Below are 144,179 nucleotides of genomic sequence, written 5' to 3'. Positions count from 1 at the left end.
TCGGCTTCTGAAAAACGTTTGCAAACCGGAACACTTACTTCCAGGTTTGCGGCGTTCAGGAGCCGATTTGTTTGGGAGCCAAGCCGTTCGAGTATCAAGGTACCACTGTATAATCAAAACAAAAACAACTACCCGATAACACCCCCCCCCCTCAAAAAAAGAAACACATTTCAAATGGGCATAGGATGTCAATCAAATCAACCAAAGGCCTAGTTAAAAAGGAATGTTTTTGCCGGGCATCTAAAGGTGTATAATGAAGGCGCCAAAATGTAACAGCATGGAGTACACCTGCGGAAGGATCCAGTCAATTACCTATGTCTACTCCATTTCTCCTCCTCTAACATGCATCAGGTTTTTTCCTAAAGGTTTTTATATTTCCACAAACCCTTGTGTTCCCCTAAGCCTGCTGCCTTTTCCACATAGACATATCTCTCTCTCTCTCTCTCTCTCTCTCTCTCTCTCTCTCTCTCTCTCTCTCTCTCTCTCATGAAAGGTGTCATTATGGCTAAATAAGTATCAGTGCTCATAGAATGAGCCAGAGATGTCTATGTGGAAAAGGGACAATAGGATTACACCAAGCACATTAAGAAGACACCAAAGCCCAGATATTAATTCATCAAGCATAATAGATGGAATAGATTAGGACTCCTTCCTTGCAAAGAAGCAAAATGCAGATTTCTATTCACTTCGGTAGTCATCATTGTTGCCCATGTCTTGTGTTTCCGTTTTTAATTTCATAGCGCAAGTAAGATCCACGTAACACAGATGCATACTGATATGCCATCACAGAATGAATTGACAGAATGAATTCCAACAAAAGGCTTCAATATTTAAAAATGATTATTAAGACTCAAGTCACATCCCCATGAACTAAACCACAGCATATACATATACATAGGGCTTTGGCTACAGAATTATTTATACAGTAAACTATCCAAATCTGGGGGGGGGGGTAGGCAGGCCCCTGCCCCCAGAACTGCAGATTTAAGGATTTCAATCTAAAATACTACAATTGCTCTCTGGATCTGATAGCTGCAACAGTCCTCCACCACTAACTAACAAGCTAAAGAAGCATTTCTGTCCACAGTTCCTTGTTAAATGCTTTTTAAAACAGGCTTTGATTTTCATTTCCTCGTAGAACAGTAAGAATGTGTTCAAAAGCCTCAGGAACCAAAAGTGGCTTGAAAATACTTGCCTAATTCATTTTATTAGATGACATGATTTTCACACACATTTTCATGGGCAGGGGCCGTTGATGCACCAGCTAAGCTAGACCTGCACTTTCCATCCAGCATTCAGAGAAAGTAGCACAAGCAGTAAAACTTGGCTTAGTTACAATGGTGAAAGTTCCTAAATTACTGCTCTAGGAACTCAAGAGAGGCTTGTAACACCCATGCGGTCTCAAACCTCTTTACAGATTGAGCTTTTCAGGTAGACTGGAAGGCGAACAAAAGCTTGATGACCTAGTCCAGGCTTCCTCAACCTTGGCCCGCCAGATGTTTTGAGACTACAGTTCCCATCACCCCCAACCACTGATCCTGCTAGCTAGGGATCATGGGAGTTGTAGGCAAAAAACATCTGGAGGGCCAAGGTTGAGGAAGCCTGATCTAGTCCCTCCCAAGGTGAGCTAAGCCTGGCAGGACAGCTTACTCTATGGTTTTAACCCCTTCATGCATTAATTAAACTTAAGCATAAAGTATTGGTTATATGAGACTGGTTATCCCACAAATATGACAAAGAGCATTCATCCTGAATTCTTCCCCCCCCCAAATATATTTATTATTTTGTAGCAAACAAGTTTATATGTCCTCCTGTTGATCATTCATTCATTCATCGCACAGTTTTCATATCATGCATTTTCCCATCACATTTATTTATTTATGAATGAATGAATGAATGAATTTGTTAGTCGCTTTATCTTGCCCAGGGCAACCCAAAGTGGCAGACAGATAGACCAAAAACCCAACATAGAAATATCAAAACCAAAAGAAAAAAGAAATACATTTAAAACACCCTGTCACAGTTAAAGGCCAAATGCCTGGTTATAGAGAAACGTTTTTGCCAGCATGCTTTTATTGTGCATCTCCTTTGCCTGAGGATCCTGCTTTCTGCTACTGAAAAAGATGCTGCCCACGGACAGGCCCTTGCTTAGATCCCAGTAATGTGCCACAATATTTCATCATCAATTGTGAAGTTCCCCCAAAGAACAGACAAGGATTCTGGCAAAGGATTGCTTTGTAGCGCTTCTAAACCCTAGAAGAGAATGGAGAACCAGAACTTGCTCGGCTGCAAGTCCCATCATCCCTGATTCTTGGTCATGGTGGCTGGAGCTGATGGGAACTGGAGTCTGGCAACTTCTTAAAGAGCCAGAAGCTCCATTATCCTTGCGTTGTGGGGTCTTATAGGATAGGTTCTACGGCACACAGCACTTTAATTTAGCGACTCTTTGAAGGTGCTTTGCCATTTCCCAATATCCTTAGAACACTTTTCAACTTTGCCTCGCATTGGGAAATGACTACTATTTAGAAGGACCAGGAATGTACCATGATGGTGAATGCCTTTCAAATTGCTGCTCTTATCTTCTTCCTGGAGCCAGATAACAGAACTCGAGGTAGAAGGTTGAAGAGATACAGCAAATTGCCTCATTTAAGTGGTGTAAGTGGGCCGTGTGGTTTCAAAGAAATCTCAGATTGAACAAGAAATGGCGTATCATGGGTCTGAGCAGTACCCTGGTGTATAAATGCCTTATCTTCAGCTGCAGAATAACAAAGCAAAGCTACAATAACAAAGCAAAGTTTTTATTTTGGTATGAGCTTTCGTGTGCATGCACACTTCCTCAGATACACATGAAACAGAAGTGTCAGACCCTTGTGTATATACAGAGGGTGGGGGTGGGTGGGGGAGAATGGGTGATGGGCTGATGGGTGTGATAAGCTTATACTTTATGCTGCTTTGAAGACATGTTCATACACGATCCAATCAATGTTTACTCAGAAATAGGTCCCACTGAATTCAATAGAACATGATCCCAAGAACACACATTAAGGATCACAATCCACACAAATCCTTACAAGGCACTTTTTGAGTTTCTGGCTATATATAATTAGTGATGCTGCCAAGAGTCATATTTCTGAGTTTTCAGATATAAGCCTCAGGGACTCGTAACATTTACCTCAAATATGAAGCCCGGAAATAGACGACAAACTATTTTCCAATGTTAGGGAGAGTGAGTAGCTTGGCTTGTTTTGCTGACACAATCCAGGGGAATAATTATCTGTAGAATCACAGAAAATGAGCCTTTCCAGGGAGCCTTACTTGGAAGTAAACTCTGCTGAAATTGGTGGGGATCAAGCACAATTAAGAAATCACAATTCCATGCAAACCTACTTTGAGGCGATCTCATGGAGAACTTTCAAGTAAGGGTGCAACCCTGTGCACATTCTCCAATAGACTCAACACTTCCGCGTTAAATATGCCCAGGGTCAGACTACATACCTGCTGGAGAGACGGCACCCTAAATTCCAGCTATGCCAACAAGTTGTGGATATGGTTTATATAGGAAGCAAAGTGAAGGATATAGAAATTCTCCCTAGGCTCAGAAATATCTGTGTCCGCCTTGATTTTGGCAGAACTTGCTTCCAAATATGCTATCTGCTTAGGATTTGCAGGGTCCTCTTCCAGACAGACTTCTGGAACTTTCCCAGAAGAGCAGGTTACTGAGCACTCTCCCAAACTGTGCAGAAAAGAGAGGCAGGAGCCATTTTGACAGGCCACCTGTTGCTTTTGCAATGTTTTCTCCTGCTCTTAATAAGGAAGATAACAGCATGGGTCCCAAGTTCATATAGACTTCCTCACCTCATATGTTCATGCTCATGCATGGATGGCAGGGAAGCCACACTGAAGGCAGAACCAGAGGTGTTTACTCATGTGATGCGCCTTCAGGTGAGGAATGCCTGAAGAAGGAAATAGTTCTGCTTCTCCTAAGCCAAGGTTTAGATACAGTGAGGTGTGTGTAGAACCTAGGCTAGCCTTTCTCAACCTTGGGTTCTTAAACTACAGTTCCCATAATCCCTGACCACTAGCCATGCTGGCTAAGGATGATGGGAGTTATAGTCCAGCAACATCCAGGAACGCAAGCTTGAGGAAGGCTGACCTGTACTATGTTGCAATGGTACCATAAATGCAGTATAAAAACACCGACAACTGGGAAACATGGGTTGCGTCCTGGCCAGGCCTTTACCAAAGGTGTCGTGGGCTTTGAAGATGCTCGAACTCAAGACGAAAGGGAGAAATGTGCTAAGAGGAAGGCACACTTGGAAAACCCTCACTGTGATTAACTCCTGCCTGGAAACCTATATCCCCACTATGCGAGGACATGTGGATCCAGAATTGGCCTCCACAGTCACTTACGGACTCACTGTTAAAACTGTAAAAATAAAAAAAATTCCTCCAGTAGCACCTTAAAGACCAACTAAGTTTTTATTTTGGTATGAGCTTTCGTGTGCATGCACACTTCCTCAGATACACATGAAACAGAAGTGTCAGACCCTTGTGTATATACAGAGGGTGGGGGTGGGTGGGGGAGAATGGGTGATGGGCTGATGGGAGTGGTAAACCTGTAGATGGCTGCTAACGACTGCTGATGGCTGCAATTGGTCCTGCGGGGGGGGGAGCAAGGGCTGAGGCTGTTAAAACTGTGTTCATGGAAGATAATGTTACTCGGCTACGAGTGATTGCCAAAGGAGGAGGAGGAGAAAGAGAAATACCCTTAGTGCACAGCACACTTGCCTCTAGCCCTCCCCCTTCCCCATTGCCTTGTGGCCCTCAGAAGATTGCCCAGGGGAAAACACGGCCCTTGTGTTGAGAAAGCTTCCATTGGCCACGCTAGCTGGGGCTGATGAGAATTGGGAGACCAACAACATCAGCCTCCCTCAGATCCTCTGCAGACCTGCAAGTTCTCCAGGGAACTGCCCTGGAGCGTTCAACCTCAGAGGAGAAGACCCAGGGGTAATCTGACCATGAGGATGAGTTATGACCTCTTCAGTCTGTTTGCCATGCTACGTGCAGTTCATTTCTCTCTGCTAAACAAATATTCTTCATTACTGGGTGAATCAACATTTGCTTGCTTGAGCGTCTGATAGGAAGAGGGGTTAACCTTCTCCCTTAATGGCTTTTCATGGATAGTCCTGGCAAGTGAACTGCTATTAGATCTCTCTCTTGCCTCCCAAATTATATTCTGTCACATGATAAATGCCTTTTGTAAGAGACAGAAAAACACCCTAGCCTTGGCTTTCTCTGTTTGTACTTCAGAAGCTTCTGCAGAAAGTACCCGGCCTTTTGTTTGCTAATTGTTTTAATTTGCTGCATGGCGAGAAGAGTTAGCAAAACCGCTGATAAGCTTTCCTTTAGGCTTGAAAGGAATCACATGGTAAAGTGTTCAAGCCTCAGATGAATAGGCTCTGTCTATACGCTTTGTGAAATGCAGAATAGGCCCTCGCATAAATTATGGGTTAGCGAGAACAGTGGGCTTTGTGCACCCATCTTGTCCATAAAGTGCAAAACACACAAGTAAAAAAGCCAATTTCTACTTCTGTGCTCTGAGAATAACATACAACAGAGAACAGGTAGTGCCGAAATGAAACAGAACAGAATGGTCTTGTGTTGGCGTCATCCTGCTGGACAGCTCAAGAGATTTTCCAGTGCAGCAAAGAAATCCTTGATAGGGCTGTAGCTCAGTGGCGTAGTCGCAGAGCATCAGCGGGATGACCCGGAATACCTGTTGCTGAGATTTTTGGGGGTTTTTTGAGTGGGATGTTAAGACATTTTTTATTTTAAAGGAATGAAAAGAGCCCTGCCTGATCTCCCCAGAGAATTGCAGCGTCATCACCAAAAAGGGCCCGTATCTGGTATCTTCCAAAATTGTATGGCCAGTGGAAGTGTGCCTGAGAACAGGGTACAAGCTTGTTCATACACCAAGATAGTCCTTCAGGGTTGCACTTTAACTGGCTGAAAAGTGCCCATATATTTCTTCATTTCCTCATTTCACTTGATAACACAATCACACGCTTCTTATAGATACAGGTTTAATTATCTGGAAGCATTTCTTATTTAATACATTTTAGCCATGTGACTTCTTCTCCAGGTTTCAATTCCCTTTGAAATAACTTTCTTTTGTTCCTGAAGAGTGGCATTTTCTCATCATTCTTCCTGTCAAAGTAACATCCCAACACAAATCCTATGGGAACCAAAGTTACATCCCAGTGGTCTTACACAAGATGCAAAATTGTTGTTTAGTCGTTTAGGCGTGTCCGACTCTTCGTGACCCCATGGGCCAGAGCACGCCAGGCACTCCTGTCTTGCACTGCCTCCCGCAGTTTGGTCAAACTCAAACCAAATATTCACCATAATTACTGGCCTGAAGGCCTACAAGCACAATCCCGACCTAATTTGCAAGTAGAGAGAGTGCTGTTGTGCTCATGTCCTGCTTCTGAGAACCAGAAGAATCTTTATTCGCATCAGCCACTAGCCATAGCGATAAAATAAAATGTACTGAAGATAGAGATGAAAACTTAAGTGTAGAAAATACATTTTGGGGTTTACAATAATCAAATAATAGATATTATTCTAATTGCCCCCACAAAACCTTGCAGTTTTTGCTGTCACCTGTTCTTCTTGATCTGCCAAAAGAAAGGACACTGTAGTGATGGCTGAGCGACCTGGCATGGAGAATAATAGAGGGGTAATAACCTCACTCCTCAAATCTTTATGAAGAGTGCAAGCCAGAAGCACATGAGCCACTGACTCAACACTGCCATCTCCACAGGGACAGGTAACCATTTTTGCAGTGGATTTTTTTTTAATCGACCCTTGAGCACAGCCGAAGGCAGTAGATTCAATCTTGCGAAAGTGAAAGCGTGCCTGTATTCTGGAATGGTTAGATTTTGCAAATAGGCTGCCAAAGTGTCAAAATGACTAGGTTCTGCACTTCCCATGGGTATCTGGTTGGCCACTGTGAGACAAGGATGCTGGAATAGATGGACCTTTGGCCTGATCCAGTAGGACCAGCCCTGGGCCCAAAGTGTCCTCGTAGAAAAGTAGCAAAAGTACAGACTGCTGACTTGCATCGCATAGACCCCATTTTCCTCATGCACAGAGGAACTTTTTGTAAACTTAGCAAAAGTCCAGATTATCTTGATTTCTTATCCTTCCGGCAAGTTTCGCCATTTCTGCGTATTCCATAAGTTTTTGTATCCATTCTTCCTTTGCTGGGACTTCTGCTTCTTTCCATTTTGGGGCAAGTAACATTCTTGCCGCTGCAGTCACATACATGAGTAAGTTTCCATACAGTTTAGATAATTCCGTCCCTGTATTTTCCAAAAGAAAAACTTCTGGTTCCTTTACATTATTTTAAGCATCTTTTTCATTTCATTATATATCATTTCCCAGTAAGCTTCAACCTTACTACAAAACCACCACATATGATAAAAAGAACCTTCTTTCTCTTTACATTTCCAACATGTATTTGATTTAGATTTACACACAAAAATCACACCCCTGGCATGTGCTTTCCTAGCAACCACTCACTCAAGCTTATCTGTTGTTCTTGAGAAGTAACTAAAACCTAAAAGGCAGAAGATCTTCTTGCTACCCTTCAAAATAGGTGACAAACACATACCCTCCAACATTTCTCCAATGAAAATAGGGGTGTTTTATTACATACCCACCAACATTTCTCCTAAGGAAAAGCTGGGCATTCCAGGATCAAATCTGAAACCAAGACGGCTTCTGTAAATCCGGGACTGTCCCTGGAAAACAGAGACACTTGGAAGGTCTGCCAACACATCTGTACTAATTATGAATAGATTAGAACATATATATGGTTTTTCAAATTAAAGTTTTACAATCACATGTCCAGCAGACATCATAAAAACAAAATTCCAAAGGATTCCATTTTCCCCTTTGTGGGTCCTATCGTTAGTCATTTCCTCCTGCATCTTTTATAACAATCCAGTTCTTCTACATCTCCATTATATCCGAAATTCACCATTAAACTATAGGTGTTATTCCAATCCTACTAACAGTTTTAATGGTTTACAGTGATTTTTAAGATAAATTATAAATTTCCCCCATAGAACAGAGAGATTTTATCCATGCTTTCAAAAACATCACACATGACTATGTCATAAGGGCAATGTCTCTAAGAACCATTAATGTTCAAGATGGCGAAATATGCACATTGACCCTAGTGCTTCTGCTTATTAGGGTTGCCAACTTACTAAAATCATAGCTTCAAAACTCATAGCTTCGAAATGTGTAGCAGCTGAAGGGCCAGTTTTAGTATAGCACTGGGCACATTCAATGCCACATGGCTAAGTTCTTGCTTGCTGGCATCAGGTATAAATGAGGCCTGATTTGTCTCTGTTCCCGGTCGCATCACACCCCCGCTGCTGCAATAGCTGTGTATAATGAAGTTATGCCACTTCTCTCCATGAACTTTGTAGCTAGTGGGACTGAACAATATGTAAATTTCTCTGGAATAGCACCCAACATCTGGATCCACATTGTTACAAATTCAAAAGCAAGTATTTCAGTTCACATACCCCTGCTTTGAATTTAGATAAAATGGTCAGATTTGCAAATCTCTTGAAAAGAAAGAGAAGGAGGCAGCTGAACTATGCTAACTGGTGAATGTATTACCATTTCAAAGCCCCTTTTATCTTTCTAGGGCTTTGAAATTATAATCATCATAACACGCAGTACAGTTTCAATACTCTCTTAATGTTTCTTATTCCTGTTTTCATTTAAAGTCTCATAATTTGAGGCACTGAACTCATGAGGTCTGAATGCATGTAACATTGAACCAAATAATAGGGGGGAAATGGAAAAATAACCTACCCCAACCCATACACCCCCACAAAAATCACAATTTTGAAATTGAAGAATGGCTGGAGGAGAAAAGGTATTGTTTATGTAAGTTCCTGAACCCATAAAGACTCTTGCTAACACCAGGCTCAGTCTAACAGGTATGTTTTATTTGGAATCACAACAGTGAAAGGTTATGCCATTTCAATGAAAGTGCCAATAAAAGGATTTAGCTTTTAAATAAAACCATTGAAATTTTCACATGAAGTTTCAATAAAAAGAAGCAAAATTTCTCTGGGACACTTTGATATCCCCAGGCAGGATGAAAATGCGATTAAAATTCTTGAATGAAATAATGTAGAGTGTGCTAACTAGCTATCTCAGGTATTTTGTTTTGTTTGTTTAGTTGTTTAGTCATGTCCGACTCTTTGTGACCCCATGGACCAGAGCACGCCAGGAACTCCTGTCTTCCACTGCCTCCTGCAGTTTGGTCAGACTCATGTTGGTAGTTTCTAGTGTCCAACCATCTCATCCTCTGTTGTCCCCTTCTCTTTCCCAACATCAGGGTCTTTTCCAGGGAGTCTTCTCTTCTCATGAGATGGTCAAAGATTTTAAATAATGCTTTAAGAATATACGAGAATATATGTCACAGCAGAGAAAAGGGTGTGTTTCTTTTTCATCTTACAATTTATTTTCCAGATGACGTTTCAGTTTCTCCTTGAGTAGGTTGCATGTGCCAAGGTGTTGTTTTATTGTGGAATCCTGTAGAAATTTCTAATGAAACCCAGATGCCTTTGTTGCTGTAGTTGACCTAGCTGCTGTAGAACAGAACTTCATATCCTTCAAGTGTCCTGAGTTTTCCAGAACATCCCAGAATAACAGAAGCCATCCCAGCGTCTGAATATATCCTGAGACATCCTGTTTCTCCACTCCAGAGCCACTACTGCCGGCGCTGCCATTTGCAGTACAGTGGAACCTCGGTTTATGAACACCTCGGTTTATGAATTTTCGGTTTATGAACGTCGTGGACCCATCTGGAACGGATTAATTCATTTTCCATTACTTTCAATGGGAAAGTTTGCTTCAGTTTATGAACGCTTCAGTTTATGAACAGACTTCCGGAACCAATTACACCCATGCTTCAGTTTATGAACGCTTCAGTTTAAGTACTCCGCGGACCCGTCTGGAACGGATTAATCCACTTTCCATTACTTTCAATGGGAAAGTTTGCTTCAGTTTATGAATGCTTACTCCGCGGACCATCTGGAACGGATTAATTCACTTTCCATTATTTTCAATGGGAAAGTTCGCTTCAGTTTATGAACGCTTCAGTTTATGAACAGACTTCCGGAACCAATTGTGTTCATAAACCGAGGTACCACTGTACAGTCATACCTCAGTTTAAGTACGCTTCGGTTTGAGTACTTTCAGTTTAAGTACTCCGCGAACCCGTCTGGAACGGATTAATCCACTTTCCATTACTTTCAATGGGGAAGTTCGCTTCAGGTTAAGTACGCTTCAGGTTAAGTACTCCGCGGACCGTCTGGAACGGATTAATGCACTTTCCATTACTTTCAATGGGAAAGTTCACTTCAGGTTAAGTACGCTTAAGTACAGACTTCTGGACCCAATTAAACCAAGGTACCACTGTAGTACCGTGCTCATCAACATCAAAAGACGTGCACCCCAAATTTCATTAGAGGAACAGCTCAAAGATGTTTTGAACTCTGAGGAAATGACTTTTGTATGTGCCGCAGAACTTCCTCTTCTTTCCTGCCCCCCCCCCATGTCTCAAAATCAGTTCTGGAGTGTTGGGGGTACTCTGTGTAGGAGAAATTGAAGGCGCAGAAATCCTGTTGCCCAAACAGAACTCAACTGGTGCAGCACTGGATACAAAGCACTGTATTTGCATTAAAACGGCCATAGATAAAGGTGTGAGTTTCCTTAAAGGCATCAGCATTTGATACCATATTCCAACCCTTCTTAATAGAGGGTACAACAAATAGCAGGTGCCCCCAATTTAATCTATCCCTCAGTGCCGTAGTTGCAGAATGTTTTTGCAGACTATATGCAGAATATCTTTTAAAATAAAGGATGGATATTTTGCCCAAATTGCCCCCATCCCAGTAATTTGCACCATTCCCAGTTGCAACATACCTACTTTCCCACCTTAATGGTAGGTTTTCAATGCATGAAGTTTACACATGCACAGCGCAGTCCTACGCATGCCTACTGAGTTGTAAGCTCCATTGAGTTCAATGGGGTTTACTCCAAGGTAAGTGGGTAGAGGATTGCAGTCTCAGACAAGGAAGAAACTAACATCGTAGCAATAGCTGCAGGAAAACAGGAAACACCTTCAGTTCTCCAAACACTGAGATAATCTCAGTACTGTAGCTGGCAGTGTTGTAATTTAAAAGTGTTCTCTTATATAAGCAAACTCAGAGGTCTCATAATTTCCAACTTGGCAAGCAAGCGCTAGAGATGTGAGCTTCGAGAGTGGTTTTATAAATGCTGCAATGACAAACAGGAGCATTCTAACATGCCAGCAGATATTTATTTAACCAAAGAAATAGCAGTGTTATGGTCCAAAATGATTAATAAGTAATGCCAAAATTCCCAGACTGCTCTTCAAATCAAGCACATTCAATGTAGAGGCAGCCACTGATTGCAAATGTAGAGGCAGCCTCTTGCTTTGTGAGGTACAGCAAGGCTCAGGTTCACACAACGCCACTTCCCATCCCTCCTGATGGGAGGGATCAGGCCCACTAACAATGCTTCCCATAGGCTCACTGGCCAGGCAGACCTGCAACCATGCTTTCAGTGTTCCCTGATTGGCCAGAAAGGAGGAGGAGGATCCATCTCTTAGGAAATCCAAGGACCCGTTGATCACCAGGTAGAGACAATGCTTGTGTTGAGTGCCTGGAGGCAGTCGGAGGATGGATGGTGGCTAATCAAATCAGATTGAGGTCGAATCCTGACAAGACAGAAGTACTGTTTTGGGGGGACAGGGGGAGGGCGGGTGTGGAGGACTCCCTGGTCCAGAATGAGGTAATTGTGCCCCTGAAGGACCAGGTGTTCAAACTGGGACTCACAGCTGTCCATGGAGGCACTGGTCAATTCTGTGTCCAGGGCAGCTGTCTACCAGCTCCATCTGGTACACAGGTTGAGGCCCTACCTGCCCGCAGACTGTCTCGCCAGAGTGGTGCATGCATCTCCCGCTTGGACTACTGCAATACACTCTACGTGGGGCTACCTTTGAAGGTGACCTGGAAACTACAACTAATCCAGAATGCGGCAGCTAGACTGGTGACTGGGAGTGGCCGCCAAGACCACATAACACCGGTACTGAAAGACCGGCATTGGCTCCCAGTACATTTCTGAGCACAATTCAAAGTGTTGGTGCTGACCTTTAAAGCCCTAAATGGACTTTGCCCAGTATACCTGAAGGAGCATCTCCACCCCTATCATTCAGCCCAGACACTGAAGTCCAGTTCCGAGGGTCTTCTGGCGGTTCCCCCCTTGTGAGAAGTGAGGTTACAGGGAACCAGGCAGAGGGCCTTCTCAGAAGTGGCACCCACCCTGTGGAACGCCCTCCCATTAGATGTCAAGGAAATAAACAACTATCTGACTTTTAGAAGACATCTGAAAGCAGCCCTGATTAGGGAAGTTTTTAATGTTTGATGTTTTATCATGTTTTTAATATTCTGTTGGGAGCCGACCAGAGTGGCTGGGGAAACCCAGACAGATGGGCAGGATATAAATTGTTGTTGTTGTTGTTGTTGTTGTTGTTGTTGTTGTTGTTGTTGTTGTGTTAGAAAGGCACTTTGGTCAAAATAGAGGTTCATACCTGTGCTGGCTGTGTGCAAAGGAATCAGGTGTCAAATAAGGCATTTGCACTCATCGAGGAACTCTTGCTTTTCCCCAGACAAGGAGAGTGAATTCAACTCCTCTTTTAACTAGTGAATTTTTTCTGCTGTCCTTGCAAATGCCCTGCGCTTTGCACAGCCACTTGTGGAGTCTTTGGCGGGTCTGAAGGGGCGCCACAACAATGCCATGGAACGCAGTGTGAGAGGCAAGGGGGGCACCCATTTATAGTGTCGCATGGGGCGCCACTGAAATTTGAGAGCCCCAAATCTGCCATCGGTGCAATGAAGCTCAAGGAGTTGGAGGGACTTGAGAACCTGTTAACAGAAAACAGCTTTGGGAGGCTTTGCATTAAACAGACACATGCATGGCAAGGAAAGGGTTTAATACACACATCTCCACCATTGCTATTCTTTGTTGCAGCATCCGCAAGAAAGCCCTTTGAACCATTGTGGGAAAGAAAGACAATACAACTGCTTGCAATACGTGTACCTAGTTCCATCCTGCCCCCGAGGCTTGAAGGTGATGCAGAGCATCTTTCTCCAACCACGTCAAAGAAGCACATTTTAATTGTCAAGCCTGTTTGCTCAACAGTGCACAGTCTGTCAGCACGTATCAGTACTCGGCGGAAAGTATCCCTCCGCCCACACAGATTTAGAAGTCAGATACATCCCTTGTGAATTGTCTTAAATGAATCTGGACAATACTGGAGCCTTTAGCGCCCTCCCCCAGCTTTTATAGGCAAGGTGCAAACAATACCAGCTAGGCATTAGTAAACCAATTCCTGGAAGGACACATCTACAACAGCACTTTTCCAGGGACACCCCCCCCCCGAGTGTGTTGGCTTTGCACCAACTAATTGGTAGCCAGTGCAGTCGGACCAGGATCGGTGTAATATTCTCAAACCGTCTTGCTGCAGTGAGCAACCTGGCTGCTGAATTGTGCTCTAGCTGGGTATGTCTCAGCATCTACTTTAGATACAGAAGGTCACAGGTTCAATCCTGGGCATCTGCAGATAGAGCTGAGAGAGAGACACCCGCACAAAACCCTGGAGAACTGCTGCTTGCCAGTGTAGACAATACTGAGCTGGGTGGACCAGGGATCTATTCAGTATAAGGCCACTTCCTACGTCCCTGTCTATTGCTTTGCAAGTTTGAGAATACCAGTTGCCCCAACTCCCTCGTGCCAAGATGAATCTGGAAAGAGCCAGTCTCGTGTGTTTATCCTCAAATGGAACACATTCCCATTCTACACAAAGAAAGTTGTGCCAAGTTTACTCGTCTCATCCTATCGCACAGGGTCCTGCAACAGTTCTTTCCTTTATGAGTAATTGGATCCGACGGGCCTGTGTCAAAGGATTGGTTATTTTGAACAGACCAGATGGAATAAGCTGCCCTGAGTTACTTCTAATGAAATATCTCAAGGGAATCCAAAAGATTAGGTTGGCCTTAATAAGATGACAGTGAGCACATGGCAAGTGAGAACTGAATGCCAAGAGGCATTTCCAGAAAGTAAAGCAACCAGTCTTGCCAGAGGAAGCAGCCAAGGCCAGCAGAGGAAGTCTAGCAGAAAGTGGAAGAAACCAGGTCAGCAGTAAAAAGAGCTGAACGTAAAGAAACTTTTCCCAACAGCATCTGAACTATTAGTATGTAGCTGAAAAGACTGCAATCCTCACTACTTTCAGTGCTAAGTCTTTATTTTAGAACTGCTATCTCCTTAGTAAGGTTGAATATACGTCAGGAGTTCCAAAACTGTGGTCCATGCACACCTTTCATTCACGTGGTCTGTGGCATTTCCACATTAAATGGACAAATTGATTTTTAATCACATTTCTATAGCTTCTTTTGTTTCTTATATTGTATGTTATCATATTATGATTTGAAGTGTATGGATCCAGAACACACACACAAAAACCATGGCCTTTTGATGCTTGGACCTCAACATTGCCATAGGGAAATAACCTTACATTTCTAACAAATCTTAGGTGGCCATGTGTCCTACTTTACAAAGCACAAGCCTCTCTTTTAGGGGAAGTCTGATTAAAGATGAAGAACACCAAGAAGGAAAGTCTGGGACTTTGAACACACCCATGAAAAGTCAGCAGTTAGAAAGTAGCCTGTTCAGGTGCATGGCTCACCTGGTCAGCGTTTTCCCCACCATGATGAGAGCTGTGTGGCATGTCTCCTTAGATTATGCCTATACTTTCTGATTTTTCATCTACCCATACAAATCAGCACGTGCAAATTGTATGCAAACTTCTTTCTGGTAGCATGTTCTTCTTTTTAAGTTGCATGTAAGCCGCCACCCACTTGAAGGCTAGCCAAACTCACCAGTGTGTCAGGTCAGTTTTAGAACAATCGGTCCTTGGGGAGTTATCTGCTTGCTTTGGTTTTGCCCATTTTGCCCATAAACTAGGGTTGCCATATTCCAAAGAGCAAAAACCAGACACGTTCAGGGACACCCTGTTAGGATTCTTGCTCCGTGCTTGCAGTCATGGGATTGTTGTCTATCGCATGACGGTGTATGCTCTCATTCCACATAGTGGGAAGTGACGGAGACAGGATGTTTATCTTACTGTGTTCCATGAAGTGGGACTATTGTCCTTTGTTTCTTTCTCTTTGCTGTCTGGTGAGAAAGAGGAAGGAGCTAAGTCGGAATGCTCTGAGTGTATTATATGTAAATAAAGTAGATTAGCCAAAATGCTGTGCTGCTGAGTCTGTTATGCGAACTGCCAATACTCTGAAGGTTCCATAAGTGTGCTGATGCCTCTTGGTATCAGTCGCTGCAATGTTCAGGCCGGAGAAAGCTTTTGAAGCTCCCGAAGGACCGACCAGGAGGGAGAGAACATGCCAGGCGGGCATGCGTCTTTGCCGGGGTACTACTTGCGAGTAGGACAATCCTAACAAACTTGCCCCCCATACTGTATCTCCATCGTTCGCCTCCTCCCTGCCGCTGATCCCTTCCTCGCCCACCTGCTCGACCCCCCTCCTTCCCTCTCCTTTCTTTGCTGTCTTCAATCTCCTGCTCAAGAGATGCTACATCACCAGACAATGCGAGGCTGAGAGACCCCAGGAAGGTCACGCCAGAAACTGTGCAAGGCCTAGCGTGTCCCGAAAAATCAAGAAAGAAAATTTAAAACCCCAACCCCAGACACTTCATGTAAAATGCAAAAATCTGCCTGGATGGGCATGCTGGCCCCCCCAAAAAGAAGGCATGCCTGAGAAAACCCAGATGTATTGCAACCCTAAATTAAATAGAACAAATATAATCAAAGGTTTTAAAAAAAGGTAAAGGACCACTGGATGGTTAAGTCCAGTTAAAGGCCACTATGGGGTTGCGGCGCTCATCTTGCTTTCAGGCTGAAAGGGCTGGCATTTGTCCACAAACAGCTTGCTGGGTCATGTGGCCAGCAGGAGTAAACCGCTTCTGGTGCAACGGAACACTGTGACGGAAACCAGAGCACATGGAAACGACGTTTACCTTCCTGCCACAGTGGTACCTATTTATCTCGAACTGCTAGGTTGGCAGAAGCTGGGACAAAGCAACAGGAGCTCACCCCATCACACGGATTCAAATTACCGACCTTCCTATAGGCAAGCCCAAGAGGCTTGGTGGTTTAGACCACAGCGCCATCTGCTCCCTTAAATATCATCAAGCTTCTGACGGACAAGCACTCTGTTCCCACTGACCACGTACTTCTGCCCTTTGGTGTTGCTCCTCAGCTGAAGGATGGTTTTAGGTCAAAATACACCTAGTGTGACAGCATCCTTTGTGGCATCTTGGTCTTATTGTCCATACGAAATGTAAGCGCCATGGCAGCATGGGTGCGTGGCAGAATTGCTGGGGGAAGGAGAATGTGCCTTACTGGAAAGACAGAGAACCCACAGCATTAAGACACCCAGAAACCCTCACTAGACCTCATATTGGTTTCTTTTTCTTTAAAAACCCTGCTGTTCTTTTCTTGTAGCTTTTTGATTGAAATAATGCTAGGAGGACCTCTAGAGGTGAAAGGATGCATGAAGCCAACCTACGCCTAAAACGGTTGTTGTTTTCCAAAATCATTATCACACGTGAAAAGAACTTTTACCCAGTCCTGCCAGTATCCAAGTACCGGTAGGTGTGCATGTAACATGACATCCTATCTGGAAACCACGACAGTTTTTAGTGCTGCATTAATCTCTGCCTTACTGGGTCGCATATCCCTGCGCAATGCAGGGGAGAGCAAATTATAATATTGCAGCCAACCAGCAGGCCTCTGGGCAGCTCTAAGTGGCTTTTTTGTGACAGCTGTTGGGTTACTGGGTTTCTTGAAAAGAATGCTGGAATAGTTGGAGAATAATCTGATCCAGAAAGAGGCCTGTGGTGTGCTTACTTAAAGAGATTGTATTACTCTTTCTTTTCTCTATCTGCATATTTTTCCTCTGTTAGCACACAAAACCAGTAAAAACATTCTTCAGAAAAATTAAAGAGAACATGGCAGGTTCTCTTTCTCTTAAAAATGTGGTCTAAATAGAAAGCACATGTTACATCAGCCTTGTTAAGTAGTCTGGTGTTCCTATACTAGTATTGCTCGGGTGGGTGGGGAGAGGGAGAAGGAAAGAGATTTGGGCTCATGATGCTACCAGGATAGTCACGTGCACAATCCTGCTTTCAATATTATTTGCCCTGTAAAAGTTTGGGGGGGGTGTCACATTGCTTCATTACCAACCAGTGCCTGTCCCATAACATTCTACTGAAATCCCGCATTAAGATGACGTTTTCTGTCTACAATCTCCAGCCGTTCAGTTTGACATGGCGACTCGGGGATCTAATATTATAAGTGGGAGGGGAAAACTCCTGTGCCACACCATGCATATATTTTGCAAACCACAGAAATGACCCCCACGCCTTAGTTACCTTTATATTCATAAAGGTAAAGGTACCCCTGACCGTTAGGTCCAGTCACGAACAACTCTGAGGTTGTGCGCTCGTCTTGCTCTATAGGCCGAGGGAGTCGGCATTTGTCCGCAAACAGCTTCCGGGTCATGTGGCCAGCATGACTAAGCCACTTCTGGCGAACCAGAGCAGCGCACGGAAACGCCATTTACCTTCCCGCCAGAGCAGTACCTATTTATCTACTTGCACTTTGACGTGCTCTCGAACTGGTAGGTTGGCAGGAGCTGGGACCGAACAACGGGAGCTCACCCCATCGCAGGGATTTGAACTGCTGACCTTCCGATCAGGAAGCCCTAGGCTCTGTGGTTTAGACCACAGCGCCACCCATGTCCCTTTTATAGTCATACTGAAGTTCAAACAAATTGGTGAGCATGAAAGACTTACTCATTATGATCCTTTGATATTCAGGTGTCTAAAAAGCCTACGGCTGCTGACCAAAGCGCAGTTATTTGGGAATAAGCACCACTGAAAAATTGTGGGGGTTTGCTTCAGGGGGGGGGACATGGGTAGGATTGTTGTTTATCTTTTCTGGGGGTTTTTAATTTGAAAAAACTACTCTCTGGCACATGAGCAACAAAACAATATAGACCCCGTGGCTTTTATTAAAGCAGCTTGCCATGCCATCTGCTTGAGAGTAACCCGCAGAGAGGAATAGCAAGAGCTGCTTTTGGAACCAAAATGCACCATCAACTCATAATATCTGGCCCTTTATAATGCCTCTGGTGGCACCTAAATTGGCAGGGCTTTGGCAGGACGCTGGGTGACTCCCTGTTTGAAATCGAAAGCGGAATTTTACAGCTGCATCAGAAGCGTTGAGAACAAAGAGAGAGATCTCTCCAGAATAACTCTGAGTCAACAAAGGAGATCAGGAATATTTAATATGGACATGATATTTGATAAAGGAAATAAAAACCTCACACAGGAAGAAGAAAGGAGAACTTCATTTGCAATTTTACAAATTACTATATGTGTCAATGTGAAGTTAATCATTGTAGCTGTGGTATAAGGGATTTTATCGATGGATTGTATTTGGTTTGAGCAATAGTCTGGAGGCAGAATTAAAGGGAACCAGACCCTGAAGTACAGCACATGGAAAGCCATACAAAATTTATAATTAGCTATGTAATTGATTTGGGTCTGAATTGGTGTGTTATTTGGTATTAATATAATTTGGTGCATATTGGATTTTTGTAATCAATAAAAATTATTTAACCCCCACCCCCACCCCATGGCAGCTCATTGGTTTGCCTTGCCTTGCCCCACCAAAAGGCCATATCTTCAGCACACAGGAACAGAAAAGAGGCCTAGGTTGAGAATAGAGCAGTGAATTTTATACATAGACAATTAAAACCTAAAGCATCATACAACCACTGGAGGTCAGCATAAATCTACTGAAGTACCTTGTATGACATCTACAAAGGGGAACTCCTCAACTGCCTTGGTCAAAGTCTCGTCAGGATGCAACAGAGAAAAATGCAGAATGTAGAGCCAGTCGGTCAACTGAAGCATGCAGGTGGCAAAAGGGAGACATTAGTTTTCCAACAGAAGAGAAGCAGAGGCTGCTGCAGATCTTGGGGAAGGAGTACAAGAACTGGAGACACTTTCATTTAAACCATTCTGCTTCCACAGTTGGAGGTTGTATACTTCTGATTGTATATATAGGGATGCAGGTGGCGCTGTGGTCTAAACCACTGAGCCTCTTGGGCTTGCTGATCAGAAGGTTGGCAGTTCAAATCCCCGCGAAGTACAGTGGTACCTCTACTTACAAATGTAATGCGTTCCGAAACACACATTTGTAAGTCGAAAAAAATTGTACGTCGAATCCCATAGGAATGCATTGGGAGAAAAAAATCGTAAGTAGAAGCAACCCTATCTAAAAATTCGTAAGTAGAAAAAATCCTATCTAAACCACATCCAAGATGGCGGACGGAGCTCCATTCGTAAGTAGAAACATTCGTAAGTAGAGTTATTCGTAAGTAGAGGTACCACTGTAGTGAGCTCCTGTTGTTCTGTCCCAGCTCCTGCCAACCTAGCAGTTTGAAAGCACACCAGTACAAGTAGATAAATAGGTACCTCTGTGGCAGGAAGGTACATTTTGTTTCCGTGCGCTCTGGTTTCTGTCACGGTCTTCCATGTGCCAGAAGTGGTTTAGTCATGCTGGCCACATGACCCAGAAAGCTGTCTGTGGACAAACGCGGGCTCCCTCGGCCTGAAAGCAAGATGAGTGCCGCAACACCATACTCGCCTTTGACTGGACTTAACCGTCCAGGGCTCTTTTACCTTTTTTCTTTTTTCTTACCTTTACTTCTGAATACTTACATGTTGCTGCCCTGCTATCAACACTCTCTAGACACCTGTCTCTGGGGAGCACAGCCTATGCAAGTACGGTGCAGCTTGAATAGATCAGCTCTGGGCCTACACATGCTTATTCCTTACACACTTATGCATGAGCTCTCTTGCCCATCAAACTGACAGGTAAAGCAATCCAATGCAGCTCATAGCCGTCGTCAGCACAAGACGGAAGCATATGCAGGAGTGAAAAATGAAGAGATGCCAAGAATGACCTGCAAAAGCCTCCCTTAAACAATGTATCCTTGGTAACCTGAAATTGTGGCATAGCAAAATAAAAGGTTTCGCTTTCAACTTTTATTTAGCAACACAAAACACATTAGAGCAGTGGTTCCCAACCTTTGGGGGGGCCATGCCCCACCTCAGCATCTCTTAAATCCTGGTCCCCCCCCCAATGACATATTTCTTATTATTCAAAAAGTGAACTCCTATTCATGTGGAGGAAGCCTAAAAGGCCATTCACTGTTAATATCTCATTCTCGAATTGGCCCCCTTGAAAATCAAATTACCCCCCTGTGGAGCACGTGCCCCACGTTGGGAACCACGGCAATAGAGGAAACAACAGGATCAGGCAAATGGACGAAGCACAGATGGTAGGCACCTGCCTATAATATTTAGCATTTATTGCTCTGAAAAGTAACAAAGAGAATACTGTCATTTAAAAGGCAATAGCAGTTTGGGGCATTGGTTAAAATCACTAGCAAAGTAAATAAAAATTACATATTAGTCCTATTTATGTGTTTTTCTTCCCTTTCTATTGAATAAAGGATGTTTAGGAAAAAGAGACTTTCTGTTTTTCCTTGAATCTACAACAGGAAAGGCGGAAGATCTTCTTTTGCTCAGCGCGTCTATACTTCCTTTCCTTAACTGTGCTGGTTGACCGCTTTACAGACTTCTATTCACAGAAGAAATCGATGGCCTGAGAAAGAGAACATGTTGTTGTTGCTTGGGTTCACTAACATAGTTTTTAAACACAGTAAGCAATTAGAGCCAGTTCTGAACAAAGTGAGTTCTGGAGAATCAGCTGCTTTGAAAATATGATGCGTTGGATCCAAACAGCCATGCTCCTTGTTGAGGCCCAACTGAACTCAAGAGTTCTTAAGTTACCCATGACTTCAGCGGCTCTGCTCCAAGCATGACTGAATAGATTCAATCCAGAGTGGATCTACACAGATATAAATAAACACTGTGGAAATGCATTTTGAAATTTGCCATTAGCTCATTAGCCCCATCTAGTGTCATATTTAGTGCCACACATCTAGAGTCACACTTGAAATGCACTTAAAATGTTCTATTTGCAGCCAGGGCCGTCTGGAACCGTGGCGCAAAGATCCCTCCGACACCCCCCTCCCTTTCCCAGAATTTAGAACTCGGGGCCCAACTTACGGACCACCTCATAGCCCCAGGAGCCGTTGCCCACAGAAGACGCCACCAATGTGGTGGCCGCGGCGTGGCTGGCCAGACTGCTGGAACCCCGCAATCGCTTGCGAGGCTCCGGGGCGCCTCCTTCTCCTCTGCTGCCTGACAATGACAGCCCACTGCTGGTGCTCTCGCTGTTGCCCAGTGGCCAAAGGAGCAGGAGACGGTTGCCACGCCGCCGCCTGTGCCCCGGGGAGTGGTGGTGGTAGGGCGGCGGGCACCGGTGATGCAGAGGAGGCCCCTCGGGAGCCGCTCCTGTCACCGCCGCTCCCTCAGTGGCTCGGCGGGCGGCGGCTGAGGGGATTCCCGTGGCCAAGGGAGAGGAGGAGGAGCCATAGGGCTTAGTGGCTCGTTGCGCCCCGCCAACCATCTGACGGTGTGCAGGGAAAGGGGAGGCCACCGGCAAAGCCGCGCAGCTCCCCTACTCACTGGGGCGCCCCTGAGAGGCCGGCGCCCTGGCGCAACAGGCCACTAAGCCCTATGGGAAAGACGCCTCTGTTTGCAGCTGTATGGCTGACTCCCCGGTTTCTTCTAGGACCACCCCTGACTTGGCTTTTTGAAAAGCAAATGTCCCATGTTTCATGCAAAGTTGCATACAAGAGTAATGCTGCATTTCAGGAAATACTAAGACCCAGTCTCGCTTCTGTATTTGGTTAGCACAAGCTGCAGTAGCTGCAGGGATGGAGGCTGATCTGACAGCTTTTAGGATTTTGTTGCATTTCCTGCATCTTCACCCCACAAAAAGCTTCTGATGCTGTATTCTCCATGACAGGAGTTGGGTTCTCCCTTAAAACCTGAAGACAAGGTAGATGGTAGCATCTCCCTCTTCGCCCTCCCCAATGAGAAGGCCTCTATAATAGTGCCTGCGCAGAGCTCACGTGGCTGGTTTGCCACCTCAGTGAGAACTAAGCCAAAGTTACATTTAGGAAAGAAATTTGTAGTGCTTTCAGAACTCAAAAACAAGGAGAAAAACAAACACGCAAAGTCAATGTCCCTCTGTGAAGGAAACCAATAACTCAGAAAGTGAGACTGTAGCACACAGCGCAGTCAGGAAAAAGCAACTGGAAGCAGTCTTGCCAAACAAGCACAGAGCATACCTTGTGCCCAGAGGAGTGTTGTTCTCAGCGTACACAAGGCCAGAACCAAGTCAATAAGAAACATCCTGCAGAGGCTCATTCAATAATTTAAAGGATGCAAGATTTTCACTCAGTTACCTTAGCACAGGCATGGCCGAACTTGGCCCTCCAGATGTTTTGGGACTACAATTCCCATCATCCCTGACCACGGGTCCTGTTAGCTAGAGATGATGGGAGTTGTAGTCCCAAAACATCTGGAGGGCCAAGTTTGGCCATGCCTGCCTTAGCAGAACGTATGAGGTCACCAATTATGGGATCACCAATATTCAGCCACTGCTGAAGCTTGGGCCACAAACCATCAAAGCATTTGTGTAGCAACATTGGCATAGCTTGCTCATTTCTTACCTTCGTGGAAACTGTCTCGTTTGCTTCCTGATAGATGTGCTGCTCTGTGACTAAATTCCTGGGGAAATATCCAACAGTGCCCATCTGGTCCTCGTAGTGCTCTGCATAAACCTTACGGGTTAGATCAAACAAGCCTGGAGTTAAACGCAGTCATACTTCAGAGTAAATGAATTCGCTGCTCTGTTGGAAGCCTGGGCTACCCCAGTCACCCTGTACACTCTTTGAGATAATTTCGGTCCGCATAAGGTGCTAACAAAATAGATTTGTTGTTGTTGTTGTTGTTGTTGTTGTTGTTGTTGTTGTTGCTTACCAAAAGGCACATATAAACAATTGCATTTCCAAGAATGAGACCAAGAAAAATGTGAGTGCATAAAGATTTTAATTCCTCTTCTGTAGACTTGACTAATCATATTCTTAAAATTCTTATTTCCGTAAACTGGGATTTCTTGAAAAGGTTTGCCCTGGACAATACCCAACTCCATTTCAAGGGGTTTCTGGGCAAGAGGTTCTCTGGGGGGTCCCAGGAGCCTGGTGGCTTAACTGGTGCTGAGGCAGTTTGAAGTAGTGCTACGAAGCTGGGTCTAGCCATGAGTTAAATTCCCCACAATGCTCCAGAATGACAATACATCAAGACAGTGCTATTTTTCTGGGAGGAAAAGAGATGCCAGAACTCACCAAGAACACCTCCCTTGATCTCTTATAATGGCAATGGCACCCACCCTGAGAGGTGCCAGAATTCAGTTCCAGAGAGTTCAGGCTAAAAAAAAAAAGCCCAGCAGCAGAGGCCATTTTTTGGGACTCATCAAACTGGTATCACTTTCAATGCCAAACCAGTTTTTTAAGGGAGGCTCAGCTGTCATGGTAATGTGCACTGACACTACCCCCTCTTGCTCAGCCCCCTGCCCACATTGTCTCTTGCCTCATTCCAAAGGCTTTCCTTGATCCTCAGGTGGAGTGTGTGTGTTTTCTAGGGAGACTGTAGTGAGGAGGGGAGGGAGGAGGGAAAACTTTGCAGGAACAGTGTTTGGCAGTGCTGCTTGGGGGGGGGCAGTTTTCAAGCATTCGGGTATTAGCCAGGCCTGGACTTTGTCTTCAGCTATTCTCTGGGTCTGTGCTACGTATGTTAGACCGGCTTTTGCACAAAGCCACTAGGTTCTAGTGAAACACTGGAATATTTCCAGTATTTATTGAAATGTCCAGGGCAGGGACATTCCCCAAAGTCCCATCTTGTGAGGGTGAAAGTGTCTTTCCTCTCATGCCAGGCAGCTGTGAATCCAGTCCCCCTTTGTATCCTTGCTTTGAATTCCAAAATGAAAGAAAGGTGAGGCATACATGTAACATATAAATGGATTTTTAAAGTTTTCATAAGGTACAGTAAGTATTTATTCAGTCCACTTTAGAGACCTTCCCCACCCCTTCTTATTTTTACTTTGGCACGAATCTCATTCTCTCTCTCTCTCTCTCTCTCTTTTAAGAAGGCTGAGTGTTTTTTAACCTCCCTGCTTCCCCCATGAAGTGCTGAGCAAGGGAAGGGAACAGATGCTTTTGGACATACAGGTGAGCTTGTGAGAATATCGCCTTGCCCTGTCCAATGAGAGGTGGGGCAGGGGTTTCTCTAAAAACTGTGGATACTGGGGAGTAAATAGCCTTGCAGACATAGGATGTGATTTAACATAGGGAAGGTCCTTACACTCCCAGCCCAGAATTCTCCAGCTCCTCTTTCTTGCACTAGCTTTGAGTAAATGTAGATCAGTTGCCCCTTTTTGACGTTAATGAATCGGCAGTCTGGCGCGTTGTAATCGTCTTCCGCCCTTGCCAGGGAGATGGCATCTGGGGGTGGGGAAAAACACCAGTCAGATTTTATAAAGAATTGAAGGGCTGGGTGGTAAGAAGAGGAAATCCTCGTTAAGTTTGCAAAGGCAATCATAGAAGCATCCCTTTCCACGTTCACAGTTCTTCTTCTGGGAAGTCTTCAAAAGCTATCTACATTTTGTTTTGTTTTGACATTTATATACCACTCTTTTTCACCAGGGAGCTCGAGGTGGTGAACATTTTTGCCCGTCCCCATTTTATCCTCACAGCAACCCTACAGAGCAGGTAAGGCTATGCCAGCCCAAGATCACCCAGTGAACATGGGGGCCCAATGGGAATTTGAACTCTGGTCTTCAAATCCCAGTCCTACCCTCTAACCACTACACCATGCCGGCTCCAATATATATTTATGAAAAATATATCCATAAATTTAAAGTTATGCCTGGGGTATGGCAAACCACCGAGGCCTGAGAGATTCATTCATGCAAGAGTTCACATTTTCAGCACAAAGTTTCACAAACGGGTGACTTACATAAGCACTCCTGATCGGCACACAACTTCTTGCTTGCCAGCTTGTCCATAAAAATTCCCTTCGCAATCATCGGGAAGGTGAATCCAAGGCACAGCAGAAACATCAGCATGCCAACAGTGTGGGGCATTTTCTTCTCTCCCAGGCGCCTCACTCTCCCTGCCTTACATAAAAGGAACAGGTTAAGGAACAGCTCTCTATTATATATGTATAAAAACACATTAGGATGCAATTTTGGAGGGTGGGGAAGAGAACCTCTCTGACCAATAGGGAGTTGCGAGGGCAACATTCCATCACTTTTAAAGAGCTGGGGGAACTTCAGAGGGAGCCCTTTGGCTTTATTTGCCAGGCATTTTTAAACGCCTGTCTCCTGCTGCAGTTAAGTCATGCTCAACATCACATTCAGCAGATTTTGTGCAGGGATGAAAAACAACATATCCCCATTAATTATACAGGTTTCCAATCTTATGGGTTGGTTGAAAGTGCAGCAGAAACACAAAGAATCCTATGTTGTCCATGGGCTGGGGAGGAAGTGCCAGAGGAACTTTGCCAACGAAAACCGGACCGATTCCAGTGCAAAGAGACGAGCCATCTTCCCCCACCAGGAGCTTACGAGCCACAGTGGCAGTAATGCAGCTCATAGGAGTGGGATGCAATTTCAGTCATCAAATTGTGGGTTTAGATGTACGTGCTTGCTTTTGATTCCCCCTTCCACGAGCCAGTTGCTATCTCAAACTGTTATATTAGCAATGTATGGCCTCACAAAGCACCTCAAGAATACAGATGACGGAGCTACTATATGATACGTGAATGTCAAACGCAAGGCCATCACAAATTATTACATCCTATTGTGGCTGGTTTCATGACCCTCCAGAACAGCATTGGAAGGGAGCACATAAGGGCTGAAAGGAGAATAAGTGGAAATTTATTCCCCTTCTCCTGACAAGCAAGAGCCACCTCCACTTAGAAACTGAGACATTCAGTGGTGTATGAATTATGAAAACAAACAAAATAAATCAAAATCCTTTCCAGAAAGTCTCGTACTTCACTTTTTAGCCAAGATTGGCCTCCAAATCAGTTCGTAATGAATCTGCAAAAAGGTGTCATATGTTGAATGGTCCCGGAAGACCCTTCCTGTTGTGTTGCATCAAGCCTCCTCTCCAGTCGCCTTTCAACAGTTAAATCTGCTGTTGCCTCTGGCTTGGCCTTAACTGCATCACGTCATGAATTGCTGCCTTCGATTTGTTTGGTTCAAGTGTGTTTTGTTTGGTTCAAGTGTGTTTTGTTTCCGTTTTGTGTTGTCATCTGCTCAGATTACAAATGTAGAAGAGTGGGATACAGATATGTGATTATTATTTCTTTATGAGTTTATGGCACTCTTCTGGTCCTTGGCAGGAAATGATATAGTACAAAGGGCTTCCTGGGGGCATCTGGAGTCGCAGGTGGACTCAGCTAAGAAGTAGGTGGCAGAATAGAAAAGCAGCCTTTCCCAGAATTTAGGGGAACGCTTGATGACCAACACCCATTCTACACAAGTTATTTAACTACTGTATATTCAAGGCTAAGAACCAGATGTGCTTAGTATAAGCCTAGCGTTTCCACTGACCCCAACCACCCAGGGTCACTCTAAATTAAAAGCTGGGTATCCAAGAACACATCAAGCACAGAAGAATACAAGCACGATGCTTCGGAGCATCAATGGTGCTGAATTCAGATGGAATCAATATTTCAGTGACCATATTATTGAGTAGGGAGTTTAGCATTCAAACCCATTTGACACCCCCTGCTATGTAGACTTCTTATATTACATTCTGCAGATGGGTTCATTTAGAATGAAACTGCCATGCTCACATTCAGCTCAGCCATGTGGCTTGTTCAGATTCTGGGAAAACTTCTGGATAGCAGCTCCCTATTACTGCAGGGGCTTAGTGCAAAACAGTGTTCTTCTGGATACCAACTGCATATTTCAGGTGGACACTGTATACATATGGACACCTGTAAATAAATGACCTGGGAGATACCCCCCTCAATAGCGATGCTAAGACTACTGAAGTCAGTGACTACTGATGAATGTACCATATTTGCTTATTTACATCTTTATGGTAAAATACCGGTCCAATTTTGGATGCAGTCATACCTTGGTTGTTGAACGCCCTGGAACTCGGACGTTTTGGCTCCCAAACGCTACAAACCTGGAAGTGATTGTTCTGGTTTGTGAATATTCTTTTGGAAACCGAATGTCCGACGGGGCTTCTGATTGGCTACAGGAGCTTCCTGCAGCCAATCAGAAGCTGAGATTTGGTTTTTGAACGTTTTGGAAGTCGAACGGACTTCTGGAACGGATTCCATTCAACTTCCAAGGTACAACTGTATTAATCCAATACATCTTTCCATATAATCTATACTGCATTGTCTACTCTAGACGGATCCAATCCCCGACAGTATTATTTTCACAAGCATCTCTTTCAAAATATAGAATAGACTCTCAGTTCTCTGTATCTTCACCATGACATCTGGAGTTGTATCTAAGGAAGATATCCCATTTGCACAAGGGAGCACCCCCTCACTCTCCTCCCTTGTGCCCCTCCTCCCAAATCTGTTTTTAGGGTTCCCCCAGCCCTCCAGAGCAGGTTTTGGGGTAGTGAAAGAACTTCTCATGGAATGAGCATGTATTTCCAAGTACACCCAGTCCCTAGTAAGTTGGCAAAAACTATTGCTTTTGATGCAACACAAGTACACCTTAGATTACTGTTTCAAGAGAGAAGATGCACCTTTATTTCTGAACAGGCAACTTTACTGTGAAGAACCCCACCCCCACCCCAGTCACGGTATACAAAATTGACTTATGTACAACAACCAAATTTTACAGCTTTCAGCTGGCATTCCTTGAATGTGTTTAGAATTCTTACATACTTGTATTGACTAACTCCCAACAATGCCATACCAGATGTTTTCCTTAAATTCAAGGAACCACAATTCAATCAATCCAAATTACCCCACAGCACGTAGGGGGAAAGAAAAACCAAACTAAGCAAGTCCTTCAGGGATCCTAGTTTCCTTCCATCACTTCTTGGCATAAGTGATTTTCATTGCATGCGAAGGGGTAATTTTAAATCCTTGGAGGGCATCCCGAGCAGCTCCCGCCTGCCCATCATTTTCAAACTCCACAAATGCGATGTCGTGTCTGCCGGGCACCAGGCGCACTTCTTTGAAACCAGGGAACCTTGAGAGAGAAATATATAAACAAGATGACATGCTTTAATCTTGCAGGTTACAGGGCTGTTCTTATTCTCCAACCAAAAACAAAGTTTATAAAATTGAAATTCACAGTTGGAAATAAAGCTGAAAGCCATAGGTTGAACTTGCCAAGAAAAACATACCAAAGATGCCAGGAACATATTTGTAACACAATGAAAAACAGAGCAGCTGAAATGCAGGAATTACAGACTTCAGACAATTTTTTTCATTTTATGAAGCCCACTTCGTGCCAAACTATTTTTCAGTTAATTTCCATTCAACAGATACGATTCCCAGAATGGATTTGTTCTTCTGTTTCCAATCCTTCCCCTACAGAGCTAATTAACACAAATCTCTATCCAACCTTGACAAAGCATAAATTACTAAAATGACTTAGAAGTCACATGATGTACACTTACCCAAGTATACAATGTACTGTATGGGTATTTAAAGGTAAAGGTAAAGGGACCCCTGATCACTAGGTCCAGTCGTGACCGACTCTGGGGTTGCGCGCTCATTTCGCATTATTGGCCGAGGGAGCCGGCGTATAGTTTCCAGGTCATGTGGCCAGCATGACAAAGCCGCTTCTGGCAAACCAGAGCAGCACATGGAAACGCCGTTTACCTTCCCGCTGTAGTGGTTCCTATTTATCTACTTGCATTTTGACGTGCTTTCGAACTGCTAGGTTGGCAGGAGCTGGGACCAAGCAACAGGAGCTCACCCCGTCACAGGGATTCGAACCGCCGACCTTCTGATCAGCAAGCCCTAGGCTCAGTGATTTAACCACAGCGCCACCTGGGTCCCTATGGGTATTTATGTTTTGCCAAATATTTCTACACCTTAAATGCAACATATTTCAGATTAAACTGTAAAAATAGCAGTGTGCCTGGCTACTGTTTCTAAAACTCATGTTGAGACAGACTATAAACACAGATAGTAAAGGTAAAGGGACCCCTGACCATTAGGTCCAGTTGCGGACGACAGTGGGGTTGCGTCGCTCATCTCGCTTTATTGGCCAAGGGAGCCGGCGTACAGCTTCCGGGTCATGTGGCCAGCATGACTAAGCCGCTTCTGGCAAAACCAGAGCAGCACATGGAAACGCCGTTTACCTTCCCACCGGAGCAGTACCTATTAATCTACTTGCACTTTGACATGCTTTCGAACTGCTAAGTGGGCAGGAGCAGGGACCGAGCAATGGGAGCTCACCCTGTCATGGGGATTCGAACCGCTGACCTTCTGATCGGCAAGCCCTAGACTCTGTGGTTTAACCCACAGTGCCACCCGCGTCCCCCACATAAACACAGATATCCTGCACTTAATCTGAGACAGGTTAAAATCCATGTTTGCTATTGTATTTCCTTGTCCCTCAAACACAGCTCATTGCCAGCATCCCAGTTTTATTTATAGAAATCCCTCAGATGTTTTGGCTCTCTTCCTTATATGTGTAAATTTAAATCAGCAGCTAATCCAAGAGGCAGCATGAAATGTTTGGGAAGAAGAAAGTTTTGTGAACACTCACTTCTTTGTTATTTGGAATGTCTTTCCCAAAAACCTGAATTCATTCAGGTTGAACATAACTAAAGTGGCCAATTCTTAAGTCACATCTCACATTAACAATGAGTTTTTGTTCTATGAGTGCATATAAGTGGCAGCTTGGAAGAAGGAGGTGTGTTTCTAAAGATTCTTGGATCTCCATAGCCCTCTGTAGCCTGCACTGAAGGCTCCATTATCTCAGCCCATCCAAACTGTAAAAACATAGTTGCATAGAACCAGACATCATTAATTGAGTTCAAATGGTGGAATCTATTGCAAATGACAAAAGGTTAGGAGACCACGTATCTCACCACTGGGTTCTTGAGAGTTTCAACAGAAGATGAAACGCTTAACAGCCCAATCCTGTGCAGTTTACTACAAAAATTTCCACCAATTTTGTTGAGAGATAGTCTCAAATGCAGGTGTACAGGATTGTAGAACTATATATACATGTATCTAGATGAACTTACTGATTGAACAGCATTGACAACATCATTTCATTGGTCTCTTCTGGCAAGTTGTTGAGGAAAAGTATATAGTTCGGTGGATTATCAGGCACCTGTAATGGAAGCAGCAAATAATGTGTGGTGGTACGCCAAAACCACATTTGCTTTAATATTTATAAATGTTAAAAAACCAGCTATTTTGGCATAACTCATTGCAGTTAACCCAAGAAGCTGCCATTTCTTCATTTGACATAAGAAGAGAATTGGGGTGGACGTAAACAGCTTCAAGTTGTTTGTTTGTTTCTGCACTTCACATGTTTTTAGGTTAGCTAAGGAGTCTAATACAATCAGGCGGCTATTCTAAGCATTTTCAGTTAAGAATACATCTAGATAGTATACTCCACAACATCTCCCCTGCAAAACGTCCAGGTAGTTGGCCCTTCAGGCATTCAACAGCTGTCAGCCCAGTAGTACCTTTAAAAACAAAACCCTCACATACCAAGTACTCAATTTGTGGTGTGCTATCATCTCTGTTATCATAATAAGAATTTGGCGCAATTAGAATGATAGGATTAAATTACAGATTTTGGACACTTCGTTTTTTTAATAAAACAATAAATGGAGGTACAGTTATATATTTACAGTCCCTCTAAGCAAATACTAGCAGATAACACTTATCGACTGCTAATGAATCATTTACAGAAGTTGGTCATATATGAATAAAACATGTTGCTTCCAAAATGCATGTTATCGGTATACAAAATATGTAGCTCTAAAAAGACCAACGTGGTGATCTGAAATTGGTGTACTTCTAATGCAAAGGATGCTAAGGATTACCTGTTGATTCTGCGAGTTTGCTTGGGAATTTGCTGGATTCTGGTTTGCTCCCTATTGAGAAATAAAAAGTTTTTTTGTTTTTAGATTATGCTTCGAGACCTGAAGTTAGTATTAAAAACACACGTATATTATGATTTACCCTACAGTTGCTAGAGGCTCATTTTTTAAGTAGAAAAAATGACTTACATGGGCTTATGTTTTTAAGAGTTATCAGCCATTCATTCTTAAATTATTCTAATTCTTCATGATTTACCACTTGTGGTTTTGCCAATAGTTGCTAGTAGCAATCACACACACAGAGCTGCCTCCTAATTCACCAGCACATACAAGAGACTTTGCCCTCCTATTCCCTCCCAACAACTCCACAGTCTTGTTTTATGGAGAAGAAGATGGGACAGGATAGCTGGAAGAAAATATAAAATGCTCAAAGACAAACACATCCAAACAGCTCTGCAAAGTAAGCAAAAGTCCTGGATTCCTCAAATAATTTTCTTCTCACAATAACAGTGCCCATTATACCCAAGCAGAACAAATCTGGGAGATTTTTTCCTCTACATGTGGCAGCATTATCACCTGGTAGGTAAAATATTCTTAGCTCAAAGGGGATCAGTAATTTTGCTAGGGAAAAGTACTTTTTTTGTTAATTGCTAACTGCATAAAGCTAGTTTTTTAAAAAAAAATCTGACTGTCAGGCTCAATTTCACAATCATATTTCTGTTTCCTCAGAAGTGAGTCCAACTGAGTTCAAAGGGTCTTACTCTCAGGTTAAGCAACTGTTGGTTTTTACGTGTATTGTTTTGAAATTTAGGCGTAATTCAGCTTACATAATGCATAGTTCTGTTCTACATATCTCCCAACACAAGTACCCTACCATTTGTTAATGTTATTGGCCAGGGCTGTCCAATAGTTCGATCGCGATCTACCAGTCGATCACGCATGATCTCAACAACTCTGATTTCTCTCCCTAAAAAAAAAGCTCAACAACTGTGGTTTATTTAGAGTGGGAGTGGATCGCAGTCTCTTGGAAGTTGGACACCCCTGTTATAGGCAAATGTTAAAGAAAGAGGCTTATTCTTTGACCGACGGCAATGAGATCTGAGACAAACTCACTTACCTGATTTGGCTTCTTGTTTGCAGCATTAGCAGACTGTTCCAAGGATTTGATCTTCTTCTTCTCTTTTCTCTTCTCTTTATCAGCAAACGTACCACGCATTTTAGAAATGACATCAGAATCTGTTTTTGCATACTGAATGCGCTGTTGAAATTAGAATGTTGCATCAAGCATCAATGCTGTAAATTTGAGCCTGATACAGTATTTTGGAACAGACAAGGAATAAAGGGGAGTGGACTGAAGGTCACAGAGCATCCAGCTAATGAACTGTTTGAAAACCTAAGGCAGTGTTATGTATTGGCACCTGGAGTCCAACCCAGAGCCATCGGGCCTGAGTTACATACACTGCTGCAAGCCTGTTGGGCGCACTGCCAGAGATGGCAGCACCATGTCACTGCATGCCACTCTAGCCAGAAACAATGTGCATCTCCAAACAAAACATTGCATATTGTCCAGGGTAGGGAAGAACAGCCACAAAATACTTGGTTTTCACAATGCATTTGTATCAATGTGGAATCCATAAAGATTTTAAAAATACATACTAAAAATAGGATTTTCTTACAGAAGATTCAGGTCTTTAGCCATGTTTTTAGAATCTTACTGATCAATTATTTTACTCCCTAGTAAGTGCTTTTAGGATTGTAGCATTGATCTGCACTGGAAAGACAATAGGTTTCTCTCAAGAGAAAGCTTAAATTTATCTGTCTATAGTTGGTATGGTGAGTTTCCAATGAAGGGCCTTGTTATGGTCTGACAGGATATAATTTCCACATAGAGGGCAGGATTCAACTACTGAGTCCCACCAGAAGCCCTGAACAAGGATGTCCAATTGTGCAATGCAGCTTCCCTTATCTCCACCCCCTTAAATAGGTTCAAGGGGAGTGGGGTCAGGAGACCCCCTGGAACAGTGCAGTAGAGGGGAACATCCCATTTGACAATCCAAATCACTTGCCCTGAGAGAATGATCAGCATAGTGGGGTGCTGAATTTAGTGTTTAAAGAGCCTAGTGTACAGACCAAAAGCTTTAAATATACTACCTATTGCTCTACACAGAGAAACCACAAGATCCCCACCACATTGTTCTCTTATCATGCTTTGAAGTAAAATATAAAGCTCACCATTGGTTTACCATAAAATGGAAAGCCTTGCAACTGTCTCAGGGCATTGGTGGAGGAGCCAAGTTCTTTAAATATAACAAAGGCCTGTCCTCTCATCTTCATCGTCTTTAGAGCCACAATGTCCACTACATGGCCAAACTGAGAAAACAGTGCATACAGAGATCTTTTCAGTTCTGTTAAGGGAAGGAAGAAAAGGAGAATTATGCTTGTACTGTATCTATCTGCTTCTAAGACACCACAGCATCTTCCAGGTCAGCACACCAAGAGACAGCACATGACTTGGGCAGTGAAGCCAGCCAAGTTTCTCACTAAAAAATCAGAAAAGTCTGACAATGCAACATGCCAGACATATGATACTTTCAATCATCACCTCTCTTACTCATTGTTTGCTGAAATGTTAAGTGGTCCCAGCCAATTTCCCTCGTGGGAAATTTTTGTACCATCACTAGGTATTTCAAGACATCAATAACAATTTACCACTCTGGAGAAAATGACTAACAAATCATTTATATTTGAATGCTCTTCCCTCTCTCTGTGTATTATTAACATTCTTCAGATAAGGTGAGTTTACCAAAGACCAAATTTACCAAAGACCAATCGTCTCTCATGGTTGAGGAGAGGGCATGAAGCAGCATACTTCTACATAAACTTTCTGTTTCTTGACCAAACGCTCAGAATAAGGAGTAATTTATTTTCATACCTTCCTTTTTAATTTTGTCATTAACATTATTGATATACAGTGTGTGGTTTGGTCGGATATCCATCATTTAATTTCTGTCAGGCTGACCTAAAAAAACACACAAAAGAATTTATTTAGCATGTGCACATGCCCAACTTCTATTTTAAAAAGCCCTGAAAGCAGCTTACATTGAGTTATCTGATTTTATCCTTGCAATCACAATGTGAGACAGGTGTAGCTGAGATATAGTGGCTGGCCCAAGCCTACCCAGAAAGCTTTGTGGCTGAGCAGCAATTGAAAGCCAGGTCTCCCCAGTCCAAGTCCCAGTGCTTAAACCACTAAATGGGCTCTGTACAACAAAATACAGGTTGTTTAAAGTGAATTAACGCACAACACCAACCATTTCTACGGTACTCATAATAACACTATCCTAGCTTACAAGGTTGCCGAAAGCACCACAGATTGTATCGTACTAATTTACATTACTTCTGCTAGACAAATTGAGTGTCATTTGGTGGAAATGCAGGATGCAATGTTAACAAAACAAACATGCATTAACTGGCTGGAGCTGCTCCTCATAAGTCTGTACGTATTGGCAGTGTGTGCGCTCATACCAGTTTTTAGTGCACCAAAAAACCAGCAAGGGGGTAAGAGAGAAAAGTGGCCTGTGGGACTTTTCACCTTTTCTGAGCCCAGCCCCCCCCCCCCGATGCTACTACTTTAAGAAGCTATAGGGCAGAAGGGGCAGGATTTGGCCATACTAGATAGGCTTGGCGAGAAGGGTATGTACTTGTGTATGTGTTCCTGTAAGATCTCACTAAGTCACCCTACTTTCCTCTCTTCTCCCCCCTCCCAAAAACAAAACTGAGCCCAATCCCTCCCGGCCTAGCTCCCTCTGTACCAACCCCCCCCCCCCAAAAAAACCCAGAAAGGGGGTAAGAGAAAAAACTGGGTTGCTGCACTTTTTACCTTTTGCGAGCCCCACCCCCAACCGAAATGCTACTGCTTTCGGGTGTTATTGGGTCGTTTTTATTTTGATCTTTGCTGTGAACCATCCTGAGACCTCCGGGTACAGGGGAGTATATAAATTCAATAAATAATAGTAATAATAATGCTGCTTTAAGAAGCTACAGGGGCAGGATTTGGCTACACCGACTAGGCTCGACGAGAAGGGTATGTACATGTGTGTGCGTGCGTGTGTGAATACCCTGTAAGATTTCACTAAGTCGCTCTATTTTCCTCTCTTCCACCACCACCACCACCCCAAAACCCGCTGAAGCGAGACTCACAAAGGCCCCCCTCCCCCTTGGAGCTGGATAATATTACAAAGAGGAGCCAGGTAGATGGGGGGGGCGTGGGGAGAGCATGCATGTGGGTGGATACCAGTAGGGGACACCCCACTGCCACCCCCTTTTGTGCTTCTCACACAAAACCTAAGCAGAGGCCGGGTCGGCCACCTGTGGCCTAGCCGAGATTCCTGCATTGCAGCGGGTTGGACTAGATGGCCCTCGGGGTCCCTTCTATGAGGAGGTTAAAGAGCCCATGGGGGCCGCCGCTAACCACCCACTGAAAACGTAGGGAGCCCAATGAGGGGGCTGCGGGGCGACTCCCCCACCCCACCCCTCTTTCGCTCTGCCTGTACCGTCTCGATGCCTCAAACCGCCTCCTCCAGCGCGCCACCACCCGACATGCCTCCTTCCTTCCCTTCCGTTTCCGGCCAGCGGGGTGTATGTGTGTGTGTGTGGAGGTGCACTTCCGCTCTTCCCTCCCGGCCCTCGGTGAGGCTTTTCCTTATAGCGGACAACCGCCACTGAGGGGGAACTTTTTTCCAGAGAGGTGAGCGGAGATGGGGGGCAAGAAAACCTGTAGCACATGCAGCTTGAACTTCCGGTTGGAAAAACCCAACAAACGGAAATTCGCCATACGGGCTCCGTTGTAGGGCCGCTCTGCGCCTCCTCGTGTCTATGGCGAAGTATTGGGAAGTTCCATCCTAGACCGCGAAGCGCTGAGACGCTCTAGCCATCACCCTTTATCGTCTCTATAGAATTTGCCTGATCCGCTCGAGGCCGCTCAATCAATCCCAGGACAGCCAATTCGCGACGAGTTCTTCGGCCATCGATTGGTTCATTTCTGCTTTGCGAGCGCAGCTGATACAACGAAACGGACACGTGTGGTTTACGGGGGTGTTCTTTACTGCTGCAACGTAGCCCTACGTCTAGGGTGTTTTTTTTTTGTAAGAAAGGTGCCTCTGAGCACGTGCAGAGAGCCCTCTGAACTGCTACCAGCAGCCATGCAGATTTAAAGAAGCAAAGCACTTCCTTTTAGAAATAATTCCTTGCACGAGGAAGAGAAAATGATATATCGATGGTACCAACCTAACACCGAGTAAATTGGCAAAAAGTTAGTTTTTTATAAAATATGCTGGGATTTATGATATGAAAAATGAACCATGGAAAGAGAAGAGGGGAATTCATTGATATTTTAATGATGTCTAAATGAGTACTGTATTTTAAATTGTAAAACAAAATGTAATAAAAATTATATACATTAGGGCAAAAAAGGAAAAGACAGTTTGCAAAAATGTCTAAATCCAAATCAAAGAAGGTGGGAAATTTAAAGAGAAAAAATGTTCTTTTTCTCATATGTGGTGATCTTGTAGCAGAGTTAAAGCTTACTGGGAAATTATATACAGTGGTACCTCGACTTACGAATGCCTCGACTTCTAAAGGTTTCGACTTCCAAAGTCCACTAACCCGGAAGTATTTTCGCCCTGCATGCGTTCTGCGCATGCGCAAAATGGATGCTTCGACTTATGAAGTTTTTTACTTCCGAAGAGCGCCGCGGAACAGATCACCTTCGTAAGTCAAGGTACCACTGTATAATGAATGAGAAAAGATGTTTAAAATAAAGTTTGTGGGGGAAAAACAACCCAGAAGCTTTCCTTTTGGGAATTATAGGGACAGACCTACCCAAACTCTATAGAAATTTATTCATGTATGCGGCTATGGCTCAAGAATGTTACTCACCCAAAAATGGAAAGAATTATTAGTCCTGGCAAAAGAAGAATGGATACAAAAACTTATGGAATATGCAGAAATGGCAAAACGTACTGGTAAAATAAGAAAGGAAAATACAGTATTAAAGTTTTTATAAAAGAACAGAAATGGTTTATTGAATATTTACAAATAAACTGTAAACAGATAAGGACATTGGCAGGATTATTGTAATAACCTGCAGTTTTATAAGTGTATATATTTAAAGTAGATGAAAAAATTAGCAAATTAAGTTAATTTGGATATGCAGAATATATTAAAAATGAATTTAAGGAACTGCAGAAAGAGGGGAAAGGTCGTCAAGTTTTGAAATGTTAAAATGATTGTAAAATTATTGCGATAGAAAATCATAATTTTTTTTTAAAAAAGAAATATTTCCTTGCACGAATGTGGTTAGACCATTGCACCTGGGAAGACCGGGGTTCAAAACCCTACTCAACCATAATGCCAGTCACTGTCTCTCAGCCTAACATGGTGGTTGTGGGGATTGAATGAGGACAGGGAGAACCATGCTGAGTTCCCTGAAGGAAAAAGATGTGATATAAATGCAATAAAACATCGTCATCCTTGGAACGAAGCTTGAGGAGACAATGGTAAAGGATTGGGCAGCAATTCTTATTCCAAAACACGAGGAGCAAACTGTTGACAGGCCATTTAAGGAACCCATCCATTTTATCACCATCATCCTTGTTTCAGGTTTTGGTGTGGTTACATTCTGTATAGTTTTTCAGTGACTGAACAAAGCCATTGTGGCAGCATGCAAAATAACACTATACATTCAAAGTGCATAGCTAACATACCAAGAGCCCTGCTGGTTCAGTCAAATTTATTATGTTTATTATTTGTTACCGGTACTTAAAAGTTTGTACACAACAGAAAAATACAAAATGAGAATACTTAATACATAATTCCACAGAAATCAAACCAAAACCCATTTGGGGAAGGCTCATATACAAACACTAATAAGCGATGTGCTCATGGTTGCCTGTACTCCTGCCAACAATCAAGCTGCGGCAACTGAAACTTCTGAACTCTTTTCCGAGGGCAGCCCAACATGGGGCATTCAATCATCCCGAGAGCAGATTACCAATATGCAAAGAACAGAAGCAAGACTGATTGTACTAGGAAGGTGGGACAATGTGTTTGGTCATTCTGAACAGCTCTGTTTTTATAAGTTGCTGAAAAAAAGCTTAACTCATTTGTGCTCTTGCAATTTGGTAATTGGGGACCCAGGTGGCGCTGTGGTTAAACCACTGAGCCTAGGGCTTGCTGATCAGAAGGTCGGCAGTTCGAATCCCTGTGACGGGGTGAGCTCCCATTGCTTGGTCCCAGCTCCTGCCAACCTAGCAGTTCGAAAGCATGTCAAAATGCAAGTAGATAAATAGGAACCGCTACAGTGGGAAGGTAAACGGTGTTTCCATGTGCTGCTCTGGTTTGCCAGAAGCGGCTTTGTCATGCTAGCCACATGACCTGGAAGCTATACGCCGGCTCCCTCGGCCAATAATGTGAGATGAGCGCGCAACCCCAGAGTCAGTCACGACTGGACCTAATGGTCAGGGGTCTCTTTACCTTTAATTTGGTAATTAAATTGTGCCCTGCCATCTCAATGAATGCCATGAAGTCAGGGTTGCGAGTTGCCGATTCTTGTAGCAAACCTGGGAATTTTGTGTTAAATGGTGTGTTAAATAATAAATAATAGCAATATTAATAGCTGGTGTGCAAGCTGAAATGGCAACATTGAGCATTCATCCTGATCTGTTTGTGAGAAGGTTATCCAGTTGTTACCTCTCACTTTCCAGTGCATTTTCACATCACTTTACTTATTGCGTAAAGTCCAACTGGGGCGGGGGGGGAGTGGGTTTGTTGCACAAAGCACCAAATCAACTTTAAACTATGCAGCCTGTATTTGCTATAGTGTATGTGATTGAATCCCACCTGAAAATGGTGGCAGTCCAGAAGCATGTATTTAAGCTGAAAAGTGTCTTTTCAGCAGTGCAAGAGATCAAAGAAAGCTGAGCAGCAAACTCTCCCATGAATGCGTACAGCTTCTCTCATCCATGGCTGCAAGTGACAAATTAAGCAGCTGAATTTTAATTTAGAAGATTTCAAGCAGGCTTCTGCATATAAATGTAAGGTAAGAAAGAAGAACGTGCAGTGCAGTCATGGGTAAAGGAACAAAGGTATGTTACAGACGTTTGCCCTTCCAGAATGCTGTTGTGCAGTGCAGTGCAATGCAGTGCTGCACAATTTACTCAAAAGTAAGTGCTACAGTGTTCAATGGAACTTACTCCCCAGATTTCAGCCTTGTATGATAAATGGAGTTGTTATGCAAGGGAGTGCATGTTAAGTTTTTATTACTGTTCTCCCTACAGGATTAGTATGTGACTCAGCAAATATGAAGATCCAGTGATGTCAGCGGTTTAGTAATGCCTATAGACAAAGAATGTTTATTCAATACAATATTGCTTTGGATTATTGAAATATAAAGATTACCAAAATATTTGCTTTAATTTCTCTTGAGTTGCCCAGAGGAATAAACAAGCATTCCTAAAAGTATGATGGATGGATGCTTGGAATTAGTCTGCTAACAAAATGCCTTGGTTTCTATGAATGAGAAATTATAAAGTATTTTTTCACCCAAATGGAGTTTCAACAGGAGCACTAAGGCTACAATCCAATATTCAAGGGGAGTTCAGTCCCCTTGAACTCAACAGTGCTTACTTCTGAGCAGGTGTGTATCAGATTGTGCTTTTAACATGGTAATGTTTAAATGCTAATATATATGTAGAACAAATTAATAAGGCATCTGGTGTTTAGCTTATGTATTTAGTTCACACTGAAACATTTTTCTGCAGAGAGTAATCCAAGTCATAATTCCCTCTATTTCCAAAGTTCAGTAATGAGTGCTGAACTTTTATTTAAATGTAGCTTTTAGTTGGAAAAGAAAATGGGCAAGATGCGAAAGGGAATCAACTGGGTAGAGGTGACAGGTGAGGATGTTGTGGCCACAGCAACCCAGGATGCTTCCAAATGATGCTGATCTGCTGAGGAGTGGGGCTAGCTTGAGGTCAAACGCACAGTGTTATCCCTTGCTTTTATCCCTGCACTGCAGGTTGAGCTGTGAGAGTGGCATGCAGCAAACCCTGCAGTGTTGTTCACGGGGTGTTTTTCCTATTGCAGACCGGGGAGCTGTGCTGAGAGAGAGAGAGAGAGAGAATTACAGGTCAGAGGTGGGGCTGAGTCCCTTACCTCTCAGGTTGCAGCAAACGCCAAGTTACTTAAGTTGTCCCTTCCTCCCGAGACAAGACAAGCACTCTGTTGAATACGAAAGCCTTATGCCACACTGAGTTGCATGCAGACTGGTTGCACTTATTAGTCTTCGAGAACTATTTTTTGCACATGAAGCAAGACCCAAGTTAGAGCAGGCACTCCAGTCTTTGATTTCAGTGTGAGTGTTCTTCCAGCCACGTACCCGTATAACCTTTTGCAACACATTGCCTTTTGGGTTGCGGGGCCCTATGTGGTGTCCCCGTTTCCTTTCCTGCGCTGAAAGGGGTCATTCAGCAGTTCAGAACCGCCAGCACCTACCCCAACATTTGCATTAGAAGAGTAGAAAACAGTTGACTTAGATAAATAAATAAATCAATTCTAGATGTAAAGGTACATTTATATTCATCTTGTAAGGCCAGGAAGTGAATTACATTAAGGTCTGACACATTTATTTATTTATTCATAGATCGCATCCTGCCTTTCCAATTGCTGATTATAAATCAGGGTGGAGAAAATACATTGCGTGGCATCCAATGACATCGTTCAGATTAAGCAAAGGATTTATGCTTGTTCGACTGGCCTTTCAGCTTCTCTCCTCCTCCCTGTAGTCGCAAAAATCTCTCCGGAGGCTTCCTAGAACAGATTTTGGGGGTTCAGGAGGAAGCTAAGGTATGGGACATCCCAGCTCACAAGGGACAGCCTTTTGCACAATGGGATCCTGATCCAGAGATTGTCATGCACAACAAGGTGTTTCATGTGACTAGTCTCTCGAGACAGAGCATGGATGTGCATATTTCCATTAAATTATCACGGAGGTAAATCATTCCCTCCAGATGGTGAGATTCATTTCACTTGCCACATCACATTTTCATCCATCCACTTCTATTATGGCATTTCGTGCCACTTTTGACACAGATACTTGCAGTCCTTAAAACTTCTAATTACTTTCATTAAATGAACCGGGATGAATAAAGTTGTACTATCTTCTTGACATTTGTAGCTAATTGCATCTCACGCAAACCGTGAAATCGTGCCCCCATCTTTGTATTTTAGCAGCCATGCAGAAATGAAATATCACTTAGAGGAGGAATAGAAGAGGCAAGCAATGAGCACTACTCATTAAAGCACAACCCAAGAACAATGAGGTCCTTGTGATTATCAGGCGTGTGATATGAAAGTTGCCCGTGTGCCCTCAGAGTTTTCTCATTCCTTCATTTGCTGGGAATGTGTGGATCCAGTGCACTTGTCATTTCCTGATATTAAATAAAGTATGTATCAGCCTCAGGAGCGTGGCCCACCTCTCCAGGGAAGAACCATACCTCAGTGTTAGAGCACCTACGTTAACATGCCAATGGGTTGACTCCGCATAAGGGAACTTCCTAGGTTCCTAAAGCAAAATACAGCATCAACTACACCCATGGCTTGGTTTCCTTAGGGTGGGGGAAGCCTTCAGCAACAGTAGTTATAATCACAAGGTTCTGGGATCCATTTTTATGGCTTCCATACAGTTCGCTAACAAATTATCCTAATTGTACCTTGACATGGATCTGAGAGAAGAGTGTCCCCAGAAATTAATAACTTCCATATTTATTCCCCCACCCCTCTCTCATATAAACCTCACCTTTCCTCCAAGCAATGCAAGGCAGTACATATGGTTCTTCCTCCCCTTGTTTTAGCCTCAAAACAACTCAGTAAAGATCACCCAGTCAGCTTTTTGGCTGCGAGATTTCATAGGATCATAGAATTGTAGATTTGGAAGGGACCACGAGGATTGTCTAGTCCCACCCCCTGCGATTCATGCTTCTCATGCTCTACCATAGACTTTCTTACTTCTGTAACTACTGTGCACAAGTGAAATCTTTTGTACTGTTATAAGAGATACTGTACACATTATTTTTTAAAAGAAACTCCTTTTAATAATAATAAAAACCAACACATGGAGCTCAAGGCATCATGGGGTTCTTGGCTGATCCAGGCAAGCCGGATTGCTGCATCATGACTCTCCAGACTATAATCCTACCCCTAAGGATCTGATCCTGATAACCCAAACTCTGTGTCTTAACACATCTGCCAGGAGTTGTTTGCCTATCACCACCATACTTCCATTGCTCTTATAAAGTTCATGTACACATGACTCTCTCCCAGTGGTTCATGGGTGTTGAAAAACTTGATGTTGACCTGGTCAACATTTGGTTATTGAGTTCACAAAAAGTTCTGCTTGCACCTCTGATCATTCTCTGATTTCACTAAAACCATATCCTCCCCGCCAAACTTAAACATACACTTATTGCCCCAATTCCAATCATGTGGAATCTATGACTTCTACCAAAAACAAATACTACCTTATCAGCCTATTCCTGCTTGCCTTTTTTCCTGTTTGCTTATTTTATCATTTCCCCATGCTGGCACACTGAAGATGAAACCTGTTGATGGTTTTAACTTCATTCAGATGGTTTAAAAATGCATTCTAATTTGTTTAAGTTTCTTTAGAGGGTCGTTATTGATTAGGCACAGTGCCACCTGGCTCCATTATAACTTTTTGTTGGAAATAGGAGCAAAATGTTCCGTTCCTTAATTGCATCTAATATTGTGCTTACTGGCTTTCTACAGTTTTGTTGTTGCTAGTCAGTGTCTACTTATGAATGAACTGGGCCACAGTGGGTGACATTTTGTAAAGGACAGCATAGGTTTGGAATTAAACCAATGCAGTGAATTCAATTGCATCAGATTTTTTAAAGTGTCAGTTTTCATTCTTGATTATTCCTTGATATAGCTATTTCTACTGGGTCCCGTTCCATTCAATATTTCAATGATACTTAATGAAGATAATCATTTTCTTTAACTCGGTAATGAAGACAAATAATTCATTGTTCAAAAATTAACCTTTCAAGATATACAGCTAACTTGTCTATCAATTTCAGTGGGTCTTCTCCAAGTGTGATTCAGTTGTAAATCACCCTTGCACACCTACCAGGTAATAACACTAGTTAAAATCTGAGCAAACACAATCTACAATGAATAGGAGTGACTCACTGATTCATTAATTGCATATATCTTTCAGTTCTAGTATTGATCTTTCTATCCTCATATATTAATATAATTAAATGTCTGCCTGTAGGTTAAAGAACAGATTTGATCCACACAGTATGAGTAAAAATAGGAGGAACATGATAATTTTTTTCCCTGGGAAGCTGCAAGAAAAGTCTCTACTAAGTCACACCTAGAATTATGTTTTTCACCCAAGGGAAACAGGTATGAAAGCAGGTAATCTAGAGGGCTGAGAGAAGGGTTATTACAGTGGATAAGCATTGTTAACATTCCTTAGAGCTTCTTAGTTCTGTGTTGCCAGGGAACGGTGATGAGTCTTCAACCTTTTGCCAGGGCTGACGTGAGGCTGCTGCATTAATCCTGAATGCTAGATATGGGAATCTATTTCATTTGAAATCACAGCAGCATCTACTGTCTAATGGAAACTTGGGGAGGTCATTTCACTAATAAATCTGTAGAAGAATGGAACATCTCCTTTAGAAATTACACCAAACTAAACCACAAGGAAGCTCGGCTGAAGGTGCTTTCTAGTTTAAAAATAGGTGAGTTTTAAGTGCCCCAGCTGTGTTATAATTATTATAGGTGCGTCTAAGAGTAATATCAGGCTACATATTTTCAAAGCAAATTAGTACTAGGCAAGTTGCTGGGATGGTAATTCATCTGTTTGAATTACAAATATTATGTATTGTCATAGCTGTCGGCTCCTGTTTTTCGCGGGAAACCCCTGTATTTAAACCCGTTTCCCGCTGTTATCCCGAATTGAAAGCTATCCCGTAAATCCCCCGGATTTAGAAAGCAGCTCCTACCGGCCAGGGAAGCTCCTTCTGCGCATTTCTAGACATGCGCAGAACCGATTTCGGGTGCCGCTCTGCCCATGTCTGGGCACCGGAAATCGGGCAGCGCCGGCACCGGAAGTCGCTTCTATGCATGTCTGGACATGCGTGGAAGCGACATCCAGTGCTGCGCCGCTGCGGATCCCTTATTTTTCAATCCGGGAGTTGACGGCTATGTGTATTGTTTCAGTGGGTTACATACCATTTATTACCACACTGCCACTTTTCTTTGTTCCTCACCTGAGCACAGACTAGCCAATTAGTTTCCGACATCTTAAACAGTACCAATCTGTCTATTTCCACCAATTGCCAAATGCTGAAGGCACGCCCAATATTTGAAGGACCCAGTTTGGAGCAATTGTCTCCACACCATGCATGTGAGAAACTACCTCAAAGAAACTACCACCTGACTTTTCTTCCTTCTTCTTGCACAGCCCTCATACAAGTCAAGTAAATAAGGCTACTGGTGACTACTACTGATGGGAGCGTTTAACTTGTGCTTTCATAGTCAGGATGCCTTTGAATGTATTGCTGGCATCCTGCCCTTGGTTTCTGTGTGTGGGCTTCCTATAGGCAACTAGTTGGCAAATATGAGAATCAGATGCTGGACTAGATGGGACTTTGCCTAATGCAGCAAAGCTCTTATGATGTCCAGTGGGGCTTATTTCTGAGTTGGCATATACACAAATAGCATAATCAACTGCAGACTTTACCCCTTTCTTCGGCAAGACAAGGGTCAAGTCCTGGGGGAAGTGAATTATCTCCTGACACAGCCTTAGAACCATATGGATCCTCAAGGCCTGTTTGACTATCGCAGATGCTTGATATTTATTAGCTGTTCTGTAAATTTCCCAGCTTCTGTACACAACGCTTCTCCGTGGCCAGCTGCCAATTGCCAGCCGGAACATATCTGTGCAAGCATCTGCCGAGGATCTCTGAGTCTTTATGGGAGTAAGCAACTCATTTAAACACCATTAATAAGAACACATCTCTTTATCTATTCCTGTCAGGTGTTTCCCTGAGCGATGAGAATGTGTCTCGACTTGACACAGGGCTGAGTTGAAGGACGAGATGAGTTTCTCTGCCTCCTCATTCTATGGCTGAATCTTACTTCACCAGTTATGACAATGTGGTTTAGTGGGTGCAGGCCAGGCTCAGAACTTCCCTTTTTTAATGCTGTTTCTAACAGAACTATATGCTGAAACCACATCGTACAATTTCCAAAATCAGAAATCTGTGTTCAGAGTTGCTGAAGACACCCTCTCTCTCTTCTCTGCTTCATTCACCCTCCCCAAACCCAACAGCAAATCGGAGGATAATAATACCAGCCTGCCTTACAGGGTTGTTGTAAGGATTGCGGCAACTAGATAATGCACGTGAAATGCTTCGAACACTTGAAACCACTGTACAAAGGCTGCATATTATAATGTCTGTCTGGTCCCATGCAAATGATATCAAAAATGTAAAAGGCATTTGACTTATATATCCATGCTAATTGTCTGGTGCCTAGGGAACAGCTCCTTGTTGTTGTTGTCTTTTCAAATAAGAGCCAGGGGTGGGGAACCTTTTTTCCGTTGAGGGCTGCATTCTCCCAGGAGTAATTTGTCAGGGACCAAATACCAGCAGTGGGCAGGACCAGTGGCAAAACTCAGTGAGACTACCCCCCCACCCATCTTTGCCTCCTCATGTTCTCTCCCTGGCATGCTGCTAGGGTAGGAACAAGTCACTCCTGATCTGAACTGGTTGGCTGCAAAGGGCTCCCCCTCATTCATCTTTCCATCATCACTTCATCCATTTTAGTGTTTCCCTCTCACCTTCCCTCTGGGCTCCCCTGCCTTCCAGGTGAGACTATGCTCAGGGTACAATACCCACCCCAGCCACGTAAAAGACTACCTTCTTCTTTCTTTGGCGATCACTCGTAGCCGAGTAAGATTGTCTTCCATAAACACGGTTTTAAAAGCAAATCCATAAGTGACTGTGGAGGCTAATTCTGGATCCAAGCACCCTTCCATAGTGGGGGCATACGTTTCCAGCCGGGAGTTGATCATGGTGAGGGTTTGCCAAGCGTGCCTTCCACTTAGCGTGTTTCTCCCTTTCATCCTGAGTTTGAGCATCTTCAAAGCCCAGGACACCTTTGATAAAGGCTGTTCTCCAATTAGAGCGCTCACAGGCAAGTGCTTCCCAGTTGTCAGTGTTTATACTACATTTTTTAGATTTGCCTTGAGAGAGTCTTTGAACCTCTTTTGTTGACCACCAGCATTACGCTTACCATTTTAAGTTCGGAATAGAGTAGTTGCTTTGGAAGACGATAATCAGGCATCCACACAACATGACCAGTCCAACGAAGTTGATGTTGAAGAATCATTGCTTCAACACTGGTGATGTTTGCTTCTTCCGGTACACTGGCATTAGTTCGCCTGTCTTCCCAAGTAATGTGCAAAAATTTTCGGAGACACCGTTGATGGAATCTTTCGAGGAGTTGCAGATGGCGTTTATAAGTGGTCCACGTTTCACAAGCATACAGTAAGGTTGGTAGTGCAATAGCTTTGTAAACAAGCATTTTGGTTTCCCTGTGAATGTCCTCAAACACTCTGCACTTCAATCGGGACGAAGCCGCACTCGCAGAGCTTGATTTCGGAAACAATGTCTGGCCTTGTGGAAAGATAACTGCCCAGGTAGAAGTGACTGGCATTTTCCAATGTTGAATATGTGGTGCTGCAGAGGGGTTGTTTTGTGCTTGTTGGGCTCCCTTGCCTTCCAGGTGAAACTAGGCTCAGGGTACAATCCCTCACCCCCAGCCATGTAAAAGACCAGCAACTCAAATCTAGTGAGTACTTCTAAATACAGAGGGCAGGATAAGAACACAGAACACATTCAGTAACCACCAGAGGCTTGCCTTATTTATTTCAGTGAAGGATGTTGCCCTGCCATTAAAACGACTTGGGTACAAAATCTCCTCTGTGCTACTGAAAAAGCAATGTAGGGTTCCAAAGAGGGGTGTTTGATTCTATACATCTTCAGGGTTCCATGATTTGTGGACGGGAAAATTAATAAGGGAGGAACAGTAAAGATGCTGCAGTTGCACTTGTTTCAAAATGAGATGGCTTCAATCTTCCACTCTAGTCTACACAATTAATTCATCCAATTAATCCACTCAGAGTCTTTCTGATAGTTAAATCGGAATAATATGCTCATTTCCGAAGAGCTGCCTGAGGTGCAGAAATTTGCACACATTATAAGCTTTAGTGGCATATTAAGAATGGAATGTTTCATGGATGGATCTGCTTTAAAAATGTCTGAAAAGGAGTCATTAACAGATTCAGAATTATAGCAACAGCCTGAAAATATATTTGCATATATCTGAAAAGCCCCAGGCTTCTATTGTGGAATTTAAGCAAAAATGGGATTTCTTCTAATTATAATGATCATCTACTCTGAAATAATTCTTGCCTGGATCTAAACCCCCCCCCCCCAAGAAAAAGAAAATATTCATTGTCTTCAGTGGTATTTTGATTGAGGATTTTCATTATCTTCAAATATTTCTGTATCAGCTTCGTGCACTCTGCAGCCCTTTGCTGTGTAGATAATAAAAATGCATGTGCATTTCTACCCATGAAGTTGTGTATTTTATGTATTTGTGTTTATTGCAAAATAATGCTCCATTTATGTGCTGTTAAATTTCTTTGATCTTACTGGAAGTCTTCAGATTTGCTAGTGCACCAGGTAGACCACTAGAGGGAGGGAAAGCTGCTTGTTTTGAAATGCATAATTATTACAGTGAGATGCTTAGCAGAGTGATAGGGCGATAAAACTTTGGGTGCTGAATATAATAATTATATAATACCTGCAATTCTTATAGGGGTTGTTTGCCTTTAAAACTTTTTTTTTAAAAAAAAAAAATGCAAGTCCCCTCTGCAGGGGAGAGAAAATTGCACCACATGTCCTCTTGCCTAGGACTCCACAAGAACAAAATAGTCACTGCAGCATGTTCACATGCATAGCCATAATAATAATAATAATAATAATAATAATAATAATAATAATAATAATAATTTATTATTTATACCCCGCCTATCTGGCTGGGTTTCCCCAGCCACTCTGGGAGGCTTACAACAGAATATTAAAATACATTAAACATTAAGCTTCCCTAAACAAGGCTGCTTTCAGATGTCTTCTAAAAGTTTGGTAGTTGTTTTTCTCTTTGTCATCTGGTGGGAGGGTGTTCCACAGGGTGGGTGCCACTACCGAGAAGGCCCTCTGCCTGGTTCCCTGTAACTTGGCTTCTCGCAGCGAGGGAACCGCCAGAAGGCCCTCGGCACTGGATCTCAGTGTCCGGGCAGAACAATTTGAGGGCCATGCACGTGCAAGGAAGATGAATGTTTCAAGGCTAGCACAAAAATGCACGGTTCCTATGAAATCAATGCCATCTCCCCTGGGAAGCTGACTGAGAATAACATGATTGCTGACTCTTAATACCTTATTGACTATGTAGTACAAGGGGTAGATGAGAGGACAAAATGTAAACACTGGGCAGTAAAATCCTTAGAGTGGAGGCAATTTTTTAGCTAATAACAGCATGAGGCTTAGCAAGAAATGAAGAATGCTGTGGCATCCCTGGTGTTCCACATCAAGAGAGTTTTAAAGAGTCACACACAACTCACAGAGAGACAGAATGGATCAGCTGATGGGTTGATCAGTAGTTTCCTTCCCCCCCAAGTGCTCAGGAGCGGGATCAAAGGAAAGGATAGTTCTGGAGATGAGCTGATCTACAGCTGTGATGAGATGACATTGCCTTCAAAGCTTTCCCTGAATAAGAGCATCTTGCTGATATTTCATGAGCCAGAGATCAATCTTGGAGAGGGAGGAAATGGTGGAGGGGGGGGGCGGAGATGGCAGTTTCGCAGCTTGGAGGAAATTGAGAAGCACACCCTCAAGCTGCTTGCTCAGAATGCTGCTTTCTGTGATCCATGACAACTCTGGGAAGGCCTCGATGATGGCTGCTAGTTTGGGAAATCGATTTTGGCATGGCTTTCTTCGTCAAGTGTTAAAAACTTTCTGTGCACAGGCTGTTCCTTGTGCTCATTCCCACCAGCACCGTACCTCAGAAAGAAATGTCAAAATGGCCCGGGGGACGGGAAGGGACGGGAACTGTCTAAATCAACCCAACATAAAAGTTCTGATTTACATTTCCTGGGTATTACATTAGAGCTAGCCTTGAGGGAAGTTCACACCTGCCCAAGCCCCTTTCATAGAATATCAAGGAAGCTGTTGACACTTTGAACTGATCTCATGCAGTTATGGGCTGCATGAGGGCTAACAAATTGAAGCTTAATCCCAACAAGGCAGGGGCGCTCCTGGTTAGGCAAGAAATGGACTCTGAAATTGCCATTCAGCCTGTTTTGGATGGGGTAGTACTCCTCAGGTTGACAGCCTGGCTTGGCTTTTACCTGGGTTGGTGTTCTTAAACCTTGGGTCCCATATGTTACCAGACTGCAACTCCCATCATCCCTGACCATTGGCTAAGCTGGTGGTGGATGATGGGAGTTGTAGTCCAACAACATCTGAGGGCCCAAGGTTGAATGTGGCCCAACCTTTGAAAAGATTACAGAAGTTTCAGCTAGTCCAGGATGCGGCTGCAAAGACGTTGCTGTGCACATGCCCATGGGATCACGTTACAGGAATCCTGCAACTACTGCATCTTTCCATATCCCCTGACCCTTTCACTAAGATCCAAAGGAAAAGCCATTCTCTGGATCCGACCTAGGACAGAAGCACATCTGAGCGGGATTTGGAGCAGAGGTCGCTCCCAGGCCTACTTTGAGATGCATAGCTACTGCCTCATCCCCAAAGGGAAGGAGAGGCTGCCCAGTTATGGAACGCCTTGTCCCTAGCTGGCCCTCACCCTCATGGTTTTTCATCAGTGATTAAAGTCCATTTTATTCCTATGTGGCAGATACTGTTTTCATTGGTGGTTTTAAATGCTGTTCCTGCCTCTTGGGCTGGTTATTTTTAAATATTGTTTTTATGTTTCCATTGCAAATGTTGTAAGCAGCCCCGAGTAGTGCTTTTGCATCAGAAGGGAGGGAAATGAATAAATATTCTTAAGAACATAAGAAGAGGCCAGCCAAAGGCCCGTCTAGACCAGGATCTGTGTGGGAAGATATTGGGGGCTGGCCAGTAGCACTCTCTGCACTTCCAAATCCCAGCATTTGACAGCAGAGACAGAATTTAGCAATGATGGCTAGCAATTACTGATAGCCTTATCTTCCATGAATGTGTCTAATCCTCTTTTAAAGCCATGCACTTAAAACTAGCATTGAAGGGAGTGCCTCACCTTCATCCAACTCTGAGCTCTGCTTCTCGCCCAATTTAAACCCTGAACTTGTTCTGAATTGTTCATCTGCCCCCTCCCATTAGATGTGTGTAATAAGATTCGAAAAGCCAGTGTTAGATGCCCAGGTATCCAGAGAGCTTCTTCTGCCATTAATTCCGACTATCAGAAAGATCTTCCAGAGGTTTAGTCAGAATCTCCTTTCTTGTAACTTGAGTGCATTAGTTCAAGTCCTACCCTCCCGAGCAGCAGAAAACAAGCTTGCTCCATCTTCCATGTGAAAGCCCTCGAGATATTTGAAGATGGCTATCATATCTCCTCTCAGTCTCCTCTTTTTCAGGCTAAACATACCCAGCTCCTTCAACCATTCCTCATAAGGCTTGGTTTCCAGACCCTTGATCGTCTTGGTTGTCTTCCTCTGCACACATTCCAGCTTGTCAACATCCTTCTTAAATTGTGGTGCCCAGAATTGGACACAGTATTCCAGGTGTGGTCTGACTAAGAAGCCTAGAGTGGTACTATTACTTCCCTTGAACTGGACACTATACTTCTGTTGATGCCGCCTAGAACATCATTAGCTTTTTTGCTGCTGTATCACACTGTTGACTCATGTTAAGCTTGTGATATACTAAGACCCCTAGATCCTTTTCACATGTACTACTGGCAAGCCAGGCACCCCCCCCTTCTTACATTTGTGCAGCTGGTTCTTCCTGCCTAAGTGTCGAACACTTTAGAAGCCATCACCTTGCTTATGCTTTTCTATATATTTTTAACCTAAAGATTTAACCTGACCTTTGACAGCTTCTGCACTACTCACATCCTGGTGTTTCCTTCCGTCCCTGGACAGGTGCACCACTGGCCTGATTTGGGTCACGGGTCCGAGCCCCACGTTGGGCAAAACAACTTATTTGCCTCACAGGGGGTTGGTCAGGCATCCCCAAACTTCGGCCCTCCAGATGTTTTGGACTACAGTTCCCATCATCCCTGACCACTGGTCCTGTTAGCTAGGGATCATGGGAGTTGTAGGCCAAAACATCTGGAGGGCCACAGTTTGGAGATGCCTGGGCTAGATGGTCCCCAGGGTCCCTTCCAACTCCTGCTGTTGGCATTTTACCCCGGTCATCCAGATCTGTGGCACTTGCTGATATTGCCAAGTTTGCAGGTTGGATCCCTGTGTGTGCGTGCATATTCCCACCTTGCAGGGGGGCTGGGTTTGATGACCCCTGGGGGGTACCTTCCAACTCCTGCTGTTGACATTTTGCCTCGGTTGCGTAGACCTGTGGCGCTTGCTGAATGCTGATAATGCCAAGGTTGCAGGTTCGATCGCCGCGTGTGTGTGTACATATTCCTACCTTGCAGGGGGGCTGGGCTGGCTTCGACCATCCTGGGGGGGTGGGGTCCCCCTTCCAACCCTACGATTCTATCATTCCCCCCTCCCGCCGCTTTAACCCGGGCCTGACCCACCCCCTACCCCCTTCTCTCGCGCGCCTGCGAGAGTCGCTGTGTCGGTACTCCTCAGGGTCTGGGCAAGGCAGGAGACCCTCCAGCCGGCCAGAGATCGCGCAACGCGTTCGCCGCCGCCGCTGGCGGCGTTTGTCCCCCGGCGGCACCCTTACATCCTCGGCGCCCGGCGCTGCAGGGCGGTGCTGCGGGAGTCGAAAGCGGCGCGCGGGGCGGCTGAAGGGCGGGGCGAGGCGGAGGGCGGCCTTGGGCAGCGCGCGGGAGGCACCGGGCGGAGAGGGCCGCGTCCGGGAGAGCGACGAGGAGTAGGCAGGCCGGCGGTGGGCAGGGGGCTCTCGGCGCCATGGCGTCGGTGAAGGTGGCTGTCCGAGTCCGGCCCATAAACCGCAGGTGAGGCAGCCAAAGCCGAGCGAGAGGAGCTTGTGCCCTCCGCCCCCTCCCCTCACGCACCCCGCCCCCCCCCGCTTTCGCTCCCCCCCCGCACTTTCTCCCCTCGTGGGTCTTCCCTCCCCCGCCCGACAGCGACTGTAACGGCGCACGCGCAGAACTTGTTCCCTTACCTGCCAGCTCCCGGGTGTGTGTCGTGGCGCAATGATGGGCTGGGGGCAGGATGATGGGCTGGGGGGGGGGGGAGAAAACAAAAAAACCGAAAGAAAGAGTAATTGGTATAATGAGATTAGAAATTGAGAAGAGAGAACAGTTTTCCTCTTTATCAGAGTTGGAGAGTTGGGAGGGACCCCCGGGGTCATCTAGTCCGACCCCCTGCAAGGCGGGGATCATTTGCCCAACCTGCGACTCGAGCCCACGACTTTGGGACTGGGAGTCTCCTAGGTATAGCGACCAACCGAGCCATGCCTTTTATTCGTTCCTTCTACGGAAGAGGTTCTGGCAGAGTGCACCCATAAGGAAAACAAAACAAGACAAGGGCACTTGCTTGAAATGCCCTTTTCCTGCATAATAAAAGGACAAACTGCCTCCCTGCTGGATGAGATGCTGGTGTAAACCATTTTGACACCCTGGGATAGCTCGGTCTCAGGGCTGGGGGATCAAGCCGCATGTTGGGCAAAAGCTTCCTGGCTTGCAGGGGGTTGGGCTAGATGAACCTTGGTGTCTCTTTGAACTCTATTGTTCAAACCCTGTAAACTTTGCTGCCTTGCTGGCAGCCTCAGTGCTGGGGTAGCAGAACAGTGGCGTGTGCTGTCACGCCTGTTGGGGAGCCAGGTGCAAAGGAGGCTCCTGTGACTCCCAAGAGTAAAGGGCATTTTGGGCAGGTGCTCCGGCTCCCCCTCCTTCACTGCTGCCAGAATCTCTTCCCTGGAACTAACAAAAAAAAAGGGCACAGGAGAATCTGTTCTCTCTCCCTCCCTCCCTTTTAAATCTGGTTGCCCTAACTTATTAGATCTGGGAAAGTATAATGTATTTTTATTTATCTACTTATTGATTCATCACATTTATGGCCCGCCTCTACTCAAAGTTGTTCAAGGTGGCGTACATAACTTTTCTCCATTCTATCCCCACAACAACCCTGTTAGGTAGGTTAGGCTGAGAGGCAGTGACTGGCCCAAGGTTGCCCATTGAGTTTCATGGTTGAGTGAGGATTTGAATCCTGATCTCCCAGGGCCTTGTCCAGGACTCTTAACCAGTACACCACATTTAGAATTCTGTTCATACAAGGCACTGACAAACATATTTCTGGTGTCCAAATGGGGTAAAAACGAGTGTTCTATCTACTGAGGAGATGCACACACTACATGCTTAAATGTGCATATATGTTCACACACACACACCCTTTAAATAGAGCACGCCAGCTGTAAAACTCTGCTATAGTAATTTTATGATGCTTTGTGTTGAGCTTGTGCTTTTGTATAAACTGGTGATGATTTATCGTTTTGTCCCTGGTGGCTTCTTGCAAACTCACTAAAGGTTCACGTCAGTTCTTTGGAGGGGCAGATGTCAGCCAGACATGTAGGAAGGTGGGTTTTATCACACCTCTGTAGCTCTATATATTATCTATTTGTTTCAAAGTTGTTATGAAAATCATCTTAGTGTGGGAAGGTGCCACAACTCAGCATCTCCCTACATAGTTGTAGTTGTTCTGGGGTGAGTTTGCAAGTGACCAGTGTAGGGAATATGTTGAGCACCTACTTGTGAACAGGAGAAAATGCATTGAGGGTTTTTCTCACATGTGTGGTTACTGAAATAATACATGAAGCTGAGGTGGAGCTAAAAGCAATTGACCCTGTTCATCATTCTGCATACATATGCCCTACACACATTGCAGGGGGTTGGACTGGATAACCCTTGGGCTCCCTTCCAACTCTACAATTCTATGATTCTTTGTGAGTAGAACAATGTTGTTTTGCCAGTCTGACAGGGTTTAGAGAAGGTAATTTAAAAGGTATAATTTCAATGAATGAAACTAGTGTGGTGAAATTTAATTTGAAAGAAGTAAGCAGTATAATGAGATTTCAGATTGAGTGTCTAAGATTGAAAAGATACCGGACAGGTAATACTTCTCCTTGGCACTAGAAAACATTCTGTCCTTAACAGTTCTATGTATTTAATCTGTTGGAACTCAATACCCTTATTCAAGAAGTGTGGGATCTTGTGGTTGTGGTACACATACATGCTTAACACACACAGAAGTGGTTGCACACAGTATATAGGGATCATGACAGAGTACCTTTTAAATAATCTGTAAATGTGGTACATGCATCTTTTGCTTTGAAACAAAGTAAATAAAGCTCACAGCATTTATCTTTATGTAACCTTCTTGAAAATGTGTTTTAAATTCTTGAAAATACACAAACAAGGATTTTCCGTAGCTGCCGCTTGCAGTTTTTAGAGCATCACAGAACTCTGTTCTTGTAGCACTACTGAACAAAACACTGGCCATTGTTGGCTTATTTAAGATAGTTATATACCACACGATTAATTTGCATTTCTATGTGGTGTACATAAAAAAACAATCCACAGAAAATGGGACAATAAAACAAACACTACCTTAAAATGCCTGCTGGAACAACAACAAAATAATGGTGATGTGCCTGAAGTTCAGCAAGCAGCTCTCTAATCTCACCTGGGAGGGAGAGACACAGACTTTGACCCATTAGACTGAATGTGCAGTTTCCAGAAGTTATGAGCCCCAAAGATCTCAGTGATTGGGCCATGATATAGGAGATCATGCAGCCCTTAAGATATCCTTGATGCATGTTGCTAAGGGCCCTGTAAATTAACACAAGAACCTTGAATGTGGCCCTTGTTGTTGAAGCAGAACAGGCTGGTCAGTTAGCTCACAACTGCACAAGAAATGCTCTATCAGCTTTTAGATGATATTGTTTTGTTTTTGTATCCCATTCTTCCCTAGAGCAGCTAACAACATTTAAATGGTTGTTATCCATTTACTTAAGTTGCATTCCTACTCTCTGAACACAACACTGCTTTGGGGCAGAACATGATACAGTACATCTAAAAGCATGTGCTCTGAACTCAAAGCAGCCTTGGGCATTTGCTGCTTTTTTCAAAGAGAGGATGGCCCACAGTTTAGAGGTTCTCTGGTGCCACAACATTGATTTATTTTCTGCAGCCTGGAAGTGCTTGCCTTTCTTGTATGTTAACTTTACTTGAAGACTCAACAACTTTCAGAAATATTTTCTATTACTATTGATTTAAGATTGAGTAACTAAAAATAAAACCTTGGTTGATGTGTTGTTTTTTCTGAATGTAATTGAAAAGGGGATGTTGTCAGTTTGGATGTCTTTTTTTTATTAAAAAAGTTGTTATTGGTAGCAACTGTGTTGAAGGTGAAGTATTGGTAATTTGGAGTGGAGTTGTCATTTTGGTAATATTTCTCTGAAGTTACCAGACTTTCAGGACTCGTGATTTCATGCTCCTGCCTGGTATAAACTGAAAGCTGGAATGGGAGCAATTTGGTTACTATAAGTGTTAAGAGAGGCTTCAGGAAGTTTTGATGGTGAATACTGCATCTCTGCACAAACCAGAGTGCAGAGCTGGGTTTTCCTACCTAAGGATACTTAGCATTTATTTCCATGGTCGGTGGAGATATTGAAATATATGCCAATCTTGTAAACACATTTACATTTTCTAAGGCTGGTAGGATTCTTCTGCAATAGCAGGCTACTATCTTTTACACAAGGGACCCATGTGGCGCTGTGGTTAAACCACTGAGCCTAGGGCTTGCTGATCAGAAGGTCGGCGGTTCGAATCCCTGTGACGGAGTGAGCTCCTGTTGCTTGGTCCCAGCTCCTGCCAACCTAGCAGTTCGAAAGCACGTCAAAATGCAAGTAGATAAATAGGAACCGCTACAGCGGGAAGGTAAACGGCGTTTCCGTGTGCTGCTCTGGTTTGCCAGAAGTGGCTTTGTCATGCTGGCCACATGACCTGGAAGCTATACGCCGGCTCCCTCGGCCAATTATGCGAGATGAGCGCGCAACCCTAGAGTCGGTCACGACTGGACCTAATGGTCAGTGGTCCCTTTACCTTTACCTTTTATCTTTTACACAAGCACCATATTCCATGGTAGTGCTTCTGAGACGTGTTCTTGTTTGAGTGACTGTTGAACCCATCTGATCTCTTTTCCAGCTTCAATGAAACATTGTCCCAAGAGGGTGGATTACAAAGTAGCACCAGTAGTTAATGGACCATTGTAAGATATCACGCTGAGAATTGGAAATACTGTAAGGGGAACTGGGTGAACTAGCTAGACAGGTACAGCGTTGAGCTCTGCTTCTGCTGCTCCTCCCTTTCTCAAGAATATGAGCAAAATTACAAACAGTTGCTAGGTTAAGCTGCTTATTCAAAGCTGAAGCTTCATTTTGGTTAACTGCTGAATAGTCAAAACTGTCTGACTTGTCTGACTTGTGTGCAAGAAATAAAGCTTTTGTTCAGAGTTCACTGTGGTGCAGCTGGCTTTATTATGCTTCATTGCTAGATAATATGTTGCTTTTATGATCATTCTTAAACAGAGGCCCATGGATTGTTTGGGCCATAATCGCTTATCTTTACTTTCCATTTAAATTTCTTAACCACCAGTGCACAGTCACATGGCCCACCCTTCAGCATCTCATTGAGCAGTTCAGCAGTAACAGCTTTGTGTCATAGAATCATAGAACCATAGGGTTGGAAGGGACCACGAGAATAATCTAGTTCAGTCCCCTGCAATGTAGGAATCTTTCACCCGACTTGGGGCTCGAACCCACGACCCTGAGATAAAGTGTCTCATCCTCTACCGACTGAGCCATCCCTTCACCATCATAGAATTGTAAAGTTGGAAGGGACCCCAAGGGTCCTCTAGTCCAACCCCCTGCGTTGCAAGAAACTCAACTAAAGTGTCAGTGACAGCTGCCCTTCCAACCTCTGCTTAAAAACCTCCAAGGAAGGAGAGTCCACCAACTATCGCGGGAGTCTCTTCCACTGTCAAACAGCTCTTACTGTCAGAAAGTTCTTCCCCATGTTTCATTGGGATCTCCTTTCTTGTAACTTGAATCCATTGGTTAGAGTCCTACCCTCCAGAACTGGAGAAAACAAGCTTGCTCCATCTTCCATGTGACAGCCCTTGAGATATTTGATGGTGGCTATCATATCTCCTCTAAGTCACATCTTTCCCAAGCTAAACATATCCAACTCCCTCAACCATGTCCTCATGGATTGCTTGTTCAAACTTGCTCCGTTGTTGTTGTTTTGTCTTCACCTGTATATCTTCTTTACGTTTTGCATTATTATAGCTGTCTGCTTTTTGTTAGTTTGTGTTTTATATATTGTGGGATGGACTCTAATGTATCTTTAATCCCCACCTTTTGATTTTTTTTTTATAATGGCAATTGGAAACCTATCTATTCCTGACCTATAGAACTGCTTTGAGGGTTTGCTTCCCCACCTCGCCACCAATCAAGCTGTGCATAAATTTTATGAAATAAAATAAATTTTATAGCAACACTATCATGTGAAGGCAAGCCTCAATAGCCTTATTAGCAGCACAGTGTTAGCAGAGGAAGCTCTATTCCCTTTACTAAATTAGCCAGATTTGTTTTGCCTTCATTTTGTTCTGTTTGCAGCCTTAGAACGAAAATGATCAATCTTAACTTCACTTATCCAGGAGAAAAAGCCCTGTTGAATTCAACAGGACTTCCTTCTGAGGAGACATGCTTAAGATTGTGCTGCAAGATATTACCTTATTATATGAGCTGCCAGGAAATATCCCTGAGGAATTCGCATGTCATTGTTGGTTATAAGCCAAGAAGTTGTTTTCCTTTATGGAGCTCGATGCAACCCATGAAATTTTAGTAGGAAAACGGTTATGGCTAGACGAATAAAGCAAGGTGTTAGATTTTACTTGTTTATGCTCTGGTGAGGAGGAGGGACTGAGACAAAGATGGGTGCCTAGGAAAGCTACTTCAAAATTGCTGATGAACTTCATCATAAGTTGGTGGCAGGTCAGATGATAATGCGAATAGAGATTGGACTTAGTAAATTTTACTGAAAACAACAAAGGATGTGACAGATGAAATTGTATCTCATCCTCTGGCTTGGAACCTAAGATATGTGAATGGAATGAAGTTCACTAAAGAGAGATTTACTGTATTGTCACAACCCCTTGGTACTTGCTTCCACTCCTTACAATGCCTCTCTGGAGGGTCAGGGTGGGATCTGAAGGCACATGGCACAACCACCTTGCTGAAGGTAAGCAGGTCTGGTCTGGGCCTGGAGAGATGTCCTTCCATGAACATCATATATGCTGCTTTGGGCAGTGGCAGGGGCCTCAAATTTCACCAGCTCCCTGTGCAATGCCAAAATTCGGCATTCCCCAGCCTCTCATGCCCCATTCTAAAACTTTGTTGTGGCATCCCCAAGGCTCCGCACCCAGTACAAGTGAACAGGTCATGCTCCTTTAAATCCTCCTCTGCTTTGGGTTTCTAGAACTGTAAAGGCTATAAAATGAATGAATGAATGCGGGATAGAGCACAGGGGAAAGGGTGGAATTGCCCCCAACCAAGCAGAGTTCTGTTCTCTGAGTGGTGTGGCTTCCTGATTCTTAGGTAGTTCCCTCCCATTCTCAACAGGCATCCATGCTTCATCCCAGGAACTTCTTCTGTGGAAGCTTTTTTGCAGGGGGCACAAGCAGCTCCAGCAAATGAGGAAGGGATGGGAGCCCTTCCTTCCATGAACTTCCTTCTGTTCCTGGATCCTAGAATCCAAGTCTGCCTCTGTCCCCCAACCCGCTTTTATTGCTAAGGATTTTTTTTAAAAAAAATATTGGTTGACCTAAAGTATGTTGCCATTGCATCAGTTTAACAGGCAAGTTCAATTCAGCCAAGTCATATGTTGCCAGGTTTTCAGCTGGAATTAGCAGAAGCTATGCTCTCTAGTTATCGTGCTTTCTGCCTGAAAGGGAAAGACAAGACAACCCTTCCCTTGTAAGATATGACTTCCTTACCTAATTCAGTAACTAGGGGAAACTTTAGAGTTGGATACAAAGCAAAAAAAGTGCCCCCCCATGGAGCCAAGGCAAGAAAATGTTCACAAAAATCCACAATGAAAAATGAAACTAGAGTTTATGTTAGAATGTATGCATTAAGGAAAATACTAGTTTGCTGACAACAGCTATCAGATTCTCCCTATAATTGTTTCTTAATCTACTATAATACCGGTATGTTAATTTCACAGGGAGAAGGATTTGGATGCTAAATTTATTATTTCAATGGAGAAAAATAAAACAACAATTACAAATATGAAGGTGAGTGTTTTAAGCATTCACAGAAATATATTTTTCTTGCTTTACTTTCTCTCTCTTTTATTCTCCTCCTGGCAAGCTCTGGGTTTTGACATGATGGCTTCAGAACTTGTGATTAGTGGACCTGGATGAGTAAGTCTCCTTGCCACAAAGTGCCAGTGTAAAATTATCATTGGAAATTATTGGTTTAGAAAACTGCACATAAGATTTTGCCGGTGCCCTAAATTGACTGGGACCTCATTTATCGTATTGGATTTACTTAATAAACAAAATATGCCATGTTAGTTGTACTTGCTGTGAAACAGAGCTATCCAGACTCCCAGTCTGCTGTGATGAAGGGGGTCTGGGTGGGGTGGTGATATAATCTTCATTAAGTCCTGCCCAGGTCTGCTGCCTTCCACCTAGTGGGTAGCTCTGCTGGCAAAGAGCACTTGATGTTTCGGCCCAAATGGTGGGCAAAAGCTCCTTCTGACCCCCCCCCCCGCATGGGAGTGTCCTTTGTACTTTGCCCCCCGCTTCTCCGTCTGGTGCAAGTGGCATGGTTACAGCTACAACATTCTATTAAGCTCTGATGCTTCCAGCCAGTTAGGAACGCAGCATTAATCTCCTTTTTCTTGCTAACAGCCAAAAGTATTTTAACTGAAACAACTAGGGAGAAAATTCAAGAAAGTGTACAAAATGCGGTTGAAATATTCAAACAAACTCAAAGCTTTGCTTGAAAATTATGTCTACCAGAATACTTGTAAATATTTTTAAGATATGGTAACTTTTTAAAAAAATAAGGAAGAAAACAAAAGCATTGAAAATAAGCTATGCATTTGTGCTTATTATAAATGCATAAATGCAACCTAGGGATTGCACCTATCAAACAGTTGGTTACAGTGTCAAAACTATCCAAGTGGATGGGTGTTGCATCCTTTCATTGTGATACAAATTTTATGAAGCAATGCATTTTCAGCCTGTGCCAATTTTAGAGAAGATACCTTTAGGTTGCAATATGCAGAACCTCTCCTAGGAAATGTTTTTATATGCACTTTCTGATTTGTTCTTATAACCTTAAACTGAAGATACTTTGTTGCAACAATAATGACAACCATGTTCAAAAATAAGCATTCTGCCCTAGTAGGATAGCATTCTAAACTTTGACATTATTCAGTTGCCAATTTCTAACATATGCTGAATAAGTGCTTATTTTGTGCTTAAATCAATTTTGTTGACAGAAGCAGCTGGGACAACCCAGTCAGATGGGCGGCATATAAGTAATACAATTATTATTATTATATATTGGCAGGAATAGTATTGCGCTCTCAGAAGAAATGTTGGAAACATACGTAGTTATTACCTTAGTGAGCAATATGGTAATAGGCTGGCTTATTCTTATTCTTAGATACCAGGGGGAGGAACTGGAGACCTTGGAAGAGAACGGACTAAAACATTCACATATGACTTCTCCTACTTCTCAGCTGATGCAAAAAGTCCACACTATGCATCTCAGGAAATGGTAGGCAGACAGAAACCTGTAATTCTCTTTCAGAATGAAAATATAATGTCAAAGTGCATTTTTAAAATTTATATTTAAGGTGCTTTAACCTGCCAAAAAGGCTCGCAGATTGACTCACAAATAGATTAGTGACAAAGAACTGCACATTTGGATTCCCATAGATGTTAGGGAGAGGATTTTAAACAATTCAGTGGCTAAAAAATCTTTATACAGTAGATTTACCATGAAAGCTATGGTATATATTACCATAGTAGCTTGCCATTCTCTTGCAGTTCAAGGGAGCCTGCAAAAGCAGGGTACACAAAGAACTACAGAAGTTTTGGGCTTTTGTGTCTCAACCAGCAGCACTCCAAATCATAGAATTGTAGAGTTGGAAGGAACCCCTGAGGGGAATTGCAAAAGCAGTTTGTGATTCCATGTGGCATGGTCAAAAAAAAAACAAAAAATGGATCCCAGCAAAGAGATTAACTGAATCTCTGAAGGAAAACTGGATGGGCTGCATCCAGTTTGTTGGGTGATAAATTGTGAAGGTTGGATTTGGCACAGCTCTTCTGCAACATTTTTGTGTATTTATATTGGTTCAGGGGGGGAAATACTTTTGATATATCATACTGGTTAGTTTTCTAGTAAAATGAAGTAGTAGTAAGTGGCCTTTGGAAAGAAATCCCAAACTAATGTTCTGCAGTATCATATATATATTAAGGTGTACCTGTGTAGATTGTTTGACTACCCACAGAATTACCGTACTATTTTTTTCATAAACACTTGAACTGATCATCTTTCGTAAGCACTTCAGTAAGGGAGCAGTTCCTATAGTATGTTGTGATACTCTACTGAGGAGAACAAACTAAAACTTCTGCTTTTAATTATATTATGAAACATTGCTAGTCTCCTTCTGTTCTTATTTCCCCAGGTATTTAAGAACCTTGGCAGCGATGTCCTCAAATCTGCTTTTGAAGGTTATAATGCTTGTATTTTTGCATATGGACAGACTGGATCTGGGAAGTCATATACTATGATGGGAAATGCTGTATGTAAAGCTTCTCAGAATTCTACTTTACTCTGTAGAAATGCACACCTTTTAAAAGTGTGCTGCTTTTCTTCTATGTATATAAGATGAGCAACGTATATTCTAAATTGTTACAAGGAACCACCATATTTTTCTAGCAATTCTGGATTGAAGAGAATAATTTAAAGGAATGTTGATGTTTAGCAAGGCCTAATTTGGTTGTGCACAGATATAGGCAAGAATGTACAAGCCAGTTGCATTATATTTAGTTTTAGCACGGCATGCTTAATGCAGATGTGAACATCATGGCTCCCCCAAATGGTATACTTGGGAAGCAAAAGATGCATGCTTTCTGGCACAAAGCTTAATCTCAAGCAGCATGATATAAGCCTGATAGACTAATTCATATTTGCCAATTCATTTTATTTATTTATTTTTAAACCTGCCTGAGATACACTCTCTAAACTGGGCCAGAAAGTAGTGTCCCACAAATGGAAGGAGCCCTTTCAGAAACAGAAGGGGAAAGTGTACTTTTTGCCAATGCTCCCTTGCTGCACACTGCTTTGCCTTTGTTTCAGCAACTCTATGGAGCCCATTTTCAGGACTCATGGGACAACAGGGATGCATAGAGGGGAGCAGAGAACGCCCAGTTCCATGACTGGAGCTCAATTCCTATGGCTTTGAATATTCTGTCAGTGTTTTTTTTCAGATTGTGATGGCTGCATTAAACAGAGTGCAGTATGACAATGGCTCTCATTGTTGCAGGGGGATCTCGGTTTAATACCTCGGATTTGTGAAGGATTATTCAACCGAATAAATGAAAAAACAAGATGGAATGAAGCCTCTTTTCGGACAGAGGTCAGGTATGCTTGTGTAGCAGTTGCATGGCTGTATACAACCAAAGTTGTTTTGACTGTCTTTGCCTTCCTTTTTCTTATCCATGTCTCAGCTCATTGGTTGTTAGTTCATCACAGAAGTTCACAGGCCATGTTCCTTCGGGAGGAAGAGGGAACTAAACAGTTACAAAGCAAAGATTTCATATAGGACTTCAGTCTGGATTGCATTACCTTTTAACCATATGGCTATTTCAAAGGCCTGCTTATTATTCCTATTCCATTTAAGATCCCGCGAAGAGTGTGGGTGTTATACCTAATTTCAGTGACACCAAATGTGGAAGATGGAGGGGGAGAATTCTTTAATCCTACCGAACCTTCCCGAAGTGTTGAGGATCTGGTTGACTAATCCTTCCTCAAATGTGCTGTAAACATGCTCTAGTTCTTTATCCCTTGCAATCTTGCTGCCACCCCAACATCTTATCCCCATTCACATCTCATCCCCATAAAAAGCAAATATTTATATTTATCAGCCTTTATTTACAGAAAATAATAAATCAGTAATAGATCAGATTAATGTCATACCGCAATCATATGTTTGTTTGTTTATATTAATTTAATACATTTCTAGATAGCCCTTTATCACAGGGCAGTTTACAACATAACAACAACAACAACAACAACAACAACAACAACAACAACAACAACAATGTAACAAACAAAAGGCCATAGACTGTTTAATTAGCCAAAGAGGAAAAGATGTGAAAAAAATGCTTCAGCAGTGCTTGACATTAAATGTGTACTGTTTCTAACATCATCCCGGTTAGCTCTCCTAGAGGACAAGAATTTTTTTTCTCCCTGCTCAGGGACTTAGCTGGGCCAGTGCAAGGATGAACAGAGTCTCCCAGCTGTCACTCACAATCAGCTTTCAGCTTCTGGGAACATATGCTTTCTTTGGCAGGCTTGCTTCATCTTCCCCTGAAATCCTCTTTCTGGTCAGGGACTTGAATATCAGGACACAGCCAAGAAGATGTCACACTGTTGCATCCTCAGAAGTCTTCTTGCTTCCTGAGGCCAACTTTGGCTTCTGCTGTCACTCTGGCCAGAAGCTATCTAGGACTTTTCTCTGCACTGTCTGTCTTTAGTGATTCACCTCTTCTTCTGCTTACTGCTAGACCACATTGCTCCTGGACAATGCTGTGACTGACCTTTTATACAGTTTCAGTCAGGAACCCTCTAACCAATAACTTTGAATTATTTCAATATCTGCCATCCGACTGCCCTATACCTATACCCAATGAGACCCAATAGAGTGCTGTGTACTGTGATTAAAATGGTATTCCACTGTGAATCATGATTAGTTTTGGCCATAGGTTGGCCACTGTGAGAACAAGTTGCTAGACTTGATGGGCCTTGGTCTCTTTATGTTCTTAAATGCACATATGAAGGTTGTGCTTATGTGAGATTCATTTTAATGGATAGGCTTTTAAACTCGGACTATCTTCTGATTAAAGTATATTTGTTTCAGTTACCTGGAAATATATAATGAACGTGTCAGAGATTTATTGAGGCGCAAGTCTACAAAAACCAATAACTTAAGAATTCGTGAGCATCCAAAAGAAGGTCCTTATGTTGAAGGTGGGATTTAAAGAGCTGAATGCTTCTGTTTGTTGGACGTCCAGTTGTAGGTTTAATTGTATAAATTTGTCTTTGTTGTAAATTGAAGGCCAGTGTAAACGAAGTTATAAAAGTCTATGAACCCTGTTTGGGTGCGCTAATTTGTGTGTAGCTTGTCACCAGTTACAATGAAAATTTTAAGGGTTTCTTCTGGAGTGTGTCGTCCTACTAATTGAGACTAATGGTGGGTCTCACTTATAAATCAAAGGCACCTGTGATGGAAGAGTACTTATTAGAACTTAATTGTCTTAATCCATCCCCTTCCAATTTATGCTATAGCTTCCTGAGAGTACACAATGTTTAGGAAGACTGCAGATTTCTCTTCAGGTTGACATTCTGTATGTTTAACGTGTCTAGCAGTATGTCTTCCGCTAAAATAAATACGGCCAATTCAAGCTTGCCATGCAGCTTCTGCACTATTTTGCAATAGAAAAAAGGGCAAGATCAGTTTCCCCGTATACACTTTTCTTTAACTTCACAATCCTTAGCGCTGTTTGTCAGTTGAATACATTTTAGTCATTCAAATAAGTTAAATCAATACATTTGCATATGACTACCCAATTGCCATTTTAGAAGGGGGAAAAATGCTTTCTTTGAGTTAGATCCACACTTGTCATGTGTGGAGTGCCATTCACGTGATGTTCCACTGGAAGAAAGGGGGGAGGGGAAGATGATTTTCAGATTTTTTGCTTTCCTGTACCATGTCAAAAACTGCTCCTGTGGAAGAGGCAAAAATTCCCCCTCTCCCTTACTCCAGCAGGAGCCTCCATTGGATCAGAGTCCCTTCTGTGACATGAAGGGAAGCCTTCGATTTGCCTGCATCCAAAACTTTGCTTTCAGGTGGTTCATGAATCTGTTGCAGTAAGTGCCAATTTAGAAGAAGTACAGTTGTACCTCGGGTTTCGAGCATCTCGGAAGCAGAACGTTTTGGAACCCAAATGCCAAAAACCCTTTCGAATGCGCCTCGGAAGTCAAACTGCTTCTGCTGTGTGTTTTCGATTTTCTCCATTGAACCCTTTGCGCCTCAGTTTTCGAACATTTCGGAAGTCGAACAGTCTTCTGGAATGGATTATGTTCGGGAACCGAGGTACCACTGTATTGCCACCTCATGGCAATGTGAGGCTTTCTCTTCTCAGATTGTCTCCAGCATCAGCTGCATTTAGAAATAGTTATTTCAAAGATACGGATAACTTTAAAAAGATGTTGCCTGATGAGCTGGGGAACGCCACTTCAGTGGATTAAACACTATTAGTTGGTTAAAGGTTGCAGTCCTCGTAACTGTTGGCTTGTGTTTGTGTTTTCCTCAGACTTGTCCAAACACTTAGTACAAAATTATGGTGATGTAGAAGAACTTATGGAAGCAGGAAACATAAACCGGACCACTGCTGCGACTGGAATGAACGATGTCAGCAGCCGATCCCATGCCATTTTCACCGTCAACTTCACTCAGGTACAAAAAGGAGCAGCTCTCAATGAATTGTTGACATTTCTCAAATTTAGGTGCAAATCAAATTCAGCTTCAACTAAATTTGAAAAGGGACTTGAAATATGACCTTTCAGTCCTTGTTGGATTAAATAGTGGGAATTTGCCAAGCCCCACCTCAAAGGAAATCTGGAAAGGAGATGTACGTGCTTAATGCAGTATTTTAAAAATGAGAAGTGCTTTGGCTGAAACGTTTTTAGATGTAACTCTATTAGACTCTAGGTTTATTATTAAATTGTTTTTATTTGTTTGTTTAATTGATTTATACACTGCCCTTCATCAAAAGATCTGAGGGCAGTTCACAAGACAGTTTTACTTCTAATAAAAGATGTATATGTTCTGGTTATGAGCACTTTTTGTTGGGGAGGGGACACACACTTTCTCACCTGATCCAACACAAAAATGTTGACAGGAGAATGAGTTTCTGAAGCTCTGCTGTGATGGAGCATCTGACAGGATCTCCCAGGTTTTTTAACTGTTGCTTTCAATTTGGCTTGCAGAGCTATACATTTGATTTAGGGAGTGGCTCTAAGGGAGGAGAAATTAATACCCCCTCCCCTTTTACCTAGTGTAATTCTCCACCCAACCTGCACAACTTGATTTTTTTAAACTGTTATTTAGAAAAGTAGGAAGAACACAATTGTGAATTACTTTCTCATCTTGACAGACTTGGAATGCAACTTTATTCCTGGGAATTCTCTGTGTCAACAACAATACTCCCAATGGCTACAAATGGAAATATTTATGTTGAGAATATTGAATTTCAGGTCACTTCACACCAGTTTCTCTGGCACTTATGTGTCTTGGAAAAGGAAAATGATTTCACGCGTGTAAATTACTTGTATGTATAGAAAAGAACTGCTGTGCAAATGATATAGTATAGTTGTACTATAGTCTTTCTGTATTTCTACTACAACTGAGAAACAGAAATAGAAACTGTTCCTCCTTTCTTCTTAGACTTCCAATATAGACCAACATCTTGTTTTTCTGTAGGCAAAGTTTGATGATGAAATGCCATGTGAGACAGTTAGCAAAATACATTTGGTAGACCTTGCTGGAAGTGAGAGAGCAGATGCTACTGGAGCTACAGGTGTCAGATTAAAAGAAGGAGGAAATATTAACAAATCCCTAGTTACTCTGGGAAATGTAATTTCTGCCTTAGGTAAGCCTCTGTTTATTTTAATTTATCGACTTAATTGAGTACCAAACTTGTTATCCAGCCCTCTCTAATGGTAATGTTGCCTCCTTGTTTTGCTCTTTTACAGCTGATTTATCTCAGGATGCCTCAAACCCCCTTACAAAGAAGAAGCAAGTATTTGTGCCTTACAGGGATTCAGTTTTGACATGGCTTTTGAAAGATAGCCTAGGAGGAAACTCTAAAACAATAATGATTGCAAGTGAGTGTGTGCTGAATTACCTTAATTCCCAATGCTTTGCCTTTTTAAAAAGGTTATCTATACATCCAATTGATTGGCATTACAAGTGGCTCATTAAGCAATATTGCTGTTTGCTATTTTTAATGGGGCTGTCTTCACAACAAAGCTTGAATAATATCCTGCCGGGAGAGGGGAGAGATGAAAGCAGAGTCAGTACACAGTGCAGGGCATCTGAGAGCACATATTCAAGGGATGTAACACTCAGCTCTTCCACTGTGCAGATCTTGGGAAGATAAATAGTGAGATCCTGCTACCTGTATCCATCTCAGGGGAGGTGCAGTTGAAACCCATACCGGTTGTTGGACAACTTAAGAGGGGGTTTCCCAAGCCCCCCTCTTAAGGCTTTGAGGAGGTTCCCCCAAAAGGTCAATGTGAATGCCCTACACTCAGCCTTGAAGTCTGGGTCTGCCTGTTGCAAAAAGGGTACTGGAGGAAGAGCATCATGTGCGCTTTGGGCACTTCCACTAGCCATGAGGCTTCGCTCTCAATTCATAGGCAAGAGGCAGGTCTGGGCCATCAACTCTGAGCAGTGTCTGCCTCTGGGAGGGACAAGTGAACTTGTTTCACTGTTGGAAACAAGGCAGAGAACAAACCACCTTTGTCTTTATTAGAAATCCTCAGGCACTTTTTTTTTAGTCTTTTAAGATGCTGCAAGATTCTTTGCTTGTTTAGATCAGGAGTAGGCAACCTAAGGCCTGGGGCCGGATGCGGCCCAATCGCCTTTTCAATCCGGCCCGTGGATGGTCTGGGAATCAGCATGTTTTTACATGAGTAGAATGTGTCCCTTTATTTAAAATGCATCTCTGGGTTGCTTGTGGGACCTGCCTGGTGTTTTTACATGAGTAGAATTTGTGCTTTTATTTAAATTGCAGCTCTGGGTTATTTGTGGGGCATAGGAATTTTTTCACACACACCCGAAATATAGTTGTCCCCCCCTCAAGGTCTGAGGAACAGTGGACCGGCCCCCTGCTGAAAAAGGTTGCTGACCCCTGGTTTAGATAATGTCCAAATTACGGTGTATCATATTTTGCGGGACAGCTCCCTTGGTCGTCAAAGAAAATTGGAATGGTGGGATATTTAATGCTACGTAATGAAACTGTGAACCAAATTAATGCAGTATTTCCCCCCTAAAATGCCATCCTACTCACAACAGTGCAGCATACCATTTGCTTTCTCTCCACCCACACAGGGTTTCTAAGATTTCTAAATGATATATGTTCGTATAACCTAATTTTGAATTCACTTTCCTTAGCTATTTCACCTGCTGATGTCAATTACGGAGAAACCTTAAGCACCCTTCGCTATGCAAACCGAGCTAAAAACATAATCAATAAGCCTACAATTAACGAGGATCCAAACGTCAAGCTAATTCGTGAGCTTCGAGCTGAAATAGCCCGGTTGAAAACTCTGCTTGCTCAAGGGAATCAGGTTAGCTTTGCACTTGAGACATGAGTAGTTTCTTTGAGTGACACCATCTGTTTCTGTTTCTTAAGGATTTTAAACACACACACACACACACACACACACACACACACACACACGATAATCGGGGAGAAGGAAGACAAGCTGGAATGCCAGGTTAGAGAAGAAAACAGGACAAAGCACTGTTTGGGTGCGTGAAGCAGGACAAGGGACTGAGTGATGTAGGAGAAGCAGCACAAAGAAAATGAGTCCCCAGCAGACCTGTTCTACCTGGTTTTTTTTTACTTTGGACAGAAACCAGAGAGTGCTTAGGAGGAGGATGTAGAATTTGTATGGACTTTAAAGGAATTACGTCATTTGTGGATGTTTTCAAGCTTCTTGTATGCAAGTTTCCTGAAAGACCTAGAAACTCCTTGACTTGTATAGAAACATCTGTCTTCTGTGAGGTGCAGTGCGAGAGCTGGAGAACAATCTGCAGCCAGCAAACAATGATCCTGTTTTTCAAATAAAAACAAATTGTTTTAATGATTCTTTTGAGAATCATTACTCCTAGATAACTTCCACTTAAGGCATGCTAAGACCTATTGATCTATGGCTAAGGACAGTGGCCTAAAATTGCAGTATAAGGCTGCAGTCCTATGCATGTCCCTGAGAGTAAGACTCATTGAACCCAACAATACTTAATTCTTAAATAGAAATCAATAATATTGCATGGTAGGCTATCTTTTGTTTGTATATCTTTAATGTTTATTTTGTCTGCTTCACCTAGATTGCACTTTTGGATTCTCCAACAGCCCTAAGTATGGAAGAAAAGCTTCAACAGAATGAAGCCAGAGTAAGTTTTAGTTCAAACACTCCATCTGTGTCTGAATTCTTGGCAGATTTGCGGGTTTAAAGTTATGCATTCTGTTTTAAGGTGATTGATACGCTGTACTGCAGTAAACATGGTTAGGGCAGCTTGTAGAATATATAAAACAATTAAAAATCCATAAATAAAATAGAATAAAAACAGGAGAGGAAAATATTTTGAATTCAAACTGCTATGTGCTCATAGTTTTCCCATCCAGAAGTGCTTTTCTGGGGGAAAAACACAAAGAAAAAAACACAAAACGAACTGCTGAGCTAAAGTCACACATGTTTCCATGTATAGTAATGTACAGTAGTTTTGCTCTAATTCTTAATGTACACTCCCTTACGTTTTCTGCTGGTACTACATTTTGCTAAGTGTGTCAGTCTTTCAAAGGAATAGTTGTGAACTCAGAGAACTTAGGACACATTTCCCACTACTTTCATTCTACTTCTACTATGGTAGTGGGGTGCTGGGTGCCTGAAGGAGTAGTTTAAATTTTAGCACCAATCTTGGTGCAGGGCTTCTCCTAAATCACTGCTTGCTCACAAAATTACCATCCAGCAATAGGCGTACCAAATCTTGCTTCAAATTGACTTCCAAAGCCCTTAAACTGGGCTACATGAAATTTGTACACAAAAATTTGGAGTCAAAGTAACCTAAATCCTGAATTGAATTCAGGGGCCTGTACAAATTATGAAAACACTTTGCATAAGTAGATATTTGCTTCTACTATTTGTGAGAAGAGGCAAGAAGCTACATAGGACACTGGAGCTGAATCCTTTGACCACTGGGAATCTTCTGACTTCTGAGACTTTGCTCTCACCTTTTATAAAATAAACGAAAGGTTGGATTCACAGGAAACTGAATTATGTACAGTACAGCCAATAACTCATTCAAAGTTCCATGTGTTCTTGTGAAATCATGGGGAATACACACAGCCTTGTCCTATAGGCTCTTAAGGCTCCATGATTGTTGCTTTTTCCAGTAGGATGGGTAGAAGGGAAAGAATTCAATATATTCACAAATGGGATGTTTAGCTTTTGTAAAACGTGTATATACTGCTTGTGCTTTTGCATAGCTTCAGTTTGATACATCACCTGAACAGACAAACTGTGGTTAACATTAACTATGGCTAGTTTAAAATAAGCTAACTTTGAACTATAATTTCTAAAGTTGACTTTGGTTTAAATCTGTATTTCCCAAACTTGAGTCTCCGGCTGGTTTTTTTGGACTACAACTCCCATGATCCCTAGTTAGCAAGACCAGTGGTCAGGGATGATGGGGACTGTAGTCCGAAAACAGCAGGAGACCCAAGTTTGGGAGACACTGGTTTAAACCAATCATAGTTAATGTTAACCACAATTCCATGTTCAGACGGTAACCAAAAGGGGAAGCAAAACCTCCCAAACTACTCTTAATTACAAGCTTGAGAGGAGGCTAGGAGGAGGTTTCTTCATGTCTCACTATCTAGGGTTGGTGAGCCCACAGGCTGGATTTATTCCACCAAGCCAGTGCAGATGGTCAGCCAGCCCTAACCCCATTGCAGCACAACTCAGAGGAGAGGTTTACACCTTTCCCAATGGCCCAGCAGTAGGGTGATTTGAATCTCCATCGAGAACCCTCTTCTTCCAGCGCTGTGTGTACATTGAGTGCGATGTGCATTTGTGGGTGTCTGTGTTAGACTATGTCGCCCTCATACTTGTGGCATTTGGAGAGACAAGTTAGCCACTCTTGCATGAAACCATAGTTAAAAATGACTTTTGAAAACATAGCATGAAATGTGACCGAGACAAAATGGGTTGAAAACTTAGGTTTCATGTATTCATACTCAGTTCAAAGCTCCGATTCGCTTTTGTTCCCTCCTGAATGTATCCTCTTTTGCTATATCATGCTTGCCTCTGGGTAAAGTGTGAAATGGCATTCATGGGGCAAAGACAATTCTTAAGAAAACCTGATTAAAAATATCAACTGAGTAAAGTGGCCAATATGTCGGCTCCCGCTTCTCAGATCTATCCATTATCATTTCCCTTGGAAGCCTAACCTCTCCAAAATGTCCCTCATAGTTGCAGTCAAACTTTGATGTCCAATACTGGCAAATGTCAAAAGTTAGAGCAATTAAATAAATACCATTTCATTAACTTGTCTTTTTTTTCAAAGAGGGGTGAGAAAGAAGTCAAAACATATGTCTGCATGCCTCCCTGGGAAAAATAAGATTATGTTTGCTACTAACTGTTGTGAACATAGTTCAAAACGAAAAACTTCACAATGGATGCAAAATGGAATGTATTATTCATTATCTTGCAGGAACCAATCCTTACCCTGTTCAGAAATATATTTCTATGCAGGAAGTATATCGAGTGCTTTTTTATTATCTTTTGTTAACCTCATTAGTATGTTGCATGATTGATTCATGATAATTAATGCAAGCGTAATGACTGGAATTTCTCCCTGTACTCTATGATAGTCTATAATTTAATGCAATAATTAATTGGTTGTATGGATTAAACACTCTATTCCCCATGTTTCAGTAGAAAAATGAAAGCCTTTTTTCTTTTAATTGAATATTCTTTTTCTTGAATATTGTACCCTAAAAATAGAACAGAATCAGAACCACGTTTGTATGTGTTTTGCTTTTTAATGCAGGAGAACTGGGATGCAGGCATAAATGAATAAATGTGAGCTTCTAGTTGGCTATGCTGATGTCCCTGGAGAAGAGACAGAAAAAGTGTGAAAATTAAAACTCTGGGTTTTATTTGTGAATAATACTTTGGTTTTTCTTGTAGGTGCAAGAGCTTACTAAAGAGTGGACCAACAAGTGGAATGAAACCCAAAATATTCTAAAAGTAAGGGTTATCTAAATGCTTCTTGATTTTTTAAATCTAAATGTGTTAAAAATGGGCTCCTGTATTTTGTGTTTATTGAATTTACTTACACCTTGTAGTGCATAGTCTTTTACAGGGTATAGTGCAACATCATGAAAGTAAAAAGTAGAGTCCTTAATTCTTACTAAAAATTCTCCCTTATGAAAGAGTTTATGTTAAAAGCTTAAGAGAGGAAGAATGTGAGGAAGCATTTAAAGCAAACATGCAAGTTTTCAGGATATCAAATTAATAAAATCTTTAAAAGTGGTCAAGACTTTCATGCAATCTGGTTTATTCATATTTTCTGCTCAACACTTAAATAACCCAGTAATGGTTACTTATGGAAATTACTCTGTTGTTTTCTGGAAAGGAGTCTTGACTTTTCAAATGTGGTAAAAGGTTTGAATACGGTAGGTATAGACAGATTTAAGGGATTCATTAATTTTGTCTCTGCGTGGATACCATGCATTTAAATGTGACTTACTGAACTGTAGTTCCTTTTCAAATCTGGGACATACTGAACCTGCTTCCTCACACACAGCCACTCCAACATAGTGACATTTCATAGAAACTTAAGCAGCTCACTTTTTGTACGTGTGGCGTTAACGGACTTGTCAATGACCCAGGGATATTATACTTCAAAATAAAGTACGCAGTCTGGAATTCAGTGTTGAACTGAAAACTGCCTGGCAGATGGTGCGACAGAATTTGTGTAATTTCTGCCCAGATATTGAATTGGGAATTAGAATATTCACATACTTCAGAATTTCGTGAGGGTTTTTCCCCCCCTTCAAAAGAAGGCTTTTTAAACAATGCGATCGTCTCTTACTGAAAGTAATTTCTCAGTCTCATGGTGCTGTTCCCCCCCCCCCCAAAAGCCTTGCATCCCTCATTTGATTTCTTTCCCCCTCCACCCAAGTTTGATGTGCCAGTCATGTGTAACTAGCTTATGTTTCATATTTTAGCTTGGATCTGTACAACACGGTTGCTTTAGGGGAAATGGAAACATCAACTAATTTATCTGCTCTACTTCACTATTGCATGCTAAAACTCTGTGTCCTGGGAAGAAGCAAACTTTAAGTGTACGCTGTAAAATATACTGCTTCTGCAGCATAAAACAGCTGGAAAAGCTGGCTTTCTGGAGCTTATATTGGCTCCCCCTGTACTTTCAATTGCAACTCAGCATTCTCTTGTTCTCCTTTATATACCTACCTTGAAAAACTCAAGCTGAGGTCTGTTTTGTACATTACAGATTCAGGGAAGTAGACAAATGTAACTGCTTCTGACATGACAAGGCACATCCATAATCTGTTTATTTCTAATGTGACCTCCCAGCTAACATGAAAGGGAGATTTCCAAGAAAAGGAACAAAATACCAATACTACTACTACTACTAATAATAATAATAATAATTTATTTATACCCATCTGGCTGGGTGTCCCCAGCCACTCTGGGCAGCTCCCAACAGAAAATTAAAAGCACAATAAAACTTCCCTAAACAAGAAGGGTTTTTTGCTTTCAGGTGTCTTCTTAAGGTCATATAGTTGTTTATTTCCTTGACATCTGATGGGACGACGTTCCACAGGGTGGACGCCACTACCAAGAAGGCGCTCTGCCTGATAATAAAAAAAATCGACCCTCGCTGGTTCACGTTTCCAGAATTAACAGTGTCTTCACTTCTCTTAGCTTTAATTCTTTGTGGTCAGCATTACTTTTTCAGTACAAAATTTGAATTGTGCTATTCTCCTTAAACAATGCTTCTGGCTATCACTACTTAGTTACACAGAGCTCCTGGAATTTGATCATAATTGTTTTCAGTATTCAATCCCTACCCCCCAATAATCTATTTTCTCACTTTGTTGGTCATCTTCCCAAAATTCTCTCCCCCCCCCACACTTTATCTAATTTCCTCTTCTTATCCCTGCTCTTCTTTGCTGATTTACTATGCTTAGTCATCTGTGTCATGGTTCCCAGCCCTCCTGTCTTCACCTTAAGAAGTTCTGCATGCTTGCTTGTCCTCCCACCAGCATGCTTCGGCTCTTTGTCCCTCAACAATAGTAGCAATATAACTATGACAACAATGCCGACAAGCTGGAATATAAAGCAGGGATTTAAAGCTTTAAAGCCTTCCTCCCCTTCTTCCCCAAACTTTTGTCCTGCTGCTCCCCAGTCGAAATGCATCCTTCCCACAAATATGTTCTGTGCTTACATAGGGGCTTTATTGTCATTAGGTCAACGGTTTAATGCCCGGCCGAGGCTTCTGGCATTATTCTTTGCCAAACTTTCAGATCTCTGAAAAGGCGGCTGCCTCTCAAAATGAATAAACACAATTGTATCTTTTTTCCTTCTGCTGAAACCCGAGGGCAAATTCAAACAACCGTTCTGGCATGTTGGTTACCATACTCGTTGAACTGGCAGAAGTTTCATTAAAGCAGCTTATGCTTCACCACTGTCCCAAAATGCCAGTTACCAACATCCTCTCAATCTTTTGCAAAAGTGAGTTGGTTTAGGATATGGTGCCCCATGCTCTGAGCTTGTGGCTAAGCTTAATAGATGACTTTTTCAGTACCAATTCCATTGCCCTATAAAAACAACAGCCTGGCAGAATTGCTCTGCAAATTGATCCCGGTGGTTGTTTTATTTTATCATCGATTTCCCCTTTGTAGCTTACTTTAGTGTTTAGAATGTTTCTGAAAAATCCCATAACTTCTAAAAAGTCACCACGGCTGTATTTTTAAAATTGCATTATTCAACCGTGAAGAAAATACCCTGTCCTTCTGACTGTTCAAAACTTACCTGCACTTTGTTTTCCTCACCACTAGATGTCACTGCAGACGCAGGAATTTGCTTCCTCTGCATGTAGGACTCTTTGGATATATCAAAGGGAAATGGTTTGGAATAATCTGGCTTCGTGTTCTATCTAGATAGCAGTTTGAAGAATTGCAAAACATTGCTATAGGTGTAGGTTGTAACAAGATAATGTAATTCTGACTGAAGTACTTGTGAACGACTGTTCTTTGCTGCGATGTGTAATCATTTGCACGGACAGATAAAATATTAATTAGTTTTCATTGTGACTTATTCCAAATACCATTGGTAGATTTTGCAACAGCAGTGCTCATAACAGAAGGCCCATTTCTCCTTTTGAAAACTGCTTTATATGCATTGGTAGGAAATTTCCCATTGGCACAAATGAGGCCTTCCCTCCCAATACAAATGGTTTTGAAGAGCAATTTTTGCCCTGGAATAGAAAGGGTTAAGCTCCTCCTCTGCTATGACCTCAGTAATTACCAGCCCCCTCCCGAACTGATTTTTCTAAAGTGCATGTTAAGTCATGTCTATCGTCACATCAAGATTTTAAGCTGAAAATTTGTTTTAACTGAATTCTGTTGGTATATTTTTCAGTTTTTGTTACTCTGTTCTAGCCTGTTTAGAGTTATTTCTTTGTGCTGAAGTGCAATTTGATAAATACACTTTTACTGTTTTATTGTGTTTTAACTCCTGTTCTGGTTACATGGGAGTTAAGTGAAATTACTCTTCCAGCTGAGCCCCATTACCTGCTTCCTCAGGGTGTCTCTACCCCCACAGAGAAGGTAGTGCATTTCTGAGGAATGCAGTTTGGTTACATGAAACATAATCCTCATTCGGAAGTGGGGAAAGAATTATGCCCAGGATCTTAAACTCCCATGAGTTGGGCAAAAGATCACTGCATTGCAGGGCATTGAACTAGATTACTTTTGTGGTCTCTTCCAACTCTGGACTTTTACGGTTCTATGAGTGGAACTTTACTCATAGAATATTGACCTTGTAAGAAAGGAAGAAGGCAGTTTTGGAGCATCCTACAAAAAACAATGGAGGTGGTGACGGAGGCTGCCAGGGAAGGAGGTGAAAATTTCTTTCCCCCACCTGCAGCCATTGGCAAACTTTATGGATCTGAATCCGTAAACTAACAGAGGGGCAATTTAAGAATCAAGCCTATATGCTTTGGTATAGAATATTTCTGTGAGCAATTCAGAAGCAAGTGCAGAATAATGCAGTGGTACCCTGGTTTACAACCATAATCCGTTCTGGAGGTCCGGTCGTAAACCAAAACAGGTTGTAACCCAAGGTGCGCTTTCGCCAATGGGGCCTCCCCCCCAAAAAAGGGGGTTGTAATCCCAGAAAAATGGGTTGTAATCCAATAAAAAGGTCACACACTTTCGGGTTTGACGTGGTTGTAATCCAAAACAGTTGTAATCCAAAGCGGTTGCAAACCAAGGTACCACTGTATGTCCAGGTGGGAAGGTGAGTGGATCTAAACGGGGGGGGGGGGAACCCACTATAAATAATTCAGAAATTAGAAAAGAAACTAACAAGAAATTAACAAAAGAAAAAAATCCCAATGAGAAATCCCCTTTTAAACGATTCTGGCTCTCTGGCATCATCTAGTATGCATGTTTAAAATGCATTCAGTATGTGTTTTCTTTACTAATGTAGCTGAGTCCTGTAACTCTGTGTGATTGTAGCTTTGTGTGACCTTTGGCTGGGGGCTCTTGCTTCCTCTCTGCATATTCATTGGAATTATATGAGCTTGCTTAGGTTCTGCATGGAGTTTTCAGAAGATACCAGTTTCAATCCCATGTTGGAAGGGTCGGTTTTATATTGCTCACATGTCACTCAAAATTGACTTTTTGAGGAAGAAAGATAACAAAACACCAGAATCTCACAACTGCCCCCCCCAGCTTAAGCCCACCTGAATTTTCTAGTCTTTCCTTCCCACTCCTATGTGAATGGATGCGGGTGGTGCTGTGGTCTAAACCACTGAGCCTCTTGGGCTTGCCAATCAGAAGGAGGTCAGCAGTTCGAATTAGTGCGACGGGGTGAGCTCCCAGAAGCTCTGTCCCAGCTCCTGCTAACCTAGCAGTTCAAAAGCACACCAGTGCAAGTAGATAAATAGGTACCACTGCAGCCGGAAGGTAAATGCCGTTTCCACGCACTCTGGCTTCCATCACGGTGTCCCGTTGCACCAGAAGCGGTTTAGTCTTGCTGGCCACATGACCTGGAAAACTGCCTGTGGACAAACGCTGGCTCCCTTAGCCTGAAAAGTGAGATGAGCAACACACCTCATAGTCACCTTTGACTGGACTTAACCATCCAGGGGTCCTTTACCTTTACCTTTACCTTTACCTTTAATGTGAACATGAAAAGCATCTTCTGTGTCTTAGACAAGTATGCTGTTTATCAAGTTCATGTGCTTATCCCCCTGAAAATCAAACCCTCTTTGAAAGGCTATCAGTCAGTTTTAAAGATTCTTTAGTCCTTTTCAACAATCTGCTTTTTAACCAATGTATCAATGACACATATTTCCTTAAATTCTGTCACCACCAAAATCCAAAAGGTGTATCTTTTGAAGAAAGATTTGCCAGTGTAAATGTTTTATTCACACTCTCTTTCTCTTTGCAGAGACTTGATTTTTAGCAACATGGACATTAATTATGCTAGTTTTGTGATTGTGGCAATAAAAATGTCTTTTTATGTGTTAACAGACGTCAATATTTGTATAGCTATGTTAGCAAACAGTTCTTTGGAGAGGCGAGTAATAAATAATGGAAAAAGTAAAGTGAATTCATAAGATCTATAATGGGCCTGTAATTCCCTCTCCTCTACCACCCTAAAAGAATTCTATCATTAATTGCACATCATTATAACTTAACTGTGCCAGTAGCTGCTCATTTGGACAGAGTTGCATGCTACATCTGCCTTTTTTTAATTGACATTTAGTTTGGAGGCCTATTGATGTCTGTGTGGGCTGTTTTGGCACCACCTGTATTTTCGCAGTAAGCTGCTCTCAACAGTGCTGTGTTTGTGTAAAGTGGTCATCTTCTCTCCCTTCCCTCTGCTCGCTTTTTAAAAACTCACTGTGTGTTCTTTAATGCTCTCTTTCCCCCTACCTCCGACTGATGGGGATAGTATGACCTAACATAACGAGAGAGAGAGAGAGAGATCCTACTAGGAAATTTCAGCTTAGCACTGTGTGTGTATGTGTGTGTTTGTGTGTGTGTTATGTATGCTTTTTGTGTGTGCCTTTTAACACAGGTTCTTTTAAATCACTATCTTTCTTACGAATAGTCTTTGATCTTTTAAAAACAGATGGCAGTCAGTAGTCAATGGAGGAGACTTCACTTATCTGGAAGAAGCGACAAACTAGTTTCTAGAAGTTCGTTTGGAATGCCTGCCACATAATTAGACTCTAGGAATCCTTTTTTATATACAGTGGTACCTTGGTTCTCGAACTTAATCCATTCCGGAAGTCCATTTGACTCCTGAAACAATTCGAAAACCAAGGCGTGGCTTCCGATTGGCCTCAGGAGCTTCTTGCACTCAAGCAGATGCTGCGTTAAATGTTCAGCTTCTGAAAAACATCCGAAAGCCAGAACATTTACTTCCGGGCTTTCGGTGTTCAAGAGCCAATTTGTTCGTCAACTAAGCCCTTCGAGAGCCAAGGTACCACTGTATATAAAAAAGGATTCCTAGAGTCTAATTATTATTATTATTTACTGTTTGGGTAGAAGAATAAGTGAATGTCAAAAAACAAAGACAGCTCAATTCTGTTCCTAGAGGGATTTCTGGATATTGGGAGAGGTTCAGCGAGCATCTATTTGCATAAGGAGATTTTTAATATCTCTCCTCCCACTGTAGCTCCCCTCATCCCAAAAAATTAAAATAAAATAAAGCTTAAGAGGATTGGTTGCCACATTGGAGCAGATTTTAGGGGGTGCATAGAGAGTTTGAGGGAAGGGAGAAGAGAAACCAGTGTTGCACACACAGATTTCCATTGTATGAGTAGGCAGACATTGTTGAATGTCACCCATTGCTTGTAACTTTTAACTATAGGCTGCACTGAGGTTTATGAGCAGGGCGTCAGTTACAGAGTTTGTACAACATTACAGTGCGCCAAAAAACCTTGCATAACAATTTTTTTAAAAAAAAACGGCACTGCATTAGCAAGGCCCACGGAATAAGTTTCTCCTTCCTTAATGGGCATCCTATCACTTCAGTATGAATATCAAATATGTCAGAATAATAACTTTCTCACAACAGGTTTTGGCATTCCTTTTCTTGTCACTCATACCCAGATGCTATTTAATTTTTCTCAAAAAATTCCGTATTTTGATTTAACCGAGCCTGATTGAAGGCATTGAGAATCAAGCCAATTCTCACTTATTAGACAAGTAATCACCTATAAAGACTTAGATTCTCCTGAGCAGAATGCTGTCCATGGGAATGTGATGTTCATGTCTGTAGTACTCATTCCGTACCACCTGTAAAAGCAAGAAGGCTTTTATAATTGGGTTTGGATTTTTGAGATCCCAGTTTTACATGATAGGGAATGCTGGCTGAGTTGTAGAAGTTCTGGCTCCTAGAATGGCAAATTGGGGCACTCTTAAATGGACAGTCAGGACAGGACCACTTTGACTAAGGCAATTGCCAGCGGATCATCGAAATGTCCAAATGTGCAACATGAAAGCAAAGGCCACAACATGCATACTTTTTAGGTATGCGCTTAACATGTCTTAAGTATACGGTATGTACTCAGAAATTTAAAGTAAGATGCAAAGGAGAATATCTATATGATGCAAACATCAAGGAGCCATGATGAGATGTGGTTCCTTGTTGAGTATATAGTGAAGGGCGAGGTGCAGGTGGGCTGTGGTCTAAACCACCGAACCTCTTTGGCTTGCCGATCAGAAGGTTGGCGGTTCGAATCCACGCGACTGAGTGAGCTTCCATTGCTCTGTCCCAGCTCCTGCCAACCTAGCAGTTCAAAAGCACACCAGTACAAGTAGATAAATAGTAACCACTGTGGTGGGAAGGTAAACGGCATTTCCGTGCACTCTGTTTTCCGTCACGGTGTTCTGTGGCACCAGAAGCGGTTTAGTCATGCTGGCCACATGACCCGGAAAGCTGTCTGGACAAATGCCTGCTCCCTTGGCCTGAAAGCGAGATGAGCGCCGCAACCCCCTAGTCGCTTTTGACTGGATTTAACTGTCCAGGGGTCCTTTACCTTCATATAGTGAAGGAAACCTGAATTTGCAGCTGTGCAATTTTTGAAATGGCCTTAAGTTCCAGTGGCCCACATATCAGTGGAATCCTAAGTGGGACTGATGAGGAGCAGAGCAGCATCCAGAACTTTGCCACCTTTTCCCTTGTGGAAAACAAAGACTCCCCTCCTTTCACTGCACCAGCTTCATGGTGATACAACTGAGGGGGCTGATGGTCAAGCCCTCGGGGGATTCACATAGTTTGGGATCCAGCAGATTCAAAATAGGCCCAGTCGGGGAGGGGGGATTTCTGCCCGCTGCTGCCGCAGTTCCTTTCTTCCCTGCCCAAAAATCGCTACTTGCCATCCTAACCTCCAGCCACCAATGTAGGTGCAATAGAATTGTGCTTTAAGTGTGTTTGAAATTGAAGCCTAGAGGAGAACTGATTTTAGTGTCTCTTTAGGTTGCGTTTTCTATGGAGTTCCCAATTTTTGAATTAAAAAATGAGGCCTCTGCATAGGGTGGGAGGTGGTACCATGGCAAAGCCTTGGTGCGTCTTTGAGTGCAACCAAGAGTGGGGGGGGGATCTTTAGACTTAAATATTTATTACCTGTCAGAATGCGTTTAAACTTTCCATCATTATGGTTCTAATTGGCTCCTGATTCTGCAAATGCTTTGAGCATAAGATGAGATTACTTAGTGAATTTATACCCCTCTGGAACACAGGGAGATGGGGTTTTGTTCTTGCATTATGTGCTACGTGCAGCTTCCTGTTGTAAGGTAAAAGGTAATTGTGAATACAGTGGAGCCCATAATGCTCAGCTTGGAGATTAATTTGAAACTTATTTGTATTGCATCAGTAACAGAGCACATAGAATTGGGTGGCTTAAGAAACAGTTATGGAGTGCAAAGCAGGATTTGTGTGCTTGTAGAAGTACGAAAGATATCAAAATCCATAGCTATCTGACCAGCCAATTACCTATGACATTTGAGAGAGCAAGAGCACCAATTAGTTTATGGTATGGGCACAAAATCAAACTGATAGGTTTTTAAAGGCCATTTCATCTGTCTTCGTGAAAACACTTGATCTTTTTACTTGAAACCAGCACGAGTACACTTTTTGTGTTTGCTGTGTTCTGACCTTTCAATGGCTGTTTTGTATTAGGTTTCCAAAGAGGATGGACCATATAGCTCAGTGGCAGAGCATTTGTGTGGCATGCACAGGGTTCATGCTTCAAGTCCCGGCATCTCCAGTTGGGGCTTTGAGAGACTACTGTCTGAAACCCTGCAAAGCTGCTACTTGTCCGTGTAAACAGCACTTAGCTAGGTGCACCAGTGGACCGACTCTGTATAAGGCAGCTTTCGACATATCCAACTCACACAACTTAAGTGTGGGGCCATTGAGATCAGCTCTGGTGAAAATGAGCATTTATTTCTTGGAGAATGTTAGGTGATAATGACTTCATCAGTTATGTAATGACTACTCAACAGGTAGTATAATTTCTGATCCCTGTGCAGTGAATTGTATCGAGGGATAGCTTCATTCATGGAAGATGGAGCAAGCTTGTGGTTTGTTTGTTTTTCCAGTTTCACAGGGGAGTATCCAAAATAACAGATCTAAATGGCAAGGAAGCAGATTCTGACTTAACAGGAAGAACTTTCTGGCAGGAGGAACCCTTTGACAATGGAATGGACTCATGTGAGAAGTGGTGGACTCTCCTTCCTTGGAGGTTTTTAAGCAGAGGTTGGATGGCCATTTGTCATGAATGCTTCAGTAGAGATTACTGCATTGCAGGAGGTTGGACTAGATGACCCCTGGGGTCCCTTCCGATTCTATGACTGTGTAATGTCAGTGGAAGGAACTTCAGCTTGTATGAGGCATCTGATTTTTACCACTGATTTTTACCTGGTGTAAACGTGTGTGGTTTGCAGAACCAACTCTCAGCACTGCTCAGAAATGAGAGGTCAAAGATGTTGTTTTTCCAACTTCTTTAATTGGGCTGAAATGTAGGTGCTCTGTGCATATCAGAACTTCAAGCATTAAGGGATTCATTTTTTCATGGAGACAATTCAGTGAAATAGCTTTTGTTTTGAAGGCTGGTTGGTGACTCCCATTTTTTTCTCTTTCCCAGCTCTCAGATACTGTTTTTGTCATATAGTCAGTGCATGCAAACATGTCCATGCATAGTGAAGGTAAATGCACTCTTACCCCTTCATACACAGAAATGTAAATACTCCTAGCCATGTTTTAGTGTATCCTACATTCAGTATACATTGAGTGTGGGGCTATGTACCCTTTCATGGAAGTAAGTTCTACTGAATTCAGTGGGACTTCCTTCTGAATTGATGTGAATAGGCTTGTTCTATCCATCCAGCCCACTATCTATCCAGGGATGTGGGTGGTGCTGTGGTCTAAACCACAGAGCCTAGGGCTTGCCGATCAGAAGGTCGGCAGGTTGGAATCCCCACAAAAAGGTGAGCTCCCATTGTTCGGTCCTAGCTGCTGCCCACCTAGCAGTTCGAAAGCACGGCAAGTGCAGGTAGATAAATAGGTACCGTTCCAGCGGGAAGGTAAATGGCGTTTCCGTGCGCTGCTCTGGTTCACCAGAAGCGGCTTAGTCATGCTGGCCACATGACCCAGAAGCTGTCTGTGGGCAAACGTCGGCTCCCTTGGCCAGTAAAGTGAGATGAGCACCGCAACCCCAGAGTTGCCTGCGACTGGACCTAACGGTCAGGGGTACCTTTACCTTTACCTAGACCACTTGAAATTAGTTGCATTTAGCTATGTACTTGACAGTAGCCCCAACATTTCTCTTCCATGCCTGATTTAACATTACAATGCCTATCATAAGGAAGATCTCAATATCTCACAGTATGTCAGCACATTTTCCTGAGGCTGTTATATAGGACAGACAACTAATTTAGTTCTGCTGTGTTCAATTATACTTCTCTCATTTTTATTTTGTGTTAATGTTATAAATTTTATGTACCAGCACTTGTTTTGCTTGGAACCAATAGAATCTTCTGTTACATTACAAGAGAACTGAATAATGACTGATAATGATAGTAAGCATACTTAAATCATTTGCAAAGAACATTTATATGGGCTCAGCTGGTTTCTCTTTGTAACCTGATCACTTCTTAATCAATTGGTATTAGCTGCAAATTACCAGGTAGCCATAAACCAAACAAGCTAAATTATAGACAACAGTAATGTTTTATAGCTCAAAAGAAAGTACTTTTGCAGCATGGATTGCAATTGATTTTGGCTAAATCAGATTAGCATGACAATCTAGCCTGTTTTAACTTCTTAACAACTAAACAAATCAGGTATGAAACCTGCAGGAGACATTGATTTCAAGTTCTCTTTTTTCCAATTTAAGCAGATTACTATTAAAAATCTGCCTCTATGAATTTTGGCTGCTTCTTCCATTTTGGCATTTTCTCCAGTTACTGCATTCATAGGAGGTTATGTTAGTTGGCTGTTGTTCATAAGCAGAAGGTTGCATGTTGGGGTGGGTGGGTTGGTCTTAAAATGGGGGGGGGGGGTAAACCACCTATTTTCTTTGTAATCATTTCACTGGCACTATCACATGGGTTTTGCACAACTTTGTTGGCCTTTTTTGAGTCACCATTGAATAATGCAAATTGTAGCAGTGCCGAGGTCATATCTAGACTGGGCTGCTGTAAGGTATTATTTATGGGACTGCCCTGGAAGAGCATTCAGATGCTTCTTTTTAAATCCCCCCTTTTTTATCTACTGTAGCAGAATGCTGTTGCCAGAGTTGTATCTGGGGCCCATTATATGCATAGCTGCCAAGTATCCCGTATCCGCCGGGAAAACCCCTTTTTTCTCACCGTTTCCCGGCGGTCTCCCGTTTGGCAGAAAATCCCGGCATTGTCCCTTAAATTCGATTCTTCCCGGCGGCCATTTTTCTGGTGCCGCTTTGCCCTTCTATGGGCACCAGAAAATGGCGCCGCCGGCGCCGGAAGTCGCTTCCGCGCATGACCGGAAGTTGCGTGACGCGACTTCCGGTGGCGCTTCGCCCTTCTGTGGGCATCAGAAAATGGCGGCGCCGGCGCCGGAAGTCGCTTTTACGTGTTTCCGGTCATGCGCGGAAACGACTTCCGGCGCTGGCGCCGCCATTTTCTGGTGCCCATAGAAGGGCGAAGCGCCACCGGAAGTGGCGTCACGCAACTTCCGGTCGTGCGCGCGCTGCCGATCCCGGATCTTTACGATCCGGACTTGGCAGCTATGATTATATGGCATAAAAACTGGGCTGTTTCATCGGTTAAGTAGCACATACCACTTTAAAGGAGACAATTTACTGTGTGATCTGAATCTCTCCTCTCTTGGTAGAGGGAGGACACGCAAATCCCTTCTCTTAAAGTAGGAATTGATTGATTCTGTTTCTATGCTACTTTTTATTCAAATAAATCCCAAAGCGGCTTATAAACAAAAGATTAAAAATATTAATTGTATATAATACTTAACAATTCATTTGTAAAACAATCACAAATCACAAATAAAACAATTGTCATCTATGTAACACTATTAACAAAACAGCTAAAAATAAGTTAAACATCACAGTTACACAAAAAATCATATTACCTTGGATTTCAAACAGCTTAGTTCTCGAACGTTTTGACTCCTGAACGCTCCAAACCCGGAAGTGACCGTTCCAGTTTGCGAACTATTTTTGGAAGCCAAAAGTCCTGACGAGGTTTAACAGTAGCAATGACCGCTGAAGGGTTTTTGTTTTTTTACCATTTGGTTTATATAAAAGAGGGTTATTCTGCTAGTTTCCTGCTTTTTAATCTGCTGCAGTTTCCAAAGGCTTTTTTTCTTACTGTTTGTGTGTGCGGTATTATTCTAGATCTTGATTTTTCTAAGCAGTGTTGTGGGTATATTATAACAGAGAAGTGGTATAAAATAAATACTTAATAATAAACCAGAGTGCTATCTGCACCAGGCTCATAGGATAGATAATTCTTTTTGTCCTTAAACAGCTAAGCGTCAAAAGCTGCAATACATTTTTTTTATTCGTCTGTTGCTTATTTATAAATAACTGGGCTGTTTCTTTTCCAATAAAGAAACAGTCACATTGCATAGTAAGATCTTGTGTTGTGTAGCCTATCATCTTTCCTCCCCCCCCCCTGTCATGGTGATTTCACTCACTTTTTTCTCTTTAACTTTTATGACAGTAGAATTCACATACAAAAATAAACCCAGTAAGTAGCTTTTTTCCCCTGTTTATTGTTGCAGGAGCAAACTTTGGCTCTGAGGAAGGAAGGAATTGGTGTTGTGCTAGATTCTGAGCTGCCTCACCTAATAGGCATTGATGATGATCTTCTCAGTACTGGCATCATCTTGTATCACCTGAAGGTAACTCAATATTTATTTGGCTTCCCGTTCCTAAATGGGCAATTTTAATGATAGTGTTAATTTGTTGTCTAAATAAGCTAAGCATCCATTACTTCCCTGCAATAATGTGGCATCAGCTGTTAGGTACTCTAATTTGTTTAGTATAAAAGTATCAGTCAGTACTGCCTGTATCTTTCCCAAGAGTCAATGACAGATGAATGGCACCCTAGTGGAGCATATTGGTTCATTCATTTTGCTGTGGCCGTGAATTGATGCTGCTTGGAAACTTTCAAGATTCTCTTTCTTGCCTGTTAAGGAGGAACAGTAATGAACATTTCCTTGATAAAAGCTCTTTAATTCATTAGCAGTTTTAGCTATTGTTCTACTTATGTGGAATCATTTTATTTTTGTGCCATAGTAAATAGGTTTTACTCTTCTCTGTAGGAAGGACAAACACACGTTGGCAGAGAAGATGCAGCATCAGAACAGGATATTGGTAAATGAAATAAGGGGAGGGGGGAACCCTGCCTGAGTTATCTTCCTAAAACGGGGGGGTGGGGATTCCTCATGCTGCAGATATATAGTTCTCTTAACATATAGTTCTCTTAACAGTAAATGAAGCAGCCCCAGTTTCCACTAATAAATAATAAAGAATTAATTATAATTATTAATAACACATAATAATAAAATTATGTGTTAAGTGTTCTGCTTAAGTTACCAGAAAATACATGTAATATTTCCGCAACTTGAATCTACTTTTATACAGTGGTTTCATAGTGAGACCACTTAACTTTGCTCCCTTTACACTATTTTTAATAGGTTGCACTAGATCAGGGGTAGGCAGTCTCAGGCCCATGGGCCGGATGCGGCCCAATCGCCTTCTAAATCCAGCCCGCGGACAGTCCGGGAATCAGCGTGTTTTTACATGAGTAGATTGTGTGCTTTTATTTAAAATGCATCTCTGGGTTATTTGTGGGGCCTGCCTGGTGTTTTTACATGAGTAGATTGTGTGCTTTTATTTAAAATGCATCTCTGGGTTATTTGTGGGGCATAGGAATTCGTTCATTTTTTTTCCTTCAAAATATAGTCCGGCCCACCGCATGGTCTGAGGACGGTGGACCGGCCCACGGCTGAAAAAGGTTGCTGACCCCTGCACTAGATGCTCCTGACACAGAAACTAAGGATGTATTTTTATCTAATTTCTCCCTTCTCCCAGCAGCCCCCAGAGCCCCCCCCCGGTCTGTTCTGGAGGTTTCGGGGGCCCTCCAAAGCACTGTGGGAGTTAATACAGAGGCTGCACAGGCAAGGGGATTGGCAAAATAACTTTTTGCCTTCAGCAGCATCCAGTTAACAGTGTGAGAGCCTCACACTGCTGCATCAGGGTCCTGCCTCTTAAGAAAAGGGAGCCCTTTTGGTGGCAGCAGGAAATTCCTGGATACAACATATTTCTCTCTCTCTCTTTTGTTTGCAAACACACACACACAGAATGCAAAAAGATGCTTAAAAATTCAGGAAACACTTTCATCAGTGAATAGGATGAGAGTCAATAGATTTTTAAATTGTGTATCGTAAGTACCTGGGCTTATCTTCTTGTTTACTAATAGTAGAAAAATATTTGCATTTCATAGTCCTTCATGGCCTTGATTTGGAAAGTGAGCACTGCATCTTTGAACATTTCAATGGAACAGTTAATTTAATACCACTGAGTGGAGCACAATGTTCTGTAAATGGAATCCAGATCACAGAGGCCATACAACTCAACCAAGGTATCTATACATTTCTTTTCTTCTTTGCAATGAAAATCCATTGTATTTTGAGATCTTATTTCCCCTGCTGCTCTTTTTCTATATAAAAAATTCTGTTAAATGTCAAACTTCTGTTTTCGTTATGCAAACGATACAGTGATTAGAAGTACAACATACAGTGTGTTTATTTAGTATGTGTGCTGCTGCAGATGCACCATGGCATAACTGGATGCCTTCATCTGCCCCAGCTGCAATAAAACATGTCTCTCATGTATTGGTCTCTGCAACCACAGCCGGAGCTCTAACTCTCCAGCGTTTGACTTCACCCCCCCAAAGGTGCATTCCTCCATTGCCTCCAAGACAGAGGATGCCACCAACTGATAATCTCTATTTAGACACCCACCAACCCGCACCCCACACCTACACGTTCTAGATATTTTAGGGATCGTCAGACTTGCTTGTAATCTCCATGCAGTTCAGGTGTGGCCATTGGGCCATTCCAGAAAAAGAGGGAAACGATTGGTAGCCTGGATTGAGTTTGGGGGCAACTCTTTAATTGGACTCAGTGTTTGCACTAAAGCTGTCACTGCAATGGTGCTCAGCTGTTCAATTTCATTTTCCACTATTCCTTTAAAAGAAGGGGATTACACTTCATTTTTCGCTGCCGTTCTTCTCTCAGCACAACAGCTGCCTTGTAGTTGTTGAGTATTAGTAAGATGAGGGGAAGAGATGGTAACTTGCTAGACTGCTGTATTTTTGAGTGTCATGAACAATGCCCAGGCAGTTGCTCTGGGGATTGCAAGACCTTTCATTAGTTTCTCCACTAAACTGGTTTTAAGGTGGATATACCCAAGTGGCCTATAGTGCTTGAGTTTGGACACCTAACAGAAAACCTTATTATTTTTAACATTTCCCCCTTTGTGTTTCTTCCCCAAGGTTATTGAAGCACACTCCTGATCCTTTCTTATCCTGCTCGCTTTGTTTCTTTATGAGTGCTGCTAACCAATCTATCAGACTTCGCTTTTGTATATATGAAATTGGGGAGGCTGAAAAAGTTCCCCCCCAGCCTCCTTCATATCTTCATGGGCTTAACTTTGAGAACCTGTGTTTTGGAAGAAAACTTTAGAGTCTGGATTAACCAAGACAATCAACTTAAATGTCAATAGACGGCAGCAACATGTACACCAAATCACAGTTCACAAGCTGGAAAGTCTTCATGCTAGCTTTCGTTATGCATGTTTTAGCACTGTTTCTTAAATAGTGTTTAATCTTACAGTCTGGAGTCACAGCACCTTTAAATACCTGCTTCAGATATTTCTGATTAGCTCCTTTTGCACTTAACAATCTACTTTCCTTTTAAAATTACCATGCATCGAAAATGTGTTAAACTCTTTGGGAGAGTTGTGGGGACTATACTGGCATGCCTTGTAATTAGCTACCGTGCCTTTATCAAAATTAATTGAGATGACATTAATGTGTCTTTTAAATTTAATATAGCAAAATGCAAGAAAAGTGGAACTGCTTTTCAGTCAGTAAAATGTAGCAAAAACATTAATAAACCTGGAATTACCTTGTTCTCTATCCTGAAAGCCGATATCTTGCATGGTGTTACATGTGAGATCTTGTAGAGTAAAAACCAAAGGGCATGTAGTAGCAAGTTGTCTTCTTGGGAACAGTATCCCATATTATGCGTTTGGAGGGTCACATACTTTTGCAGAAAATGTAGCATTTGATGATGAATGTGAAGAAGGCTCATTGGCTGAGAAAAGCAAAAATGCATAAAAATGATATCAAGTGCTTCTTTTGGTTTTTATATTTCTGCATGAATTTCAATAATGACAAATGTAAGGTTCTGCCCTTAGACAGAAAGAACCAGATGCACAAATATAAGATGGGGGACACCTGGCTTACTAGCAGTCCATGTGAAAAGGATCTTGGGGTCTTAGTGGACCACAAGTTTAACATGAGTCAACAGTGTGATGCAGCAGCAAATAAAGCTAATGCTATTCTAGGCTTCATAAGCAGGAGATTCCCACTAAACATTCGGGAAAACCTTCTGACAGGAAGAGCTGCTTGACAGTGGAACAGTCTCCCTCGGGAGGCTGTGGACTCTCCTTTCTTGGAGGTTTTTAAGCAGAGGTTGGATGGCCCTCTGTCATGGATGAGATTCCTGCATTGCAGAAGGTTGGACTAGATGACCGTTGGAGTCCCTTCCAATGCTACGATTCATTATAGAGTTAGGACTTAAAATAATGAGGAATGTTTGTCATTCCATATTAGATACCAATTTTACTAGAAAACACTGTAATAACTTAATGTATTTGGCATTGAGTAAACTACCATCTGAAGAGGTTTGGATAGTTAATAATATGTTAAATAGAGTATTTTGCTTTAGCCACACAAAGCCTCACTCCATTTCCATGAAAAAATACTGGCTTATGCTTTGGTGAATCTGCAGAAGAAGCAAAACACAGCCACCAAGAATGCTTATTTGTGAGCCCATAAACATATACATGACATAGTTCACCCCAGTAGACTTTCGATCTCGATTTTCAACTATAAACTAATTACCATTAGTTAAAGGAAATGTCATCCAATGCAGGAAGAAGACATTTAATTTACTGGCATGATATAGGCATGCTGATTTCTCTCACTCTTCCTTCCTGCATAACCCCTTTTTAATGTTAAAGATGATGAGCATGATATGTGCACTGAAATAGGCATCATTCAAAATTAACCCCAAAAAGCCATTTGAAATCACGTGAAGAAATCCTGGTTGAGCTTCGGAAATGCTGGGTGGTTCAGATGTAACACCAGAATTTGGATTGGTGATACGTAAACAAGCTTGAACGATCTCTCCTCCTCCATTTGATTCTTGGATTTCCTCTCGTAATTCTCTTTGTTTGCCACCACATCTGAACTGTCCCAATTTGCCCAAAGAGGAGGGTTGCAAGCTGCAGTTTGAACTGGACTTGTAACCCTGGTTAGCAAGTGAAATATGGCTTGCACAAATCATTGTTTCCCTGGTTCAGGTACAGATGCAAACTTTGCATGGAATTAAGTGTCGTGCTGTTACAAACGTGGGCATTGCAGTTTGGTTTTTTTAATATTGATATACCACTCAATCAACCACGTCCTCCAAGTGCTTTACAATCTCTGAATAGTTAAGAAGACTCAGAAATGCTGTGCACTCAGCACCAGTGCCATCTCTCAAGATGTTAATTCTTTTTTAGAATCTAATTTCTTCTATGTATAAGCAAATGTGGCCACATTCTATTCCTGCAAAGTCATAAGGGCTTCTGTTGCACAGTCAGTCTGCAGCCTGAGACTCCCTATATGTTTGGGAAGCATGTGTGTGAATCTTTATAGGGCTGGAATATAAATGTGCCATTTAGAGCTGCTTTTTTGCCATTATTTCAAAACAGCTGAGCCAGTGTGCTTAAATCACTCTCTGAGCTTTTTAAAGGAAAATAGTAAATTTAACATTCAGGGTGGCAGAAAGGATGAGAAACGCTTTGTGAAGTAACAAGCATATGAAAGAGTTAAGAGAGAAAACTATTTTACAGTGTTAGCTGGCAGAATTGTAACCAGCTGGGACCCTTGACTATAGTTTCATAAAAATATCCCAATTGAAAGGAAGGCCAGCCTGGTGCATAGCATAAATTACGGTGATAGTATTGAAATAGCTTTGCTGCACAAAGTTTTATGAACAGTAAATCTTCTTTAAGATTAGACTGCGATAAAGTGCAGTAGGCAATGTTACCATAATTTTGAATTGAAAGAAAACACTGGATTCTGCCTTTCCAAGAGGCGGTTTGGCATAGTTTGCAAAGTATATTTTTCATACAATCTCTATTACATTTTAATTTCCATAGTGAATTGGGCATATTATTAAAAAAGGGGGTCCTTGGATGGAAATATGCAAAGAAAATTGTTCTGAGCCATGTTGCATTGAGATTATGTTTGTTTTTTGGCATTTGCTTTCATCCACAAGCTGTAGTGTTTTTTTAAAATGCAATTCTGCTCTAGTTAGTGGAAATTGCTGGAAATGTTGAAGTGGCTGAAATATAAATGGATTGATAGAATTAACCAAAGATGCTGCACTCAGTGTGTTTAACAGGCAATGAGGATTCAAGATTCAGTATTTTTGACATAATGCAGGAAGTCTTCCAAACCAACTCGCAAACAGTATTTGCCTCTTCATCTTTAAAAACACAAGTCATGCCTCCTTTTTATCACCTCCTTTTGCCCTACTGAATTATTTAAATAGTTTTTCCAGAGCACATGGTATTTCATGGTATTTACAGAATGTGATCTAGTTTGTAGCTGGAACCTCTAGAGCACTATTTTATCTCTCCAAGTCAAGAAAACTGTTTGAGCTGTTCCAGGAATAATTAAGGCATAACGTGGGAAGATGACTCGATAGCATCTTCTTTTGTTTGGAGCAAACAGATCAAACTGAAGGGTAACGATTGGGGCTGCACTTTTGACACCAGAGAGAGTGAATTCAAGGAAGCTGAAATCCCATGTTTCAATTTCATTACGATCCCCAGGATTGTCCTAATTCTGCTCATTTTTAGAATGCCTCCCCATCTGTGTTTTTAAACTGAAAAGCGGACCATGCTGATTTTATTGGCTCTGGAAGTAGTTGTTCAGAAACAAGCTGGTGCATTTTGTTTTGTGCATTAGGAGAACCTCAGAACTTAGAACTGATGGTGTCAGACTGCACAGTTTGCTGTGAGTCTCTAATCTGGAGCCAGGAAATTCATATGGGACCCCCAACAGTGTTGTGGACTACAGCTTTCAGCAGCTGTGACGATTGGTCGTGCTGGCTGCGGCTGATGATAGCTGGAGTCCAGCTACACCAAAAAGGCTGCAGGTTCCCCATTCTGGCAATCATACCCTGCTACCTTTTGCTGTTGGCTACTGGCTCAAGTCTGTCTGGGTACGAAAAGCAGCATGGAGCAGCTGAGATGGGTCCACGTTGCCTTGTTACACATTGCTTTCTGAACCTTGTGGGGGGGGCTTACATAGGCCTGCATGCCATTCTTCACACTCACATTTCTGTCTTGGCTAAATACAGTGGAACCTTGGTTCTCGAACGGTTTAGTTGACGAACAAATTGGCTCCCGAATGCCGAAAACCCGGAAGTAAGTGTTCCGGTTTTCGAACGTTTTTCGGAAGCTGAACGTCCGGTGTGGCTGTCAGCTATTGTTTCTGGGGCTCCTGCACTAATAGGGAGCCGCTCCTTGGTTTTCGAATGTTTCGGGAGTCAAACGGAGTTCCGAAACGGATTAAGTTCGAGAACCAAGTTTCCACTGTACTGTGATTATTTGTGCTTAGTGTAAGGTTACCAGACTTTTTTCATAGAATCCGGGGACACTTTTTTTGTAAGAGGGGAGAAAAGTTATTAAAAAATAAGAAGAGGTAATATCTTCTCTTCTGTGGTCTCTGTTGCGTCTCTTCTGTGGTCTCCTTTGTTGCCTGGCCTTCCTCTGGCCTTCCTCTCTTGGAGCGCTAGCCGCCGTGGAGTAGGGTCGGGTCGGGCCTGGGCTTAGCCACATGTCCTTGCCCTCCCAGTGCTCTCCTACCTTTCCCCCTTGGCGGCTGCGGCAGCAGTGCAGCAAGGTCGGGGCTGCCCTCTTTTTTCTCCTTCCTCTTTCTCTCTCTTCCTTCTCCTCCTCTCCTTCTCCTCCCTGCGTGGGCTCCGGGGTTTTCCTGGCCCCAGAGCACCACTGGGCAGTCAGTCAGGTGGTGGGTGCTCTCTCTCCTGGCTTGATTTGGGTTGAGGGGCGGGGGGGGGGTTGTCAGCAATTCCCCCAGTTGACATGCCAGGCACCCCGGTTCCCCCTTGGCAGTGGCAGTGGCGGCGGCAGCAACAGTCTCAGCAGCCCGGAGCCAGCCTGGCAGTGCAGTTGGCTCTGGCTGGCTTCAGGAGCTGCTCGCTGCCATGGCGCCCACCATTTTGCCTCGCCAGACGTTCCCATATGATGTGTCTTGTGCCGTTGAACCAATTGCACAACATTCATTCCCTACTAATAAATCTACAACACTTAAAATATAAACCTGGGGACATTAAATGAAATCTGGGGACATTGCGGGGACGGATTTTGTCCGGGGGCAGATTTGTAAATCCAGGGACTGTCCCTGGGAAACGGGGACGTCTGGTAACCATAGCTTAGTGTCTCCCCAGACCTACTATTGTTCTCAACTGAAGGGTTGAGCCAGGACAAGCCTGTCCTGTTATCCTGCTTCTTTTCTTCATTGCTCTTTATCACTTGAATGCCACATGGATGGACAAGTAGGGAAGCTGTTGCTTTGGATTACATATGTGTTTGCCATTATGGAATATGACCTTACTCTGCATTTTAATTACAAAGGTTCTCTAGAAATCCTGTCATTTAAAATTACATTTCTAATTTAATGTGGATATGAGAGGGGGCATGCTCAGTGCTTTTTTCCAGGGGGTACTCAGTGGTATGCAGTACCTGCACCTCTTTTTTGTTGTTAAAAAGTGTGGCACTTATTGTAACAACTTCATGACGAGTATCAGCACCTATTTTTATAGGGAGGAAAGCACTGGGTATGCTCATATCTGAGGGAAATATTTCATGTCAGTATCCTCATCTAGACAGTTGAAATCCAAGTGGATTGCTATATCTTTATGACTTTTAGAGGCAAGTTAACTACATACGGCTGTACTCTGAGCCCCACATAACTGGGAGTAAGTCCTGTGGAATCCATAGTTTCCATAGTTAGGATCCATGGTTAGGATGCCAGCCTAGCACTGCAATCCAGCCTCTCTTGTGCCCAACTGGGGCGGGGAAAAGTGTTAGGTGGGGTGGACGTGCCCCTCTGCCAAGCCTTGCCAATCTCCACTCGCTGGGTGATGCTAGCTTACTACAGATGAAAAAAGACCTTGGAGTTTTTTCTTCTGAAACTTGTTTTGATGGACATTGCATACCTGACATTTTAAATAGGGTGTCAAGAAGATAATTCTCTTCAAAGTATTTTCTGTTTATGAATTACTATTTTTTTTAGAAAAATGTTTACAGAAGCAGAGCATTTAAAACTGAAATGCACGTGCATTTTCACATACTTTTCTCTTTTAAAAATATGTATGAAAGTGTGTGTGTTTCATTTTATTGGAAATAATGGGAAACTTTCAGGAAAAGGCTAAGAATGTATATGACTGTGGTAACTGAGGCACTTTTTTATTCCATTTTGATCCCTCCAAAAGGCCTTGAGGGCTCATATAAGAATAGTATTGAGAGATAATGTTTGCTGCCAATAAGTTGCTTTGACGTGTTCATAAATGGGTAGGCAAGACCCTTCTGTTCCTTATTAAATTCATTTTAAAGCAGTACTGAAGGAGAACATAAACTTAAGTATATTAAATTTGAAACATTGGCAGTTCTCTGCACCTAATTTTTTTGGCTCTGTTTTGCTTTTTACTTGATGGAGCAAACTAATTGGCCTAGTTTACATGTCCTGGTAAGCAAAACTATGGCTTACAGAGATTGCTCAAATGTGCTGCCTTTGCATGTCATCTGAACACAGGCTTGCTTGAAATGTTTAGTGTTAGATGCGAATACTGCCAGTGTGTGTGTGTGTGTGTGTGTGTGTGTGTGTGTGTGTGTGTGTTCGTGTTCAGAATCTGTACTCCCTCAAAAAAGCTCCCTTAATGTGTTATGTAGTCAATTGAATTATGTTTCTTTCTTGCCAGGTGCTGTAATATTACTTGGAAGAACAAATATGTTTCGTTTCAATCATCCGAAGGAAGCAGCCAAATTGAGAGAAAAAAGAAAGGCGAGTTGGGCTATTTCTTCCTGTGTCCCTTATTGATGCCACTTTTGCATTAGATAGGCAGGTTGCCCTAATTCGCATTATGAGATTAATGCATATTTTGTCTGGGGAAATGTGAGCAGTTTTAAGGAAAATGTACTTTGATATTAGTAGTAAGTAATTATTTGATCTTCTGCTGTCTTATTAGAGTGGACTGCTTTCTTCCTTCAGTTTGTCCATGTCAGATCTTTCAAAATCTTGTGAAAACCTCTCAGCAGTTATGCTGTATAATCCAGGGTGAGTATGTTCCAATTTAAATTCCTTGTGATATCATGTCCATGTGTGTGTTTGTGTGCGTGTGAGTAATTTCAGCTTTTGAAAAGAGCACTTTTCCTAACTAAGCTGGTACATGTGGAAGCTCGGTGTTTATCAAGCTACTTGTTAAGTAATGTTGCTTGGCATATTTGGTCTTCATTATGTAGAAGTAGACACATATCTAAACATTCTTCTCTATTGAGTCAACCTGTGTCCCTCTTTTTGAATTACAGTGGTTTTTGTGCAACTCGGAAGCCAAACATTTCAATTTTCAAACGCCAAAAACCCGGAAGTAATTGCTTCAGTTTTCGAACGCACCTTGGAAGTCAATCGGCCTCTGCTGCATATTTTCCCATTTTTCCAATTGAACTTGTAGCCAGCCCTTTGTGCCTCGGTTTTCGAACGTTTCAGAAGTCAAACGGTCTTCCAGAACGGATTACATTTGAAAACCGAAGTACCACTGTATTTGTGTGGGATAGTGGTCACAATGCAGCCGAGGAAAAGTCCAGTTTTGCTTTCTGTCCTCTCCCGAGGTTCTTATTCCTTGTCTTCTATAAATCTCTGCGCTCATTATATTCTTGCCTTCTTTGGGACTTCTTAAAACACGACTTTTCATAATGGAAACGGTTGAAGTTCCTACAACAGTATTGCGGTGCTGAACATATGTTTGCAGCATGTGCCATCAAAGCTGCTTTGGGGTATTGGAAGGCAGCGTCTGCTAAAATAATAATGCACCAGATATGTTAAATATGACCATGCATTTGGCATTAACATGTAGCTTGGTTCACAGAAGAATGCTTCTAGGAAACCGACAAAGCAGGTGGGGCAAGCAGTAGCTTTTCCCTCAGGGCTTGTCCCCACCAATTGGCATTAAGACCAATTGCTTTTGCTGGCAGCCATTGATAAACCTGGCTTCCATGAATTTGTCTAATATCCCTTTAAACAATTACAATATAGCATCTGCAGGTGGGTGGGGGTTGTCCAAGCACTTCTTTAAAGCACACCAATTTGGAGCCTTGAAATCTTTCCTATCTGATTTTCACTGTATAGTGGTACCTTGGTTCTCAAACTTAATCCGTTCCGGAAGCCTGTTGCAAAACCAAAGCGTTCCAAAACCATGGTGCGCTTTCCCATAGAAGGTAACGCAAAACGGATTAATCCGTTCCAGACTTTTAAAAACAACTCCTAAAACGGCAATTTAACATGAGTTTTACTATCTAACGAAACCATTGATCTATAAAATGAAAGCAATAATCAGTGTACTGTACTAAGACAGTATTGTAGATAATAAAAAATAAAATGAAAAAAAATTCTTACCTGCACTGATTATAGTCATTGTTTGGATGGGGGGCTTTTATCCATTTCTGCAGTCACAAAATCAATCGATCAGTAGCTGAATTGGGTTGCACACAGTCACAAAAACAAATTAACCGAAAAAGCCTCAAAAACGCAAAATAAATAGCAAAAACAAAAGCGCCAAACTTAATCCGTTCTGGAAGTCCATTGGACTTCCGAAATGTTCAAAAACCAAGGTGCAGCTTTCTGATTGGTGCAGGTGCCCCGGAAACAATAGCCGACAGGCGCATCAGACGTTCGGCTTCCAAAAAACATTTGAAACTCCAAACACTTACTTCAGGGTTTTCAGCGTTTGGGAACCAAGGCATTTGAGTACCAAGGCACCACTGTAGTCATTTTATTCTTCTGCTTGTGAGCCTGCATGGAGCATTGGTTCTGACGTGCACTGACTTTGGAGCGACACAAGCCTTAAGTGGAAACCCAGTGCAAGCCAAGTATTTAGGGCAAAACTGACCAGATATATTCTCTCTCTACTTTGGTTAGCCCTGCAGAGAATATAATCTCGAAACAGCAAACAGCCATGCTTGGGACAAGCATTCTCCCTTTTAAATTGCTGATGGCTGATTTCATAGAGATACATGTTAGCTTCCACCTTGAAACTGTGGTTCCATGAATACTATACAGGGAGTGATTTTTAAATGTCTGAAAAGGCCCAAAGTATCTTGGAGTAATACTGTAGCTGTTTAAGTGTAGACAATGTGCCATATTAAAGGTTTGAGAGACACCCCCCCTCCAAAAAAAAGGAATAGTATGTGATTCCAGGAGGGGATAGACAGCAGAAATATTTGTGATAGCATAAGTTTATGTTAGAGACTGGTTTTTTTGCTGCTTTTCTCTTTAATCTTATACCTATACATTCTTTTCTTTACTGATGACTTTATTTCTCTCTACCTCCTCTGGCAGCCTTTTCCCTATTAAAGGACCAATCTGTCTAAGGTAGAGACACTAAATTTCATTATATTGATTGCTATACCTGCATGTCCCTAACTTGTGGAAGCCGTGCTAATCGTTCAACTGTCTTACTTAATGTGGCTGTGTTTTGGTTATAAATTATATGCAATATAAAACTCACTTTGTTAAGTTATTGAGTATATTAAATTATACAGTATATCAAATTATAGAAAGTGTCAGTTCTAACCATTCGTCATAATTTCTATTTTAAAATTTAATGTTGCTTTTCCTTTAAAAAAACAGATTAGAATTTGAGAGACAGCAACGAGAAGAACTCGAAAAATTAGAAAGTAAAAGGTAACTGATATGGATGTTTGAATGTAAAGAAGAATGTTTATAATTGGTAGAAAGAAGAGGAATTAGATTATTTCTTTTACTGGAATATTTTATTCACGCATTAAATCTTAGGGAAATGGGGAAGAAAAATTCATTTGTTAGCTTTCAGGCTTTGCAGAGTTTTCCATTAGACAAATCTAACATGGAAGGGCAAACAAGGAAGTACATAAAATTACCTTAGTTTTTTTGTACTGTACATATTATCAATCAACTATGAATTTTTAAAGTATGTGTTTATGCCATAAACTTCATTGTAAAAGGTAAAGGGACCCCTGACCATTAGGTCCAGTCATGACCGACTCTGGGGTTGCGACGCTCATCTCGCATTATTGGCCGAGGGAGCCGCCGTACAGCTTCCGGGTCATGTGGCCAGCATGACTAAGCTTCTTCTGGCGAACCAGAGCAGCACACGGAAACGCCGTTTACCTTCTGATCAGCAAGCCCTAGGCTCTGTGGTTTAACCCACAGCGCCACCCGCGTCCCCAAACTTCATTGTACTTATTCACATTCTATGCACACCTCTTTATAGTGTTAATAATTATTTTTAATGAATAACTTGCTTTAAAAACCAGAGAGAAGAATTTTCTTAATGCAGAGTTATATTGATTTTGTTCAAGGGTTGCCTCTGCCAATAGTTACTTCATAACGGATCAGCTTTCCATAAATAAGAAAATAGAAGGCAAAGAGGCCAGATACATTTGTAAAGCTTTACATGTCCTAGGTACAAAATATTTGAAAAAATACAACCCTCCCTCTCTCCTCCCCCTCTCTCTTAAAAAAACTTTTAGAAAGCTGATAGAAGAAATGGAGGAAAAGCAAAAGTCTAACAAAGCTGAACTAGAAAGAATGCAGCAAGAGGTGGAGTCTCAACGTAAGGAAACGGAAATAGTTCAGCTGCAAATCCGAAAGCAAGAGGAGAATCTTAAAAGGAAAAGCTTTCATATAGAAAGCAGGATGAAAGACTTGCTGGCAGAAAAGGAAAAATTTGAAGAAGAGAGATTACGTGAGCAGCAAGAAATAGAGCTTCAAAAAAAGAAACAAGAAGAAGAATTTTTTGCTCGAGTTAAAGAAGAACTTCAGCGATTACAAGAGCTCAATCAGAATGAAAAAGCGGAGAAAATGCAGATTTTCCGAGAACTGGAAAAGCTTAAAAAGGAAAAAGAGGAACAGTATATCAAGTTAGAATTGGAAAAAAGGAGGTTGGAAGAGGAAGAAAGAGATCAAGTATTGCTGGTGGCAAACTTAGAAGAGCAGCTCAGAGACAAACAAGCCATGATACATCTGGTCAAACTAGGAGATGTGCAAAGGGCTGAAGAAGAGAAGAAGAATCTTGAAGACATCAGAGAGTCCCTCTTGCGAGTCAAAGAGGCCAGATCTGAAGGAGATGAAAACAGCGAAGAGTTAGAAAAGGCACAGTACAACTTCATGGATTTCAAGAGGAGGCAGCTAGAACAGCTAACTAGTTTAGAGAGAGAGTTAGTTCAGCAAAGGGATCATCTAGAAAAAGATGTAGCTGATGAGCGTGAAAATCTGAATCGTTTGAAGTGTGCACACGCACAACATTTAAACCTTGAGAAAAATGATGAAAACATGCTGGATGCTGCCTTAACAGTTGAAGAATGTAACAAAATAAAATCATGTGAATACAGGCTGCAGCTTAAAGAACGGCAGCTTCTGTATCTGACAAATAACCATTTGCCAGCTTTGTTGGAAGAAAAGCAGAGAGCCTCCGAAGTTCTCGATAGAGGCCTGCAGAACTTGGACAATACTCTTTATGAAGTTGAAAAAGAAATGGAAGAAAAAGAAGATCAGCTAGAACAGCACAAGGCAACTGCCAGCCAGCTGCAGCAGCTTCAAGAGACATTTGAATTCACTGCCAATGTAGCTCGCCAAGAAGAGAAAGTTCGGAAGAAGGAGAAAGAAATTCTAGAATCAAAGCAAAAGCAGCAACGAGAGGCACTGGAGCAAGCGGTGGCTAAGTTGGAAAGGCGACACTCTGCTTTGCAGCGTCATTCAACCATAGAAATTGAGGAGCAAAAACAGAAGCTTGCAACTCTGAACAGCAGTTGCAGCGAACAGGCAGGCCTGCAAGCTACTCTAGAGGCAGAACAAAAAGCCTTGGAAGAAGACAGAGAACAGTAAGAATCAATTTTATCATTAATAAACATGTACTTGCACCTTTTCAATGCCACCCAGTTTTAATACACCCCAAAGTACTTACTAGTCGCCCAAATTTATGGCAGCTGAAGGGTCCTTGTTGTAAAGGATGTTCCTTTTAGCTGTAGGCGCTTCCTTTGTGCTTTCCTAGTGGTTTTCGGAGAAGCAGTTACAGTGGAACCTCGGTTGTCGAACATAATCCGTTCCGGAAGACCATTCAACTTCTGAAACGTTTGACAACCGAGGCGCAATTGCCGGTCGGCAAATTCCTTTTAAAAATGGAGAAACGCGCCTCGGAAGCTGTTTGACTTCCGAGGCGCATTCAAAAACAGAAGCATTCACTTCTGGGTTGTCGGTGTTTGGGTTCCAAATTGTTCGGCTTCCAAAGCATTCAACAACCAAGGTTTCACTGTATTGTCACGACAACAGCAAGAAAGGAGAAGGGTTAAACCAGGCTTCCTCAAACTCGCCCCTCCAGGTGTTTTGAGACTACAATTCCCATCATCCCTGACCACTGGTCCTGCTAGCTAGAGATCATGGGAGTTGTAGGCGAAAAACATCTGGAGGGCCGAGTTTGAGGAAGCCTAGGTTAAACTCACTCCCCATTTCCTAGGATTCTGCTAAGTACCACCCCAGCAGATGTTTGCATTTTTTCCAGAAGTGCATGTTGAAGACAGAGACCCATTAAATGCTGTGTCTAGTTTGGCCATTAAACTGCCTCTTTGGGGGCAGATGGGTGGCCAATCTCTGAGGGGAGAAGCTGAAAACTTCTTTGAACTTCTATTGTGCCAGTGTTCTACCTTCCAGATTTTTCTGTATAGTTCCAATTGCTTGTTAAGAATTATAACCATTACACAAATAGCAGAAAAATAACAAACCCACAGACAAGCCTAACTTCAGTGCAGCAGGAATGTAACCTCCAAACTAAAGGCAGCTGTCGATTGCTTCTTGTAGTAAGAACTTTTTTTAGTTTGTGGGGGAGATGTTAAATTCCTATTCCAGTGAATCATTGTGGGATGAAGATACAACTTTATTATTTTGGTTTCGGCTCTTCTGGACGTGGACCAAACCATATGTCTAAACAAATAATATTGCTCATTTAACATTGCAGCAGTTCCATGGAATGGAATGAGTGATGTTGTCTCTTTCCCCCTAGTAGAAAATTTGGATTTGGATCAGCTGTGCATGTATACATGTAGCAAGCAGTTAACTTTTGGGGTGGGTGGAGGGGAATTGTTAAAATTCTTAAATACTTTCCAGTGCAAGTATTAGATTCAAATTTTCATAGAATCATAGAATTCTATTCTATTCTACGGGAGTTGGAAAGTACCCAAGGGTCATTTAGTCCAACCCCCTGCAAAATGATCATTTTGAGTGATCTTTAAGGCGTATGGACTGTCAGGATATGCAAGGCTGCTTGCATTTGAAAGCAAAGAAAGCAAATTAATTGTCTACCCAGGGTTGTTGTTTTTAGTATACTAGTTTTCTACTTTAGGTTTAAAAGAGGCACTTTCTGCTCTGTTGAAATAAGTTTGCCTTCTTCTAAAATACTTGAACATTTAAAAACATGTTTGTGTTCATTTGTTTAAATCTAATGGCATCTTTTGACTTACGCCAGTTCCTCTGGAGACTGAATTGCTGAAATTGTTGTTGATGCTCTGAAATGAGGCAGGGTTACTCAAGTGTTGCTAATGGCCTAAGACTCATGAATCAATCTAACTTTAATGAGCTGACTAAGATATTTGCTGTGAAAATTACTAGTGTTCATTTGTTTAACTAATATATTTAAATCCTAATGAAGTTCCTTGTTGACAAATGAGTACTTAGGCACATATATTGACAAAAAGAATGTTACAATCTAAGGAAATGCCCCTTATGGAATAACATCCTGATTTAATTTCTTCTTGAACCGTTTTGGCTCCATTTTTGTGTCTACCATATTAGACACAAGTACTGTATGATCGGAGGCAGTAAGCACTGTTGAAATTGGGTCCACATATGTGCAGTTTATTAGAGAGACCCTCTTACAATCCAGCTTAGTATGAGTTTTCTACCATTTCACCCACCACCTTATTGATTGTGCCAGGGACAAGAAAGAACACCCCTGTTTTTCACAGGCTTTTAGTTTCTTACCCCTAGGATAAGAATTACCTACGAGCTGAAAATTGCATAAATTTATTTTGTCTCTATAGGCTGAAACTTTTTTGGGGGGGGTGTTGCAGCTTCTCTTAAGGAAGTTCACTGCAGCAAAGCTTTAAGAAACTCTACACTGTGTTGATGCATCTTAAATAATACATGTTGAAATTTTGCTGACAGCTTGGACTTGCAAATACAGCAGTTAAAGCAGAAGATATATGAAGGCGATGGGGTTGAAAAAGGGTCCCTAGGAACTGGAGAAGAGAGATTGTCCCATAGCAGTTCCCCTTCTAGTGTTACAAAATCTCAATCCCACTTTATTCCATTGGTAGATGACAGGTATGTATTCCCGGTGTTGTTGTTTTTTTACAACTTCTACATCTTCAATAAATAAATAAATCTATGACACAATTTTCTTCAGAAGTATTTTTAGATGGATGTCTTTTAATAGCACTGCTAAAAGAATACTTTCGTTGTAATCAGAGTATAATGGCACAGTTCTTTGCTTTGAGGCATTTGAAATGTTTTCCAAATAAGACCCTGAACTTTGTTTGATTTTACCTGAGGTAAGCTCATGAGTTTGGTCTCTTAAAAACAGAGCCCAGGGGTTTGCAGCGTTTTATGATTGCCACAGCGGCTGGGAAATCTGTTTAATGCCATGTAATCAAGAGAATATAAAATATTATCCAATAGCATACAGAGAGCCAAATATCCTCACCCCCGCAAGGACCCTTGAGGTGTTTAAAAAAAAAAAACATTATCATCGTGTGGACCATTTTGCTCTTCCTTCTGTTGCTTTAAACCAAAATCGTGCTCTCTAGCAACTCTGATGATAATGCTTTCTCCTATTATAAATAAGCAAATTTCACAGTGGGAACTAGAATTATATGCTGAAAGCTGTGGAAGCAGTCCTGTTGCTACTGAAGGCAACAGCAAAGCTTTCATAGATTTTTAATGGATAATTGCAGCCTATGGCTGCCACTGGATGTTTTAACTTAATGGGGGAATTGGCTGTCACTAATTCTTGTCTTTACTGCAATTAGTAAGTGCAGGAAACTTAAGAGCAAGGCAAGCAATTCCTCCTGCAGTTGAAGTGACTGTACTAATTTACTACTTATTTATTGTGTAGCCTGTCCCTTCCAAAGTCTCGGGACAGGTAACAATATATTAAGACCATAAATCTGTTCATTATTAACACTTCCATCATCCTGCCTTATCTCTAACCATCAAAGGACTCTTAGTCTTTTTGTTCAAGGTTACCTAGGGGACAGAGCCTTAATGGTCCTTTACATAGTTGAATAATTCTTCTCTCTTTTATTTGCAATTTTAAAAATATCTAGAATAAATGCCTTTATTGAAGAAGAAGTTCAAAGGCGTCTTCAAAACATACACTATACATGTGGAGAAAATAATAATAGCCTCCTTCAGTCTGCAGAACTTTCAAAGGTGAGAAAATATAATCGGTCTGTCCCTAAGCATGAGTTTATGGTCACATCTGGGGGGGAGGGTGTCTCCACAAAGTTGTATTTCCCTCATATTCGTCTGTGCGTTGATAACTGCCAACTCAGAAAAGAGAGAGAAACCGCACACTTTCAGCTTTTGCTTCCCTTTTTCTCGCACAGTGGTTCAAGCAGCAGTAAAATGGAGTTTGAATTACTTATCTGAAGTACATTTGCTTTTGTACATGCGACCAGACCCACTTATTCCCCTTGATTTAATCCCTGACAACATGGTTATTGCAGTTGGTGCTAAATAATTTGTAAATGATAAATGGGGCACTGTACCAAAATGTTGCAGCGTGTCCCTTGTGTGCGTGTATTTCCTGAACCTGTGGCTGGAAAGTGGAAGAGAGCAACGAGAGAATGCAAAACAGCCTTCTACATGAGGCTTGGAAAGGTATAGGTTTTTAAATAAATAAATATAGATTTTTTCAGATTTAAATAATTTACAAACAATTATCAACCAACCAACATAGAAAGAGAATTCTAAAGAATCTCCTGAACTTCCTCCCTCCCCTTTGTGGGTCCTTATATTAACCTTTTCCTCCTGCATCTTGTCTATTAATCCAAATCTATTAAATCTCCATTACAGTCGTACCTCGGTTTATGACCCGCTCGGTTTGCGACCTTTTCGGGTTACGAACCGCGATCCGAAACGGATCGTGTTCGTAACCCGAGGTACTACTGTATACCCAAATTTTAACATTAAACTACAAGTGTTATTCCAATCCTCCTGATAACTTTAATTGTTTTTTATGGTGGTTTTTACGGTAAATTATATATTTTCCCCATTCCTTATTAAAATTTTGGTCTTCCTGATTCTTCTGGTGGTGTTTTTTCAGCCTGCACTGATTGTACCCCATCATAGACCATTACTGGGGTGCTGATGCCAGTGGTTGCGTTCTCTTGCTACAGTTACAGAGTGGGAGTGAGCTTTGGGGGGATAAGCAGACTACCATGTGCTCACTTTGGTGCATTTTCCAGATTTTCCATTTGCCAAATCTGAGCATTTGGACTAAATGGGCTGGCATTGCTAATATCCCAGCTGAGATGGGCCATTTGTTGTCTTGATTACTTTGATTACTTTTGTGCCGCTTTTCTGAACACTTGAACTTTGCCTGCTTTCCAGGATAACGAGAAGTTTTATAATGATATTGCTCAACGCAAGTTGAAGTATGAGGTAAGTTATAGCTTGTCATCTTGAAGAAGTGCTAATCTTAAATTATGGCATGCTCTGTAATTAAATTTCTTTAACATTTTGCAGCATAATTATAATTCTGTATTCCTGCAAGATTAATAGCCAATGGAATAAGGCTTAAAATTAAAGCTTCTGCTATGGTAAAACTTCAGTTGGTCATAGTTTATTATTATTATATATATATTTGACACTGCAACAGTTTCAGCAATCTATAATTTAGAAACAATGTTTATATATTTAGGTGTAAGTAATTGGTGAATACCCTGATATACTGCAACTTAGATTCAATCAATCAATCAATCAACTGCTCTAAATTCCAACCTGTGTCAATGGTATGAGAGGGCACACTCTTTCTTGTCAGTTGTGCATGGCCCATATAGTCTGGAAAAATTGAAGTTCACTTTTCCAAATGATCAGTCATAATGCAGAAATACTGCACGTGAACTGTTGCAGGTGCCCAACTTTAGTTTTCACAATAAGTTTCTTTGCTTCTGCTAATATGCTTTCTTTCCTGTTTTCCGAGCAAAGAGACATGCTTAAATAACAGCTTTTTATCAAAGTTGATTAGGTGATTTTTATCAAAACATTTGCTTCTTTTGGAGGTCTGATAATATACATTTCAGTTTTATTTTCCAAATCCGTAGCTCTGCCATTAGGGATATGGATCGATCCTTCAATATTTACCTAAGTGAAATGGATACTTTTCAAAATGCAAGATTATGCTAAAGGGAAATTATGGGTTGGAATCACAACTGATCCCACTGATTTAATTTAGTGTCAATGCTGTTTAATCCAGAGTTGCACGAAACAATAAAATCCTCACCTGAAAATTTACATGAGAATACATTTTCAGTTAAACACAAGAAGTGCCTTTGTGTGCTTGTTTTTTTTGACATTTTAAACAGAAAATGCCCCTTTATGGCTTTCTCGCTCTACCTACTAATGGCAGCCAATGTTATACAAGTGAAGATACAAGAATAGCAGACATCAGTAACCAGGACGAAAGCATAGATGCATTCAATCCTCATTGGAGAAGAATCCCGGAGTTCTGTATGACTCAAAAAACTACAAATAAAAAAAGACAGTTAGGACAGGAATACATCAGCTGGCTGTGCAGTAATGAACGTGACTTGAATCAACCCAAAGTCATAAATAGCAAGAGAACTTGCTCCAAATATTCTGCAGATTTTCATCTTCAGGCTCATGACAGATATGGAATGATTCATTCATCAGAAAGCAAATCAGCATGCTATCATTTCGACAGCACAGGCTTAGCTACTACTACTTGGGAACCCAGTAGTTTGGGAGCAGAATCTGATCTGGTTGTTGACTGCCATATTCCTGCCTCAGAACTTTTAGCCTCTGCCAAACATCATTCTGGAGCTTGCATTTCTCTCTCTGTCAGAGAACACAGTAACCAGATCCCCCAGATTTGTGCCCAGATTCCATACCAGCAGTTAGATGAAAGAGCTACGAATGCCAGCCAAAGACCTCTCCCAGAGTCCCATGTGGGAACAAAGCAGAGTTATGGGCTGGGACATCTCTTCAGCAAATTCTCCAGTATTTACAGTGATACCAACTATCAAGTGTTTATGGGGAGCTGGTTTTCTAAGCAGATCAAAGGTCTGGCCAGTCTGTGTGACAAAAATGAGACGTGTACACAAATGGTGTCATTTGTAAAAGATTTTGCATTTATTAAAAAAATACAGTTAAATCTTCCTTTAGGTGTGAACAAGAATGGCTTCCATGATGCAAGTATCAGTCCAGGAAGTCCTGTGCAAAAAGATGAAGATAAGACATTCTTACACTCTGGCATTTCAATTGATATGTGTACAGCAGATCATTCTGAGAGATATACTTACTTTCCCAGAAGGGAAAAACTGGAAACTAGCCTTGTGCTTAAGCAAAATTTTGTGTGCTTTTCAGATGGGCTTCTGAAATTGCAGCTGTGCTCTCAGGATGAACTGTTGCAATATGTGACCTGTATCTTGCCAGAAATTTCTGCCAAACCTGATGAGTTAAAAGGAATCTACTGGATTGCTGTAGGAAACCATAACAGAACTGGACCAGAGCCTGCATGCTTGCTTTTACTTGCTTCGGTCCTGTATGCCATTATTGCATCAGCCAATCCACTGGAGAGCCATCAGGACACACTGGAAATTTTTCATGTTTTCCCAATCACTGCATTAAGAGAAATCCAAATTGGCTATGCTGGACAGAGCATCAGACTTTTGTGTTCTAATGAAGAAAATACAATGAAAATATTTACCTTTAACAAATATTTCACACAAAGAATATGCCATGACATACTTAGCATTGTAATATCATCATCTGAGTCTGCTTACTTAAATCACCCACTCCTGAAAGGAGATCTGTTGCACCTTTCACTTGACTGGGCTTCAGCAATCTCTGATTTGGTTTTTGAAAATGGCGTGCGTGTGTCATGCAGTTTTGGGGCCAATTTAGCTGATCTGGTGTACATGCTCCATGGAAACATGGGAATCAACAAGCCCCTTTTGGGAGATATTCAGATACTGCTCTATACAACAGTAAAACTAGAAGGCAAAATCCGATCACTAGTCCTTACAAATACTCATGTAGGTCTTTTAGAGGAAGATAGTATCTTCTGCTCAGTGCCTAGCTCTTTACATTCCCTAGTTGACCAATTGCCATTTGACAAAATTCAGCTGCATTGTCTGAGTGAGCTCAAGTGTATAGTTGTCCTGAAGAAAGAAAATCTAATCGAAATTGAGCTTGTATTTTCTCGTGCAGGTAAGGCTGGCTGTGATTCATCCCACAGTTTGACTTGCATTTCTCAGAGAGAGGCATTTACCCAACTGAGAACTGTTTCACCCTTTTGTCATGCCCAACCTAGCACTCCACCATATATCTGGAAATTGACTTTCAGTTCAAATGAAGACGCCATTAAGCTAATGCTGCTCTTGACAGGACATTAAATCTGGGTGCTCTTTAGGTGTTATGTTCAAAAGAATGCAAATCAACCAAATGTGCGTTTTCATGTAAATAATCTCTCAGATGAGACACATAACTAAGTCCTAGCAAGCAGGGCCGTGTTAGGGAAATAGCCATGCGAAGACTTCAACTTACAGTTGCTTTACGACTACATCAAGGATGTATCTGAAAATTACTTCTGAGTTAAGCATCAGTTTTAAATATTATTTAAGGCACTAATATTCTCATGCCCTCTGTTGCCAGTTTTACAGAATGTTTACTAGCCTTCTCAGACATTCCAAGTATTTCAGACAAAAAAAAAATAGCAACTGAGTTTTGGGTACACTGCATGTGCATGCAATTGTATTGGGTATCTTCAATTGGGAACACTTTCATATTTGGGAAGGCATGACTTTACATTGGATATGACAACCATCGATAGGTGGCAACTGATCTGTGTGTGAACAGGGAAGATTTAATACAACACTAGCAGTCAGAAGTCATGTAAAGATTTGCTTCTCTGCCTTTATTTAACTTAATTGAAAGCAACAGCTTGTCTGCGGATTTATTGCAATGATTTCTCCCTTTTGTTCCTCTTGAATAAAACTTTTTGCTGCCTGCACTTTCCTTGGTACATGATCTGATTGCTAGGGTGTTTTTATTTCTTGTTTCTGTGGACTGCCTTGCAGATTATTTGAAACTATCAATACATAGCTCACTTATTAGTGTGTAAATGCTGGGATAGTGTATATATAGGGAGACAATAAAATAAAATGAAAAACCACCCAATCCACTTTTCAAACATTACAATCCCCATGTGGAGCTATCCTAGACATATTTGTTTAAGGAAGTCCCACCAATTCCTTGCAGTTTTGACCCAGATAAGTGTACATACTATTGCAGCCTTACCGTGTAGAATGATAATGTACTTCCTGCCTTTCCTCTGAGGTTTGGCTTCACCCCCACCTTCCAAGTTTAGATGGGTAGTTATCAAGAAAACAGCCTTTTTTTGTGTTGGCAACCCTGTTGGTGGACACATTCCCTTGGTGCTTTTCTTTCTCTTCTTTTAGACACCAATTAAGACATTTTTTTATTTCGTCAAGTATTTGATGTTTTAAATTATCTTTTTTTGCATTCTGTTTTTAATGTTAATGTAGGTTTTATTTTATATTGGCTAGTTTTTAATTTATGTTTCAGATTTCTCTAATCTTCCTTGTAAACTTTCTGAAGTTCCAAGGCTGTATTTTTAAAATGTGTGCATATGCAGCCTAATTAAATAGTATTCAAAATATGCCCAGGAGTTGGATTGGCTTCCTCCTCCAGCACCAGCCTGTCAAAGCAGCTCCAAAACTGAGGGAGGAGGGAGGCAATATCCCTCCCTCTTAAATACATGTTCTGTGAACTGCCCTAAATTCAATTTATAGTAATATTGTGGAAATGCTTTGTTCTTATGCATGCTGTGTATATATGTGTATGGAACCCGCCCATAAAAGGGTGTTTATTTTCTGAGCTTTTTCCTCCCAAAATGAGGGTGCTTCTGTTCCTGAATGATAAAAACGTCAATTGCTACAACCGGGGGTTGGGGGGAATCACTACGTGATTCATCAAGACACTCGACAATTTTCAAGTAGTCTGTGGGCAAGCTACAATTGGGAACCACTTCCTTAGTCTTTGTGCTACCTTCTTCCCTTGCATGAGAGAATGGGCAAAGATGGTGTAACCTTGCCTGCAAGCCAGGGCCACAATCCAGGTATGCAAGCAAGCGCAAACCATCGTTTGTTGTTTGGATGGATTTGGAAACCATTAGCCGACACAAACTGGGAATAGAGACTTCTAATCTCTGCATATAAGGGGAGGTAGGAGCACATAAGTTGGGGGCTATCCATGGCTCAAGCAGGGCTCATCATGTTTGATTTAGCAGGAGAAGAGTTGCCTGAATAAGTGAAAAAATCCATGTTTTCCACTCATCCCAAAGTCTGGCTGGCTGGTAGTTCTGACCTCCCTGGTACACTCCTGCCTTATGAGGCCATTCATAGACTGGCTCACACACCACATAGTTTGTTTTAAGGTATGATTTAATGTGACTCACCACCCTGGCCATATCTGCACTATTTCTCTGACCCTCTCACTGCACAGTTCTCTGCTGTTTTTTATCCCTCCCAGAACACCATTAAAGAGAGTGTGGTGCATCTCCCTCCAGTGTTACTCTATATAGGCTTCCTCCTGCTGCTTGTTATTTATCGCTGTTTCCTTAAAAAACAAACAACCTTGTCGATATAATCTTGCACGGCTGCCAAAGTTCTGAGTCCACACAGCTTTGATTTATTTTGAGAGACCCATCTTCAAGACACTACTTCTACAGAGCCTTTTCTTGAACTATCTAACCAATTGTTTTGTTCTTTGCTATGTTAACATTTCCGTGTGCTGTTATTTTGTCAAGCTTTGCTAAGCCTCTGCTTGTAAGATTTTAAGGATTCCTCAAGAGTGAGGTCCGTTCTATACAGAGATGTTCTATAGGTGGTGTAAAGTAAAACCACTGAATTTATTGCACATTTGATTGTTTCCAAGTGCTATCTGTAGATAGTGAGAACTTTCAAAACCCACATGGTTATGATGAGAAGCACTAAAATTTTCAATGTCAGTAAGCTTAAACTACATTGATAAAGCTATTGATGCCTGTATGATTTTTAAAAATAGTTTTTTATAATAATAGGAAGCCTTTTTGTAATCTTGTACAGATTACAAATATGGTAAAACCATAGAAAAATCAACTGAATGATCAATTTTAAGGAATAGCAAGTTGCCAGCTTTCTTTATGCTTTCCTTGATGCAGCAAAGGCTACTTTATTGCATTCTGAGTTTTCCTTCTGTAAATGGAAAGGATCCACTTTGTGGAAGAGGCTGCAATCCAGTGGAGGTGCCTACTGGAGGGCAAGGAAAGTAATTTTCACCAATTCCTCCTTTCCTTTCAGGACCCTGCAACATCTCCCACGTTGTTCCAGAGGTTCTCAGAACCTCTGAAGGAGATTTTCAGGAGAAAGAGGAATTGTCAGAATTTGTTTACCCACCTCCTTCCAACAAACAGGCTTTTAGATGTGTTTCTTACGTGATCATAAATGTGGTTATAAAGTTTTATTATCTGTTTTTCATTGTGCTTAAGGCTGCAAAAAGAGTAAGCAACATTCGCAAGAGGATTACAGTACCATTTGCTTCTCACAAACCCTCGATTCAAAGAACAATAACTATCTTACTTTATTTTACTTTTCTGACAGAAAATGTATTTCTGCCCTTACAGACTGTTGTTCATTAAGTGATACAGGTTTTAATTTGTTCTTCCTGTTTGATATTCATTTGATAGCGAATGATCTGTCGTTCTGTTAAAACAAACCCAGATGACCTAAAGAATCCAGTTAAAATTAGTATTCCACGCTATGTCCTTTGTGGACAAGGGATGGATGAGCACTGTGAATATGAAATAAAGGTAAGAAGTTTAACTTCTTTTTCAAATGAAAGGTGTGTGTGTTAGAGTGGGAGGAGAGAGAAAACTACAGGGATTCACAAAGAATCTAAGCTGGATGCATTTATTATAGGAAGCTTAAAACCTGGGCACTCTCTATGGATTTTACTTTATAAAATCAGCTCTGCATTCTGTTGTCAGTTTGCCCACTGAGTAAATTGTGCGGATGTGGTTTTCTTGCAAATCCTGTATCAATGAGTGCATTTATTCCCCATGTACAAGATGAGTCAGTCCAGATAATAATAGTTTGATGGTGGAAAATTGTCCATTGCAGGGAGCCATAGTATCTGTGTTCCTATATATGCTTCGTTCATCTTAATTTTGCCATTTTCTTTTTCACCCCTGCATAATAGATATCAGTCCTAGATGACACGTGGACAGTATTCAGGCGGTACAGTCGGTTTAGAGAAATGCATCAAACATTAAAATTAAAATACCCAGAGGTAAGTTTCTAATTAAATTATATCTACATTTGTATCCATCATGCCTTTTCTGCTGCAGGAACACACAATTTATTGTATTTCTACTACAAATGGTCCTTTCAGGCTATCTCTACTACAGTGATTCAGTCTTTTACTTACGTGTTGTTCTTTTTTCTTCTTTTGTGGGAGAAAGCATTGGAAGGATTTTTGTGCTATCATTTGCAAGGCTCTCTTTCTCTGTGTGTGTGGTTCACCAAAATTAAAGAAGGATTTTGTTGTTTCTTATAATATCACTGAAACAGAAGTTCAAAATGGATATTTGGGGTGTTGGTTCCTTCCAAAATTTTTGAGTGTAGAGGAATTCATGAACATAATGAATCTCTGCATTACCTTTTTACCATTTTTCTTGTATTTTCCCACCATTATGTTGTAGTTTTTAATTGTGAAAAATTCTATGTAATTTTCTGGAAGCATGCATTTAATTAAATACAATGATCTGCAACATAAAATAAGGATTTGGAAACATCCTCGGTTAAAGAAAAAAAAGTGCAGAAGAAAAACCAAGCAGTAGATCATAAAGTGCCTGTAATCCTCTTTATTCCACAGCTTCTGTTGGTTTCCTAGTAGCTGAGGGAAAACCTGGGGAGATCAGTGCAGATCGTATGATCTGATAATAGCTATCCCCAGTCAGTGTGAGAATCTTAATAAGGAAAGGATGACTGAATCCAGATGAACAAGAGTGGAAAAAGAGCACAATGGTGCAGTCATGTCCTCTTTTTCAGGACAGGACATTAAGAACAATAGTTGCTTGGAGGTAGTCTTTCTTTGGACATTTTATTCATAACTCTAGTGAAGTGAACTTCAGAGTATTAGAGGATTACTGAATGATGCTGTATTCAACTCTCTGCCTCTTCTTGTATTGGTTTATCAATAAGTTGTGCACATTCACCACGGAGGTTCACAAATGTCTTCTGCTCTGGATGATCTAAAGTTACAACAGAAAGCACATTCTCTCTTCACTTCAAAGTGACACCCCCCCTCCCCTGCCAACAGTGTTTTAATACAGTAATTGACCGAGACGTCTTTTTTTCCTGTCTCCTGAGAAATCTCTATGTGGGACAAGAAGCTCTAGTTAGAACTGGATACGGAATAATTGATTGGTTCAAAATTGGGAAAGGAGTACGACAAGGCTGTATATTGTCTCCCTGCTTATTTAACTTATATGCAGAATTCATCATGCAAAAGGCTGGACTGGATGAATCCCAAGCCGGAATTAAGATTGCTGGAAGAAATATCAACAACCTCAGATATGCTGATGACACAACCTTGATGGCAGAAAGTGAGGAGGAATTAAAGAACCTTTTAATGAGGGTGAAAGAGGAGAGCGCAAAATATGGTCTGAAACTCAACATCAAAAAAACTAAGATCATGGCCACTGGTCCCATCACCTCCTGGCATATAGAAGGGGAAGAAATGGAGGCAGTGAGAGATTTTACTTTCTTGGGTTCCATGATCACTGCAGATGGTGACAGCAGTCATGAACTTAAAATACGCCTCTTTCTTGGGAGAAAATCAATGACAAACCTAGACAGCATCTTAAAAAGCAGAGACATCACCTTGCCAACAAAGGTCCGTATAGTTAAAGCTATGGTTTTCCCAGTGGTGATGTATGGAAGTGAGAGCTGGACCATAAAGAAGGCTGATTGCTTTTGAATTGTTGTGCTGGAGGAGACTCTTGAGAGTCCCATGGACTGCAAGAAGATCAAACCTATCCATTCTGAAGGAAATCAGCCCTGAGTGCTCACTGGAAGGACAGATCGTGAAGCTCAGGCTCCAATACTTTGGCCACCTCATGAGAAGAGAAGACTCCCTGGAAAAGACCCTGATGTTGGGAAAGATTGAGGGCACAAGGAGAAGGGGACGACAGAGGATGAGATTGTTGGACAGTGTTCTTGAAGCTACCAACATGAGTCTGACCAAACTGTGGGAGGCAGCGCAAGACAGTAGTGCCTGGCGTGCTCTGGTCCATGGGGTCACGAAGAGTCGGACACGACTAAACGACTAAACAACAACAAAGTTAAATTACTTAAGAGAAGCAGATGTGCTAATTTATCAGTACAGTGGTACCTCAGTTGTCGAACATAATCCGTTCTGGAAGACTGTTCGACTTCCAAATGTTCAAAAACCGAGGCGCAAAGGGCGGTTGGCAAAGTCAACGGAGATAAAAGAAAAACACGTAGCAGAAGCCGTTTGACTTCCGAGGCGTGTTTGAAAATGGAAGCAATTACTTCCAGGTTTTTGGTGTTTGAAAACTGAAATGTTTGGCCTCTGAGATGCTCGAAAACTGAGGTACCACTGTATTATTATTATTTTTTAAATTTTTATTCACTTTTCTTTTTCTATCATTGATACATCTCATATCAATAACATTAATGTTAAATCCCATCTTCCCTCCCCCTCCTGGCCTTCCCCCAACTTCCACTTCTGGTTTGTTTCCCTCTTGCATACTGCTGTTTCTTAAAAGTCCACTATATCATTTCTTATATTGTTTTAAATGTTCTTTGTTAATAAAGATGTGAATGTTTATTTAAATTGGCACTACTGTACTTAAATTCAGTTTCTATATACGCTTCATTGTAGAAGCTCCTGTGTTTCTGTTGTTGTGTTCCTGGGCACTGACAATTTTCTGAATCCCTGGTTTATGGTATAGAAGTACCTACCGGTAGTAGTTTAAAAAGCAAAACTTAAAAATGCATACAATAAGCCTGCAACCTATGAGCATTTAAATTGTGTGCATTCGCTTTACATGCTTGGCAAAAAAGGAAAAAAGAAATGGAAAAAGGGGGAAGGCGTCCAGGAAAGAAGACATTGGCAATCCCACCTGTCACTGAACCCAGTGTGCTTTGACTATATGAATTTTGGCTTTAGGCACGTTCCCCAGTTTGTAGCCCCCACGTAAGTTGTGCGCTTACTGTATTTGCATATATTTGTAAATGAATATAATGCACTTTAGATGTCTCTGTGAAATGGTATGCTTCTATGCACTTACTTTTTGTTCCAACCCCATGATCACAGAGGTTTTTGGTGAGCTTTAAAATAGCACTCTTGCTATTTAAGTAGAAGAATGGTTAAAGTTTCATAAATTCAAATATCTAATGTCAAAAGGTGGGGGCAGAATCCCAAATCCTGTGCACTCATTATTTTAGCAGGGCTCTTTTTCACAATCTTCTGACTCCAGATTTATATTTATTGTACATAGAGAAATGTATGCTTGCTTAATTTATGCAATGTCCTGTAGAGGTGAACTTTATAGCTCATTAGCTGTTCAGTTCTGGGCTACTGCCTCTGTATTCTTAATCTGAAGATGCATTTCATGTTTCCGCCACCACATTTCCAAAAGAAGTGCATTGAAATATTGATTTATCATGGGAGGTAAAATTCCTACAGTTTATTAAAAGAGAAATGCTGTCATCTTACAGTTTTGAAATTTTGCAGCATATTATTTTGTCGAGTCGGATAAACAAGTTGATGTTGATGACCACATTAATGCATCCAGTCAAAATGTTGGACGTGCTCACTTCAAGACTAATATGTTGGTGGTGTCAAACACTAAACATTGGGTATTAATTATGCATTTGGTATTAAATCATACCTAGATGTCTGCTGGCATTTAGAGACTCATTATTTCCTGACCTTGTAGCATGTTAGATGAAAATGGCGCTTCACAACACGGTCCTAATGCTATAAAGAAGCAACGTGCATGTTGACTGCATAGAATCAACACTTGAGGAAAAGTGGTCTGCAAATAGAAATGGATAAAATGGAGGACGGTGGGGGGGGGGAGGAAATTAAGCTTTTTGTTGACCCTAAGGATACACACTGCATCATTCTGTTGTGGTTTGTTATTTATACAGTGGAACCTCGGTTTATGAACACCTCAGTTTACGAATTTTCGGTTTACGAACGCCGCGGACCCATCTGGAACGGATTAATTCACTTTCCATTACTTTCAATGGGAAAGTTCGCTTCAGTTTATGAACGCTTCAGTTTATGAACAGACTTCTGGAACCAATTGTGTTCATAAACTGAGGTACCATACAGTAGCAAGGAGCTTATAAATATAATTTGGTTAATGAATTCCACCAATTAATAGCTGAATATGCTCGGTTATTATATTCTATTTATTTACAGGACTGTACATAGTGTATATTTAACAAGCTTCCTCTTCCTTTAGAAACCCTCACTGGATCTAGAAAATCTAAGCCATTACTGATTGGTCACCAACTCCCTCCTTCTGGGGCAAGGTCCTTGAATGGGAGGTCACAGACCAGAAATCCAGGCTGAAACAAAATTTTCTAAATCCATTTCAAGCTGGGTTCAGGTCTGGCTTGGGTATGGAAACTGCCTCAGTTGCCCTGTAGGATGTTCTCTGTCAGGAGAGAAACTGGAGAAGCATATCCCTTTTGGCCCTGATCTCTCAGTGGCTTGGCTTTCAATACCACGACTGTGGCATTTTTCTGGAGAGACGGGTGGGTGGCAGGGTCAGCCCAGCCATTGGGTAGGGTGAGGCCGCCGTCTCAGGCAGAAGTCCCCGAGGTGGCACCCTCGCAGACGTCCTGCCACTTCCACCACTGGCAGAGAAGCGGTACCAATTTCCAGCGAGATCTCGTCAAGATCATGCGAGATCTTGCAGAGCATGAGAGATCTTGCCTGAAATCAGCAGCAACACCCGTGCGGCGAGGCAGGGAGGCACTTTCCATTTCTCCTCAAGTGGCAAGACAGGGTGGGGTCCCATGGTGGATGGCATCACTCAGTCGTGTTTCCAGGTGTACTTGGATATTGTTTTCAGGAAGTGGTGCTTGGGGACTGATGTTTGGCGCCATGGAGCCTTCAGAGCAAGGTTGCCCAGGGTTCAATTTTATCTCTCATGCTGCTTAACATCTATGTCAGGAAAGTGACTAATAAATTTAAATAGTGACAATAATAACAATAAACTTCCAGCTAGTACAGATTTATTTCTTGCCTTTGCTGCTTGTCTCTCAGTTCCTTTATTTCCTGATGTTGAAGATCTACTTCTTGACAATATTTCCCTGGTTTTGGGTGATTTGAGCTATAAAAAGAGCAAAGAGATACTCAGTGCAGAAGACCTTAGGCTTGTTTTATTTTTGGTTAATCAGCTCTTTGTGCAATTTGTATAAACACAGTATAGATTTTCTAAACTTAAATACCATTTAAATACCAATGCTTTGGAGTAAAGCAGAAATTGCATTCCCCTCCCTTTTCCCTTTCTGAAGATCAGCTGCTACTGCTTAAAGGGAGGTTGTTTGTTTGTCTGCAGGTATATTTCTATGTGACAGCTGTTCTTTTAGGCCCTGGGGCCTGCTATTAATTCTGAGAAGTCAGAAACACATCCATCTCATCAACACTAAGAATTATTGCTATCCTTTGATGAGTTTTCATTATTAGCATTTCTCAGAGGCAATGGTGGCTGAAATTTACAGCACTGTTTGGTCTCATAAGACAAGAAGGTTTCATAAATGCTGCCAGATGTTACCCAGCTGAGCTTCTGTGCAGTGAGAAAATCTTCTTTAGAGAGGACTGTAAGATCATCTTTGGAGGGGGCTGCTAATGTGGTTGTGGATTTTTTGTTTCACATAGAAGCCAGAGTGCGAGACCCTGCCAATTTCAGGACTGCAACTGGAATACCTAATGACCACACCACTCAGAACCTAGTCAATACATTCTTATCAATTTAGGGGGGAAGCCGACTAAAAAGCAAAGGATTGTGTGAACATAGCCTTACACTGGTTTATGCCTGTAATACATACAACTCTTTATATTTTCTCCTTTGATAATCACATTTATAAAATCATAGAATACCGTAGAGTTGGAAGGAACCACGAGGATCATTTAGTCCAACCCCCCTGAATATTTTGCCCAATGTGGGGCTCAAACCCATGACTCTGTCGGCATGTCCAGGAGGGTGCCTACTCGTGAGTAAGGCCATGGCATAGACACATACCCGACTGAGATTAAGAGTCTCATGCTCTACAAACTGAGCCACAAGCAAATGTTTTAAGGTATGAAAGGTGCCAGTATTGGTCCCTGCTTAAATTGTTTTGGGGCATTAAAGGGGGGGGGAATGCTACTACAGCTGCGTTCAAGGTGTCAGGTCACAAAAGAACTATTCCAGGCTTTATGAAGACACTTTATTTATTTATTTATTTCTGCATTTGTTTGCATCTTTATTGGTTTTTAAAAAACCAATAGCATAAAATAATTGTAGCATTTCCATTGTAAATGGAAAATATAACCTGCGCTGTTGCATGTAAATACTCAACTGTCCTCTTTAGTTGGCATCCCTGAAAACTGTTTGTGTAGTGCAATTGATTAGTGCAATTTGAACTAAATGGAGTTCAGAGAAAATTAGGTTAAGTGTAAAATTTTCGGAAGGTTTCAGTCGTTCCCCCCCCCCAAAAAAAAAACTATTATTTTGCTCAGATAAATAGTACAATCCAGATAAATGTAAGCATTCCTTTGTTGCAGGGATGGGAGGAATTTGACCCAGATTAGAGCATGGCAGGAGGGAGGTATAACTCCTAAACTCTGGAGAAGCTATTTGCTGACAGCTTTTTGCAAAAAAGAAAGAAAGAACAAAAGTATAATTTGTTTGTTTGTTTGTTGAATTTATATACTGCTCCATACCCAAAGGTCTCAGGGCGGTTTGGAGAACAAAATCAAAATATAAAACCATAATATATATAATCAAAATAAAACAAAAACCTCAAAAAACCACCACATTTTAAAAGGGCATAGGATGTCAGTCAAGTTGAGAGAAGAGGCACATAAACAAATAATAATACCTATGGGTATCTGGTTGGCAACTGTGAGAACAAGATGCTGGACTATAAAGACTGTGGATCAGGCCCAGTAAAGCTTTTACGGATCCCTGGCTTGCACTGTTTGGATCCATGGGACTCTTACACAAACTTGAATATACTATATATATATATATATATATATATATATATATATATATATATATATATATATATATTAGCATAGCACAACTTGAAATCCAGTGGATATAGCTGAGCATATCCTGAAGCAAAGTAAAAAGAGCATGTGGCACTGTGGTCTAAACCATTGAGCCTCCTAGGCTTGCTGATCAGAAGGTCGGCAGTTCGAATCCCTGTGACAGGGTGAGCTGCTGTTGCTCTGTCCCAGCTCATGCCAACCTAGCAGTTCGAAAGCACACCAGTGCAAGTAGATACCATATTTTTCCACGTATAAGATGATACTTTTTGCTGGTGATTAGCTGTGGCTGCGTCAATTGAGCAGGTGATTGGCGGCTGCGGCAAGTGGGCGGGTGGGCTGTTGGTGGGCAGACAGTTGGCAGGTACGGCAAGGTGTGCAATCGGAAGTGGCAGGCGGGCGGGTGAGCGATTGGTGGAAGTGACCTCCCCACCCCCAAAAAAGCTAAACAATTGAATTTCTTAATTTTGGGTTTAAAAAAAATAGGGCTCGTCTTGTACATGGGGGCGTCTTATGCACAGAAAAATACAGTAAATAGGTATCGCTGTGGTGGGAAGGTAAACGGCATTTCCGTGCACTCTGTTTTCTGTCACGGTGTTCCATTGCACCAGAAGCGGTTTAGTCCTGATCCCCACAAGATCCGGAAAGCTGGACTTTCCTTATCCTGAAAGCGAGATGAGCACTGCAACCCTATAGTTGCCTTTGACTGGACTTAACTGTCCAGGGGTCCTTTACCTTTACCTTATCATGAAGCAAAGTAAAAAGGGCCGGGGCAGTGAACACATAAGGATAGAACTGGTATGACTTGAGGGAATAAACTTTGTTCTATGATAAATTTATATCTGTAAATAGCCCGTGGGTTTACTAGTCTTGATTTTTTTTGTAAGCAATTTAAAATCCAGTTAAGGTTCCATAGTGTTTATAGCACTATAAAAGGTTTGCATGAACTTCTAAATTGCACTCCACTCACTTTTTATTAGAATTCTGCGTATGAACTCTACCCTAGACTACTTATAATGAACACAATGGTGAAGTAATTTATCAAATGATGTTACCTATCATCCATGATACTACCAGTGTTTACTGCTATATCCAGCTAGGCTCCCAAAAAATTGCTTTTGAGAATGAAAGATGTCCCTAATCTGGATAAACTTTTTCTGTTGAATTTAATTTGTTTCCTTAATAACATCGGGCAGACTGATGTTAAAATAATAATGCAATAAACCATGGTGCATAGATCTCCCCTACAAGTCTATGTGGAAATGGGTGGGATTCTGTTCATTTTTTTTTTTTTTTGCCTACAGAAATCAAGCCATGCTGTCATTTTTAGTTTAATTAATGTCTACTTAGCCTATGATGAAAATATTGTACCATAATTTATAGACCAGATATTAAGCACGGTGCCATTAGGAAATGGAATTTAACAGAACAATTCCCAATATAAAAAAGAGAGCACCCCTACTTTTTGGGGTTGGCAACAGAAGAGAGATCAGTGTCCATTCGGTAGGTCATGCCCAGTCATGCGCTTCCGTAAATGCAAGTGTGCCACTAGGAAGCCCTGCACCCCAGCAATGTGACCTGCCAAGGCAGTACAAGCAGTTCAGGGACCTAGGCCATAAGGTTTGGTGTTCTTCCAACAGAACCAAGGAAAGCCAGCAGACGGGGAGGGGGGGGCTCTTTATTTGATTGAACTGTTGTGTTTCAGAAATATGACCTGACCTGAAATAGGTGATACACTTTTCTCCCTTGTAAAAAGTTTGGAAAAGGTTTTACTTTGCCTTAATTTGCTTTTTTAATCAAATGTTTGTTCAAATAATATTTTGCCTTCTGACCTGTTTTAGAGCTGCTTGCTGTAAGAAACTATAAGCTATAAGTAAGGCAGTTTTTCCTTTCTTACCATGCCTCTTGAAAGCTCCGTAGAAATGTAGGCAAAAGCTGTTTTATCCTCAAATAAGTTACTGGAGAAATCTTCCAAGGCAAGAAAGATAAGAGTTGTCAAATTTCCAAATATATAGTGCTACTTCCAACTTAAGAACTTTTTTTTTGGTCCAGTTCCTTTACTCGAAGAGTTTCAGGACTTCTCTAGAAGATGAGGCTTGAGTTACTTGTTTAAACTTCAAAAACTTTAAACTAGGACACTTTTTCCCCTTTTCATTATAAGCTCAAAAGTAAGTGAAGCAGCCCCTGACTATCTACAGAAAGAGACCACTTCTGATTTTTCTCGTATCAGACATAGAAAACCAGGACAAAGGATCAGAAGTCAGACATAGCCCTTGAAAAACTGAGAAAATCTAGGCCTGAAAATGTTTAAATACCTTAATGCTTAAAGTGACATTATTTTAATATTTCTCTCTATAGATTTGAAAAGCTAATGCACAAAAATCAAGTAATAACGAAACAAAAAATCATTTCTGCTCATACTCTGCTTCTCTTTCCTTTAAAAGTTCCCCCTCTTACACCCCCAATCTGTATTGGGGGCACTAAAACAGACTTTCTTCTACTTTGAAAATGAAAAAAGGCACTGCTTTTTATTATTTCATTTATTTATAGTTGCATTTATATCCCGCCTTTCTTCCATCATAATACCTGAGGCGGTATACATGTGTTCTTTGTGATGAGCTGGAGACATCAGCTTCTGCACATTGTGCCTACCTGCCTCCTGAATACAATCTGTGGTACGTCTATGCTGACTGCCAAGGCACTTCTGGTTCAAGATGCTGGCTTTGAATTTTAAAGCCCTTCAAAGCACAAACCAACACATCGTGGAAACCACCTCTGCCTATATTGGCTGCTATCATAATTACGTTCCTCAAATGGGGCCCTGCTTCATCTTTCATCAGTGCAAGGAGAAGCAAAGCCTTTATCATAATTGCCAAAGGCTGTGAACAATCTTCCTGCGGAGTTCTGAAACCGAACTTGGTAGCTGCCTCTGGGGAAAGGCTGCAAGGAACACCTATTTCAGCTAACTGCTGTGGCTCCGTAAGTGTCACGAACAAAGTCTGAGTTAGCAAAAACTGCTTTGGAGGAGGGTTGTTGCATTCCCCCTGCTATCTTAAATACCATTTTGCTTGCTTGCTTGGAAGCTGTTTTGAGTCTATGACAAAGTGGCTTAGAATTCTAGGCAGTTCTAAAAAAATGTCTCCAAAGAATGGAAGAAGGATTGTTAAGCATATCGGGTCGGATTCAACTAACTGGTCCTGCTATCAGAAGCCCATGCAAGGGTTTACACGAGCGCAACAGGACTTCTCTCCCTCACCTTCCCCCATGACCCTCATTGGCTTGGGTATGTGTGGTAGACCCCCAAAAACAGCACACAGGGGGAGGAGAAGCGAGGTTGCTCCATTGGGCTTAGGCTGATGAAACATTTGTAACGTTGAATTCCTTCCCCTAATTGCTTTTTGCATTTTAAGGCCTTACTGCTGAATTCATTTACTTATGTGTAAGTCCCACTGAACCAGGTATGTCTGGCATATTGTTGCACTACAAATGTTTTACAAAAGAACTGAAGAGGTCATGTGTATACTAGATTATAACCTAAGGAAGATGCAAATCGCAGCTTCCTTTTTTGTTTCGATTGAGGAAGTAACTATACCTGCTTCACAAGATTCTGTGATAGTTTGGCTGACATAGGCTTGTCCTGCCCATAATTATATTAAAAATGAGTTTGAGAATGCTGTTGCCGTTAATGCTGTACGAGCAAGCTACCCATGTACATCCCTTCCCCTCTTATTTCATAGTTGCTAAGAGCATTTCTCTGTTGATTCATTCTCTGTTGTGTCTTGCAGCTGGCTATGTTAGAATTTCCTCCCAAGAAGCTCTTTGGAAACAAGGATGAACGAGTCATCGCAGAGCGTCGGAATCACTTAGAGGTAATATATATATTTTTTAAAAAAAAAAACTACTTCCTTTAGGTATATTTACAAGGTTCTGTCTGCTTGACCAATAGGAACCATTTCCATGTGGCAGAAATTAAATAGCCCATTGGTAAATGGGCAATTGCGGCTGCTTCATTTGGCATGGGAGATGGCTACAGTATATCATAAAGTAATGAGACACATAGATCAGAAATATTCTCATGGTCTTGTAAAGAAGCATCGTAGGAGTTTTAGGAAATATGTTCATTAGAGGGCTAAAAGGTTGTGAATGAGATGAGTATTTAGAACAGAGGGAAGATTTTATAGATCTTTTCGATTCTGAATTATTAACTTGCTGTTTTGGCTCACATCAAAAGTAAATGGAGCTATATAGACCCATAAGAATGCCCCACCAAAATATGTACTGTATAAGGGTAATAGTTTTATTAGACCACCAAAATATCACAAAACAGCATGCAAGATTTCAAGTTATCCAGAATCTATATATATATAAATGTAAACTGGCCATGTGGGTGTGTCTCCACTTTTCTCTGAAACCGCTTGACCGATTGCGTTCAAATTTTGACACAACGTCCCAAGTGAATATGCGAGTGACCCCATACAATTTGCATAGACAGATGTTGCACCTGGGCCAGGTAATAACCCCAAAACCATGTGTTCCAAAACTCACAACTCAGACAAAAGTGCATGCTGGGAGTACAGGAGAGGTTGCAAACAGCACCCTCTAGCTACGGCTACACTGGTACTGCACCTAGGAAAGCTTCCCTCTCCACAGCATCTCGGCTTGGCTTTCCAGACTGGACCAAGTGGAAGTGGGGCTCGCCGGGGGGGGGCAGGATAGGTTATGGGTCGGGACAGGGTGGGGGGAGTCACAGGGATGAGCCTGTGTAAACAGAACACACGTAAAACATTTCAGCAAAATGAAGGGGGACTCTGAAGGTGAGGGGAGTCTGAAGGGGGACTCTGAGGGTCCATTTAACAGACTGAGCCACAGCAACTTATAACTTGAAACCATTGGTTCAAGTCCTACCTTCCAGAGCAGGAGAAAACAAGCTTGCTCCCTCTTCCATGTGACAGCCTTTGAGATATTTGAAGATGGCTATCATATCTCCTCTCAGTCTCCTCTTTTCCAGGCTAAAAATACCCAGCTCCTCATAAGGCTTAGTTTCCAGACCCTTGATCATCTTGGTTGCCCTCCTCTGCACACATTCCAGCTTGTCAACATCCTTCATAAATTGTGGTGCCCAGAATTGGACACAGTATTCCAGGTGTGGTCTGACCAAGGCAGAATACAGTGGTCCCTTAATCTGGACCCTATACTTCTGTTGATGAAGCCTAGAATAGCATACTGTGTACAGTCCTCTCTCGTCAGTATAAATGTCTAACCATAGTAGAGGTGCAGGACCAATGGGCTTGCCTCACCTTTCAACGTTCTCGCAATCAGCAGAAAGATCGAAGGAGGGTTGCATATGACCCACCAAGAGCTCAGGGGGAGGAGGTGACAACAACATGGGGTCCCCCAGCAAACAGGCAATATATTTAGTTCCCAGTCTCCTGCACATTTCCCCTGCCCTTTTACATTTCCCCCCAGCAGTTGCATATCATCATTGGGCTTCCCCAAGTTTTCAGCAATTTGTTCTGATCTGGAGCTTCTAAGAACACCCCAAAACACGTCCTTTTAAAGTGTGTTTTGCTGCTTCCAAGTGCACTATTAATAGAACCAGTCTGAAGGTGCCTGCTATGCTGCAGCCAGAAGATCAACTCTCACATCGATTGCTGCCAAAGGCATCCCAGCAGGAAAACAGCACAGCAATCAGCATAATTAGGTCAGCATTCAGACAAAAAGTAGCTCTCATTGTGGACTACTTCTGAAGGCATCTCAGTGCTAGAGACCCAGCTTAACAGCAGTCAGCAAAACACCATCCGGTTAGGAGGCACTGGTGGAAATAAAATACAAGTGAAGCAAATTAAACCTTAGGGGGCGGGGAGCATAACTGGAAGCCAACCAAATGAACTGTGTTTACATCAAACAGCCCGGCTGGTCCCTTCATTTCACATAGAAAGTCAGTTTATTCCATAAGCAGACGATCACATTCGTCTGAGGTCAGTAGGCCAAAACAAGTTTTTCTTTTCGAACTGGCTGGCAGCAGCTGAGATACTGTCTCTACTTGTCAGCTCGAGGGATAGTGCAAAAGGCCATTAGCACCAGGTGGCTGGCTGTAAAATTTGAGCGCTGCTCCTTGATCAGGAAGGAAGGTTTGCTGGGCTTTGAAAATTGTCAACTGTAGATATCCACATGCAGCTGGGAAGCAGAGAATGACATCCCTGTCAGTAAATGTCTATTGCTTTGATGAAGGACGCTTCTCACCTAGTCAGTAGCCTAGTAGTATTGTTTGCATTCTCCTGGTAGTTTGAAAGCACCTGACTTTAGCAAATTTAATGCATGTGTAGGAACCAGTTTCTGTGCAGGAGAATCCATGGTGGGATGTGAACCTCAGTGAACGGTGGTTTGGTAGTTGTTATTGGAGGACATTTGTGAATTCAGAAGTAAGGTAAAGGGACCCCTGACCATTAGGTCCAGTCGTGACCGACTCTGGGGTTGCGGGCTCATCTCGCATTATTGGCCAAGGGAGCCGGCGTATAGCTTCCAGGTCATGTGGCCAGCATGACAAAGCCGCTTCTGGCAAACCAGAGCAGCACATGGAAACGCCGTTTAACTTCCCGCTGTAGCGGTTCCTACTTATCTACTTGCATTTTGACGTGCTTTCGAACTGCTAGGTTGGCAGGAGCTGGGACCAAGCAACGGGAGCTCACCCCGTCACAGGGATTCGAACCGCCGACCTTCTGATCAGCAAGCCCTAGGCTCAGTGGTTTAACCATAGCGCCACCTGGGTCCCTACGGATTCAGAAGTAGCCCATGATAAAACAGTCCGGTAACCTGTACAGTTCTTTCATTTTTAGCTTTCTGTGAAATCTCTCACATCAGACTGCACAGAGCATTGAAAGGTATTTCCCCCCCCTATAGGAGGTAAAGTATTTCAATGGGAAATGAAAATGAAATATAAACAGTAAGATTTCCCAAAGATTAAGATATTTTTTTTGTCAGTTATGCAGTAATGTGTTCTGTCGCTGCGACTGTTCACAGTAGTTAGATAAGACTTTGAAGGAAAAGTTTTTAAAAGAACTCGCTTAGCTAGCAAAATGATATATTGTGGTTTATCAGTCCAAATTGCGGGTAGGGACTCACAGCACTCCTCTTCACCAAAAAACTTCCCTGAATATAGACGTTAGGGAGAACAGTTCTTGCCTATCTTTTTCCCTGACACCCTAGTTTTCTGTATGCATTGATTTATTTATTTGGTGAGGTGGCACATTCAGTCATGTGTGCCTTCACCTGCCGTCTGAAGTGAAGGCACCTAGACATGAGTTTGCCAGCTCAGTGAGAACTAAGCCTAAGTCTCTGGCTTATTTTGCCAACTTTTAATTTAGTGGTCACTAAGGGCCTGTTGCATGGTAAAACTCTAAATTAATTGTTCAGCAGTTTTAAGTACTGCAATTTAACTTTAAAGCCACCCTTGCTTAATTAAATCTGTCTTGACTGACACAGCCAAGAATTTTGTTGATTAAAGTTAATGAATAGAAGTTAATGTTGTTTATCCATTCATGCCATTTGATAACTATAAATAGGGGAAAGCTATTTGACTGTTTGACTGTTTTTAAAACCCTGGCTGTGCGGATGTGTATATTTAAAGAAGGGAAAGCAAAGCATGCCAAAATCTAGTATTAGAATTACTCCCCTTGAAAAGTAGCAACTTAGCCGTCGTTAGACACCTGCACCAGCTTTGTTAAGATGCAGTCTTTTGGACATCACAAAATGAGCATTGAACAGCTCTGCACTTGGGACATGGCTGTGAATGTGTAGCTGCTGTTTATAAAAGTCGCACCAAATGGCTACAACATTATGAGACATACGGAACATGTAAATCCATATTATAACATCTTATTAAATATGTGTTGGATTTTGCAGGATATTTCACAGCTTGTCGATAAAAATACCTGTGTTCAGCATGTGATTGTTATACCGGAACAACACTGTAACCCGTCTTCAACATTTTTGTGACTCATGCAATGCTGACTTATTGCTTCATTTCACATCTAGAAGTAATTGACTTCTGTCTGTACTGCTGATAGCTGCTGCTTATCCTGCATCTGTTTGTATGGCCACCGTGACACCACAAAGTGTGGTACTGCATTGATGCAGCACGCTTTGTGCCCACTATTTCATAAGCATAGCTTTCCGTTACTGTTGTCTCCTGTGTTCTCAGAAAATACATCAGTTTAAATTAACATGCTTGTGAGTCAATTTATTGGTTGACATCGTAAATTTGCTACCTTCAAAGGAAATTACCTAGGAAATATTCTTCTTCTCCCCAAGTCTGGCTCCAGAGTACTGTATGGAGTTCAATGTGTTCCGGGACCACAACAAAGGGCACAGTGTCAGTATTGGCTATTCCAAGCAACTCATATACTGCATTAACTTTTTTGAAACTGGTGTGGTATGATTTTGAAACTGGCATGGTATGCTAGAAATCACAACTTCATTGTCTGGCCCAGAGCCTTTGCTTTCTTAATGGCTCATTACTTTTCCTTTGTTTTCTTAATGGCTCATCTCCCAGGCGATTGATTACCTCTTGAGGAAACTAGCCTGTCTTTAGCTTTTAGCTTTTAACATTTGCTAGGTCCAGGGATTAAGTGCCTAGCACCCACAAACTCATAACACAGGGGAGTCTGGCACCCATAAACTCATAACAGTAAACTTCTTTTGTCTTAATGACTTTTCACTTTCCTGTTTCCTTTTGGCCAGTTGTATTTAGTGCTAATTAACACAGCCATTTCTTGTCATTCAAATAAGTTACGTCTTTTTGGAATTGCATGTGCAGCTTAATGCCTGCAAAACAGTTTCAGCATATGACCATTTATTCTTACAGCACTTGCCTAATAAACACAAGATTTGTCGGGTTTCTATACAGACACTTATGAGGTTAAAAGAAAAAGGGTGTTCCAGGTATTGTCCCTCAGTTCTGTGTTAGGTGTAAAAAATAGAGCCTACAAAAATCCTGACCTTTGAAACACTAGACTTCCTGATTCTCTATCCTGGCTTTCATTTGCTGCCTACACATCAAGATAAAGGAATAAACAAATGCCACGAATGCTGCAGTACATCAAACCGAGTTGCTTAAGGCTCTGAAGGGCATATGCTACTAGTTTTTATCAGATTGAACAGTTGAGTTATTATATAAACAGCATCACATTGATGCCTAGCAGTAGACAGTTGTAAAAGAAGATCATGCAATGGGGCTTGCCTGCAGAAACAAATGGAATTTCATCCTCAGGATTCAGTTTGGTGACATGCCATCATAACGAAGCACACCGCAGAATGATTTTTATATGGGGAGGGGGGAGGTAAGGCAATATTGTTTTCTACCCAGACTCCTTCAGCCTTTTTGGATTACGTCCACTTCTGTAACCCAAAGATTATCAGCTTGTCCTTATCAGTTTGTCATTTAATAACCTGGATCATTGGGGTTTATTCAAGCCTATTGGTCAGCCCTTTTGTATTGGTACTTCCCGTGTAGCACTTGGATGGTTGGTTGCAGGGATTGGCCATTCACTTTGGGCTGACCCTAGAGCTTCAGAGCTTTGTAGGTATCGTAGCAGCTGCCCGAACCCCAATATGTCCCTTCAAAGATGTCGCTGCTGCCTTCAGAAAACCAGTGGGGGTCCGCGCTGTTTTGTGGGGCTGTGGTGCAGCTTTTATTCCTCCTGCCTTGGACACTTGCCCCCTTCAGAAGACATCTGAAGGCAGCCCTGTTCAGGGAAGTTTTTAATGTGGGGTATTTTAATGTATTTAATGTATTACTATGTGCCTTTTAAGACATCCAGTAAGGAGACACCCAAAGCTCCAGAAAACCAGGTGCAAAGGGAAGACTTGCCTGAAGCAGAACAATGCAAAGCGGCACCCTACCCTGCAGCACTGAGCGGGACGTGGCATTTGCAGGAACAAACTTGCCACGGCTCTTCCCTAAATACAATCATTTAGGCAAGATGTTAATCACTGTAGTTGCTCATATGCCTTGCCCTATTTTATTTATCTTCAGATAAAATGTGGGGAGGGGGGGAATCAAGTCAAATCAAGGAGAGGGGGAACCCTTCTGAAAACAGTAGTAAGGGAAACATTTATGTTTTTCTGGTGGGATTTTATGCAACTGTGCTCAGTTAGGAAGAGCTGTCAAAACTGCTAGTTAGATGTCAGTTGACAAAAAATTATTAAGAAAATTGTTTGTGCTTCCAGTTCCTGAGCTTTGCAAGAATTGCTTTAAGGCAGCACCTTATTATCTTGGCTTCTCCAGTTTTAGGCCTGCTCCTCTTTCTTTCTTTCTTTCATTTTTGCTTCTTTGACTCAGCCAGCTTGACGTTTTAAAAGATTACTAAATTGCTACATTTTTTTTCTATTTTGGTCATATATTACCTTTTTTGAAACTGGCACGGTATGATTTATATGCTAGAAATCTCAACTTGGCCGCAGATGGTTTTCATTTTAGAGGAAAAGGAGGATGAAGTGACTAATATTGGTGCGTTTCTGAGAAAAATACATTGTTTTCCAGTTTAACCTTATTTAATTTCCTCTGCTGTCAGATCAGAGCAAATTTTTCAAATGTGCTCGCCAGTCTGCGCCGGGGCTGTGTACCTGTATAGCTTTCAAACTGTGATTTTCACGTTCAAAGCTCCAGTGTATCAATAAAGCGACCACTCAGGCAGGGGCACAAGATGCACTTTGGTCTTGTCCCTTTTCAGAGCAACCTTATCAATCATCCCTCAGTTTTTGATTTCACCAAAGGAAGTTGAGGGTGATGCATGTCAAGCAGTTGGGTTAGCTGTTTGCCAGGACCACTCCAGCAAATGACATCCTGTCACTGCTGACCCAGAGATGCGTAGGAAATTCAATTCCTTTGTTGTTGTCTGCGAATGGATTTTGACAAGACTTGTTTTAACTAGTGCTCAAGAGGAAAGATGGATTTCCTTCACTAGCCAGGCATATTCTGAACTTTTTAAATATGGCCTTAACACGTCCCCCCAAAAAAAAACAGATTCAAAAAGCTACAACCCAACCCCCCATGAATTTTAGGTTCCCCCAACAGTTTAAATAGTGTTGCTGCTGTTTTCAACTGTGGCAAAGAACATAAGCTTTATTGTGTGTGTGCTGTAAGGAATATTAAGTCCTATGGATTCTGAATGAATTTAATATATATTATATATGAGTGTAGTAGGAAGCATTGCTGTAGATAATTATTGCAGCTTGAACTTTACTGGCTTGGACATTTAGTCGGTTTTATAAGGCTCAACATAATGTGTTTGTGGCAACAGAGGTGCACTGGGAAACAGTAAAGCAGAGATCAGCGCAAGAGACGCCTCCAGAGTATAATGTTATCTTTTACCTGGGTGTGAAAAAGCAAACCCTCAGCTATGCTGTTAGAGACATTAGCTCCTCTCCATTTCAGAACAACCATTGGTAGAAATGCAAACGTAAAAGTACTGTAGAAATAATACAGTCGTGCCTTGCAAGTCGAACGTTTTGGCTTCCAAATGCTGCAAGCCCAGAAGTGAATATTCTGGTTTGCAAACGTTATTTGGAACCTGAACGTCCAACGGGGCTTCTGCAGCTTCCAATTGGCTGCAGGAGCTTCCTGCAGCCAATCAGAAGCAGTGCTTTGGTTTCCAAACATTTTGAAGTCGAACGGACGTCCGGAACAAATTCTGTTCAACTTCCAAGGTACCGCTGTAATTACTCTTCTGGTTCTTCTTATTGGCGGGCACACATACCATACCTAGATTTAAATCTAGAGCTTTTCAATGTATTGCTCATGTTGTAAATACTTCAAAAATATTGGTTCATAACCAGCTAGAGATAGGGCAGAGAGTTCTCACACGTTCATTTTCATATGCTTCATACGTTCACATGCATGTTGTGTTTGTAAAATTTATCCAAACCCTCAATTTCCCCACCTCCTTTCATTTTTCCTTGATGCTTTCTGTAAACTGGAGGCAGAAAATTCATCCAACCTCAGAGAGCTGGTTTTGTCAGTTGCAAACCCAACTTTCCTTTTCTTCAGAGTAGTTTGTACCACGTAAGCTTTAAAACAGTGCAGGTATTGGTAATCATGATAAAAAAGAAAACTTATAGTTAAACTCTGCTGTTGACTTCAAAGATTTGCAAAAGATTATGAGAACAGTGCAAGTGAGCTACGTTCCCTGTTAATATGTCACAACCAGAAGAGCAATTACGCCTTCTCTTTGAATTGCCCAAAGCCATTAATTTTTTTATAATTTTAATAACTTTAAATTAAACCAGGATTTATGTTACAGACCCTGAAAACCCGAGCCCCTATGATGTGAGATGGTGCAAAAAAACGTTAGAATGACATCTCTGCTGAAATATTGCCTATCACATGAACACCAGGCTAGAGTTAAAGAGTACAGGTCTATTAAAATAGCTTCCAATAAGGTTTTAAATGGCTACAATATCACTCTTGCCGTAATTAATGCTTGAGCAAAGTTGCTCAGCCCAGTCAATAAAGAAGCAGGTCTGAGTTTTAAGCGCTTCTTTTCTCTTCCTCTCAGGGGTGTTTGAATTGGAAGGTTAAAGCTTTGAACTAAGCATAGCTCACACCGTATGGATCTGGTTTGGCTGTCTAAAGGGCATAATTATGTGGGACAAACCAAAAGGGCAGTTCTGCTGTCACCTTTTCAAATGTTGGGTCAGACGCTCTGTGCAGCAGCAGCAGCTTTGAGCCTCAAATAAAAGTTTGAAACAAGACCACGTTCAGCGCTAAAACCTCTTTGTAGATTGTCAACAGTCTTTGTAAGTGGATAGAACGCTTTAAAAAGAAATGTTGCCGTAAAACAAAAGGGGCAGTGAGGCAAAACCCTGCAAAGCTGACGTTGCATGTCAGAGGAATTGAAGAACATCCAACTATAGACATCCCTAATTCATTTATTGATTAACCTGATAAATCCATCCTCATTCCAAGGTGATATGGATCTTTTCAAAGAATTGTAGAGTTGGAAGGGACCACGGGGTCCCCTGTATTGGGAAAATTATAATATCTAATGTTTTACAATTTTTGATGTACAGTGGTACCTCGATTTACAAACACAATTGGTTCTAGAAGTCTGTACTTAACCTGAAGCATACTTAACCTGAAGGGAACTTTCCCATTGAAAGTAATGGAAAGTGGATTAATCTGTTCCAGACGGGTCCGCGGAGTACTCAACCTGAAGCGTACTTTACCCGAGGTATGAGTGTAATTGGTTCCAGAAGTCTGTACTTAACCTGAAGCGAACTTTCCCATTAAAAGTAATGGAAAGTGGATTAATCCGTTCCAGACAGGTCCGCAGAGTACTTAAACTGAAAATACTCAAACCAAGGCGTACTTAACCCGAGGTATGACTGTATTGTAAGGCGCCCAGAGTGGTAGGGGAAACTCAGCCAGATGGGCGGGGTATAATAAAACAGTTGTACCTCGGCTTACAAACACCTCAGGTTACAAGCACTTCGGGTTACAGACTCTGCTAACCTGGAAGTAGTACCTCGGGTTAAGAACTTTACCTCAGGATGAGAACAGAAATCGCATGGCGGGGGCAGTGGGAGGCCCCATTAGCTAAAGTGGTACCTCAGGTTAAGAATGGTTTCAGGTTAAGAACGGACCTCCGGAACAAATTAAGTTCGTAACCAGAGGTACCAATGTAGTAGTAGTAGTAGTAATAATAATAATAATAATGGTTGTTGTTGTCGTCGTCCAACCCCTTTCCCCAAAAATGGGGTTTGAACCCATGACTCTGAGATTAAGAGTCTCATGCTCTACCAGCTATGCCATCCCTTCAGAACATAGGGTTCCCTCCCTTAAAAAAAAGCAGTAGTATATATCCAAAGAAAATTGAGACAAAATGCCGGTCTATAGTATTTAAAACGTTGGTGTTGTAAATACATCTTCTGAGTAAGACATTGGTGCATTCTCATAAGTCATTAATAATGCTTCTTGCGAGGAGGGTGAGATAAAAATCCTTTAAATAAATAATAAATATATCAAACTATTATTGCACTTTAGCCAGTAAAACTCTCTACCCAGCTGTACACATTTTTGAAATGCCCGCTGCTCAGCTGCTGCATCCAACATTTGTGTTTTCGTTGTCTTAGAGGGAATGAGCATGAAACAGAGGGACCTTGCTCTGTGAACTAGTCATAACTCATGCTGACACATCTGTTCCCTGATTTAAATGACTGTTTTGTCTGTTGACATTCATTTTACAGGGATTTTGCTGCACACCTCAAAGCAAAATGTTGGTATGGAGGGTTAGTACAGTCAGTGAAAAGAAGACCAATAAAATAGCTATGCGCTTTGCTTAGCATTTTGAAGTATTTGCGTAATAAACCTCTGAGAACTTTAGCAGTATTTAGACACGTCAGTCATGTTTACATGGAAAAACTTCACCTGAAGATGAAATTTCTACTTTATTGGGAAAAGCTGCTCAAAATAAATTTGATGCTCCATGTAACTCTCTGAACTGTGCATTTTTCAAAGGATACTTTAGTAAATAGATTATTTTCTCCCCTGAGTCCACAATTACAGTGTGCAGTGTCGCTGGGATACAGCAAGGCTGTTATTATCCAGTCTGTTACCAAGCAAGCCTGATCCTTTTACTGTACATAATATTTCCATCACCTCTGCTTACATTTCACCTCTTCATTTACTCTCCATCATACGTTTTATGTGCATTTCACATGCTTTCATTTTCCACTCAAATATTACATTGTTTTCATCAGGAGATTGAGATACGTTTTGCATAAATTCTCCTCATGCCACGACAGTTGGTCACTTGCAATTCTTAAGGTATTATTTAGAGTGAATTTTACACACTATTTGGGACTCCACAAAAAGTATGAGGGAGAAAATGCACAAATGACAGGCTCATCTGTACTTACTGTATATCCTCTATAATCTACCCATAGTAAAATGCCCACGTATCTGGAGTTCTCTGTATCTTTCTGTAGGGCAGATTTTAAAATTCCCTCTTCAGATGTTAGAGTTCCTGGATTCCTGCAATGCCCAAAGCTACCCACAGCAAGGGGGCAATAATGAGGGATGAAAAAATGTCTGGACTCCTTCTAAATTTAGCTATAATAAAGAGAGAACAGGTCTTGATATTGCAGAAGCTCAACTTGGAATTTCTGGTCATCTTACTGATATTTCCCAAGCGTTTGTAACTAAGCAGTGCTTGAAGCACTGGAAGAGAAATGCAGGACATTATCATAGGGCCCAACTGGATGTGGTGTTTTTTGGGGGTTTTTAGTGGGATCACCATGAAGATACTAGAAAATTTTGAAGTGTATAAAATCCACAGATATTGTAAAGTTGGAAAATAGGTAACCAGTAGATAGTAGACATAAAAATTTTGTTCTACCAATAAAGAAATAAAAACCTGAATGCAACTTTTACAGCAAATTCTATTAAGAAACAGTGTTCAAAATTTGCCAGGCACATTTTGCACCTGGCAATCGGCCACAAGACAAAATGAAGATGGGCGCCAGGATAGTGCCTGATGTCTCCACCACCTGGAAGTGCATTTCTGGGGATCCTCGGATCTTGACTGTTTTCACACACTAACAACACATCCTTTAGAATTCTATCCCTGTTGTTTTATCTTCACAATCAGAACGAAATTCAGGAACCAAAAAGTCATATTGAAAAATAGTGACTTTCAAGCCATCTGGCCCTAGAATGGCAACTAGGCCTTCTGATTTGTTTACTGTAATTGTTTAATGAGCCATTTTGCACCTAAGCTTATATACTGAGTTTCTAACACTGTTAAGAAGTACTGCAAATCTTCATGTACTTCACATTGTTAGATATTTTGCATCTTTATATACCGGTACCTCACAAAACTCAAACATTGTGACTTTTCAATACTGTACTGTATTCATTTTACCGTATTCTTTATCTTCTGAGGTAAATGAAGTTTTAAAGTTGACAAACTATATTTACCTCAGAAGATTAAGAATACAGTAAAGATGAATAGCGATGGAGCTATTAAAATAAAACATGAAAAATCTCATTTTATGGCTCAGAATGTTGTTTTGACAAAGCGGCAAACACTTCTTTCATGTACTGTACATTTTTTGGTGAAAATAAAAAAGGAATTTAATCAAAGGATTTCTAAGGAAAAAGGCAGGTTAGGCATTCCAAATATTAAACCATATTACACCCAATGTACTTAATAAAATCCATCTATATAGTGGACAATAAGTATTTACTAAGATTCTATTTAGTGATTTATACAGTTGACCAAGCAGGAGAGAAGTGAGGAGGCCTAAGCAAGAATCGAACAATGTGTTTTCAAAAGGCAGTAGAGATTGCCAAGACAATGATCTTTCACAGATGGAGGGCCCTAGGGGACCAGCTGCAGATCACAGGTCTTACAACTTCTTGAATCATGCAGACAATGAGAAAGCAGCTTATTTTGAAAGAGAGAATCTTAATAAGTTTGAACGTATCTGGCACAGCTTCCTCAACCTCTTGTCAAAGGTGTGTGATTACCCAAGACAACTGTCAGAGACACTCTGAAAATATATATTCCCCTATTCCCCCCTCTGTTTTCGTTCATTTAGCTAGTCTTATGTGATTTGAGCATCTAGAGGTTGGGGTTCTGGGGCACTGGAAATACATTTGAAGGGGTTCCAGTTTAATGGGGAAGAGAAAAGTGTTGGGAAATATTGCACTAATTCTGGGCCACATGTTTAGGCCACATGAGTATGAGTTATTGTATTGTTATATTTAAAATAATAAACAATGAGCAGAATAGATTGATAAAGGATTGAAGAGAAGACCCATTTATATCGGTGGATAGGAATCCATTGATTTCAGTGGTCTGTTAGTTGGATATATAACGTGCAATACATTTGTTAGTAGAAAATTGGGGATATGTTTAGAAGGAAGATAGATTTTTAATCAGTGTTTAAGATTTTAGTCAAGATGAATAGTTTGAAAGGTTTGGTATTTCAGTTGGTATGATTCTTAATTTTCTAGTGATTTATAAAAGCTTCTTCTCTTGTAATGCTTCTCTAAGCGCGGTATTCACTCCATAACAGTTGTGATTATGTTTTTCTCTCCCTCCCCAGGAATATCTCAGAAATTTCTTTGCTGTGATGCTCAACTCTCCATCATCACCACTGCATGTAAACAAAGAGGGTCTGGCCCTTTCAAAACATGCTATCTGTGAGTTCTCGTCGTTCTTCAAAAAAGGTGTTTTTGACTACAGCAGCCATGGCACAAGTTAACCATTGGGAGCCTCACTTACTAGCTGAAGAATACACTTTATCTTGTCTTCCTTGCTGCTCCATGAACTCAGCAACAAAATTGGGTTGCCATTCCTGGAAAATTTCCACCCAAACGGTTGGCTGTTGAAAACAGCATTTTTAATGGTTCTTCTGCCTGGTTCTGGGTTCATTTGCTGACACAGACCAGTTTTCTACTTTGCATTTGTGTGCGAAACAATGCAAGTTTCACACACGGTTGAAACCACTTGACGGCCAAAGTTCTTTGCACATGTTCTCTGGCAATACAGAGAGATACAGCCTTCCATTACTGTTTCCAAGTGATTTTGTTTATGTTTTCAGGAGGCAGACAAGCTTATATCTTAAGCAGGTTTCCTGTTCCGTTAAAAAAAAATATTGGCATGATGCCTTGTGTATCTCAAGAACTGCACTTTATCTATTTGATCATAGCATTTTCTTCCGCATATTACCTTAAATTTGAATGTTTACAAAATATAATCAGCAGAGAACTGGACAGCATTGTAATCCTAAAACTTGAGATTTTGAGTGAATCATTTGCCATTAATTCAAAAGAAAAGGAAGCAACAGCTTGGGGGGGGGGTGAGGTCAGCTTCTTTTCACATTTTCTAATTATATGGATTGTTACTGTATATTATGTATCATATTGTGCTCACAGCTAGGCATAAAAGAAATGCAGCATGGAATCTTACTTTTTAAACTGTTTTCCCCCTTAAAGGTATAATGCTACCATTAACTGATCCTTAGTTGCAAAAATAAGAATTTAGAATATTTCAATGCGCTTTAAGATTTACTCAGGGCTTATTTAGAATTGCACATGTATAGAGGCAGCAATATCCATTTTGTAGAAGTACAAATTGAAAAAAATATTATGACCTACAATGGAAGCATGTACATACTCTGTACATAATAAAGATTTTAAAAAGCAAAACCACCGACTGTAACTATCTTCAAGGTACTGCTAAACTCATTTGTGAGCGCTCTTCTTTCTCTCTGTATCTTCGAGTACAATAAGGATTCTACATTTCATCAAAACTGAGCCTTAAAGATTTCTTAGTATTAGGTAGAAGAAGTTAATCTTGATTTTATTGTTGCAAAAGGCAGGTATTCTGTGTGTAGGATTTTCATAGACTTTTATTCCATAGTTGCATTAATGCTAATAATAGGAGTTCTGTTCAGAAGGAAATTGGGCTGTCTAGGTCAGTTTCCAGGGTAACTTCTCCCATTAGGATGGAGCTACAAAAAAGTCAGAGTATTCTAGATTCATTTGTGAATCTAAAAGTGTGTGTTAGAGCACTGAATCGCTAGATTTCTCTTTCAAAATACCCTCCATTCACTATCCAGAATACCTCTTCTAGGCTGAACTCTGCAGTCACAATGATGACGGCTGAGAATACCATATTCATCACCATTACCTTCCTAGCCTAGACCTTTGATTAGAATTTGATGCAAACCTGTTTTCATTTCCCCCCTCTCTTTTACAAGGTTGTTATTGTACTTCACTAGATCTTAACCTATTACAGTATTTGTAATAGGTAAGAATGGATTTGTAAGAATGGATTCCAAATATCCTTGAATTTGTCCATGGCAAGTCTGCGTTTATATGCAAGTTGTTCATATATTGCTAGTTTGTACAAGTCTTCAATTGTAAAAGGGTGAGGCATTTTTATTTTTCCGATTCATCAGTATCAGTCTTTTTCCTGTGGTAAGGGCACGGAGAGTCCACTTGTATTTTCCTTTTGTAAGGTTCCACGTGCTGGGAATGTAATTCAAGAGGATACCGGTATTTTGCTCTGTAAATGTCATGTTCCATAGAGTTCTGTTGATGGTTTCAATTACCTTCTGCCAAAAATATTTCAATATAGGACAATGAAAGAACATGTTTTAGAGAAGCATTATCCCTGTTGCCTATCCAACAGTTAAACATGTTAGTTGATAGATAGATAGATAGATAGATAGATAGATAGTTAGACACCCTTTTTTAAACAAACGTAATAATGGGGTCTGTTTTCATTTATCTATGTTCGTTCTGTGTGTGTCTTTGTCTATCTGCCCTCCTCTTCCCTACTGTTTCAACATAAAATTTCACATGTATTAGATGATTTGCCAACCACACCAGGCAAAGATTGGTTCCTGGGAAGCCCTATTATCACCCCCTCATTCCAAGGCCAATTGGATCCTATGCCAAGTGTCTATTGAAGACAATGCCTGCTGCTTTAAATCTCTTAATTCATTTGCTACTCCAAGAAGGGCTCTTGTGTGAAAAAACATGATGTCCATTAACAGATTCCTTGTGTAATACTCTTTGCTTGATTCCTAAGGCCCATCAAGCACCTGAAACTGCCCTTGCAATGTCTCTCCTGTACATATATCTATGTATAGTTTAATTGACAGTATCCTTAGATCCCTTACAGTTCACTGTAGGACACTGGGGTGTTTTTTTTTACAACAGGGGTGGGGATTATTTTCCCCAAACAGCCAAATTTACTCAGAGAAGGGAGAACAGTTGGAGTTGCATATTATTTGCAAATGGAACCAAAACACACATTATTATTGTACATCACTCTCTCTCTCTCTCACACACACACACACACACAAAATCTATAGGGTTTATATACATACTATATGCATACTAAACACACCCCACTTTCTTTGTATCACATGCACACACTAATCCTTTTTCAGCTTTTATCTGCTGATAAGGGAAGCCTCCTTCTGTCATCACCTTACGCTGGACCAGATTTTTCTCAATCCAGCCCTGCTTCACTAAGCTTTGAAAAGTATCTGCTCTCTCTGAAGGATGGATCTGCATAATTTGCATTATTAGGACTGAATTCCTTAACGTCATCTTCTGTGTTGTGCATGCATGCTCACACTGCTCCAAACCTTCCGGTGAGATTTTGGCTTTTTTTTTTTTAAGAAAACGGGCTATACCTGTGCAGCTCCTGGAGAAATGTATGTGGCACCTATTTGCCCGTGGCTACGTTTGATCACACGGATGTCTGTTTCCCACGTACATACAGCCTCCAACTGAATTAGGCTGACAAAAATATACTGAGTTAGGCTATGAGTGGAGTCATTGTTCAGTGGTTGAATATATACTCTTCTCCCTCCCTCTCCCTCTCCCTCCTTTGGCGATCACTGGTGGCCAAGTAAGATTGTCTTCCATAAACACAGTTTTTACAGTGTCACCGTAAGTGACTGTGGAGGCCAATTCTGGATCCACACGTCCTTCCACAGTGGGGACATAGGTTTCCGGGTGGGAGTTGGTCATGGTAAGGGTTTGCCAAGCGTGCCTTCCTCTTAGCACGTTTCTCCCTTTCGTCCTGAGTTTGAGCGTCTTTAGAGTCCATGACACCTTTGGTAAAGGCTGTTCTCCAACTGGAGCGCTTGCAGGCCAGTGTTTCCCAGTTGTTGGTGTTTATACTACATTTTTAAGTTCGGAATGGAGTAGTTAGAGTAGTTGCTTTGGAATACGATAATCAGGCATCCACACAAGATGACAAGTCCAACGAAGTTGATGTTGAAGAATCATTGCTTTGACACTGGTGAGCTTTGCTTCTGTCTTCCCAAGTGATGTGTAAAAATTTTCAGAGACACCATTGATGGAATTTTTCAAGAGGTTGGAGATGTCGTTTATAAGTGGTCGATGTTTCACAAGCATACAGTAAGGTTGGTAGTACAATAGCTTTGTAAACAAACTTTGAAACCTGTGTGTGTATGTGTATGTGTGAGTGTATGTATAATTTGGTGGTTGAACACATGCTTTGTGTATATAGTAAAATCAAGTGGTCCCCACACTCCTTCCCCCCCCCCATTCATGTGGTCATTTAGAGTAAGGACCTCACTTGTAAAAGGAATGTGTTCTGTACTTCAATTTATGTCTCTCTCTAGACTTTGAATGCACCTGAAAGGCTTCTCCAAAACTCGTCATTCCTTTGCTGATTATCCGTATATGTGCACCTGATGATTTCAAGATCCAAAAAACCTGGAGCTCAAGGCACAGACAACTAGATAAGAACACCTTACGCCTAGCAATCAGCTGTAGTTGTCATTACACATCCCCAGAGCCTGCAAATAATGAGACACCAAGGTTAGCGCTAACAATGCAGGAGATGAGTCAGAGGAAACCACAGCGGGATTTGGCGGAAGTGCCTCGGTGCCATCAACATACAATGACATCCTGTTCCAAACTTCATAATTTCACTTAGCACTTTCCTATGCACAATAGAAGGTAAGCCTCTACCTTCCCTTTGACAGTGAAATGCAACATATCTCTTGCCTCCAGCCTTAGCACTGTGGCACGTCACAGCACTAAGGTTGGAGACAAGCCTGTGTCTTCTGCCTTTTACTATCAGAGAGCGGGCAGATACCAGTCTCCAATGTTAGTGTTGTGGTGCTTAAGCACTAAGGTAGACAAGAGACCCAAAATCTCCAATCATCAAACTAAGTGCTTAGATGAGAGAGAACAGATTTTTTGTGCCTGATGTCAGGTGGGTGTGCTTTGCTCAAATTGGGTTCGTGGGCCAGATTCATAGACCTGATGGGCTGAAGTGATTTGGAGATTTTCCACTGCGGCTTTAAGGGCAAAGAGCCGCAGCAAGAGGGCAACTGAATAAAAAGGTTTTTTTTAAAAGCATTTTTTTTAAAAAATAACTTTCCCCTCTTGTCATGTTCTTGATCCAGAGAATGTCTCTGTGACTGAGCCAATAAGCAATTAAAAGCATGTCTTAGTTTTCCCTCGACTTTGAATCCACATTAATTTTGGAATGCAACTAGTTTAAGACTAGAATACCGAAGGCCGTTTTTTTTCAAGGGGGGAGGGATGTGAAGATGAGGGGGGAAGCAAATGATAGTGTGGGATACCTTTTAAATTGCTAATGAAATACAAAGTAAGGATTTGTGGAGGAAGTTAGGCCTAAAATAATTGGGGATTATTGGACAGAGAACAATATATGCATAATTTTGTGCATAAAATAAAGTGATCGATAACGTAATTGGCTTAAACGTTACAGAAGAAATAAATGTTTGATTTTAAGGGTCCTGGTGAAAGTCACAGTTTGGGAAAGCAGATCAGGCACTACTTGGAAAGAGATTAACATAGCTTTAAGTATTTGTGAGGGATTATGTCTAAGTCCTATGTGGTTTCATTTAACCTTGCAAAATCTGTTAAAAATAATTCACCTAACCGTGAATGTCTTACCCCTTCTGTGTCCTAAAATTTCCCTCGCAGTCTGCATGATGCCCTTTAAATGTTCAGATGTAACCATCACATCCAATAACAGAAAACTCTTAATTTCCACATTAAAAAATAAATAAATATCTTGTTAGATTGCTTTCAGTATGAGTTGGTTGGATACAACTCTCAGAAACATCACGCTGGTTTCGACTTTTAAAAAAAGAGTTTATCTCCCAAATAATCTTCTTTCAACAGTTTTCAGTGTGGCACTCTATAGACAAATACAGCAAGACACAGCTTGCAAAACTGCTAAGAAATCAGACACCAAGATCACGTGTTTCTGGTGCTTATTGAAAGCCTATTCCTTTGCTCAGGACTTTGGGTTAGTATGACTTGTTTCATTTTAGATAGTTGTTGTTGTTGCTGCTGCTGCTGCTGTAAACTGCCTTAATTATTAATAATAGGCAGTATATTGTTTTACTTTAAAATTATTTTAATTTAAAATAAAATATTTGAAAGTTGCACCAGATTTGACCATCACGTTTCTAGCTCAAGCAAGTTGTCCTAGGGATTCTTCTCACATACCGTACTTAAACGTAATGTTGGGGTTGGACGCTCAGCTTATACGGGTGAAACTCGGAAAATTAGAATATCGTCGAAAAGTGCATTTATTTCAGTAATGCAACTTAAAAGGTGAAACCAATATATGAGATAGATGCATGACATGCAAAGCAAGATATGTCAAGCCTTTATTTGTTGTAATTGTAATTATTTGTTGTTAGGTGGGTCAATTATAAATGGAATGGAATTAATGAAATGTAATAGTGATGTTTATTTTTGTATTGTAACTATTTGTTTTATTATTGTGGAATTTCCAAAAGAAAGCATTTGTAAAAATTAAAATTAAAATAAAAAATAATAAGTTGCATTACTGAAATAAATGCACTTTTCGATGATATTCTAATTTTCCAAGTTTCACCTGTAGCTGCTTCCATGATTTTGGAGGCTGGGAAGCACCCATGAAGATCACAGAAACTGATGTTGCTTCTATATAGCCACAACTGCTTGAATCATACATTGAATGTTAATAATCACCCAATAAGATGCCCACATTCTCCTTTTAGACACACTTGTTGATTGTTGTATATATGAAAAGCAACATAAAAGTGGTTTAAAATTATGGTTGCTGTTTCCTGATACAGTATTAGCAATTGTTTTTGCACCTTGGTGTAGTAGAATTCTCTATTTTCCTGATGACCTAGATACTGCCTCCCCTTACCTATGTGTGTAACTGCATCATTTCAAAGTAACCCTTGGAGGAAAATGTCAAGGATTTTTACCTCTATCAAACTAATGTTGCTGTAGCACCTTACCTCCTGATACAAAGGGGTTAACCCTATTCACCAATATATAATGCACTTAACTTTCCTCGGTACAGTTGCTGTTGGGCATCTGACTTAATAGCACATCCATAGACTGCCCAAGGCCTTTTAAATGCCCCCTGTGGATTTTTATTTTTTTATTCCTCCTCCTCCTTCTTTGGCGATCACTCGTAGCCGAGTAAGATTTGTCTTCCATGAACACGGTTTTAACAATGCATCTGTAAATGACTGTGGAAGCCAATTCTGGATCCACACATCCTTCTACAGTGGGGTCATAGGTTTCTGGGCAGGAGTTGATTATGGTGCGGGTTTGCCAAGCGTGTCTTCCTCTTAGCACATTTCTCCCTTTCGTTTGAGGGTCTTCAAAGCCCATGACACCTTTGGTAAAGGCTGTTCTCCAATTGGAGCGTTCGCAAATCAGTGTTTCCAAGTTGTCAGTGTTTATACTACATTTTTTAAGATTTGCCTTGAGTCTAAACCTCTTTTGTTGACCACCAGCATTACACTTTCCATCT

At 41.6% G+C, this 144,179-nt stretch overlaps 3 protein-coding genes across 7 annotated transcripts; 1 reads left to right on the top strand and 2 right to left on the bottom strand.

Moving 5' to 3' along the window:
• Positions 1-20,616: 20,616 nt before the first annotated feature.
• OTOR (otoraplin) lies at positions 20,617-27,460 on the bottom strand. The gene is made up of 4 exons (XM_035110708.3): positions 25,255-27,460; positions 24,601-24,740; positions 22,911-23,021; positions 20,617-20,929 (listed from the first exon to the last, which is right to left on the bottom strand). Exons 1-4 carry the CDS (start codon positions 25,538-25,540, stop codon positions 20,906-20,908), a joined length of 561 nt encoding a protein of 186 aa, XP_034966599.3. The 5' UTR covers positions 25,541-27,460; the 3' UTR covers positions 20,617-20,905.
• A 536-nt stretch (positions 27,461-27,996) lies between these two features.
• SNRPB2 (small nuclear ribonucleoprotein polypeptide B2) lies at positions 27,997-35,927 on the bottom strand. Of its 2 annotated transcripts, none has more exons than XM_088667193.1 (7): positions 35,182-35,927; positions 34,234-34,320; positions 33,534-33,706; positions 32,419-32,559; positions 31,305-31,355; positions 30,492-30,580; positions 27,997-28,474 (listed from the first exon to the last, which is right to left on the bottom strand). In XM_088667193.1, the coding sequence occupies exons 2-7, from the start codon at positions 34,298-34,300 to the stop codon at positions 28,315-28,317; spliced, it is 681 nt and encodes a 226-aa protein (XP_088523319.1). In that variant the 5' UTR covers positions 34,301-34,320; positions 35,182-35,927; the 3' UTR covers positions 27,997-28,314. The 2 variants fall into 2 exon arrangements, with proteins under 2 accessions (XP_088523319.1, XP_034965933.1); XM_035110042.3 differs by having other exon boundaries at positions 35,855-35,927.
• A 16,506-nt stretch (positions 35,928-52,433) lies between these two features.
• On the top strand, positions 52,434-138,034 carry KIF16B (kinesin family member 16B). 4 transcript variants are annotated; one of them, XM_035110047.3, is made up of 27 exons: positions 52,434-52,598; positions 59,892-59,961; positions 61,346-61,459; positions 62,373-62,489; positions 63,234-63,331; positions 64,830-64,939; positions 66,286-66,428; positions 67,455-67,623; positions 67,727-67,858; positions 69,150-69,325; positions 70,089-70,154; positions 72,953-73,012; positions 86,318-86,437; positions 86,861-86,912; positions 88,045-88,182; positions 95,888-95,970; positions 96,155-96,243; positions 98,521-98,553; positions 98,812-98,865; positions 99,693-101,042; positions 103,378-103,536; positions 104,538-104,643; positions 105,826-105,876; positions 112,205-112,327; positions 112,717-112,806; positions 123,606-123,689; positions 136,930-138,034. In XM_035110047.3, the coding sequence occupies exons 1-27, from the start codon at positions 52,552-52,554 to the stop codon at positions 137,086-137,088; spliced, it is 3,993 nt and encodes a 1,330-aa protein (XP_034965938.2). In that variant the 5' UTR covers positions 52,434-52,551; the 3' UTR covers positions 137,089-138,034. The 4 variants fall into 4 exon arrangements, with proteins under 4 accessions (XP_034965938.2, XP_034965940.2, XP_034965934.2 ...); XM_035110049.3 differs by lacking the exon at positions 98,521-98,553; XM_035110043.3 differs by lacking the exons at positions 112,205-112,327; positions 112,717-112,806; positions 123,606-123,689; positions 136,930-138,034 and adding an exon at positions 106,800-109,468.
• Positions 138,035-144,179: the final 6,145 nt, after the last annotated feature.

Source organism: Zootoca vivipara, chromosome 3, assembly GCF_965207765.1.
Source record: "Zootoca vivipara chromosome 3, rZooViv2.hap1.1, whole genome shotgun sequence".
Taxonomy (NCBI): domain Eukaryota; kingdom Metazoa; phylum Chordata; class Lepidosauria; order Squamata; family Lacertidae; genus Zootoca; species Zootoca vivipara.
Note: the sequence above shows the minus strand (reverse complement) of the source record. Positions and strands in the feature narration are given on the sequence as shown.

Coding starts and splice junctions, on each gene's coding strand:
- OTOR (XM_035110708.3), bottom strand. CDS start 25,540: ATGTTGCCCTCGCAACTCCCTATTGGTCAGAGAGGTTCTCTTCCCCAC. Junction 23,022..24,600: donor GAGAATTCTGGGCTGGGAGT/GTAAGGACCTTC, acceptor CTAACCCGTAAG/GTTTATGCAGAGCACTACGA. Junction 20,930..22,910: donor ACGAGACAGTTTCCACGAAG/GTAAGAAATGAG, acceptor TCTCTTTCTCAG/GCCATCGATTTCTTCTGTGA.
- SNRPB2 (XM_088667193.1), bottom strand. CDS start 34,300: ATGATGGATATCCGACCAAACCACACACTGTATATCAATAATGTTAAT. Junction 30,581..31,304: donor CAAACTCGCAGAATCAACAG/GTAATCCTTAGC, acceptor CTTCCATTACAG/GTGCCTGATAATCCACCGAA. Junction 28,475..30,491: donor TTGTCAATGCTGTTCAATCA/GTAAGTTCATCT, acceptor TTCTCTCTCAAG/GTTCCCTGGTTTCAAAGAAG.
- KIF16B (XM_035110043.3), top strand. CDS start 52,552: ATGGCGTCGGTGAAGGTGGCTGTCCGAGTCCGGCCCATAAACCGCAG. Junction 67,859..69,149: donor TAAAACAATAATGATTGCAA/GTGAGTGTGTGC, acceptor CACTTTCCTTAG/CTATTTCACCTGCTGATGTC. Junction 98,554..98,811: donor AAAGGACCAATCTGTCTAAG/GTAGAGACACTA, acceptor TTAAAAAAACAG/ATTAGAATTTGAGAGACAGC.